This window comes from Myotis myotis, unplaced genomic scaffold, assembly GCF_014108235.1.
Source record: "Myotis myotis isolate mMyoMyo1 unplaced genomic scaffold, mMyoMyo1.p scaffold_m19_p_3, whole genome shotgun sequence".
Lineage (NCBI taxonomy): Eukaryota > Metazoa > Chordata > Mammalia > Chiroptera > Vespertilionidae > Myotis > Myotis myotis.
This window is the reverse complement of record NW_023416335.1, coordinates 123,309,477-123,453,655: the sequence shown is the minus strand read 5'-3', so window position 1 is coordinate 123,453,655 and position 144,179 is coordinate 123,309,477. Positions and strand designations below refer to the sequence as shown.

Sequence of the window (144,179 nt, the reverse complement as noted above, 5' to 3'; positions counted from 1 at the left end):
CAGTGTGACAGGGGGCAGCGCCCAAACCCCCTGATCGCCCTGTGGCTCTGTGTGTGACAGGGGGCGGGGCCACAACCTCCCTATCAGCCCTGCTCTGTTCATGACAGGGGAAGGTGCCCCAAACCCCTGATCAGCCCTGCTCTGTGCCTGATAGGGGGGAGCTCCTCAACCCCCTGATCGCCCTGCGGCTCTGTGTGTGACAGGGTGCGGTGCCCCAACCCCCCCGCCCCCCACGGGCCCTGCTCTGTGTGTGACGGGGTAGAGCCATAACCTCCCCATAGGCCCTGCCCTGAGTGTGAGAGTGGTGGTGCCCCAACCCCCTGATCAGCCCTGCTCTGTGGGTGATAGAGGGCGGTGCCCCAACCCCCTGATGGGCCCTGCTCTGTGCATGACAGGGGGAAGTGCCCCAACCCCCTGATCGGCCCTGCTCTGTGCATGACAGAGGGTGGCGCTGCAACCTCCCCATCGACCCTGCCTTGAGTGTGACAGGGGACGGTGCCCCAACCCCCCAATCGGCCCTACCCTGAGCGTGACTGAGGGTGGCATCACAACTTCCCGATCGCCCTGCTCTGTGCATGACAGGGGGCGGCGCCCCAACTCCCCAATTGGCCCTGCTCTGAGCCCGACCAGGGCCTGCACCTAGGGATTGGGCCTGCCCTCTGCCACCCGGGAGCAGGCCTAAGCCAGCAGGTCGTTATCTCCCGAGGGGTCCCAGACTGCGAGAGGGCACAGGCCGGGCTGAGGGACCCCCTCCCCCCCAAGTGCACAAATTTTTGTGCACCGGGTCTCTAATATATATATATATAGCAAAATTCTAAATGGTTCCTTGTAGTGCAAGGCGGGTGGGGCAGACTAATAACAGCAGGGAGCACCCTGCGAGCCTGGAGCAGAGAGAATTGGACTTGAGGAAAGGCTGTCAGGGGACCTGGACTCAGAGCCTCAGAGCATGGAGACCACACTGTGCAGGTCAAAGGAAGAGAGGGAGACCCCTGCACTCACAGCAGGCTCAGGTTGCTAAGATTCTCCATTACCCAGGCCCACATTCAAATGTTGGGACCTCCCCTCCCCTCCTCTCCCCCGCTCTCCAGCTGTGCTAGTCATGGCAGGTTGACAGATCCAGAGGGCTTGTGCCAGGCACCAACTGCACCAGGGGAGCTGATCAGGGGCTTCAAGCCTCATATCCTGATCCTGGGCCCCTCCTCCACCTCTCTTGTGCCTCGGTCCTCTGAGCTGTAAGCTGTTGGGTTCTAACACTTCTTTCGTTTTCTCAAGAAAAAAAACAACAAACAAACAAAAAAACAAAGACAAATTCCATCTCACTCCCTTGCAAAAGCCAGCTCACCTTTCTCAAATAGAAGCTGAGTTCAGCTTAAAAGCTGATCCAGAGAAAGGTGAGAAAGCTGAAACCCAGCTACTCCACCACCACCATCCCCCAAACCCCCTTACATCCCCTATTCATGCAAAATAGCTGCAAAGTTGCCAAACTATTCCAGTTACTGGTTCCTGTGACTCAAGGATTCTTTTAGAACAGCTCCTTCCTGTCTCCCCAGCTGGGAGATGCATGGAATCACAGAGTGGGGATGGACCCCGGAGACACATCATTCTTACCACATTTACTGAGCACATCTATGCGCCAGGCAGTGTGCTAAGCACAATCACATGGTCCAGGGGTATTCAAATTTGTCTGAAGAGAGTTTGTAATACAAAATCTCCCTTGTGGTAAAGCCCAGAAACCTTTAATCTTTAAAAAACTCCCCAAGTGAGTTCTGGCAGCCAAATTTGGAACCCCCACTTTTGGAACTAATCTCTCCTACCTCTGAACTTGGTTTTTCTTTATGTCATTAATGTTGATGTACCCATCGTAATTTTTTATCTCCTCACAACAAGCTCTTATGATGGCAAACATTAGCCCATCCACCACATGCCAGCCCTCCAGAGCAGTCCCTCTTGCTGGTTCATCTAGGGGTCTGACACCCGCCCCAAACCCACCCCCCCACCCCCGGGCCTAGCCTGTGTGTTGATGTCCATGCCTTTATCAGAAGACTGAGCTGGGTCACCTCTAGAGCCAATCTTGGATGTGCTGAGTGTCTCTGGATGGGGATGGGGTCTTCATTAAGTATCATCTTTTTTTGCTGGGGTAGCAGGATAAGCTGCAGGTTGCTTCTAATGAAGGCTGCCTCTTTATACGACACCATGAGGAAGTGTCTTTATTGCAAATCTAGATTAATCAACACATACTGACTGCAGTGAATAGGATCCTTTCACCTGCAGTAGTGAGAGTGAGAATATTTTTACAAACTTGCAAATTGTCACTTACCATTTCTTACCATGAGGAGCATAATTGTGTGAGAAAGAAGCTATTCCTTCAAGACACTTTGCCCGCAGTATCCCTAGTTCAGGTATCTATTATAATGGTCTCCTCAGCAGTTTCCCTGCCCCTCTTGAAGTCCATCCCCCAGTGCCCAAGTGACCTTAGAAATTAACACGAGCATCTGATCTTGTTGCTTAAATCCCTAGGCATTGAAGTCCTGGCCTACAAAACCCTCCCAGCCTCATCCCTTGCCATGGCGATGGCCTTGGCCTTTTAGCTCCAGCCGTTATGAATGACTTGCAGTTTTCAAATGCCCATGCTATTTCACATCTCAACACTTTTAATCCTGCTCTATTTCTTGGAATGTTTTCCCAACATCCACCCCATCACCACTTCCTCTACTCCAAGCTCCTGTCATTCACCTGGTGAATCCGCCCCCATTTGAGTACCACTTTCTCTGTGAAGCCTCTGTCACCATCCCTCTTGCATCTGTAACCCTCTGCTACCTCATGCTCTGTACTTGCTCCATTCACAGGACCTGCAAAGGTTGGTTGCACGAGGTTGTTTTATATCTGTCCTCCTCTGCTGGACTATAAGACTCTTTAATAAAAGATCTGAGTCTCACCTCAGAATCCCAAAACCTAACATGGTATCTCACACATAGTAGGCATTATATATTTGCCAACGAAAGACAGGAGAGAAGGGGGAGAGACTGAGAGAGCAGGAAGCACTAGTACCTCAAAGATTTGAGATGAGCATTGACCCCAGTATCCCCTTGGTTGGTAGTCCATGCATTTCCCAGTGTGGCCACTCCACATGGCTTCCACTCCCACTAGGGACCAGTGCTCTCCTGCTCCCTGGACTTCCTTTTGGAAGAAAATCCTTCTAATCAGCTAATTCACACAAGCGAATCCCCTTCCATATGCTGATCTCAAAGGCAATTGCATTTTCAAAGAGAATTCTCAGAAATTTATTTGTTCCAAATAAATAAACCTCTACTCAAAGAAGACTCCCCAGCACTGGGAGCTGGATGAAAGGGATGGCTCATTTTAGCAAAGAAAGGTTCTACAAACCCTCTCAGGCAGAAGCCCATTCCTATGAGTCACTGACTTGTCACTTCTACATCAGAATGGAGGAAGGAGGTGCACAAAAATGTGAAATCTCCAGTCCTATGTCTGGCATCAGTGTCCTCTCCCCAGTACCACTCCACTTCCGCTTCTCTGTTTTGCCTTTTCATCATGCCAAGCCCCCACCCTCAACATGCAGAGTTTACCCACTGGTCACAGGGGAGTACATTTCCTGCTGAGAGCTAAAGGATAATATGGCTGGTCCCTATGTAGGGCTACTTAAAGCAGAACCCAGAGACACATGACCTCATCTTATTACCTTGGATGGGACCCTGGATGCCCTCATCTGTAAAGTTCAGGAGAGAAAGCAATTGGCTCTCAGCAGGCATTAGAACCACTTGATCCCCTGCCCAGAAGTCACCCAGCCTTCTCAGAAAGGCACACCACCATCAAACTACACGTCCTCGATCACACAATTTTTTAAATTTTTCTCAGCTGGATCCTTCTTGTCTCTGCCTCCTCCCCATTAAAAAAAAAAAAAAATCCCCACGTGCCTTGTCAATGTTGGATGGGCAGAAAAATGTCAAGTTATCTGATTTCAAATCATAACTTCCTCCTTGCAGGCTCCACAATTCCTTCTCAGAAGCCATAACAACCAAAAGATCAAAACAAATGCATTAATGCAGGGAGAGGGTATGATGAGGAGAGAGAAGAGAAACTAATTGGTCTCTAATTGGGGATTCTCTAAAAAACACCAGTTCATGATTTGCACAGCAGAGCACCACAGAGAGCTGGGAGAAAGAGGGAGGTGCCGGGCTCCTCACATTTTTAAGCTACTATCACTGGCAGACTTTAGGCAAACCACAGCTTCTCTCCCACTGCCTCTTCTAGCAGATTCTGGTCTTAAAGCCCCTTTACTGTATATGAGAAAGCTCAGGATGCCTAGCCAGAGGGAAGTGGCCTTCCAATACACCCACAGTCCAGGCTGACCCCTGGAGACCCATTAGTAAAGTGAATGTGACCAGCCTCTAGAGAGAATCAAGCCTTCATCCGGCTGATGCATGTCCTTCCTGGGGCCTTCCCACCAGGCTATGCCCTGGTAATGGTAGAAGAAGACCTTGGCCACCCTTAGGGCTCAAGGGAAGGGCAAGAGCATAAGCCTGTAAGCCCAGAAGCTTGGAGCTGTTTTTTAATGCATTCACTGGAAAGCCTTGGGGGAGCTTCTCGTTCAGGGCCTCTGGACACGGAGCTTAGAAAATCATGGTCTGGCCGAAACCGGTTTGGCTCAGTGGATAGAGCGTCGGCCTGCGGACTGAAAGGTCCCAGGTTTGATTCCGGTCAAGGGCATGTACCTGGGTTGCGGGCATATCCCCAGTAGGAGATGTGCAGGAGGCAGCTGAATCGATGTTTCTCTCTCATCGATGTTTCTAACTCTCTATCTCTCTCCCTTCCTCTCTGTAAAAAATCAATAAAATATATTTTTTAAAATAAATAAATAAAAGAAAATCATGGTCTTAGAAGTCACCTTAGAGAACCTGTAGTTAAATGCCCTCATTTTACAGATGAGAAAAATAAACTAAGAAAGTATCCAAATGACTTGTCCAAGATAACAAAACAGTCAGGAACCTGAGTCTAGAATCTATGCCCCCTAGTGCCCTTCTATGGCATCATGCTGCCATCAGATGACTTCCTCTGAAATATTTTATGTCCTGCCATGAACCTGGATGTGAAGGGATTATAAAGTACATTCTCTGTAAAGGTCTCTAATTAATAATAAGATCATGCTATATTGTGATGTAGACAACAGATACTCAGAAAGCAAGTGTTAAACAGGTCAGAGAAAATGGCAACTGAATAGGCAGCAGTGTTGTGCACCTCCTCCTAGAGCAGGGGTGGGCAAACTTTTTGACTCGAGGCCACAGTGGGTTCTTAAACTGGACTGGAGGGCTGGAACAAAAGCATGGATGGAGTGTTTGTGTGAACTAATATAAATTCAAAGTAAACATCATTACATAAAAGGGTATGGTCTTTTTTTATTTAGTTTTATTCATTTGAAACGGGCCGGATCCGGCCCGCGGGCTGTAGTTTGCCCACGGCTGTCCTAGAGCCAGGCCAGAAAAGCAACTAAATCGGAGACCATCCACCCTGAATTAACAAATTAGATACAGCTGAGGAGACAATTTTTCATAAGGAAGAGCAGAGAACGCCTACAGAATGCTGCTTGCCAGCCATTACTTATGTGGAACCACCACCATGCTCAGCAGTGAGTGGCACAGTACCTCCCAGGAGGCTCCCAGATGTCTGCAGGGAGCGTATGCCACCAGAGTGAGTTCCCTCACCAGGCCTCTCACCAGCCCACTGGGACCCAGCATCCTAGTATCCGGCTTCAAAACCCTGCAGTGAGTGCAAGCCAGGAGGAACCCTATGCCTCACCCCCACCAAAGACCCCAGAACCATGCTGCTAGCCTAACCCAGAGCCACCTGGAGCCTGCTCCACCCTGAGCCCCAGGACCTGCTGTCAGAGCGACACAGAGCAGCCCAGAGCACACTCCTGTCTGGACCACAGAGGAGCTCTGATTATGCAACCCAGATGCCGGAAGCCGGTCCATCCTTGCTGTTTCAAGGGACCTGGCATATATGGCATACTGTTCTTAATATGTTTGCTCACCTTCTTGGCACTATGTGTTTTAACCAAGGTCACCTCTCTGAGAAAGGTTGTTTCCCAGGTAGGGATTTTCCCCTGAAGTTAGGGAGGTAATAAAACCCCTTAACTAAGTGCCAGGCGGGTAATTAATCACTTTAACTATGAACAATCATGCTTAAGCTACATAATCTTTACTCCCTGGAATGGAGATAAGAAACGCCCTAACCTTTGGAATAGAGATTGATAGGATTGAATCAACTGGTATAAATACAGATGTAACAAGACAACAGGACACAGAACCTAGACACAGAACCTAGACACAGAACCTAGAGACAGAACCTAGGGAGAGAACATAGCAAAAGATCCTGGACAGAAACTGGACACAGAACCTAGACACAGAACCTAGCGAGAGAACCTGGCTGAAGAACCTAGAGACAGAACCTGGCTACAGAACCTGGATAGAACATGGCAAGAGAACCTGACTAGAACCTGGTGACTGAACCTGGCTGGAGAACCTGGACAGAACCTGGCTGGAGAACCTAGCAAGGGAACATGGCTACAGAACCTGGCTGGAGAACCTGGAGAACCTGGCTGGAGAACCTAGCAAGAGAATATGGACACAGAACCTGACTGGAGATCCTAACCAGAACTTCACTGGAGATCCTGACCAGAACTTGGCTAGAGATCCTGGCTAGGCTGCTGATCAACTGAACGCTGTCTCCGTGTCATTCCTGCTTCGCCGACTCCGTCCACACCTTTGGGAACCCCTGGACCTGCTGGGGTTGGACCCCAGCACCCAGAGCAACCTGTGCCCACTCCATCCTGGCCCCCGGTAGAGTTCTGCCCGTGCCATCCAGAGCAACCCAGTGCAAACCTCACCCCAGGTGACAAGGAAGGGAAGACTGAGTGATCCAGGGAAACACACCCCACTCCACAATGAGGAGGGGAAAACTGGAGCAACCCCACATGTGCCTCACTCTGGGCTACAAGAAAGCAGGGACTGTCACCCAGAGAAACCCGCACCCACTCCATCCCGAGCCCAGGGTCTTGCTTCCGGGCAACCTGGAGCAACCCAGCACATGTCCCACTCAGGCCACAGAGGACCTCTGATAGTGCGAGCCAGAGCAACCAGCACCCGCTTCTCCCCAGCCCCTGAAACAGTCCTGCAGGGGCTACCTGGAGCAACCAAGCACATGCCTCACTCAGGCTATAAGAAAGTGCTGCCCAGGTGAACTGGAGCAAGCCAGTGTGCCAAGCCAGGAGCCACAGGATCATGCTGCAAGTGTGCTACCAGAGGGACCTAGGGTGTCACCCTGCCACAGGTGCTGGGGCCGCACAGTGAATTGCATGCCAGTGGGCTCTGGGTCCTCACAGGGACGCACACATCAGAGGAATTGTGCACATGCTCCCACCACCCCAAGCATCTGAAGCAGACGACTGAGGGACCAGTTCTGTGGGAGAAGGGGATACAACTAAGAGCAGAGACAATAAAGGCATGAGACTCAAGGCAGACCCAGCCTCTGGGCTAAAGATTTCCAGACCATTGCCCTGATAAGATCTTCAACCTCTCAAACCCCAAGCAGAGTGCCCAGGGACAGAAAGAGACAGCAAAAATGGGGAGACAAAGAAACAACACCCCAAGGAAAGAAAAAGATTGCCAGAAAAGGCACTAAATGAAACAGAGGCATGCAACATGTCAGGAAAATAATTCAGATGAAGGGTCATGCAGTTTATAAATCAGATGGATGAAAAAATCAACAACTTATGTAAGAATCAAGACAAAATCAAGAATGAGATAGCTGTGATTAAAAAAAACATGATGGAAGTAGACTAGAAGAAGTGGAGGATCAAATTAGCAATTTAGAATATAGGGCAGAAAACACACCCAATCTGAACAGCAACTTGAGAAAAAAATTAGAAAGCAGGAGGTGAGCCTAAGGGAGCTTTGGGACATGAAACAAAGTAACATATGTATACCAGGGGTGCCAGAAGGACAATAAAGGAGCAAGGATTAGAAAACCTATTTGAAGAAATAATGACAGAAAATTTCCCTGATTTGGGGAAGAAAAATGTCACACAAGCACAGAATCCCAAACAAGATGAACCCAAAAAGACCCACACCAAGACACATCATAATTACAATGGCAAATGTTAATGACAAAGAGAGAATCTTAAAGGCTACAAGAGAGAGACAGAGAGTTACCTACATACAGTGTGATTGAAACTTCGTGGCCCATGTGCAGAAGTCGGTATTTTGTTAAAGAGCCACACTCAAGGGGCCAAAGAGCCGCAAGTGGCTCATGAGCCGCAGTTTGCCGACCATAGCACTAGGAGAACCGCACAACAACGTTCACAGCAACACCACTTTAAATAGCCAACAGCTATAGTTGTAAGCTTGAACCTATGGTCCGAGCATGTGGCCGCACGTGCCTGAGTAATGTGGGCTTGATAGAGTTCAGGTGCATGTAGTTGAGTAGGATTGAAACCCATTCTCTTGTCTGTCTTTTCTAAGCCTTTCAGCCGCCCCACTCAGGTTCACCCCATGCTGGCGCGGCACACTTTAAAAAGATCTGCCTCCAAGGGCGGGTTCCTGCCTCAAACTCCGCCTTTACAGGAAATAGTTCTGGGAAACAGCTTGGGGGAGGGCACAGCCGTTGCCAAGACAATCCCTGTAGGACTGACTTCCTTCTGCTCCATTGCGGCTGTTCATCTGTATGTAATGAACACCACCCATGGTTTTTATATAAGTAGATACCTTACACATATACTTACTATTCTTTAATATATACTCAATATTTAATAATAAAAATCAATCTTTAAAAAGCATGAATGACTCCCTTCGCTGGTTTTGCTCAGTGGATAGAGCAACGGCCTGTGGACTGAAGGGTCCTGGGTTTGATTCTGGTCAAGGGCACATGCCCGGGTTGTGGGCTTGATCCCCAGTAGGGAGCATGCAAGAGGCAACCAATCAATGATTCTCTCTCATCATTGATGTTTCTGTCTCTTTCTCCCTTCTTCCTTCCTCTCTGAAATCGATAAAAACATATTTTAAAAAAGAATATTAAAAATCATTTTTTAAAAGGCATGAATGACTTACAAAATAAAATCAGAATCCTCATTTTCGCTTTTATTAGTAGAATTAGATAACTTGCTTAATCTCTTGGGGCAGTGGTTCTCAACCTGTGGGTCGCGACCCCTTTGGGGGTCAAACGACCCTTTCACAGGGGTCGCCTAAGACCATCAGAAAACACATATATAATTACATATTGTTTTTGTGATTAATCACTATGTTTTAATTATGTTCAATTTGTAACAATGAAATTGGGGGTCACCACAACATGAGGAACTGTATTAAAGGGTCGCAGCACTAGGAAGGTTGAGAACCACTGTCTTAGGGTCTCAGTTTCCTCCTCTGTAAAATGGGGGTGACGAAAGGAGCAAATGTAAAAAGCTGAACACATATATTGGTGGGTATTGTCTTTCTAACATATCCTCATCCTCACTTCCAATGTCAAACAGATAGACTATTTGTCATGGTCTGAGGAAGTTTTGGAGAGAAGTTCTCTATTCTCTCTTATTAATGCTGGGATTCAGAGGTGGTCCCCATGCCAGCTTGCTTTGCATCCTAGTCATAGCGATTGAAGGTAAACTCAAGTTTTTCTTCTCTCTCCCCTGAGAGCTCCAATGGGAATGCGGAACAAAGGAACCAGTACTTACTCTGTAGATACCAGAAGGAAGAGTGGGGCCCTAGGAGAGAATGGGAAAAAGTAGGTAAGTGGTCTCTCTCAGAACTCCAAGTGCACCCCAAACATAGATGTTACATTGTATCATATAGGGTGGGACAAAAGTAGGTTTACAGTTGTGAATACATGAAACAGAAAATTTATTCTTGTACAATTATTAATTATTGTCTTACTTTCCATATGAATAGCTGTAAATCTACTTTTGCTCCACCTTGTATGACCATTTTTTATTGAGTCACCAATTGTAGATTGGCTGCTTGTGATTATAGTTTAAATGTTTTAATTCTTAGTTCTGTGACCATTAAAAGGTAATGGTCCACTTGCATTTAAAAGGTAAATTCTTTACCATAATTCATAGTGTAGCACACTGAAAACCTAGACAAAACTGGGAACTGGATGGAATCCTTGCTTTTTGCTCTCTCTTCAGTTATAATTGACTGTGAATTCAGTTCCTGTGCAACACCAAATGGCCAGACTGTTTATTTATTTGTTTTTCCTATCTATACTAATAAAAGGCTAATATGCTAATTAGACCAGGAGACCTTCCGGACATCCTTCCGGACAAAGCCATTGTGGTGGGGCTGAGGCAGAGGCAGTTAGGGACAATCAGGCCAGGAGGAGAGGGCAGTTGGGGGTGAGCAGGCCGGCAGTGGGGGGCAGTTAGGGATGATCAGGCTGGCAGGGAGGCAGTTGGGGGCTAGCAGGCTAGTAGGGGGGGCAGTTGAGGGCAGACAGGCCAGCGGGAGGGGAGAGTTGGGGGTGAGCAGGCCAGCAGACAGAGTGGTTAGGGTTGATCAGGCAGGAAGGTAGTTGAGCAGTTAGGAGCCAGCAGTACCGGATTGCGAGAGGGATGTCCGACTGCCAGTTTAGGCCCAATCCTTGTGGGACTGGCAGTCGAACATCCCCTGAGGGGTCCGAAATTTGAGAGGGTGCAGGCCAGGCTGAAGGACACCCCCCCCTCACTGTGCACGAATTTCATGCACCGGGCCACTAGTGGAGTAGTAATGAGATACACAAAGGAGCCTGAATGAATTGCCCTCAGATACCTTCTTCTAGTGTGGGAGACTCACTAATAAGTAGGTCACCTACAGGAAACTACTTTCTGTTAAAGGGAGAGAAGTGGGGAAGGTAGACGCAGTCAATATTTATTGGACTTTCAGTATCTGCCAGGTAGCAATCCCAGGTTCTCTTATTTCATTCAATCCCACTGCAATCAGGAGAAGTAGGAAAAACTATTCCAGTTTCACAGCCAGCAAACAGAGACTTAATAACCTAACCAGGGTCTCATAGCTGGTGTTTACGTAGACATCTGTCCCCATGTGGTAGAAAAATAATGGTATTCAGCAATGGAATGATTTAAAGGATAGGATAGAAGAGAAATAACACAAGTACCTAATCTTCCAGTGCTGAAAATGTGTCTTAAGCATGCCTTCAGATATACTGTGTATCACTTACTCAGCAATTGTCAGGGGAATTGTAAAGTAACATCCTACCTTAACAGAGCTTCCTCCCCCAGGCCTCTCCCAGGTTCTTCTCCTGGGATGGCTGAACCTGAGACCCTGCAGTTCTGCTTGATCCTCCAGTCCCAGAAGCTGACTGCAAGGCAACACTGTGCTCTTTGAATAGAGGTACAGAAGAGTAAAAACTCCTCCAACTGACCAGCTAAGACAACTGAGCTCTGGAAGAGGGTGTGTTCCCTACACTCTAGCATGAAAGCATTTTCCTGAAGGGCAGAGAGAGCCTGTGTAACCAAGAGCCACTATGAGAGTTCTATTACCCTTGACAGCTAAGCAAGGATGGAAACTCTCCATAGACATCAAACACAAAGGACTCTCTATGGTAGAGGATCTTTAATATTTTACCATGTTTTAGATAAGTGGAAGGGCTCATTTTTTTAAAAAATTGTATACTACTATTTACTGTATATTATCCTATCTAATAAAAGAGTAATATGCAAATTAACTGTCACACCCTCACTCCCTCACTCTGTCATTCCGTCACAAAGATGGTGGTGGCCACGGAGCTGGAGTGAGCAGGAAGCTTGGTTGCCCCCGGCGATGGAGGAAGCCAAGCTTCCCGCCTGCCCTGCCCGGTCCTGAGCTCTGCTCAAGGCTACAAATTTTCAATTATAGAAGATAAATAAATACCAGATACCTGCTTCCAGCCTGCGTGGCCTCTCCTCAAGGAGGGGCTGGGAGCCTCCATTGCCAGGGGCAACCCAGGCTTCAAGCGGGACCAAGGCTACAAAGTTTCAATTACAGAAAAATAAATCCCAGATACCTGCTTCCAGCCCATGGCTGTGGCCAGCCTGAAAATGGCCATCAGCCCCTCACCCAGGCTGGCCAGGCACCCCAGTGGGGCCCCCACCCTGAAGGGGCTGTGGTCAGCCTGAAAACAGCCCTCAGCCCCTCACCCAGGCTGGCCACAAACCCATGGGGTGAGGGTTCCCACTGCGGGACTTGACTAGCCTGCAAACAGCCATCAGCCACTTACCCAGGCTGGCCAGGCACCCCAGTGGGGACCCCCACCCTGATCCGGGCCGGGACACCCTTCAGCCGGCCCCCACCCATGCACCAGGCCTCTATCCTATGTAATAAAAGAGTAATATACAAATTGACCCTAACAGCAGAATGACTGGTCACTATGACACACACTGACCACAAGGGGGCAGACGCTCAATGCAGGAGATTCCCCCTGGTGGTCAGTGCGCTCCCACAGGGGGAGCTCTGCTCAGCCACAAGCCAGGCTGATGGCTGCCAGTACAGCAGTGGTGGCGGGAGCCTCTCCCGCCTCCTCAGCAGCACTAAGGATGTCCGACTGCAGCTTAGGCCTGTTCCCCGCTGGCAAGTGGACATCCCCCCGAGGGCTCCTGGGCTGCCAGAGGGCTGTCTGATGCCAGCTTAGGCCCAATACCCTGGGGAGCAGGCCTAAGCCAGCAGGTGGACATCCCCTGAGGGGTCCCAGACTGCGAGAGGGAACAGACTGGGCTAAGGGACCCCCCGAGTGCACAAATTTTTGTGCACCGGGCCTCTAGTCTAATCTAATAAAAGAGAAACATGCAAATTGACCACATCTCTGCTATGCCCCAAGCCATGCTCACCAGCCAATCAGAGCGACTATATGCAAATTAACCCAACCAAGATGGCGGCCAGCAGCCATGGAGCTGGAGCAAGCAGGAGGCTTGGTTGCCCTGGAGATGGAGGAAACCAAGCTTCCCGCCTGCCCTGGCCGGCAGTGGCCTCCACTCAAGGCAACAAAGTTTCAATTATAGAAGATAAATAAATCCCAGTTACCTGCTTCCAGCCAGCCTCCACTGGGAGCTTGGGTGGCTGGGGGTCGTGGCCAGCCTGCAAATAGCCATCAGCCCCTCACCGAGGCTGGCCAGGCACCCCAGTGGGGACCCCCACCCTGATCTGGGACACCCTTCAGGGCAAACCAGCTGGCCCCCACCTATGCACCAGGCCTCTATCCTATATAATAAAAGGGTAATATGCAAACTGACCCTAACAGCAGAAGGACTGGGAATGGCTGGTCACTATGACACACACTGACCACCCAGGGGTAGACACTCAATGCAGGAGCTGCCCCCTGGTGGTTAGTGCGCTCCCACAAGGGGAGCTCTGCTCAGCCACAAGCCAGGCTGATGGCTGCCAGTACAGCAGTGGTGGTGGGAGCCTCTCCCGCCTCCTCAGCAGCACTAAGAATGTCCGACTGCAGCTTAGGTCTGCTCCCCGCTGGCAAGTGGACATCCCCTGAGGGCTCCCAGGCTGCCAGAGGGATGTATAACTGCCAGCTTAAGCCCAATCCCCCGGGGAGCGGGCCTAAGCCAGCAGGTGGTCATCCCCCGAGGGGTCTCAGACTGCGAGAGGGCATAGGCTGGGCTGAGGGACCCCCCCCCGCCCGAGTGCACAAATTTTTGTGTACCGGGCCTCTAGTTATATTAATATAATCATATGTTACTATTACAAATATTAGTAATCGTTTATTATTGAATACTATATTAAGACTTGTTGTCTTAAAGCCAGGTGAAATCAATTATTAAACATCACATTTAATAAATTCCCTTAGCTGAAATACTACCAAGACTCATATAGAACTACTTAATTATTATAAACATATTTATAACATATTAAATATCATGAAATAAATATAAATTATCAATTTATTTAAATATCAAAAAATTTTCAACACCTGCTTGGGGCAGTTGATATGTTGAGATCCATAGCTCATTCATCTTCACTATTGTTTTAGGTGAAGGGGTTGTAATTCATTCTTTTAATTCTCGTTAATATAACTGTCCACTGAAACTCTAGCTTTTATGTTCTGAGGAAAGTAATTGACTTGTTTGCATTTCCTTACTTAGCCTATTCAATTCATTGGATGATAAGTCCATTGGGAGAAAATAAACAGATGGTGGAAAGACATTTGTTTAGGGCCCATCAGAATAATTACCAATGTAAAGATAATAATTGTAAGTTGAAATGGTATCTTAAGTGATATTATCAATTTGCCAGTAGCTATCATAAAATACAACATAAATGAATTTATCTTCAGTGTGATTTTTAATTTCAATTTTACAATTTCTGTCACTGTAACTGCAACAGAATTTACTTTCCTTAAGATTAATATAAGTATATTATGGAATTGTATACAACAACATTTACCAGAGTTGACATTACTCAGCAAAAAGGCATGGAATAGAGTGGTTAAGAATATGGGTTCTGGGCCCCCAAGTCTTCGTGATGATACCATTCTCTTCCCCAAATGAAATTCCAGGATCCTTACCTTTATAAAGGTGACATTTGGTTTCTTTTTTGTTTTCAATATTGGGAAGGATTTCAAACTGCCTTTGCTTGGCTTTTTTGCATCCATTTTAGTCCTATAGAGGGAGAGTAAAAAAATCAATTGGCAGTAGGAGCAAAATGTAAGTAATGGCCCCCAAATGCACAGATGCAAAGAATTAGTGGAAATGTAAATTAGTGCAGTTACTATAGAAAACAGTATGTAGTCTCCTCAAAAAATTAGGAGTAGAGTTACCATATGATCTAGCAATGCCACCTTGAATATTTACCTGAAAAGTAAACATTTATTCATTAAAATATGTACACCACTATGTTCATTGCAGCATTATTTACAATTGCCAATACAAGGGAAACAACCTAAGTGTCCATGGACTAATGATTGAATAGAGAAGATGTGGTACATTTCTACAATGGAATCTTACACAGCCATACAATATGAGATATTGCCATTTACAATAACGTGGATAAATCTTGAAATTATTGTGCTAAGTAAAATAAGTTAGACAGTGAAGGACATGAACCCTACAACTTCACTCATATGTGCAATATAAAGCAAACTAGCAAAACAAACAAAATCAAACTCATTGATACAGACAACAGAATGGTGGTTACCAGAGGGGAAGTGGAGTAGAGGGAGGGCAAAGTGGGTAAAGGGGGTCAAACATATAGTAATGGAAGAAAAAGGCTTTGAGTAGTGAGCATGCATTAGGGTACACAGATAGCAAATTATAATCTTGTACACCTGAAAATTATAGAATGTTATTAACCAGTGTCACTCCAATACATAAAAAAGATACTAATTAAAGAAAAAAAAGCAGATGAGTGGATTAAAAACTTTGGCACATCTACACAATGGAATACTATGCCGCAGTAAAAAGGAAGAAACTCCTACCATTTGCAACAGCATGGATGGAACTGGAGAGCATTATGCTTAGTGAAATAAGTCAGTCAGAGAAAGATAAATATCACATGATCTCACTCATTTGTGAATTATAATGAACAACATAAACCGATGAACAAAAACAGATCTAGAGACAGAGAAGCATCGAATCAGATGCTCAAACCTCAGAGGGAAAGTAGGGGAGGGTGGGTATAAGGGGGAGAGATCAACCAAAGGACTTGTATGCATGCATGTAAGCATAAGTGATGGACACAGACAACAGGGGGTGAGGGTGAGGGCAGGACTGGGGGGATGAGGGGACAATGGGGAAGATAAAGACACAATTGTAATACCTTAATCAATAAAAATTTTTTTAAAAAAAAAGTAAAAGAAAAAAAAGACTATATGTGTTTAAATTTTGCCCGCCATTCACTGGTTTATGGTCATGACTAGTTAACTTCACTTGAATCTCAGTTTCCCATCTTTGCAAAATGCTTGGGGCACAACAATCACCACTGGGTTCTGGGCCCCCAAGTCTTCATGATGGTACCTTTCTCTTCCCCAAATGAAATTCCAGGATCCTTACTTACCTTTACAAAGGTGACATTTGGCTTCTTTTTTGTTTTCAATATTGGGAAGGATTTCAAACTGCCTTTGCTTGGCTTTTTTGCATCCATTTTAATCCCGTGGAGGGAGAGTAAAAAAAATCAATTGGCAGTAGGAGCAAAATGTAAGTAATGGCCCCACATGCAGAGATGCAAAGAACATGGGGCAGGCTTGGAGGAAAAGGGTGGCAGGCCTAAAAGCAGTGGCTGAGTCTCTGCTGCTCCTTTTGTTTCCCTTCTGGCGACTGCGGAGCGGGGACATCCTGTGCTCAGGGAGAGGGTGATAGGAGCCAGGGGAGGAAGATGACCTACTGAGGTGTGAGCAGTTAGGACACCAAGAGAAAAGACCCATTTCCCCTAGTTAACTGCAAAGTAAGCCATTCTTTTGCCACAAATACCTCTTGTTCTAAAATATAGATATATTAATGGTTACTTGGTAGTTTAATGCCTATAGAAAAAGAAAATAATTGGTAGAAATGCTGTTCCTGGATCTCTTTTGGCCACTTTTGTACCTTCTTCATTCAGAGCACAGTTCTACAAATAAAGACCTCACTGCAAGATGAAAAAATAACTCACATAAGCATATGGAATCTAGTGGTGATATATGTAAAAGGAAGATAGCATCTTAAAGGGCTCTCATGCCACTGACATACTCCTGCTCCATTAGCGGGCCACTGTGAAACTCCGGTCTCCTGGAAGTCCCTTTTCAGCCCCTAACACTAGAAAGAATCAAGGGAATTAGGGATACATAAAATAGGGACAGAACAGGAATCAATGCAAATGCTATCACAGCTTCTGCAGATACTATAATACATAGTGACAGAATCACAATTTTGAAGTTACTCAAAGAATTGAAGATGTCAGAGCAACATTGAGCATAATGTTGAAAAATCAAAAATTACTTGTCTATATATGAGAAGTTTAAAAATATGGCACATATGTATTATGGTATATGATATAGTCATTCTAAAAATGAGGTAAATCTTTATGTATGTCCATAATATATTGAGTAAAGACAGAAAAATATGGATAATATGATTCCATATTTACTTAAGAAAAAAACAAGATATTTGCATGTCTTTATCAGGTATATTGAAGGATCTAAAAAAATAAACTGTAAAACATTTAGTGAGGAGTGGGGTTGGGGGAGGTGAGTGGGAACATTAATTTTAACACACACACACACACACACACACACACACACACACTAACATGAAAAAATCCTATGCAGAGGCAAGCAAAAGTAATAGTTGATTCTCTGCCAATGACCATGGTTTTACCTCTCCCTCCCCTTCGTTCCTTTCTACAAACATTTGCTGAAACAATTCTCCTGGTACACCTGACATGGCCTCTGCCCTTAAGGAGAGCTCATTCTCCAGGAGGGAGACCCCTGGAGACAGGCTGTTAGGGTGTTGGAGACCAACACACTAACAGAGGTCTGGGCAGAGTTAACAGCGCACTTCAGGGTGACTAACTCTGTTGGGAAGGCTGAGGAAGTCTTCACACCTGACTGCATAGAATAGAACTGTCCTTGAAGAATAAACAGGACAGGCACAAAGTCAAGGGCAGATGGATGAAACTGTGCAAAGCACAAAAGTATAAAAGAACATTGCCTTTTCCAGAAACTTTGAGTCGCTGGACATTGCTGGTGGAGGGCCAGAGAAGGAGTTAGATTGTAAAATGTCGTATAGTCCATGTAGGGCATTGGGGCCTGTGTGGCTATTCTAGGGGTGACAATACCAGCTTTGTATTTTAGGACCATCTCCCTGACAATCCCATGGAGCATGGTTGGGAGAGCTCAGGTAGAAAGCCACCCTGAGCATCTAGGCAAGAGATGATGAGGGCCTCCACGGGGCAGTGGCAGTGAGGACAGAGTGGAGGAATGAACCTGGGAATAATTTTGGAGACAGAACTGGTAGAAGTTTGGCTATCAATTCAGGGTGGCATTTGTAAAATCCCAACACTGGGAAAGAATGAATATAATTTCTCCTGCCAAGGCTCTGTATCAGATGCTCCCTCCATCTACTTCCCAGGGAAGTAGTAGAAAATAAATCCCGATGTGTCTCTTTCCAAGCAAGTGGAGCTCTTTCTTCTGTTCAGTTTTGGGAGCTCTGAAGGTGAAGAGAACCTGAAACCCAAAGAAAATGCAAGGAATTGGAGTCTAGTCTCAGTGCTGTCCCAGATAGATTTTGAGCAAGTCACTTGTCTTCTCTATATTCAGTGTCCTCATCTATAAAATGACGAAGCTAGACTAGATGACCTCTAATTTCCCTTCCAGTTCTAAGCTTCTTTGATTCTAACTCTATTAAATACTGCCAGATTGGGGGTGGGGCCTGAGGGGTGAGTTCTGTTGTGATTTATTCCATGACTTCCCTCCTTTGGATTATTCTTTGGTTATCAAAGAACTCTGTGCCTTTCTTAATACATTCAATCTAGCTTCCACTTAACCCATTACACTTAAGCCACACTCAAAGCTTCACAAATGTCACTTTTATCCTCAAAATACATGCTGAGTTATGCAGGAAAGGAATTAAAATACGTTTTATAACTTATGTGTTATGTGAAGGATTAAAGATAACAAATAAATTCAGCTCAGAGCTAGAGTGAATATGACTTTGGGAATGGAAACTAAAATTTAAGAAGTCCTCCTATTGTTTTACACAAAGATCAGAGTTTCCCTACCAATCTGTACAGCCTATACCAATCTCCTCTCTAGATTTCAACACTTTCGTCTGTGGGGACCATTTTTGTCACTTGGTCAGCAGCTTTAGTGTTAATTATTTCAAGTGTATATATTTTCATCATGAGTTTCTTGGGAATACGAATGGTGACCTTGTATTTTATTTTTATATTTTTCATAGAGTTGAGGACAATGGCTAATTTATTGAAAGCTCTTGGTACATATTTGCTGAAGAGAGAGACATCTAAAATAGTTTACATCAATTCATCAAAAAAATTTCAGGCCATCAAATACATACCAGATACTGTGCTAAGCATGGGGGATTCAATGATAAATAAAACAGAATTATTGCTTTCAGTTCAAAGTCTGGTGGGAAAAACAGACCCATAAACAGTGGTGCCAGTGTTACTATGTGCACAGTATTTTATATGTAATGAATTATCTTTGTATACCAAGTGCCAATGCCCCTGAAGGAAATATCTTTTTTGAGATATACCTGCTATGATTTCAGTATTTCTAGTGCAGTTGTCAGTAGCTTGATCTTTATGCTGGGGGTGGAGGAAGGGCTACCTTTGGGGCAGAAATTGTGGCCACTTAGGACATGCAGGGATTCCCTTTGCATTTTTATGAACAGGAGATAATGTACTGAATGTATTTATGTTACTCTCATTTGTGCCTAAGAGAACTCCTTGGCCCCTCTGCATTTCTCCTGGAAACTCTTCATGGTCCACGGACTTACAGACTTTAAAAGTTGGAAGAGGTTTTAGAGGCCATCTCGCCCATTTTCCCACCCTGGGCAGGAATCCTCTTTAGATTAGAGTATCCATGGCAATCAATGGGTCTCCACTTAAATATTACTGTGACAGATCTCACTGTTTTTCAGGCACCCCATTTGCACCCAGCTGTTAACTGACATATGGCTGGTGCTCAGTAAATGTTGGTCAGAAGAAATGATATTGAACAACATACCTCCACTGACACTTGTTATCCTCTGCAAAGCAACAAAGAAAACACTACCCACTCTTCTACTCAAGGGAAATTGAATATTCAAAACTGGCTTTTAGTCTCCCTTTGCTCCTACTCATCTCCAGGCATTCTGTGGTTTCATTTCAAACCCCTCCTTATATGATTGAATATTCAAACATAATAGAGGAAACCTGTATTGTGACTGTCCCTCTCTGTTTTCTAATTTTTTATGACCTCTCTTAATGTGGCTAAAGTTTTCTAGTCTAGATTATGCTCTAATCACTGCTAAGTCAGGCAGTGAGACTTTTACATCTCTCATTTGGTCACTGTGTTTCTATTAATGCACCTAGACCAGTATTTGCTCTTTTGAGCTGTCACAGCTCATTCATGTGGGTTGGTGCTCAGCCAATACCACTGATTCCCAACAGTGGGCCCCCCAGTTTGAGAAGCAAGCATTCTAGCCAAGTTGTTGACAATATGGAGATGAGAAGGGAATGTTAAGGAAGAGTGGCTGACACATTGCTAGAGACTCCCTTCAGGTTGTCATTACCCTTTTGAAAAGGACTAAAACAAGGAAGAGAAATTACAGACTCAAGTCATTGTGAAGAATTCCTTAGAATTTCTAGATTTTATGTATCTACCACGTATAGGTGATTAAATCCCACAAGCAAGACTGACTAGTCAAGAGTAAGAATGGCAACAAATAAATAAATATCAATAATAACCTTAATTGTAAATGGCTTAAATGCTCCAATCAAAATGCATAGTGTAGCTGAATGGATAAGAAAATATGACCCCTATATATGCTGTCTATAAGAAACTCACTTCAGAATAAAAGACTCACACAGAATGAAAGTGAATGGATGAAAAAATTTTTCCAGGCAAATGGAAAAAAAAAAAAAAGCTAAGATAGCAATACTCATATCTGACAAAATAGACTTCAAAGTGGAGACCATAACAAGAAACAATGAAGACCACTTCATAATACTAAAGGGATCAATACAACAAGAGAATATAACTCTGGTTAACATATATGCACCCAATACAGGAGCATCCAAATATATAAAAATAACTTCTGGAGGACTTTAAGGGAGAGATGGACAGGAATATAACCATAGTGGGGAACTTTAACACCCCACTGAAATCACTGGAAGCAGTGATCCTAAACAACACACTAGATCAAATGGAATTAATTGACATTTACAGAACATTTCACCCCAAAGCTACATAATATACATTCTTCTCAAGTGCACATGGGACATTTTTAAAGACTGATCACATGTTAGGACACAAAACAAGTCTCTACAAGTTCAAGAAGATTGAAATCATATCAAGCATCTTCTAGGATCACAATGGCATGAAATTAGAAATCGACTACAATTAAAACATTCAAACACATGGAGGCTAAATAGTATGTTATTAAACAATGAATGGGTTACCAAAGAGATCAAGAAAGAAATAAAAAAACTTCCTGGAAACAAATGAAAATGAACATAAAACAACCCAAAATCTCTGGGACACAGTGAAAGCAGTCTTGAGAGGGAAGTTCATAGCACTACAGGCCTATCTCAAAAAAAAGAAAGAAAGAAAGGAAGGAAGGAAGGAAGGAAGGAAGGAAGGAAGGAAGGAAGGAAGGAAGGAAGGAAGGAAGAAAGAAAGAAAGAAAGAAAGAAAGAAAGAAAGAAAGAAAGAAAGAAAGAAAGAGAGAGAGAAAGAGAGAGAGAGAGAAAGAAAGGAAGAAAGAAAGAAAGAAAAACTTCTAATAAACTATCTAACCCTACAACTTAAATAATTAAAAAAAAAAAAAAAAAAACAGTAAGAAAAGCCCAGAGTAAGTAGAAGGAAGGAAATAATAAAGATCAGAGCAGAAATAAATTAAATAGAGACTAAAAAAAAAAAAATACAAAAAGATCAATAAAACCAAGAGCTGGTTCTTTGAAAAGATAAAAAAGATCGATGAACGTCTAGCCAGACTCATCAAGAAACAAAGAGAGAGGACCCAGATAAACAAAATCAGAAACAAAAGGTGAAGTAATACTGACTCCACAGAAATGCAAAGGATCATAAAAAAAATACTATGAACAACTATATTCCAACAAGCTGGGCAACCTGGATGAAATGGACATATGCCTAGAAAAATACAATCTTTCAAAACTCAATCAGGAAGATTCAGAAAACCTGAATAGGCCTATACCAACTGATGAAATTGAAACAGTAATCAAAAAACTCCCAGCAAACAAAAGCCCTGGCCTGGAAGGCTTCACAGGGGCGGTATACCAAACATTCAAAGAAGAACTAACACCTATACTCCTCAAACTATTCCAAAATATCCAAGAGGAAGTAGCACTTCCAAGCTCTTTTTACAAGGCTAGCATTAGCCTAATTCCAAAATCAGATAAAGACCCTACAAAGAAAGATAATTACAGGCCAATATCCCTAATGAACATAGATGCTAAAATCTTCAACAAAATATTAGCAAATCCAATCCAGCAGTACATTAAAAAGATCATAGCCCTGGCTAGTTCGGCTCAGTGGAAAGAGCATCGGCCTACAGACTCAAGGGTCCCAGGTTTGATTCCAGTCAAGGGCATATGCCCAGGTTGTGGGCTTGATCCCTAATGGGGAGAATTCAGGAGGCAGCCAATCAATGATTCTCTCTCATCATTGATGTTTCTATCGCCCTCACCCTTCCTCTCTGAAATAAAAAAATATATATTTTAAAAATATCATACACCATAACCAAGTGGAATTTATTCTGGGAATGCAAGGCTGGCACAGTATTCACAAATCAATAAATGTGATAGATCACATAAACAAATTGGAAGACAAAAATCATAAGATCATATCAATTGATGCAGAACAAGCATTCTGCATCATTTTTTTATAAAAATTCTCAGCAAAGTGGGAATAGAGGGTTCATACCTCAACATAATAAAGGCCATATATGACAAACCTAGAGCCAATATCATACTCAATGGGCAAAAACTAAAACCATTTCCTCTAAGATCCAGAACAAGACAGGAATGTCTGCTTTCACCACTCTTATTCAACATAGTGCTGGAAGTCCTGGCCACAGTGATCAGACAAGAAGAAAAAATAAAAAGGCATCCAAAATGGAAAGGAGGAAGTAAAACTGTCATTATTTGCATATGATATAATATTGTACATAGAAAACCCTAAAGACTCTACCAAAAAACTACTAGATTTAATAAGTGAATTGGGCAATGTAGCAGGATACAAAATCAACACCCCATAAATCTATGGCATTTTTATACACCAATCATGAACTCTCAGAAAGAGAAACTATAAAAAGCAATTCCATAATATTGCAACAAAAAAATTAAGATGCTTAGGAAAAAACTTAACCAAGGAGGTAAAAAAGAGATAGAGGAAGATATAAACAAGTGGAAGAACATATGGTATTCATGGATAGGTAGAATCAACATCATTAAAATGTCCATACTACCCAAAACAATCTATGGATTCAATGCAATCCATATTAAAAAACCAATGGTATACTTCACAGATCTAGAACAAACACTCAGAAATTTATATAGCCACAGCAATCTTGAGAAAGAAGAACAAATTTGGAGGAATCACAATACCAGATATCAAATTATACTACAAAGCCATTGTACTCAGAACAGCCTGCCACTGGCACAAGAACAAGGATATAGATCAATGGAACAGAACAGAGAACACAGAAATTGACCCAAGCCATTATGCTCAATTAATATTTGACAAAGGAGGCAAAAGCATACAATGGAGTCAAGACAGTCTCTTCAATAAATGGTGTTGGATAAATTGGTCAGATACATGCAAAAAAACGAAAGAAAGAAAGAAAGAAAGAAAGAAAGAAAGAAAGAAAGAAAGAAAAGAAAGAAACTAGACCACCAACTTACACCATATACAAGAATAAACTCAAAATGGATAAAAGACCTAAATGTAAGTCATGAAACCATAAAAATCTTAGAAGAATCCATAGGCAGCAAAATCTCAGACATCTCTCGTAGCAATATGGATACGTCTCCTAAGGAAAAGGAAACTAAGAAGAAAATAAAGGGGACTACATAAAAACAAAAAGCTTCTGCACAGCAAAAGAAATCATCAACAAAGTGAAAAGAGCCCACTGCATGGGAGAACATATTTCCCAATGATATAACTGATAAGGGATCAATTTCCAAAATATATAAGGAACTCATACAACTTAACAAAAAGAAGATAAACGATCCAATTTAAAAATGGGCAAAGGACCTAAATAGACACTTCTCCAAAGTGGACATACGGAAGGGCAAGAAACAGGAAAAAATGTTCAAAGTCATTAATTGTCTGAGAGATGCAAGTTAAAATGACAATGAGGTATCACCTCACACCTGTCAGAATGGCTATCATCAACAAATCAACAAATGACAAGTACTGGTGAAGATGTGGAGAAAAGGGAACCCTCTTACACTGCTGGTTGGAATGCAGGCTGGTGCAGCCACTGTTGAAAACAATATGGAGTTTCATCAAAAAATTAAAATGGAACTCCCATTTGTTCCAGTGATCCCACTTCTAGGAATATATCCTAAGAAATCAGAAACACCAATCAGAAAGAATATGTGCACTCCTATGGTCATACTAGTGCAATTTAAAATAGCTAGAGTTGGAAACAGTCTAAGGGCCCATCAGAAGATGAGTGGATAAAAAAGCTATGGTCCATTTACACAATGGAAATTATTTGGCAGTAAAAAAGAAGGAACTCTTACTATTTGCAACAATATGGATGGACCTGGAGAGTATTATGCTAAGCGAAATAAGCCAGTCAGAGAAAGACTGCATGTGGAATATGATGAACAAAATAGATCCAGAGACATAAAACCTGGAACAGACTAACAAATTTCAGAGGGAAGGCAGGGGTCGGTGAGTGGGGGGGGGGGGGGGGAGAATTAACCGGGAACTTATATGCATATATGCATAGCCCATGGACACAGACAATAATGTGGTGAAGGCTTGGGAGGAGTGGGTTGCGGGTGGAGGTATTAATGGGGGGGGGGGGGGGAGGGAAGGAACACCAAAGGGGACATCTGTAATACTTTCAACCATAAAGATAATTTAAAAAAAGACTGACTAGTCACAAGGGACACTTATATTTGTTGTTTCTCAGTTTGAACTTTTCATTTAAATGGCCTCACACTTTTGCTAAGTTTCCCTTTAAACCTGAACAGTGAAGCATGAACTAAGATTGTGGACTGTCAGTCATTTAAAAATTGTCCAAAGGGTCACAAGTTACTTAAGCCCTGAATTGGCTGATGGACATTTCAAACGTAGCAAATACCACACATTAACTACACTTAAAAAAGAAAAATCCCAAATTTTGCATCCCCTTTTTAAGGAAAACAAACACACAAACAAAAAAAACGCCACTACTGGGAATTACCCCAGAGGAGCGGCAAGTAGCACCTGAAGTGTTGCTCTGAAGGAATAAACTTTAAAGTGCTCTTGTGTCGAGGATTCTGCTCTGGTTGACCTGGGAGGTGCGGGACTATGAGCTGGGTAGGAATAGGCTAGTAGCAGCCAGACCTCATCCACGAATGGTCAGGGACTCACTTTGGACGTACAGTGAACATAAAGAAAGGGGGTAGGAAATTTGTGTCCGGGGTTGTTGGGGTCAGGGTTGGAAGCAGTTTTAGGGTAGGTCTTGAGTTCCCTAAAATCCATCTCTCCCCACCAGCAGTCAGCTGAAGTCAGCGATGCAACATTCCATTAGCAGAAACTTTGTCAATGTTGGGTTGTGAGGCTGCAGCTGCTCAGAGCAAGATCTAAGATTCTATTTGCCTTCCCTCTGCACTCATAGCCGCCCCTCTCTCCTCTGACCCACATGTCCCCTTCTACTTTGCATTCTGTAGACCTTTCATTCTCCCGCTTACCCAACCTCCTTCCCCCATTGCCTTGGGTGTTTCTTACCCTGGAAGGGCCACTGGGACCTAGGGGATTGGGATTGCGGATTGCGAGCCCCTGTGGCCTCTCTTGCCTTTTGTTCAGGTGTGGGTAGGAGGTGGGAGGAGCGGCACCTTGCTGGCGCCTAGGAGTGCAGCTGGAGGACCACACCCTCCTCATGTCGCTATAGAAACTGTGTCCGCCCTTTTTGTGACTCCAGAGCTGAAAGGACTTAAGGCTCTGGTCTAGTCCTGAACCACCTTTTACATCAACCTCAAAAACACATCTCTTTTCATCCTGCTCCGATTCTCTTGCCCCAGTCCTTTAAAGTTTGGGACAAGAATTGGAGGACTTCCCAAGGACAGATTATAGTTGACCAAAACAGAGTAGATTCGTAAAATTATCCCTACCCTCTTCCTTTTTCAAAGTTTGTGGTTACCAGAATTCATAGAACAAGTTTTGAATACATGTGTTTATCAGATGAACGCTTAGAGCACTTGCTTCTGCACCAGGTTTTAAAAACAGGAAAACTAAGGAAAGTTATAGTTAAACTAGAGGCCCAGTGCACAAAATTTGTACACGGGTAGGGTCCCTAGGCCTGGCCAGCAATCAGGGCCAATCTGTGGGGTGGCCAGCAGGGTGATAGGGGGGCCCCCACTGGCACCCGCCTTGGCTGGCCTGAAGCCTGCAGGGGACAGCTCCTGCTTTGAATGTCTGCCCCTGGTGGTCAGCACACATCATAGCAACCCTGTTCTGCTGTCCAGTCGATTTGCATATTAGGCTTTTATTATATACGACGATGGCAAGGTGGCCTCAGGGAATACACAGTATGGTCTACAGAGGCAACAGACATCCAAATAAAGCTTTCTGAAAAGCTGAGTTGAATTTGAGTTTTCAAGACAAGTAAGAACTCACAATGTAAAGAAGGCAAATAAGAGCCAACCTGAAGGCCCAGGGTTCCAAGGGCATAATATCATGGGGGTCAGGCAGGGGCCAGACTAATTCAAAATAGCTTGTGAGCTAAACAGGCTAAGGTGTATGTGCATGGATTTTAAGCAGGGGAGTGTTCATGCTCAAACTTTATTTTAGAAACCTCCCTCTGGCAATAATGGTATGGAGGGTAAGCCAGTGTAGGTTAAGAATCAAGGTAAAAGTAGTTAAGTGATGATGTTTTAGAGTAAGGGACCAGTGGAAGGAGAGAACAGTTTTGAGCAATTGAGGAAAATAAAGCCTGATAATAGGATGTGAAGGGTGACAATGCCTTAGGCACCTGAGTTTGTGATGATGCCATTTACTAATAGAATATAGGAGGGAAGACTTTGGGGGCAAGGGGAGATGTTATTGATGATTTAATACATCAAATTATCAATGGACAAGGCAACAAGTCTTGTGCAGAGTGAGCTCTGGACTAAAGTTCCTGACATGGCAGTCACTGTCACATAGGTGACCACTGGAGCTTGAAATCACCAAAGCTTTTGGATTTTCTTTTTAAAGGACAGAAAATAATACAATCACAGAATATGATACCATGAAGGGAGAAATGGGTGTGACAGAATATTAGAAAGCTGCAAAATAATGAAGAGTAGGCAGGGAGATGGGGTGAAATTATGAAAGAATAGTGTTACCCATACCCAGAGTATGATGAATAGGGTTCTACAAGATTAGTTGAGAAAAATGTATACTAGATTTGGCAACATTAATGGGCTCATTAATGCTTTCTGCAAGGCCAGTTTAAGAAATTTTAGGGTTTCCACAGAAACTATGAATTACACAGAGAAAACAGGTTCATTGAACTTGTGCCAGGTGATTAAACAATGACATCAGTATCTAATATAGGGTGGGCTCTTAATAAATGTTTTCTGTTGAACTGCAACATATAGGGTATCTCAATACTGTATAACTGGAAAATATAGTTTAAAAATGGGGTAGGGTAGGTAAAGTGGTATAGGACAGTGTAAAAATATCTACTGGATAATAAAAATGGACAATAGCAAAATGCAAATGCTTACTTAAATCGTAATTCTAAATTACATATTTTCACATGATTTCATAAATCAAAAAGAACTGAGCTACATATTACACATTTTTATTTACTTATTTTTTTAAATATATTTTTTATTGATTAAGATATTACATATGTGTCCTTGTCCCCACGTTACCCTCTACCCCCCCCCCCCCGCTCATGCCCTCACCCCCCCCCCCCCGTTGTCCGTGTCCATTGGTTAGGCCTATATGCTTGCATATAAGTCCTTTGGTTGATCTTTCCCCCTTACCCCTACCCTCCCCTACCTTCCCTCCAAGGCCCGACAGTCCAATCAATGCCTCTCCGTCTCTGGATCAGTCCTTGTTCATCAGTTTATGTTGTTCATTATATTCCACAAATGAGTGAGATCCTGTGGTATTTATCTGCTCTCCAGTTCCATCCATGCTGTGGCAAATGGTAAGAGTTCCTTTTTCTTCTTCCTCTTCTTAAAGAATACCTTTCAGCATTTCATATAATGCTGGTTTGGTGGTGATGAGCTCCTTTAGCCTTTTCTTATCCGTGAAGCTCTTTATCTGACCTTCTATTCTGAATGATAGCTTTGCTGGATAAAGTAATCTTGGTTGCAGGTTCTTGCTATTCATCACTTTGAATATTTCTTGCCACTCTCTTCTGGCCTGCATGGTTTCTGTTGAGAAATCAGCTGACAGTCGTATGGGTACTCCCTTGTAGGTAACTGACTTTCTTTCTCTTGCTGCTTTTAAGATTCTCTCTTTATCTTTTGCTCTTGGCATTTTAATTATGATGTGTCTTGGTGTGGTCCTTTTTGGATTCCTTTTGTTTGGGGTTCTCTGCGCTTCCTGGACTTGTAAGTCCATTTCTTTCACCAGGTAGGGGAAGTTTTCTGTCATTATTTCTTCAAAAAGGTTTTCAATATCTTGCCCTCTCTCTCCTTCTGGTACCCCTATAATTCTGATGTTGGTATGCTTGAAGTTGTCCCAGAGATTCCTTACACTATCTTCATATTTTTGGAATCTCTTTTTTTTCTTTTTCGGTTGGGTATTTTTTGTTTCTTTGTATTTCAAATCTTTGACTTGATTCTTGGGATCCTCTTGTCTGCTGTTGGATCTCTGTAAATTATTCTTTATTTCAGTCAGTGTATGCTTAATTTCTAGTAGGTCCTTTTTCATGTCCTCCATGGTCTCACTATACTTATTGAGGGATTCATTAAATTTATCGGCGGTTTCCATAAAATTCTTGAAAAACCTTATAAACGTGGCCTTGAACTCTATATCCAGTCGTTTGTTTTCCTCCATTTCTGCCATTTGTGACCTGTTTCTTTGTCTCCGCATTTTGGCTGCTTCCCTGTGTTGATAGAGTGGCCATGCGCTCCAGGTGTCCTGTAGGGCCTAGTGGCTCAGCCTCCCCAGTTACCTGAGGTGGACACTCTTGGTGCACCCTTGGTGCCTTGGTTGTTGTAGGATCACTGGGAGGAATTGACCTCCAGGCCAATTGGCTGTGAGAATCAGCTGTGTCTGAAGTGGGAGAACTTCTGTGCTGAAGACACCCTTCTGGGGCAAGACTTGCTTCAGTGGGGCTTTGGTGCTCACTGAGTCTGCTCCCTGAGTGTGTCCCTTATGGATCTGAGGAGTTGCAATCTGGATGGTCCCCCTCTGACCACTGGGTACAGTGGCTCCTGGATCTAAGGAGGTGCTAATTCAGCCTCTGCCTGAGGCCACACAGCAGGAGCCACGAAGAGGCTCAGCTGTGAAGCAATGCAAGCCACTGCGGGGCCTTGGGCCTTCTCTTGGAAGTTCCGGGTCTGCCTGGCTCGGCTGCAGTTAGGTACATTCACATGCAAAAGCCTCTGCCGCAGCCTGGGTGGGGCGGGGTCTCAGGGAGTCAAAGGGCGGAGAAAGCAGCTACGGCTGATTCTCCTAAGGAGTCGCGCGTCTCAGTGACCCGACAATTGCTGCAAGCACCTCTGAGGGAAAGCCGCACTCAAGCTCGCCCGCTGCCCGACAATCCAGCCTCTCCCCGCATGAGTCCTGGGTCCCCAGAGACTTCCTGGAACCGGAGTTCAGAGCAGTCGGGAGCTTGTGATTCAAAAAAAACAGCTGCGTCCTCAGGTGCCACCCCCTTTCCGCACGCGCACGAGCCACCGTACCTCTGCACTTCACCTCCTTAGCTCCTCTGGCTCTCAGTGTGCTTTTCTTTCCTTCTAGTTGTAGAATTTACACTCAGCCAGGCTTCCTGTTGTTCTGGATGATGTCTACTCTGTCCTTTGCGGTATTTTTGAATTGTTGTGGGAGGCAGCAATTTCTCGGTGTTTATCTATGCCGCCATCTTAGTTTCTCCACTTATTCTTTTAATTTACTTTTTAATCCTCACCCGAGGATATTTTTTAATTTATTTTAGAGGGTGGGAGGGAAAGACAGAGATGTTAGGGTCACAAAAGGAGAAATGCACAAGTCCAAAGTGGTGCAGGATTATGAATTTACTAGAGGCCCAGTGCACGAAATTTGTGCACTGGTAGGGTCTCAAAGTGGCTGCTGGCTGGGTGCTCCCTTCCTTCCCCTGGCCAGCCCCGCCCTCTGGTTGAAAGTCCCTGTCGACTTCCCATTAAGGGGACAATTTACATACTATGCTTTTATTATATAGGATTAGGTCATATGGATACCAGATAGGCTGAGCCCCTAAATGGCACTAGACCCCAAGAACAGGGAGTCAGACATTTTAAAGGACTCTAGGCGGGCTTTTTCTGGGGGGAGAATTCTCTGGGTGGGTCCAGATCCTAGGAAGGTCTGTAGGGGAGAGATAATGATCTTAGCAAGTGGAATGTGGTCTAAGCAAGAGGGAATGTTCTTTGTGAAGTGGCCTAAAGGTCAGTCCCCAGGGGAGGAGGTATCAATTCAATTATTTGATCAGACCTAACAAGAGAGAAACATTGATCTGAAAGAAACACATTGATTGGTTGCCTCCTGCACACACTCTGACCAGGGCCTGGGCCAGGGAGAAGCCTGCAGCCAAGGTATGTGCCCTTGACAGGAATAAAACCTGGAACCCTTGGGTCAGCAGGCTGACAATCTATCCACTGAGCCAAATTGGCTAGGGCCATATTACACATTTTTAAAATGGTTATTGTAATTTGAAGAATTTTTATTAAAAGTGATCAGGAGTTGGTTGGAATTTTCACAATATAAAATATTTACCACTATTTTATTCACAAATTCAGATCTAAGTTTCCTGAAAAGCTAAATGAACTAATAGGAATAATTAGGTATGTAACAGCAACCCTCAAAAGTACTGACTTAATATAAAGTGGTTACTTTAACAGCCCCCTTTTATATTTACAACAAAAGCCTAATGTTTTTGGCTAAGCACTCATTTTATCATGAAATGCAGACAGTCAGAGAAGAGACAGATGGATGCAATGGAATCAAGAAAAAGATCATATCAAAACTTTTTCATATTTATTAAAGGGTTTGACAATGAGGACTTCACAAAATGTCATGAAATTCTCTCTGCTATATAATAACCATCCATTCCTAAGTAGAAAACAGGTCATATTATAGCAACTGTTTTAATGTGGAAATTCATTCTGAATTCTTCCTATAAAAATATTTGACTAAAATAATAAGCATCTTGGCAATAAAACTGACAATGTAGCTTAAGTAACATATTCCAGAAATATCTCCTGGGAAAAATTGGAATGTTTTATTTTGCCAGATAAACTCTGAACAAAAGTGCCATAAACTAGTCAAAGCTAGAAAGAACCCTCATGTTACTAGAAAAAAAAATAGCATATAATGTGGACTTCCTCCATGTCAAATAGACAAACACTAATGACAGTGACTTATTTTATATATAAGGATGTAGAATATTCTCTTCAGAAGAAAATGATATTAAGTCTTATAAACAAATCTTATTGAAGTCTTGAGTAGCTTTTCAGAGAACATAATCACAAAATGGGTAGAGATAATTTATATGACGTTAAAGGATTCCTTTATATTACAATATAAACACACTTGTCAAACTGTGATTCTCTTAAACATTTCTTTACTACCACACTCAGCTACTAGCAGTGTTTGGATGCAAAGGTTTAACACGTGCTAATCTAGACAAGCCAAGGCGGAGACTCTGATTTGGAGACTTAACAAACTCCCCTGCCAGTGGGCTGCTGCTGGTGCTGCTCCTTCCGGATACCGCTGAAAGAAAACACATCACCTGATGCTGATGATGTTAGAAATCTCTTAACAAAAATTAACTTACAAAACAAAAGCAAAAAATATAGTTAAGCATTATTCTGCGACACAGGTTCTATCAAGTTATAAACAAGATCAAAATAATAGAAAGTACTAAAGAGCAGAAAAAAAATATACTATTGTCCATTTTCAAACATCCCCAGAAGGCAAGGTCGTGATTCCAAAACTTTAAGGGTAAAAGCTGAAATAGATAAGTTAAAAGCAAATAACATTGGTTGTTGATGCATAAGAAGATGAAGGTAATCATTTCTAAAGTAGAAGAAAAATTTAATGCATTTTTTAAAATCCTGCAATTTTTACAAATACTCTTTTGAAAGAATCTATTTTTTTCAATTACTAAATCACTTTAAACATGACAAATGCTATTTTAATTTATTTATATGGGCTTCATTTATGCTACCATTCTAATGTAGCAATTATTGCCAGCAAGTATTAAATTTCAAATTTTAACCACTTAAATGTTCATAATTGATCATGATTGTAGTCATAAGAAGTACAAATGTGTGTACTCTTCTTCAAGTAAAGATTTATAAATATTTCCATGTTTCTAACCATCTGATTTATCATTCTTAATTGCATTTATGTGTCATACATCAAATTCTTTTAACAAACTTTTGAAGTGTTTATCATTTTCATATAAAGTTATAAAAATCTGACCACTTATTACTTTTTCTACTTTTGAATTCTTTTTAAGAAATTAATTCCGCTGTAACTGGTTTGGCTCAGTGGATAGAGCGTCGGCCTGTGGACTGAAAGGTCCCAGGTTCGATTCCGGTCAAGGGGGCATGTACCTTGGTTGCGGACACATCCCCAGTAGGGGGTGTGCAGGAGGCAACTGATCGATGTTTCTCTCTCATCGATGTTTCTAACTCTCTGTCCCTCTCCCTTCCTCTCTGTAAAAAATAAAATATATTAAAAAAAAAAAGAAATTAATTCCTAAGACTAGTTCCTAGGCCAAAGGACAGGTTTATTTTTATGGGTTCTGTGAAGCTGTTCTACCTATAAAGGATTTATAGTAAACTAGAGGCCCAGTGCACGACATTCGTACACTGGGGTAGGGAAGGCCCTTAGCAGTGCAGTCTGGGACACCTTGGGGGATGTATGCATGCCGGTTAACGCTGCCTCGGAGGCGGGAGAGGATCCCACCACCGTTGCAGCACTTGCTACCCGTGAACCTGCTTCTGGCTGAGTGGCGCTCCCCTTGTGGGAGTGCACTGACCACCATGGGGCAGCTCCTACGTTGAGCCTCTGCCCTTGGTGGTCAATGTGTGTCATAGTGACGAGTCATTGTGCCATTCGGTCTATTTGCATGTTAGGGTTTTATTAGCCTATATAATAATAGACAAACATGGTAATTGACCATACCTTCGCTATACCTCCCATTGGCTAATCAGCATGACATGCAAATTAACTGCCAACAAAGATGGCGGCTAATTTGCATACTGCAGGCAGGGTGGGACAGCATGAGCTGGCGCGAGCTGCCATCCAGGCCCCCGTGTGCGACCCCAGAAGCCGCCTGCCTGCCGTCCGGGACCCGGATCCAGGTCCCGGGCCGCAGGCCGGCGCCCATGTGTAGCCGCAGAATCTGCCTGCCTGCTGCATCCCACTATGATCCACTGAGTTATGAGGCCAGAGAGCAAGGAGAACTTCCGCCCCTGAGTCAAAGTGGGGAGCAGAGGACACGGACTCCCCTCCTAAAGTTGCCAAAGGACAGGACCTAACCTAAGCCACATCCTCTGAGACAGCCTGGCAGGCACCACTGACCCTCCCTGCAGTCCGGGCCCCCCTTTCCCTTCCCCTGTCCCTGCACAGCTCCCATAGCCCCCGCTGGCTGAGTCAGGCACAACAGGTTTGCAGCCACAGGGGCGAGTTAGCAGCTAATAAAAAATGAAAAATGCGAGAACGAACAAATGAAGCAGCTACTGCAGTGGGGAAAAGATGTTCATCAAATTCTTTGTCTCTGAGAAACTGAGGTAGCCAGCACAGGCCCCTGCACGGGACAAGGATTCTGCTTCTAAAGAAACATCCTGGGGTTAGAGGTGAGGGGGTGCTGCCTTTCCCATCTCGGAGCTCTAGGAGGAGTCTGTGCTCCCCCTCCTGGTATTCTTAACACCCAGAGACCCCTCCCCAATCCAGGCAGGAATGTTCCACGCCTCCAGAAAGCGGAGAAGAGGCACTTCTTGACTTCAAGCCTCTAAACCAGTGGTTCTCAACCTTGGCTGCACATTAGAATCACCTGGGAATCTTTTGAAAATCCTGATTTCTGGGCCTCATCTGGAAATTCTGTTCCTTTGTTATGGGGTGAAGCCACAACATTAGTAACAAAGAAACAGAATTTCCGGAGGATGAGGCCCAGAAATCAGGACTTTAAAAAGATTTCCAGGTGATTCTAATGTGCAGCCAAGGTTGAGAACCACTGCTCTAAACAGACTTGACCACTGCAGGCAAAGACCTGCAGCTGAGAGGGGACAGGTTCTGGGTGTCAAGATCCAGAGCATGGAAGACTTCCTGGGGGAGCAGTGGATCTGGAAGCCTGTGTGCTGGGTCAGAGACACCCCTGACTCCCAACCTCCCCTGCCCTGCACATAGACGTGCCTGGACTGGGGTGAGGAGGAGAACTAGAGGGAAGGAATACTGAGTGTTTGTTGGCAGCCATGTAAAAAGGACTGTGACCCTCCCCTCCCGTTGAGTCAGTCCCTAAGGCAGCAGGAAGACGGAGGGTCTGACAGCAGCCACACAGCCTGATGGCGGTGACCCAGGCACCAAGATTGTGTCTGTGCAATGGGGCTGAGGAGGTGTCAGAGGACCTCACCCCAGAAAGCCCAATAGCTCTTTGTGTGAGAGAGAGAAGGTGGCAGGGAGGGAGGGAGAGAGCGAATTGGACTCAAGAGGCTCAAGGCCCAGATGAGGAGAATATACCAGGGATCAGCATGGACTTGAGCTCTGTGACGGTCAAGGGCAGCTGGGTGGGGGCCAGCCCAGACAGAAGACTGAGGTCCAGATGTCCTTGACCCTCGGTCCTTGTGCTCGGTTCTTTGGCACCTCTGCCTGAGATATAAACTGTCTGACATGGAAGTACAACTCCAGAGAAGGGAGTGGGGAACCTAAGTTAAATAATATTTTGTTTTTGTTTTTTCACTTGGCAGAATGGGGGCTGAAGCTGAAGTTAGGTTTGGTTACTAAACAATAAAGAAAGCAACATTTCTTGCATATTCAGACTATGTGGTCTGAGTTTGCTGCTGCCTATAAACCGAGAAAAAGTTGTAAAATGAAGTACTAATCTCTAGGGTTTAGGTCAGACCGAGTAGTGCCACTCAGCCAGAAGCTGGCTCATGGCTGGCCAGTGCAGGAGCCTCTCCCACCTCTGTGGCAGCACTAAGAATGTCCAACTAACAGTTTAGGCCTGATCCCTTCGGGGCCTAAGCCTTTAGTTGGACATCCCCCGAGGGCTCCCTGGCTGCCAGAAGGATGTCTGGCTGCAAGCTTTGGCCCGATCCCCTGGGGAGTGGGCCTAAGTCAACAGGTGGACATCCCCCAAGGGGTCCTGGACTGCAAATGGGCGCAGGCCGGGCTGAGGGACCCCCCCGCCCCCCCGAGTGCACAAATTTTTGTGCACCAGGCCTCGAGTATAGGATAATTATTCCTGCTACCCCATAACCCAGAGTACCCTAGATTATACTGCTTTATTACTTTCTAGTTTGAGGTATAAAATAGTATTTTATTATTTTAACTTATATTTCCTTAATTACCAGTGAGACTGAAATTCTTTTCATATGTATTTCTAGTTGTATTTCTTGAAACTATTAATATGTTCATGTCTTTGGTTCATTTTCCCATTGGGACCTTGGTGATCTTCTCATATTTGAATAAAACAGTAACTAACTGGCAATTTGAGGTCAAATCTAGCTCTCAGATATATTGTTTAGTCCACATGGTGTAAAAAAAAAAAAAAAAAATTCATTTTTAAAACAAGAGATTTCACTTTAAAATCTACATCTTTGGTTTCTCTTGTAAAAAATCAGACCTGGAAATAATCCTGCGTATAAACAATTAGATGGAGTTGAGCAACAGATGCTTCCTATCAAAGGGGTGTGAGCTCTTAAGTCCAACAATCCTTTCTCATCCAAGTTTATGACTCAGGCCCAATTCTCTCACATTACTTGCCTTACCCTTTCACACAATGAATCTATGAGCACTTTGTGCTTTATGATATTAACTTTTACTGGGGAATACATTGAATCTGTAGATTGCTTTGGGTAGTATGGACATTTTAATGATGTTGATTATACCAATCCATGAACACGGTATGTTCTTCCATCTGTTTATGTCTTCCTCTCTTTTTTCGACATCGTGTAGTTTTCTGAGTACAGGTCTTTTACTTCCTTAGTTAAGTTTATTCCCAGGTATCTTAATTTTTTTGTTGCAATGGTAAATGGGATTGTTTTTTTAGTCTCTCTTTCTGTAAGTTCACTATTGGTGTATAGAAATGCCATAGGTTTCTTGGTGTTAATTTTGTATCCTGCTACATTACCGAATTCATTTAATAAGTCTAATAATTTTTGATGGAGTCTTTAGGGTTTTCTATGTACAGTATCATGTCATCTTGAGTAAGGACAGTTTTACTTCTACTTTTCCAATTTGGATGCCTTTTATTTCTTCTTGTCTGATCGCAATGGCTAGCACTTCCAGTACTGTTGAGCAGGAGTGGTGAGAGTGGGCATCCCTGTCTTGTTCCTTTTCTTAGGAAAATGGCTTTAGTTTTTGCCCATTGAGTATGATGTTGGTTGTGGGTTTGTCATATATGGCTTTTATGATGTTGAGGTATGAACTTTCTATTCCTACTGATATTAACTCTTTATCCATCCATGCCATATCATTCCATTATTTTTTTCTATCTTTTTCTATTATGCTACCTTTAAATTTCTTGTCATTATATCATTCTTTTAAAAATTCCTTTTGTTGGGGAATCACTAATTATTCTCAGGAGAAATACACTGAGGATTATCCTTCTAATGACACTGCATTATTAATTCAGTAACTAATGTTCCTCCTTTCCTTCTCCAAAAAATTTTTAAGTCCTCATTAAAATCTTAGTTGTTTAAACTGGAAAAAAACATTAAAGATTATATAGTGCCTAATATTTTAGATGATGGAATGAAGACTCATAAATTAAATAATCATGTCTCAGGCCAAAATCTGTCTATTAATTCCTAGTTATGACTAGAGGAATGAACACTGTGGGCCAACCAAGAATGTCACTGAAAAGAAGTAAAATAAACCTGAGTAGACTTGGAATGACTCAGAGGACAGGGGACAAATGAAGAAAGAGTTACTAGAAAGAGAAAACTGCATAAAGAGAGGCTGTGACAGAATAATACAAACACTGTGTTTAAGGGGCAAAAAATGTATCCATTTCACTGGAATAGAGGACTGAACTGATTGGACAAAAGCAAGTGGAGAAAGAATTATTAGGAAGGCACTAATAGTTTGGATATAAAATGAACAGGACTGTGTTAGGGTTTTAGTAATGTCAAGAAGGGTGAAGGTCAAAGAAATCTTGAAGCATCAGTAAGACTTGGCTGTGGAACAAAGAAAACAAAATAAAAAGGTCAAGTTTGTGCGAGACGGAGGTTGAGTTTGCTAGGGCATTTGCTAAATGTTGGAATTCCCACATATGAGCCTGATGCTTCTTCAGTTGGACTGTGGAGGTCAGCAAGTCTTGAGCAAACTGATTTATTGCCAAAACATGTATAAGAGTCTTAACTGTTAATACTCTTTGACACTGTATTTTTTTTACTAGGAATTTATCCTAAGAAAATAATTAGGATGTGCCCACAGACTTCTAAAATAAGGATGTTTGTGCTTATTGCAACCTTATTTATAACATTAAAAACTAATAAATAATCTCAATGCTCAATATAAGGGAATGATAAAATGATGAATAAATGCAAAACCTTGGTTTTGAAGAAAATGTAACAATATGTATACCATTTACAATGAGAAAAACAATCTACCAGTGGTAACTTTCCAAGCCCCTGCTCTTGATTGATAAATATACCATACCTGGTGGGACCCACTTAGGTCTCTTGCTTTCACTTGAAGGGCTGCGTATTTGTAATGGTTTCCTAGTTGCCTCTGAAGAAAGAGAAACCTTTTTTGATGAGGGCTGAGATTCTGATTTGACAGCAGCTGGAGCAGAGTCTACTGAAGTCGTTTATTAGAAAAACACACATAAAATAGAGTTTAAATCCAGCATGTATGTGTAAAAATTATAGTTATATAATCTTATAAAAATTTAAAAGGCAGTATCATTTTGAAAAACTTATTAATCAATAAATATTTACTGAAAGTCTAAGAATAACCATCTTTTATGAGCATTTATATGATAGGCAGTGTAGTAAGCATATCATAAACATTATATTTAACCCTTAAAGAAACTCTGATTCAGATATTACTATCCCCAATGTCAGCAGTTAGGGGAACAGAGGTTGAGCAAACTGTCTGTGGCTTGATCACTATTAAACAATATAATAGGATTAGGAACCAGGTCTGACTCCAAAGTTCATACTTCTAAACATTGCATAAAGTGTCTTATTAGTATGTGTCAGTGAATCAATATATTAGCATCTAGGGCAGCAGTTCTCAATCTGTGGGTCGCGCACCTTTAGCGGTCGAACGACCCTTTCACAGGGGTCGCCTAAGACCATCCTGCATATCAGATATTTATATTACGATTCATAACAGTAGCAACATTACAGTTATGAAGTAGCAACGAAAATAATTTTATGATTGGGTCAAAATATGAGGAACTGTATTTAAAGGGCCAGAAGGTTGAGAACCACTGTATTAGCAAGTACTCAACACCATGCTATTTAAGGCAAGAGCAATTCCTACCATTAATAAATGGAGCCTGAATAATGAAAATTTTAGTTTCAAAAAAGCATTTCTATTAAGTAAATAACACATAAAAATATATATCAACAAGTGAAACATATCAGTTTAATGAAAGTTATAATAGTCTACCATAGATCATGAATTAAAAATATCCTAACTTTTTAAAAAAATATATTTTATTGATTTTTTTACAGAGAGGAAGGGAGAGGGAAAGAGAGTTAGAAACATCAATGAAAGAGAAACATCGACCAGCCGCCTCCTGCACACCCTCTACTGGGGATGTGCCCGTAACCAAGGTACATGCCCTTGATCAGAATCGAACCCGGGACCCTTGAGTCCGCAGGCCGACGTTCTATCCACTGAGCCAAACCGGTTAGGGCTATCCTAACTTCTTTTACAAAAGAAACAAGTATTCCATGTTGAAATTATCACAAATTGCAAAAGTTTCATTGTAGAAATGATTTCTAATGGAATTAGTTTTGAAAAAAACAAAAAGGCCCTAAACATGTGGCAAAAGGGTTCTCAAATAAAAAATTAAACAAGCATGAAATCAAGAAGTTAGAATCATGCAAAGTTGCCTGGAGAAAACGTGGTCCAGTGGATAGAGTTTACACCAGGAATGGGCAAATCTGGGTGCAAATCCCAGCCCCTCACTTATTAGTTTTAAGAATTTCAACAAATTATTTAAACTCTTTGAGCCTCTGTTTTCTCACTGCAAAATGCAGGTGATAACTGCTATATCAGAGGGTGGCTGTCAGTGCTAAAGGAAGGTAATACACAGGAAGTGCCAGATAGGTAGTGGAGCTCATTACTCTTGTCTGCTGTTCTCCCTTCCCCACCCCATCCTACTTTCCTCTATGTATTTTAACCAGAAATGAACACTGGCAAACCTTAAGGAGACCAAAGGCAAAGATAAAAGAAACTCATTAAATAAATTAAATATATTTTCTTTATAAATGTGTTTTAAACTAAGCTTACCTAATGAATTACATTTGGATTTAGCTTTCTTCTCTTTCTTTACAACTGGAGATTTAACCTTCACTTCTTTCTTTTTAATTTCTTTACTTTTTCTCATAGTGAAGTCTTTATCATTATCTTCACTCTCACTAAAATCAGAATCATCTTCAGAATCTTCACCTAAAACAAAAGATTACATGCTTCAGTTTTGTTATTAAAAAGTAAGGCTTCTATGGCCTTGACTTTACAGCTTTTGCACCAGATTCTTGTGTAAATTTGTGCTAAGTCATTTCCTATGTGAAACACTGCAATTATGGAGAGCATGGTTCTCTGGGTTTGAATCCTGGCCCCTCCACCTACATGTTGTGTGACCTCAGACAGGTTGCTTGCTAACCGCACTGTGCCCCAGTTTCCCATGTATAGGGTGGGGATAATCACAAAACCTACGTCACAGGGTTGTTGTGTGGACTAAATGAGTTAATATAGGTAAAGCATGTGCAATAACATCTGGCTTACAGCAAGCAAAGTAGAATTGTTTGCTATTACTATTATCATTATAATTTCCCATTAGTAATCTTTACTTCCGATTTTACCAGTTTAGCTCAGTAACTTTTTAAAACAATGGTAGGATATTACATTGGCTACTCTTTCAAAATGATAACCTTGGTGGTATTAATAACAGCACACCTTCCCTTAATCACATAAACTTAGCATTCTAGAACAGAAACACATTGGGAATTGAGGAGACTAACCATACCACAACAAGCTTAATAGATCCTATATAATAAAAGCCTAATATGCAAATCGACCGAACAGCGGAACGACCGGTCACTATGGTGCACAATGACTACCAGGGGGCAGATGCTCAACGCAGGAGCTGCCCCCAGCCCACAGGCCCAGGCCAGCTAAGGAAGGTGCCAGCGGGGGTCCCCTGACACCCCACCAGTCGCTTCTCAGAGAGAGGCAACCAGTGGCTGCGGTGGGGGGTGGGGCCAGCAAGTGGGTGTTGCCAGGCTCACTAAGGCAGGTGCCAGTGGGGGCCCCCCCAATCACCCCACAGATTGGCCCTGATGGCTGGTCAGGCCTAGGGACCCTACCCATGCATGAATTTCATGTGCTGGGCCTCTAGTAATGCTATATGATTTCATTTGGGACATACCTGTAATTTCCCGCAAAGTCTTATCTTACATTAATGGTCTCTAGAGCATTTTACCTAATTGCCATGGAATTTGGAGGTAGGATGTAACTTACCAGTTGCAAAGTCTGGTTCGGAGTCATTTGCACTGTCGCCATCACTGCCTTCCAAAAGGATCTTCCTCTGCTGAACCACAGCTTTAGATGCTGCTTTTCTTCTCCCTTGAGGGCCATGAACATCATCTTCCTCAGTAATCTTATCCAAATCTTCAGGCAGGCATAAAAATCAATGGAAAACTTTTTGTGACAGGCAATATTTACAGAAGTGAGAATAGACTCCAATTACATCTGTTGTTCTAATTTGCCCAGCTTCATCCTTTCCCTGTTTCTAGTAATACACCACAGAGCCCAATCTGGGCCAATCATAACACATCTGTCTCCTGACAACAGAGTCTGGTTTAAGAATAAGTCAAGAACCCAAAATGAGAGTCTCTCCCCAAGAATTTTCAAACTGAAGCTGGGAAGATACAGCCTCTTTCTTCAGTGGCCAACTGCTGTTGATTAGAAGCCATGAGTAGGTACTCCTGACCCTTCACCAGGGAAGAAATTGGATCTACCGTAAGCGAGAAGAAAACCAAAACAGAAAGAAACCAAGAGAGATGAAGGAACCTTGACAAAATTAAAGACCTTGGATCTAGCTACAGTTTCAGGAATTAAAACACAAGGTAGAAAAATAGCATTGTTGTAATAAACAAATATTATTACTATAAAAAAACTTACCTAAATAATCACTGGCTACGCTGCAATTGGAGATATGGGGAGACTTATCCATTGTTTCTCTTTCACTATTGTCATGTTTTTCACTGCCTAAATATAAGGAACAGGTAAGAAAAAAACAGATGTACTTTAATCAACCAATGTCTACTCTAGAAGTAGGAAGATTAGTGCTAAACGTAATAGCATCCAGATACATATAAGTGATCCAAACTCAGACTAGCACTTTACTTGGAGAGGCAGGAATAGTGTTAGGAGTTTGGGGCTCTGAAATCAGAGTTAATCAGACTTAAGTTCAAAGTTAGGCTCTACTAATTAAACTGGCTATATGACCAGGGGAAAGTTGCTTATCCTCTCTAAGTCTAAGACTTAATTTCCTCATCTATAATATGGAGATAAAAATACTGTGGCAATTGCCCTGGCCGGTTTGGCTCAGTAGATAGAGCATCAGCCTCTGGACCAAAGCGTCCCAGGTTCGTTTCCGGTCAAGGGCATGTACCTGGTTGCAGGGTCCTCCCCGGCTTAGGCCCTAATCGGGGCCCATGCAGGAGGCAACCAGTCGATGTGTTTCTCTCATATAGATGTTTTTCTCTGTCTTTCCTTCTCTCTTCCACTCTCTCTAAAAATCAATGGAGAGTGTCTTCAGGTGAGGATTAAAAAATTTTTTTTTAAATAGTGTGGGAATTAAATGAGGTTATTGTGTGGGATTAAATGTCAATCACATATGAAAATTGCTTGTTGTAATGCCCAGTACATAGGAAACAGTCAATAAATATTAACTATATTAACTATTATTTCTGTGTAGGCATATCCATATTTTCACTAGCATTAAGACTCTTCAATCATTATGATAACCTTAAAACGATCTCAAGTATTTTAAGAGAACTTTAAGTCGTGATAATTGGTGCTGTTAAACTGCAGTGCTATAAAGTATGTTATTCTATGAGAAGTGGTACTTCCAAGGAATACCTGCTATACAGAGATGAATTTCACTTTCTCAATCTTAGATATATGACAATTAATGTTTTAAGTTTCTTTGATTCCTGATTACTAAAAGGTCCTCTAATCAACACTGTCTCATTTATTTTCAAATAGAAAACAATAGTGATTAAAAACCTATACCCCTACATAAGCTAATAGGCTAAAAATATCCTCCAACATAAAGGAAGGTAAGCCAAAAATACTTAATCCAAAATCATTTTTTAAAATATATTTTTATTGATTTCAGAGAGGAAGGGAGAGAGAGAAATATCAATGATGAGAGAGAATCACTGATTGGCTGCCTCCTGCACGCTCCCTACTGGGAATCCAGCCTGCAACCGGGGCATGTGCCCTTGACTGGATCGAACCCGGGACCCCTTGGTCTGCAGGCTGATGCTCTATCCACTGAGCCAAACCAAGTAGGGCAATCCAAAATTATTTTAAAAGTTTGAATGTCTCATCCAGCAATAATGACTTCTGCCTCTCCAGAATATCAATATTGCCACCTGCTGCAGTTGCCAGAAAAATCAAAGAAAACTCCAGAGAAATCCAGAAATCATAGATCCTTTAAGTCTACTGAGCTTTCTAAACTAATAATAAATAATGAAAATTAGCATAATTAGGTCATGTTTAACTAATTTGCATTTTGAGAGAAAGGTAGATTGTTAGGATTGTATAGATCAATTCATTTGATCAAAAAAAGAAATTTTCACTGTATACAAAGATGTAATTTGAACATCTGGTGCATAGTCCATGTCGTCGAGTTTACTCTGAGTGTTAAGCAGAGAGGTATGTACTAGTATGATGAGATTTATGCAACAGAATAAACAATTGAACCCAATTATACCCTCTGCAAATTGCACTATTTATAGTCCAAAGTATTGAAATTTATTCTTTTCTCTCTGAAGGCTCATTCAAAGAAATGATTACAAAGCAATAAGAACCTTATAAAAGTAAATATATAGAAAATAAAGTTACTTTCACCTTGAGACCCCTCCACATCAATGGTGACGATTGGAAGTTCCTTTGCTGATAATGCCAGTGCGACTTGTAAGTCTCTCTGGTAGAGTTTGTCATCTAAAGCCATCCTAGAGTAGACACACAAATAATAATGAGTTTTTAAAATTATTGATCTCAAACAGAAAAATTTGATTTTCCTGAATTACTATATAAGAGTGGCTAACCTTACAAAAATGTTTTTAAACAATAATCACGACCATAATCGACCTCTAAGGATGACTTCTAAAATGTCGCAATGTCATTTTATAACTATCAGAAGAGATTTGAAATAGGAGCAGCATGTGCTGTTACACTTACTGTTTCCTTTTACTGTCTGTCCTTTCTACTAGTTCCACACAGGTGGGAAGCACCTGCTCAATACAAAATAAAGACTTGGCTCAAACATAATTTCCACTTAAAAATCTTCCGTGACCTCACCCACACCTCCTTAGACAGCTCTTTTAGGTCTTATATTTAATGTAAACATATTTAATTTGTTCCTCCCAATCTAGATTTTAACAAATATTTCACCAAGTACTTACTGTGTATGAGGTACTACACTAGATAGGATACAAAAATACACTAACACCTTGATATAACGGACTAATTTGGGTGAGGGGGTGTCCATTAAAGCTGAAAGTCCGTTATACAATAAAGTAGGTTTTCTGCATGAGTATGTTAAAAATTGACAAATTAGTTTACCTGTTTTTACGTAGGTAGACATGTTTGTGTAATTAAAATTAAGAGTGTATGAAAAGTTTAATTTCACAGAAAAGTATTTTGTACATTTACTGTTAAGTTTGTACTGGATAGGTCTAGTAAATGTGTGCACTCACCAGTCATGCGAGTAAACAAATGTACATGGCTGGGGTGCGGCTTAGCACATATGGGAACGTCAGCCTACACACATTAAAACTGCTGCAGCAAGTCACACCCTGCGACAATAGAACCAATTACCTCGAGAAATACCATGTGATCATGTGCTAATCATTCCCCAAACACTGTTTACAAGTGGTGACTCTTAGATTTAAATATGTAGACTATAGTTGTAAATATGTAGTATTTATTTATGTCGGTGAAATTACTACAGTTTTGTCCAACATATGGCCTATTCACTAAAATTTATTAAAAATAACAGTGAATTAATAACAAAAATTAACCTGTTATTTTCATTATGAGCAAATCTTGGTTAAAAGCATTTTAAAACTAACAGTGTTCATTTGCACATATGACATATACAGATCAGAAATTTTGTTGTTAAATTGAGGCCTGAAAAATCAAGGGTTTGCTGTACCATCAAGGAGTCTGCAATTAATGAGGGTGGGGAAATAAGACATACTTATAAATTATCCCACATAAGCAGATTATTATGTCTTCTATTCAAGATGGTGAAAAGTGCTATGGGGTGTAAAAGGAAGAGAAATCAAAAACAGGTAAGGAAAACTGCATGAAGGAGGAAAATCTGGAGTGTATCTTGAAGGATTTATTATTTTTTTAAATAGCAACTTTATTGAGATGTAAATCACATAGCATACAATTCATCCTTTTAAAGTGTACAATTCAGCAGTTTTTAGAGTATTTACAGTTGTGAAACCATCACAACTTTTTTATCACCCCAAAAAGAAAACCCTGTATACATTAGCATTTATTCCCCATTTACCTCTGCCCAGCATCTGGCAACCACTAATCTACTTTCTGTTCTTCTGGACTAGTCTATTCTGCACACTTTGTATTAACGGAATCATAAAATATGTGGCCTTTTGTACCTGGTTTCTTTTCATTACCATAATGTTTTCAAGGTTCATCCATGCTACAATATACTATATATATATCAGTACTTCATTTTTGTTGTTGTTGCTAAATATAGTATCCCACTGTATGAATATACCACATTATCTTTTCATCAGTTAATAAACATTTGGATTGCTTCTATTTTTTTGGCTATTCTGAATAATGCTTCTACATTCAGGTATAGGTTTTTGTATAGTCATAGATTTTCATTTCTCTTGTGTATATGCCTAGGCTGGGTCATGTAATAACTCTGTGTTTAACATTTTGGGAAACTGTTACTCTGTCTTCCAATGTAGGTGTACCATTTTATATTCCCAGCAGCAATGTATGAGCGTTCTAATTTTTCTGCATCCTCCTTAACATTCGTTATTGTCTGTCTTTTATTATGGCCATTCTAGTGGGTGTGAAGTATTATCTCACTGTCGTTTTGATTTGCATTTCCCTGATGACTAAGGATGTTGAGCGAGCATCTTTTCATGTGCTTATTGGTCATTTCTGTATCTTTTTTGGAAAAATGTCTACTCAAATCTTTTGCCCACTTTTTAAACTGTATTATTAGTCTTTTTATTGTTGAGTTGTAAGAGTTCTTTAAATATTCTGGATACAAGTCCCTCATCAATTATATGATCGTGTCTCCCATTTGTGGGTTGCTTTTTTCACTATATTTAACATGTAGTCCAAGAAGCTCAAAAAATAGAAACAAAACAAAATTAAGAGAGAGAAAAAGATAAAGAGAATGACATGGGCTATATTTCTCTTTGATAATTAACTTTTCTCATACTTGCAGCAATAAACGATCACATGCCCCATTTTTCAAGTGTTAATATTCCTCTTCTGGCCTTCTACTCTCCATACAACATGTTTTGAGCCCCTCAAGACTTCCCTTACTCTCTCGGTATTAACTAATGCAGTGGTTCTCAACCTTCTGGCCCTTTAAATACAGTTCCTCATGTTGTGACCCAACCATAAAATTATTTTCGTTGCTACTTCATAACTGTAATGTTGCTACTGTTATGAATCGTAATGTAAATATCTGATATGCAGGGTGGTCTTAGGCAACCCCTGTGAAAGGGTCGTTTGACTGCCAAAGGGGTCGAGACCCATAGGCTGAGAACCGCTGAACTAATGGAATTCCAGAAATACTACAGAAACTGTAGGATTTTCTCACTGCTGAACAAGTCTTAACAATATAAAGAGAAAATATCTTTTATCTGGTGAAAACTGTTTTTACATTTTATAAAACTGTCCTTACAAATATAATTTTTAACAAAGTAGTCTTGTAAGACTTGAAGGCTTCAGAGACAGGTACAAGGTCCTATAAAAGTAAGCTATAACCACCATACTTTGTAAGTATGATTACCTTAATAATTAAATGGATATTTGCTTACATACTTGTGAATTCTTTTTTAAAAAGTTTTTTTAAAATCCTCACCTGAGGATATGCTTTATTGATTTTGAGAGAGAGAGAAACATTGATGTGAATGGGAAACATCAATTGGTTGCCTCCCTTATGTGCCCTGACCCGGGATCAAACCCACAAACTAGGTATGTGCCCTGATGGGGAACTGGGACTTGAACCTGCAACCTTTTGGGGTATGGGATGACATTTCAACCAAATAAGTCACTGAGCCAAGGCTGTGAATTTCTTTTTTAAGTCAGAAAGCCAGAAGGGGATTAATAGTACAACCCTGTTCTCCTACAGGCACTAAATAAAATCATACCTAAGACTCTGCTCAAGCTCTCGTTTAAACCAAGAGTTTGAATCTGTTTCTCTCTCTTTTTCTTAACTTAAATTCTTTATTGTTTAAAGTATTACATGAGTCTTCTTTTCCCCCATTGATCTCTTCCTGGCTGCTCCCACCCCCCAGCACATGCCCTCACCCTCCTACTGTCTGTGTCCATTGGTTATGCTCATGTGCACGCATACAAGTCCTTTGGTTGATCTCTTATCCCCTCACCCCGCCTCCCCTCATAGGTTGGACAGTCTGTTTGATGCTTCTATGTCTGTGATTCTATGTTTGTTCATCAGTTTATGTTGTTCATTATATTCCACAAATGAGTGAGATCATGTGATATTTATCTTTCTCTGACTGGCTTATTTCATCTGTTTCTCTTTTAAATTAAAGTTGTACATTTACTGCATGTCTTACCTCTCACCTTTTTTTAGGAGTTTTCTCTTGTAATGGGATGTCTTCTTTCTGGAGATTCTTCAATTTGGGTTTTGGTTTTTCTAGTTTTAACTCGTCTGGTGTTCTGGATTTCTTATTTAAAGGTCCAGTTGCAGAAACAAAATCATCATCATCTACTATGTGTGAATTAAAAATAAAAGAATATATAAAATTACTTTTTCTAAGAAAGAAAGAAATAAAATTATTTTCTTAGCAGTTTAAATTCATTATAGTGTGTGTTCAAATTATAAGGTTAAGCAAATTATTTAATTTCTACAATTTAAAAAATATTGTTGGCATATTATTTGTCTTTATTCTCACTGATGTTTAATTTTGTTTTAGTGAACTTTATCAATTTATCAAAAATGTCAATCTATCAAAAACCAATTCACTAAAAAGCTTGTATATCTCTGTTGCACTCAACATAAAACTGCTGCTGTAGCTTTTAAACTTACACATGACACATGCATGCATACTTTCAGGGTACATGTAGTCTTAATAATATGCCTTAGTATTTATTAATATATGCTATATATATTATGCTTCCTCATGCAGGAATATAATAACTTGTGACTTGCCCCCACACCTATCCCATAATGTCTGGAACACAACCAGCAATTTATAAATATTTGGTGTGAGATAGACGAGAGTGATAAAAAGCTACAAATTATCTATATACTAGAGGCCTGGTGCATGAATTCCTGCACGGGTGAGGTCCAGCTGACCGGCTCGACGGGGGCTGAATCCGGGCAGGGCTGGCTGAGGGGAGGGGCCGTGGAAGGTTGCAGGGGGACTGATCAGGACCCCCATCAGGCCAGTTGGCTGCCACAGTGTGCATCATAGTGACTAGTTGTTCCACCATTCTGGTCACTTGGCTTTTATATTATAGATATAAAAGGCTAATATGCAAAGTATCCCCTTGGGAGTTCAACTGGGAGACTGATCGCTCGCTATGACCACCAGAGGGCAGTGCGGAATGAAGGAAGGCCTTGGCCAGCAGCCAGCAGCTGGGGAAGGGAGGCCCCAGCCAGCAGCTGAAAGGCCTCAATCAGCCCTGATCGCCGGCCAGGCCCAGGGGCCCTACCCATGCACGAATTTCATGCACTGGCCTCTAGTATTATTCTGTATTATTTTCTCCTAAGTCTTAGACCTATTTAAGGCTATGCCCAAGACAAAAAAACAAACCCCAAAACACAGATTCCTTCAAACCTCAGAGTTACTAAGTATTTGATTCACAAAAATCTCTTATGGTCTGAGAAATACAAAACCTGCTTCAAAGTATAATGTAGTCTAACCCCATATTTATCAAACACTTTTTATTAATTAAATTTATTGGGATGACACTGGTTCACAAAATTGTACAGGTTTTAAATGGATAGCTCAATAAAACATCACCTGCACACTGCATCGTGTGCCCCATCGCCCCAAGCAGTTTCTTCATGCCCCCATTTCCCCCAACTTTACCCACTTCCACCTAGCCCCCACCTCTCTTCCCCTCTGGCTATCACCACACTGTTCACTGTTGTCTGTATCTGTGTTTTGACTAAAATTCCCGTAATAGGAGAGATAAATAAATAGGGTATAGCTTAAGCCTAACCTTTCTTCAAGGTCTTGTTTTATTGTACAATTAGTGGGAATTTCCCATCACATTCTGTAACACATTTGTGTCAAAAAAAAAAAAAAAAAAATGCAGTGTCTCAAAAAAAAAAAAAAAAAAAAAGAAGCAGTATCTCCTCCAAAGTGAAGAGTCAAACCTCACTTTGAGAAACAGGCACTTGCAGCAGTTTTGACCTAAAGAACTACTTTACCTGGCCCTCTCATTTAGAAAATTATGCTTAGAAAATTACTTTTCCAGACCTACCTCATATGCAATTGGGTTATATATATATATATATATACACACACACACACATTTATACATTTATGAGGAAATAAATTTCCAGAACTTTAAACAAAATAAGAATCTCTACGTACCATCGCTTTCGGAGTTCTCAAACTGTGAGTAATTGACTGGCTTCTTATTCCTATAACCAACACAGAAATTTTTCATTTACACAAATGTGAAAAAAATAATTTCCTTTCTCTAGGCACTAAATGAAATGGTCCTCTGCCAAAACCCCAAGTGTGAATGACCTAGTATGTCAGTTGCTCTTTTAAGTAAAAATAGTTTTCTATGAAAAAGAGACTAGTTCAGCTCACAACTCAATCTTACAAGTGGTTTTCCTTAAGACAATTGTAGAAGTATTCTGTGCGTACTTCTAATTTCCTCATACAGAATATTAAAATGAAGAGTATTCTTGTTAATCTCCTACTCTTTAGAATTGAAGAATTTGAGAGCTGAATACAGAAATTCTGAGATTGAATAATCCTGTATTATAATAATAGAGGAATATGCAAATTATCTGAGACGCCCTCACGGATAATGACCTGCAGGAACGGGTGGATGTGGCTTGCATGCCACTCAAGGCAGGGGGACAGGAGGCTGCATCACATAAAATAAAATGTGTTCACATGCCCTAAAGCACAAACATCCCAGCAGATAACTCAATGAAGGTTACTGTGTAATCACAATGATTACACAATAAATCACAATGATTACACAATATTGATTACACAATAAGCTTATTTTCACTGAAAAAAAAATAACATCTTAATTGAAAGATGCCCCAGCACAACTGCTGAGGCTTTCATTTGTCCCCTTTCTACACTGAAGACAACAGGGTTCAAGGATGAAGGGCTCCAGTTTCGTTTTCTTAGCACCCAGCTAGGAGGCCTCCCTGGGGCGGCTCTCCCCTCCGAGCCCTGCACAGGATGGGTGCTCCAGCCTGGGAGCCTCAAGGGGAGGCGGAGCGAAGTGCTTTCCCTCCGCGACCCTGCTCTACCTGGGAGTCCGGCACAGAGGGCGTTCTCCCTGGGAACATGGAAACCCGCTTCCTGGGGTGACTGCGCAGCAGCCAGGCCTGGTGAGTCACGGAGAAAGTGACCTACCCATGCGGATGTGTACACTGGCGGTGGCCACGCAGCTGCCATAGTTGAAGTCATCCTCGATGGAGGACGGGGGGTAGTGGGGATCGGAGTTGGCCATGTCAGCAATGGAACCCCAGCTCCCTGCTGAATGACTAGAACACACAGACCTCAACAATCCTTGGTCACTTCCTGAGCAGCAGTTAGCCCAGACTGGGGATAAAACCTGAAACCTAAATAGATGCCTTGACAGAATGCAACCCAAACGTTTGCTGTAGCAGAGGAGCTCCAGCCCACAGCAGGGGCCAGGGCAGCCAGAGGGGTTTTGTTGAGGGGCCCTGACAGGCAGCCCGCAGCACAGTGGGTTAGAACCTCCTCCCAATACAGCAAGGTTGTGGTTGGATCCCTGGTCAGGGCACAGACAAGAAGCAACCAAAGAGGGCATAATAAGTGGAATAACACACTGGTGTTTCTCTCACCCCCTTCCTCTCTCTAAAATAATCAATAAAAATTAAAAAAATAAACCCTCTGGCTTGCAGAGTTGCTAAAACAGTTAGAAAGTGAAGTCCCATCCCTTCCTATTCTTTCAACAAAAACTTCATATGCTCCTTCAATAATCACACTGGAGATGGGTGTTTGTTTGTTTGTTTAGGTTAATCCTCACCTAAGGACATTTTTGCATTGACTTTTTTTTTTTTTTACAGAGTGGAAGGGAGGGAGAAAGACAGAAACTAATGTGAGAAACATCAATTGGTTGCCTCTTGCTGAATCCCCCACCAGGGCCCCAGATTGAGCCTGTAACCCAGGTATGTGCCCTTGATCAGAATCCAACCTGGTACCTTTCAGTTCACCTCCAGAAGCACTATCCACTGAACCAAACCAGCATTTTTTTTCCTTTTAAGTCCTCCTCTAAGGATATGTTTTTTTCATTGATTCGAGAAAGAAAGGAAGGGAAAGAGAAACATCAATCAGTTGCCCAAGCAATCCAATAGGGATGGAACCCACAACCTGTTTATGTGCCCTCACCTGGAATCGAACCCATGACCCTTTGGTGCATGGAAGGACACTCTAACTACTGATCCACACAGACCAGGGACAGGAGGCACATTAAAAAAATTTTTTTTCAGATCTGCCCTGGCCAGGTGGCTCAATTGATTGGAGTCTCAACCTGTACACCAAAGGATTTCCTGTTGGATTCTAGGTTAGGGCACATACTTAGGTTTAGGTTAGATCCCGGTGGGTCAGCAGGTGCAGAGGCAGCCTACTGGTATTTCTCTGTCACATGGATGTATCCCAAAAAATCAATTTTAAAAACATCCTCAGGTGAGAATTAAAAAAATATATATATATATTAAAAATTTTCAGATCTAAAATTTTATTTGGTTCTTTTTAAAATTTTATTTTTCATTTACAGTTCACATTCAATATCCTATCCTATCTAATAAAAGAGAAACATGGTAATTGGCGTACAACCGCTACCCTTCCCATTGGATAATCAGGGCAATATGCAAATTAACTGCCAGCCAAGATGGCAGCCAGCAGCCAGGCAGCTTGAAACTAACATGAGGCTTGCTTGCTTCAGTGACGGAGGAAACCAACGTTCCCCGCCTGCCTTGCCAGCCTCTGAGCCTGCAGTTTCAAACATTATAACAAATATAGAAGCTAAACAAAACCCCAGAAACCTGCTTTCAGCGAGCCGGGATCTCAGAGCTGGAGTTATACATTGTTTCGATTATAGAACCAAAACAAACCAGATACCTGTTTTCAGCAGCGGAGGCCTAAGAGCTGGAGCCTCAGGGCTAAAGCTGGCCCAGAATAAAAAAAGAAAAAGAAAAAAAGGAGCAGTTGGAAGCTTCAGCCCTCAGCCCCTCACCCAGACTGGCCAGGCACCCCAGTGGGAACCCCCACCCTGAAGGGTGTGTGACCAGCTGCAAACAGCCATCATCCCCTCACCCAGGCTGGCCAGGCACCCCAGTGGGGACCCCAACCCTGATCCAGGACACCCTTCAGGGCAAACCAGCCAGCCCCCACACATGCACCAAGCCTCTATCCTATATAGTAAAAGGGTAATATGCCTCCCAGCACCGGGATCAGCGGAGCCGCGAGGCCTCCCGGCACTGGGATCAGCGTGACAGGGGGCAGTGCCCAAACCCCCTGATCGCCCTGCGGCTCTGTGTGTGACAGGCTGCGGTGCCCCAACCCCCTGATCGGCCCTGCTCTGTGTGTGACAGGGTGCAGCGCCCCAACCCCTGCCCCACGGGCCCTGCTCTGTGTGTGACAGGGTAGAGCCATAACCTCCCCATCAGCCCTGCCCTGAGTGTGAGCGTGGCGGCACCCCAACCCCCTGATCGGCCCTGCTCTGTGTGTGACAGCGGGCGGTGCCCCAACTCCCCTATCGGCCCTACTCTGTGAGTGACAGGGGGGAGCTCCTCAACCCCCTGATCGGCCCTGCTCTGTGCGTGACAGGGGGGAGCTCCCCAACCCCCTGATGGGCCCTGCTCTGTGTGTGACAGGGGGCAGCGCCCCAACCCCCTGATCAGCCCTGCTCTGTGCGTGACAGGGGGTGGCGCCACAACCTCCCCATCGACCCTGCCTTGAGTGTGACAGGGGGCGGTGCCCCAACCCCCCAATTGGCCCTACCCTGAGCGTGACTGGGGGTGGCATTGCAACCTACTGATCCGCCCTGCTCTGTGCATGACAGGGGACGGCACCCCAACACCCCAATCGGCCCTGCTCTGAGCCCGACCAGGGGCTGCACCTAGGGATTGGGCCTGCCCTCTGCCACCTGGGAGCAGGCCTAGGCCAGCAGGGCGTTATCTCCCAAGGGGTCCCAGACTGTGAAAGAGCACAGGCCGGGATGAGGGACCCCTCCCTTCCCCCCCGAGTGCACAAATTTTTGTGCACCGGGCCTCTAGTCCTATATAATAAAATCCTAATATGCAAATCGACCATATGGTGGAATGACTGGTCGCTATGAACTGACCACCAGGGGGCAGATGCTCAAAGTAGGAGCTGCGCCCTGGTGGTCAGTGTGCTCCAACAGGGGGAGTGCTGCTCAGCCAGAAGCCAGGCTCACAGCTGGCGAGTGCAGTGGTGGTGGCAGGAGCCTCCGTGGCAGCACTAAGGAGCAGCGAGCCGAGCGGTAGGGAGCAGCAAGCAGGCGGGCAGTAAGGAATAAGAGATCCCAGACTGTGAGAGAGCACAGGTCGGGCTGAGGGAGCCTCCTGACCCCCAGTGCACAAATTTTGTGCACCAGGCATCTAGTAGTAAAATAAAATCAACACTTTAAAAAAAGTATGCTCAGCCTGACTGGCGTGGCTCAGTGGTTGGGCTTAGACCTATGAACCAGGAGGTTGCAGTTAGATTCCCAGTCAGGGCATATGCCCAGGTTGTGGGCTCGATCCCCAGTGTGGGGTGTGTAGGAGACAGCCAATCAATGATTCTTTTTCATCATTGACATTTCTATCTTTCTCCCTCTCCCTTCCCCTCTGAGATCAATAAAAAAATATTTTTAAAAAGTATGCTCAACGGTTTATATATAAAAGCCTAAGCAACTGGTTGACGGTTCAACCATTTACCCGGTTGCTATGATGCGCACTGACCACTAGGGGACAGACATTCAACACAGGAGCTGCCCCCTGGTGGTCAGTGCCCTCCCACAGTGGGAGCGCCACTACACTGGCGAGCACCACTGCGGTGGTGTGAGCCTCTCTGGATCAGGACTGACTGGGCGTGAGCCCGCGGCAGATGCAGCTGGGCTGGGATGAGGGGAGTGGTGCAGCACCAGGTTCGGGCTCCTCCCCGGCCACCTGCCATGGCCCGATCCCCGCAGGCCATGCCGAGGTCCCCCCACCGGTGCACAAATCTGTGCACCGGGCCTCTAGTAATGATATAATTCTTATTGTGTCATCAAACACACTCTTCATTGAAACTGGCATTTTCTATTTTTTTATTTATTTTTTACTCTGAATGTGTAACAGTAAGGAATACAATGACTACTCCCACAGTTTGGTGCCATTGCCTTGATTTGTGTGTGCTAAGGCATCAGCGCTTTGACCACTATTGCAGTGCAAATGACAGAGCAATTAAAAACAGCAAGTAATGGCTTAGTGTTATAATGAAAATAGTTTTAACCTCATGGAGCTCCTGGGAACATCCCAGGGACCTGAAGGAGTCGCAAATCTTTGTTACTTGGATGTTAAACTTAACATGTTGAAAACAGTACTCTTTCTAAAAAATATATATTTCTATTGATATCAGAGAGGAAGGGGAAGAGATAGAAACATCAATGAGAGAGAATCATCAATCAGATGCCTCCTGCATGCCCCACACTGGGGATCCAGCTCACAATCCGGGCATAAACGCCAACTGGGAATCGAACCGTGACCTCCTGGTTCATAGGTCAATGCTCACCCACCGAGCCACAGTGGCCGGGCCAAAATAGAACCCCTGAGCCCCACACTTCCTGACCCTGTTCCTTTTCTTTGTCTTCCCCACCTCAGTAGCACAAAGATTTTCAGTAGTTCAGACCAAAAATATTGTAAAGTCACCCATGATTGTTTTTCCCTTACCTCCCTAATCAACTTCCTCAGCAAGTTTTGGCAACAGTACCTCCAGAATACATCCCAAATGCATCTGTCCCAGTCCCTGTCCACGGATAATAACACCCTATGGTCGGCGAACTCATCAGTCAACAGAGCCAAATGTCAACAGTACAACGATTGAAATTTCTTTTGAGAGCCAAATTTTTTAAACTTAATCTATATAGGTAGGTACATTGTTATTAACCTAATTAGGGTACTCCCAAGGCTTAGGAAGAGCCACACTCAAGGGGCCAAAGAGCCGCATGTGGCTCGCGAGCCGCAGTTTGCCGACCACAGGAAACCAGTATTCAATGCTATGCTAGCCTCCTAACTGGTTCTCCCGCTCCCCTCCCGGTTGCCCGGTCTCCCATTCATTCTCCACCAGCCACCTACGGACAGCCAACATTAGACTTCTCTCCTCTCCTTAAAACTGTTGGCTTCCCACTGCACGGAAAATACAGCCCACACTCCTTTCGAAAGCCTACGGGGCCTGCCTGCTCTGGTCCCTGCCTCGTTCTCGGACCGAACCCCGACTATTCTCCCCACTGCTGGGGATGCTGGCGCTTTCGGGCCTTCCTTCCTTCTGTCCCTCACACGGGCCAAGCTCAGGGCCTGGCGCTGCTCCCGGGCTTGCCCCGGATTTTCACCGGCTACATTCTTCTTGCATCCGGGCCTCAGCTCTTGTAACATCTCTTCCGGGAGGCACAGCCTAGTTACCCTATTGCAATTAAGGCTTTCCTCCTCGCTCTTTCTCACCTGTCCCTGTTGATTTCTGGCCCCCTCACCTCGCCCCTTGAATGTCACCTCCTGCACCTAGTACAGTAACGCAGAGAAGTAAATATATTCCGTAGCTTTTCTTAATGAATGGCTGGCCCTAGCCCTCACCTGGTAAGGAGAGGAATCGTTTCAAATACTATACAAGGGAAAGCACAGAGGATCTGGAGCCCGGTGTGTGGGGCGTGAGGATTATCCTGCCGCTCTCTAGCTTTGTGACTTGGGTTCACTGGCTTTTGCGCCTAGTTTAAACCGATGAAACAGGGATACCAAACAACGACAGTGAAGAACAAATAAAATAAGCAGGAGCTCGGTGAGATGCAAGGCGCTGATCCGATGCTACCACAACAAGGTCTTACTTGAATGGGGTGGGTAAAAGAAAGGGCAGCAGCTAGGCGGGGACGCAAGGAGACGGAAACAGAGGGTACTTCTGAGGAATGGGGGGCGGGGGGACAGAAGGGGGACCCTCAGGGAGGCTGGGGAGTTTTCCAGTAACTGTCAATCCCACCCACCGTCGCTACCTCCGTTCTACTGGGCCCTCGGGTCTACAGCGTCTTCCTGCTCTTTCTCCCCATCCCCGCCGGACGTCCCGAACCCTCACCTCACAGGCCGCACCATGGCTCCCTTCCAGGCTGGATACTTGCAGCTATCAAGCGCTTGCGGGCAGCAGAGGCGGTTTCAATTCCCGCCCAAATCCGGACCCGAGCTCCCCGCCCCCCGCCACCAGTCCTCCAATGATCGCCGGCCATCCTTGCGCAAGCGCAGGCGTCCTGAACGGAGTGCTCACCCCCTTCTCTATCCGGGGCCCTTCCGCTTCCGGTCCGCCGGAGCCGAGTTGGTGTTTGGCCGCTACGCTTTCGCCACAACGGTGGCTTTTGCGCGGACTCTGACATACACAATAGCGGTAGAAATACACCTTCTCACAGTTTTTGAATGACTACACTGGTGCATGGTGGAACACGGGGGCACTTAGATCGGGGACTTTTCTACGGGGTGCCAGGTAAGGGGAAGGTGCGCGCGAATCGGCTGAAGCGGATTGGCTGGCTGTAAGTACCAATCAGTGGGTCCGCTGACGTTCCCCGTGCCGCGGCTTCTTGACAGGCCCCGGAGTGCGGACCCTTCGGACTTAGGAACGTGGGGAGCTGAGTCCAGAGGTGAGAGCAGGGATCCCCCTTCAGAATAAAACTCCCTAATAGAGCGGCTGTGCCCCCTCGGTCGGCCGGAGCTGCGCGGCCCCGCAGTCTGCCCTCAGAATCTCCGCTGTGGACGGCGTGAGTTCGGTCCTGCCCTCCCACTCCCATCCCATGTTTGCACGGGAATCCTTTTCTTATTTCACCCCTGCGTTATTTTTTTTCTTTAAAAAAAAGTGGGGGGAGGGAACTAAATAATAATTTGTCGAAACAAGTCTACATGTTGAACCGATTGAAACTAAAGCTAATGGTTATTATTTACTAAAAATATTTAGCCAAGGAAAGAAGAGCAGTACGAGTGTTCTAGGTAAAGGAAAAGCATTCAGAAAGGTTGGGAAGAGCATTCAGCAAATTTGTGTCTTTGGGAAGCAGGTGCTGGGGAGGAAGAAGCCTGGAGAGATAAGCAGAGGCACTGTAAACTGGGTTAAGGAGTTTGAGCTTTATCCCAAGGCCAATGGAATGTTATAAAAGTGTCCTAAGCAGGTGACAACACGGTATCTACTTGTTGGAAAGGTTACTGTGGTTTGTGCCGTATTCTGTTTTGTCCCAGAATAGTGTCAACTGATGTGATGAGGAAAAGCTTAGAGCAGCGGTTCTCAACCTGTGGGTCGGGACTCCTTTGGGGGTCGAACGACCCTTTCACAGGGGTCGCCTTAGACCATCGGAAAACACATATATAATTACATATTGTTTTTGTGATTAGTCACTATGCTTTAATTATGTTCAATTTGTAACAATGAAAATACATCCTGCATATCAGATATTTACATTACGATTCATAACAGTAGCAAAATTACAGTTATGAAGTAGCAACGAAAATAATTTTATGGTTGGGGGTCACCACAACATGAGGAACTGTATTAAAGGGTCGCGGCATTAGGAAGGTTGAGAACCACTGGTATAGACTGTAAGTCTAGGAAGGAGGCTGACAAACCTTTACAGGATGTTGATTCTTACTCTGTTTTACTAGATTTTCTTCTTTTTGAACAGCATCCAGTTTGCCTTGTGGGATATTTTTTATTTTCTATTTTCTGTGTATCTTCTTCCCACATGAAAATCTTTCCAACACCCATCTCCCTTCCCTCTACCCCCAATCTGATCTCATACAACATCTAAGATCTCCAAGATCACTTCTTGGTTCCTGATCTCTTTGATTTTTTAAAATATATTTTTATTGATTTCAGAGAGGAAGGGAGAGGGAGATATAGAAACATCAGTGATGAGAAAGAATCATTGGTTGGTTGCCTCCTGCAAGCCCCACACGTAGGATGGGGCCGGCAACCAGGGCATGTGCCTTGACCGGGAGTCTAACTGTGACCTCCTGGTTCAGAGGTCGACGCTCCACCACTGAACCAAGCCGGGGCGGTGCTGTTTCTTTGATTTTGTATTCACCAACTGTTCCATCAATTCTATTATCCCAGCCATGCATCCCTTCCTCAGACTCCTCTCTGCTCTTTTCTCCCTGTTCTTTTTGTTGTTGTTGTTCTTGAGAATCCTGCCTAGGAATGCAAAGTTCTCTATGGGCATATTTTTCCTTAAATAAAGCTTAAAAGAAACTGTCCTCCTTTTTTAAAAGGTGCACTATATTTTCACCACAAAGATGAAAACACAAGGATAAAAGGAGGAAAAACTAGAATAATTGGCTTCGAGTCACACAAATAAAATCTCTGAGTAGTGGAACATTTTCTTAATAGCATGTTTTTATGAACTTATAACGTGCTGCTTTTTTGTTAGTTCTGCAGATATCCTGCCAAAGAAGATGAAGAAAAACAGAGAAAGATCCTGCAGCAGAGAGAGGGAATTTGTGTATAAATTCAAAATAGGAAGTCAGTGCTTAGAACTGAGGGTGCCCCTCAAATTTCCTGTTCAGGAGAATGTCAGCTACTTACATGGGCGCCTGATGCTGCTGCACAGCTTGCCATGCTTTATAGAAAAAGGTGAGGACTGATTTTTTTAATACTATTTTATTGTTTAGCTAGAGTTTCTGACATTAAAAGTTTCATATTAGAAAGCATACAAATAAGAAGCATTGGAAAGAACCATAAAATATAAAGTGGTTAACTGCTTTTAAGAATAAAAAGATTCCCCAGACCTTTGTTCTATTTAGTGCTTTTTCCTATAACTTGTAGTTGTTGATAAGGCAGGTTAATATAAAAATTAAATTATATAATGAAAAATTAGTTACAAAGTCTGGAATAGAACTTTTAACCTCTTAGTTGGATGAATTCATAAGGCACTTCAGCTGTCAGTTATTATAGAATTATATTGCTAAATGCATTGCCCCTTTAATGATCTGGTTCTCAGTTCCTGAGATGTCATGGAAGAGAAGGAATATAAATCGTTGAATAATTTTTGCTTACCTAAATTAATTCCATGAAGTCATCTGTATTAAACCATTTTAAAAGCCTGTGTTCTACCTCACAGATGAAGAAAAAAATTTAATTGAGAATGTGTTGGATCATAGAAAGTTAGAGTTAGGGAACCTGAAAACTTTCTAGCACTATTTCATTGTACAGGTAAGGAAATCTGCAAATAAAAAGGTTAAAATATTTGCCTACGGCAGTGGTTCTCAAAAGTTGTTCCCTGATCAGGAGCAGTAGCATCACCTGGAAACTTGTTAGAATTGCATATTCTTGAGCCCCACCCCATTCTTGCTGAATCAGAAACTCTGGGGGTAGCATGCAGCAAGCTACTTCAGTAAGCCCTCTCGGGCATTCTAATAATGCATGCCACTGGTCTAATGTAACGTGGTGGACAGAACACAGGCATACTAACTTCTATCCCAGTGCTCTTTCCATTATATCTGTTTTTTAAGTATTGTCTCTAAAATTGGATTTATACAGCATCTGAACTACATCAGTTTTAATACACTAATTATTTAATTTCTTCAAATTCAAAGTATGTAACAGTGTATATATAGGAAACTTTTTCATTTAAGTACAGTAACCTTCAAACCCTTGAAATCTGTAGAAGTTTTTCTGTATGTGATTTTACCAACTCAGTTTCAAACTGAAACATCAGGCTTAAGAAATTAACATTTCAAATTAGTATCAAGGTTATACATGAGTCAAGAATTTTGACCATTGTCCATGCAGTAACCTGTAATAGTAAAGAAAAATGGTTGTGCAAAGACCTTGTATGTATATATGCATCACCCAGGGACTCAGACAGTGGGGTGGTGAGGGCCTGAGTGGGGGGGTTGGCAGGGATCGATGGGGGAAAAAAGGGGACATATGTAATCTATATTATAAAAGGCCCATGGCAGTAATGCGGTAACGCCATAACAACCACCAGGAGGTGCATTGAGCACCTCTCGGTCCCTCCCCCCTCCCCTTGCCCATGAGCAGCGGTTCTCTTGGCAGATGGGGTGGGTTGGGGCAGGGCACGGTGGCGTGAGCTACTAGCAGGGTGCACCCTGGGCCTCTAGTACTTCCGATAATAAAGATATTTTTAAAAAAGAAAAATGGTTGTGAAGTAGATAAATGATCCCCTAAGTTTATTTTATTTTATTTAGACATTGTACTTGATAAAATAAAATTTGACATTGGATTGCTTAGGTAAAATGTTTCCTGTTTTTGTCTGGATTTTGATGATGATAGCATTTCTTGACCCTGATATAGACTTAAAAGAAGCTCTGAGCCAGTTTATAGAAGGAGAATCCCTCAGAGATTATGATAGAGAGGCTGAAGCATCGCTGGAAGCTGTGAAATCAGGTGAAGTAGATTTACATCATCTGGCAAGTACATGGGCCAAAGCTTACGCTGAGGTAAGAAAATAGATCAGATTGTAAATTTTAAGGATATTCTGGACTTTGATGAGGATTTTTAAATTGCTAAGATAATACTGAAACAGGTGTAGATTCCTTTTTTCTCTAATTACAAAAATTTCTTCCATAACATATAATATCTATATATTTAAAAGGCTAATATGCTAAGTGTCCCACCGTTTGACCGGTCACTATAACGCGCACTGACCTCCAGGGGGAAGAAGCTCAACGCAGGAGCTGCCATGATGCGCACTAGCCAGTTACAGAGAAACAGCTCTGCGGGCCTGGCACCTGCAAAGCAGCACTCGGCTTCCCCCCAGCGGGACAAGGGCCCTGCCCCCACCCCAGAGCGACAGCTCACCAAATCGCAGCCAGTGCTGCCGAGACCCCGTGGCGGTACATGCGGCCCACAGCCCAGCCCAGTCCGGAAACGGCCACTGTGGGCGCCTGGTTTCCTCTCCCTCGTGAGAACTAGCCTCCTTGCAGTTTCTTCAGCCCAGGAACACCACTTGCTTTATAGTTAGGTGCAAACATTTCACACTTTCACCAAATGTCTGTGAAGCATTTTCCCATGCCTCATCTCATTTGATCCTTGCAGAAGTCCTGGGGTAGGTAAATAGTAGACTCAGTGGGACCCCCATTTTCTTTTCATTAGCCAGAAAATGGAGATTTAGAAAGTTTAGGAACTTGACCTGACTGAAAATAAGTAAGAAATGGTGGACCTTGAAAATGACTTCAGGTTTTCTCACTGCGCATAATATAGTCAAGTACTGCTGCAGTTAAATATTTTACCCTTTGTTCTCGCTGCGTAATCTATATATGTAAAAGGCTAAATGTCCATTTGTCCAACCAGTCACTATGATGTGCACTGATCACTGACCACCAGGGGGCAGACACTCAATGCAGGAGCTGCCCCCTGGTGGCCAGTGCGCTCCCACAGAGGGAGCGCTGTTCAGCCAGAAGCGAGGCTCACAGCTGGCGGGTGCAGCAGCAGTGGCGGGAGCCTCTCCCGCCTCCACAGCAGTGCTAAAGAGCAGCGAGGAGGCAGGTGGTAAGGAGTGAGGGTCTCCTGAACTGCAAGATGATGTCCACTGAGGGGTCCTGGACAGCAAGAGGGCACAAGCCAGGCTGCGGGACCCTCTCCCCCCACCCAGTGCACAAATTTTGTACACCAGGCCTCTAGTCTACAATAATAATCTGCTTCATGTTGATATTTACTGCTGTGTTGTTGACAATTACCTGAAAGAGAAGTTGGGGTACTTCACTGGGTTGGAAAAAGTTTAGCTAAATCAGAAAGTAGATCTAATTAAGCAAGTTTATATATATAAAAGGCTAAGTTGACTCGCGCACGCACGATACTTATAAAGCTCTCGCTGGCACTAGTCGCACACGTGTGTTTCAGTCTGTCATTGTCGATCGTGAATTTGGTTGACACTTCTATTATAGAGAAAGGGCGAATAGCTATATTAAAATATTTCTTCTAATTAATTTCCTTTCAATGTGCACAAATCCGTGCCCCAGGCCACTAGCATATTAATACTTGACTGTTTCCTTTCTATATGAAGGTAAGTATCCAAGACTCAATACTTTATGTAATGCGTTTATAAAATGAAAAACTACTTTGTCTCTCTAACCAACGTAGTGTTGCCAGAATTAGTAATTAATAATACAGGACACTAGTTAAATTAGAATTTCAGATGAACAGTTAATAATTTTAGTATTAGTATATTCCACATATTCTGTGGAACATATTTATAGTAAAAAATTATTTGATGTTTATCTGAAATTCTAATTTAACTGGATGACCTGTATTTTATCTGGCAACCTTAAACTAGCAGTAGTAGCTTATTTTCATCTGGTTTACTTTTGTCCTCTTACTTACCTTCTAACTGTTTTTAGATAGTTATATAACGTCATCATTTTTCCATTTAAATATATCTTATTTCATAAAGTCTAACATGCCATTGATCATAATACATACCATTATTTTACTTACTACTAAGAACACTTCTATTTTTAAACTATGATAGAATGCCAAAAAATATAAAATATATACTGATTTTTGAGAGTTGTATAATAAAAAAATATGTATCTTAGAATTGATGGAATACAGTATATTCAGAATCTCTTATATGCAAGGTACTCTACTAGGTGTTGGGTGTAAAATAGTGAGTGAGACAGACACAAGTGAAATTTACATTTTAATTAGAGAGCCAGATACAGGAATATGTAAACAAACAAATTTAATAATTGCAAGCTATAATGAATGAATTGCAAGCTATAATAACACTTTATACTTATTAACTTACATTCCACTTTAAGTAGCTCAGTCTATGAGACTTTGAAAGAGATCAATTTTATGGGGTCATATTTGTTATTCTAAGCAGATTGCTCTGTGCCCAGTAAGGTTTCCTAAAAAAGATGACACTATGCTCATATATTATTTTAAATACTAAAAACATAATTATTTTATTAAAAAAATCTGTGACAATTACAATTTAAAGAATCATAATCTTTCTGCTGATAAAAAGAAATAAAGCTGTAAGATGTATTAAAAGAGTAATTTCACTTAATTTATTCAACCAATATTTTTATACCCATTCTAAAATGGGTTGGGTGTAGAGCTGAGGCTAAGTCTTTGCCCTCAGGAAGCATACAATCTAGTAGGAAGATACAAAGAAATCCACAGACTGTTGTAACACTGTGCAGTCAGTGGGATCAGTGTGGGAACATGTAGAGAAGTTGGGGGAAGAAGGAGTGTTCAAGAAAGAATGACTGAAGAAAGCAGTTTCTCCTCTAGGGGTGTTCTTATTTTGATATAAAATCTGGAAGCAAAACCTCCCCTCTCCCTGATTTTATGTAACCAAAGAGAGAACTTCCTGAATACTAGGTCAATAAATGCTTATTTGCTTATCTTTTTTTTTTTTAATATATACTTTTTATTGATTCAGAGAGGAAGGGAGAGGGAGAGAGAGAGAGATAGAAACATCAGTGACGAGAAAGAATCACTGACCAGCTGCCTCCTGAGCCCGCTGCCCGGGCATGTGCCCTTGACTGAAACTGAACCTGGGACCCTTCAGTCAGCAAGAAGTTAGAACTGAATTTGATATACCATGCTTAAGAAAGCAGGGAAATGTGTACTACATTTAAAAAAGATTATCATCAAAAGGTGGTTAAGGTAAGTTTCATGAAATATCTAGGAAATCCGTTTACAGAAAACGGATCTCATACCCTCATAACTCTAGATGACTGGTATTCTTATAAACATTCTGTTAACTTCTTTTTTAACGCTCCTATTATTTGTCTCAGTGTTAGTGAAAGTTTGTTTACTCATATGTTGCAGAGATGCTTCAGCACTCCTCTGTCTCTTCAGTGCAGGCTGACACTTCATCCACTGAGCCACACCAGCTTGGGCTTTTATCTTATTATAAAAAATAATTACCATATTTATAAAATTTATGGTTTTACTTATTTTTTGTGTGCTTTAGCCATTCTAAAAATAGGAATTTGACCATCTTTCATATTAATGATCCTAATAATAGTAACAATAATAGTAACACCAATGTACAAAATAATAACACTTTATACTGATTAACTTATTTAATCACAAGAGTACAGATTAACAGTGAATTAAAATCATCAGTATCAATTGAAGCAAGTACTCTGTTCTACCCTATGTAAAATTAGTAGGTACATAGCACTTTTTGTTTTTTTTTGGAGTTCAGAGTTCTAGCAATGCCAGGATTTTAGAACTATAGTAGCTTGATCATCTTTAAAGAAGTAAGGAAAGAAAAAGCAAAGAAGCTATTTCTAACAGTAAAAAAGGAAATATTGACAATCGGGAAAATAAATGAGAAAACCCAATATGTCTATATTGCTATAGACATACCCACTGGATATATCTGGACTCTCACTGTCAATGATAATTATAAAAGCCAAGCAGCTCAATACAAGCTCAAGAAAGACGGGAATCAGTGACCAAAAGGAAGGAATTAAAAATGAAAAGGAAACTCTGTAATAGATTGCAAAAGGGCTGGCAGAGATTAGAAGATGCAGCACTGTGGAGATTAGAAGAATCAAATTATGATTAACAGCAGACTCTGATGGTGCAGGCAGGACAGAGTAGTAGAAGAGACAGAGGAGTGCTAAAGCATCTTTGCAACATATGAGTAAACAGTCTTTCAGTAACACTGAGACAAATAATAGGAGCATTAATAAAGAAGTAAGTTAACAGAATGTTTATAGGAATACCAGTCACCTAGGGTTATGAGGGAATGAGCTCCATTTTAGATTATTTCAGATGTGGTGTACTTAAATCATGAAACTTACCTTAACCACCTTTTGATGAAAATCTTTTTTAAATGTAGTACACATTTCCCTGCTTTCTTAAGCATGGTATATCAAATTCAGTTCTAACTTCTTGTTGACCCCAGGGCATCCTTATAAATGTACTAGAGGCCCCGTGCATGAAATTCATGCGGGGGTGGGGGAGAGTTCCCTCAGCCCAGCCTGCACCCTCTCCAATTGGGGACCCCTTGGGGGATGTCAGACTGCCGGTTTAGGCTTGGTCCCACACTGGCAGTCAGACATCCCTCTCGCAATTCGGGACCACTGGCTCCTAACTGCTCACTTGCCTGCCTGATCGCCCCTAACCACTCTGCCTACCAGCCTGATTGCCCCCAACTGCTGGCCTGATCGCTCCCAAAATGCACCTCCTGCTGGCCTGATTGGGGCCAGGGTCGGCCATGGGGAGGGGCTATGGTCGGTGGGCTGGCCAGCCACGCCCCCGAATAGGGTGGGGGGGTGCCAATCAGGGGCCAGCGGCTTGGGGGAGGAGCCATGGGTGGTTGGCTGGCCAGCCCTGCCCCTGATCAGGGTGAGGGGGCTGATCTGGGGTGGGGCCCAGCAGGGGGAGGGGCTACAGGAGATTGGCTGGCCGGCTCTGCCCCCTATTGGGGTGGGGGGGGGTGCAATCAGGGCAGGCAGTTTCAGGGAAGGGCTGCGGGCCTATTATGGTGGGGCTTGGCCAGCCAGCCCACTTTTTTTTTTTTTTTTTTGGCAACTTCACTACTTTTATTTGTGGTGCCTGTGCTATGTCTCAAAAATACCTTCTCCCCCTGCCTGGGACAGCACTGGGGACGGGGCAGCAAAAAATAGAAGACGTCCCTCCCTATTGCACACGGACCCTATATACAGGCCCACCTGGCCCAGGCCAGTGGGATGCTTGGCACATTCTCAGACCCCCGCTCAGGGGCTAGAGGGGTGACTGGTGGCAGCACATGTGAAAGGGGACCTCTGGGTGGCCACTCTGGTCCTGCCTGCAGCCCTGGTCCCCCTACCTGGCTCAGCCTCCCGTCTCCATCCTGGCCTCAGATGGCCCCCTTGGCTTCTGGGAGCTCTGTCCTCCCCTCCCCTGGAGGTCCCAAGGGGAGGTTATGGCTTCTCAGAGACTCCCCAGCAGCCCTGTCACTCGTGTTTACATAGGGGGAGGGGTGCATGTGGCAGAAACAGCTGTATAAATGCGGATGCAGGGGCAAGTCCTCTGGGGTAACTTGGACAGTTTGCTAATGACGCGGATCAGCACCACGTTCTCCTCCTTGAGGCACTGGTTGTCAGCCCAGAAGTTGGACAGGACCTTCAGCTCCTCTTCCAGCTCAGCAGCCTTGTGCTCCAGAGCCCTGGGTTCAAATCTCTCCAGCTCCAGGAGGGTCGGCCTCTCTGCAAAGCGCTCCTGCCTCTGCGTGGTGTGCTCCAGCTCCACCTTGAGCTGCACCAGCCCCAGTGTGGTCTGGGTCAGGGCCTCACAAAGTCTCTAGTTCTCAACACGCAGCTTTGCATAGAGCTTCCTGAAGCCTCCCTAGGGCTCTTCTGATTCGGGCTGGTGTTCTGGGTTTAGGTCTTGCTGCCTCTGGAGGGGAAGGGCTGGATTTGGGCTAATGTCGGCTGGCTTCACCTCCTCCCCCTTCACAGGCCCTCTCCTCTCCTTGCGAACTCTGCAGTGCTCCCTGGAGGCCTGTGGTCCCTGTCCCTGCCCGTCAGGCACCTCTACTCTCTGGGCCGGGCCATCAGAATTCTCAACCCCACAGACTCAGGGCTGCCAGGAAGGGTCCAGGCTCTGTGCGCCTTGCTCTTGATCAGGATGGGAGAGTAATATAAGGGGCAGGCTGGCAGGGTGGAGGGGCTGCAAGGCTGGCTGAAGGCCCCAACCCCTGATCGGCTGGTTTGCTGGCTACAGTGGATGTCATAGTGACCGGCCCAATCAGAGCCATCAGAATTCTCAACCCCATGGACTCGGGGCTGCCAGGAAGGGTCCAGGTTCTGTACGCCCTGCTCTTGATCAGGATGGGAGAGTCCTATCAGGGGCAGGCCAGCAGCGGGGAGGGGCTGCAAGGCTGGCTGAAGGCTCCAACCCCTGATCGGCTGGTTTGCTGGCTACACTGGGCGTCATAGGGACCGGCTCAATCAGGGCCATCTCTGCTGGTTTGTGTCTCCGCTGGCTCCGGCCCCAGCAGCCCAGTGCCGCGGCCGTGGGGGCTGGAGCTGGGCCAGGACCCACTGGGGCTTGTGTCTCCTCTGGCTCTGGTCCCAGCAGCCCAGCGCCACTGTCGCAAGGACTGGGGCTGAGGTCCAGACCCCCTGAGGGCTTGTCTCCCCACTGGCTCTGGCCCCAGCAGCCCAGCGCTGGCCGGGGGAAGGGGATGCAGAAGGTTGGCAGGCTGGCCCCACCCCCAGGTCGAACTCCATCAAACTCCCAGTCGAGGGGACAATTTGCATATTACCCTTTTATTATCCTATAGTAGGGGCCCGGTGCACCAAATTCATGCACGGGGGGTGGGGGCCCTCAGCCTGACCTGCACCCTCTCGCAATCCAGGACCGCTGGCTCCTAACCACTCTGCCTGCCTGCCTCATCGCTCCTAACCTCTCACCTGCCTGCCTCGTCGCCCCTAACCCCCTCTGCCTCGGCCCCTGCTGCCACAGGTTGGTCTGGAAGGATGTCCAGAAAGTCGTTCGGCTGTCCAGTCTAATAAGCATATTATGCTTTTATTATTATATATAATAAAAGGGTAATATGCAAATTGACCCTAATGGCGGAACAACCAGTCACTATGATGCATAGTGACCACCAGGGGGCAGACGCTCAATGTAGGAGCTGCCTCCTGGTGGTTAGTATGCTTCCATAGGGGGAGCACCGTTGAGCCCGAAGCCGGCTCATGGCTGGCCAGCGCAGTGGTGGTGGCAGGAGCCTCTCCCACCTCTGTGGCAGCACTAATGGCTTAGGCGCACTCCCTTAGACATCCCCTGAGAGCTCCCAGGCTGCAGAGGGATGTCTGACTGCCAGCTTAGGCCTGCTCCCCAGGGGATCAGACCTAAGCCATCGGTTGGACATTCCCCGAGGGCTCCCAGATTGCGAAAGGGTGCAGGCCGGGCTGAGGGATCCCCTCTACCCGTCCCCCCCTGAGTGCACGAATGTTGTGCACCAGGCCTCTAGTACATCTATACTAATAATAGCCTAGGTCAGTGGTCGGCAAACTCATTAGTCAACAGAGCCAAATATCGACAGTACAACGATTGAAATTTCTTTTGAGAGGCAAATTTTTTAAACTTAAACTATATAGGTAGGTACATTGTTATTAACTTAATTAGGGTACTCCTAAGGCTTAGGAAGAGCCACACTCAAGGGGCCAAAGAGCCTCATGTGGCTCGCGAGCCGCAGTTTGCCAACCATGGGCCTAGGTGGTCATCACGCCCTCACACATCACGCCCTAACGTCGTCACAAGATGGCCATCACAAGATGGCCATGTGCACAGCGGAGGCAGGGCCCGGCTGAGGAGGCAGTTTGCGGCAGGGGAGGGCAGTTGTGGGTGATCAGGCTGGCAGGGGAGGGCAGTTGTGGGTGATCAGGCAGGCAAGGGAGGGCAGTTGGGGGCGATCAGGCCAGCAGGGGAGCAGTTAGGCGTCAATCAGGCCTTCAGGGGAGCAGTTAGGTTGCGATCAGGCTGGCAGGCAGAAGTGGTTAGGAACAATCAGGCAGGCAGGCAGGTGAGCGGTTAGGAGCCAGCAGTCCTGGATTGTGAGAGGGATGTCCCAGATTGAAGAGGGTGTAGGCCAGGCTGAGGGACACCCCTCCCTCCCCCATTCACGATTTTTGTGCACCGGGCCTCTAGTTATATAAAAGCAAAGGTCATCACCAATCCCACTGTCCTAAAATAGCCATCACTAGCATTTTGTTGATCACATCCTTGCTATTTTACAGAAATTGGGTTATAGCATAGTGTTTTGTTTTTATTGTGGACACTTCTCATCTCTTCCTCCACATTAGCCCCTCCCCATCCCTGCCTCCAGGTAACTCATGTTAACAACTTAGTTGACATCTTTTAATTTTTGCATGTGTACTAAGATAATCCTAGATAGCCAATATATACACATATATAAGAAGACAAAGTCTTTCTGTCCTTGATTGATGTACAAAAATAGAATCATTATATACATGCTTTTCTGTAGTGTGTTAAATAAAAACCCTACATCGTGATTTAAGAATGTCTGTGTATCATTTGTAGACCACATTAGAGCATGCAAGGCCTGAAGAGCCCAGCTGGGATGAAGATTTTGCAGATGTGTACCATGACCTAATTCATTCTCCTGCCTCTGAAACGCTCCTAAATTTGGAACATAATTACTTTGTTAGTATCTCAGAACTGATTGGTGAAAGAGATGTGGAGCTGAAAAAATTACGAGAGAGGTATTTAAAATTTCTTGCACTATCATAATTAAATGTTACATCGTCAAATGTGTCCTGCAGAACTTGTTTTTATTTTGTTATAAAATTGAAGAATAAATAGAAAAAATTCTTTAATATTAGAAATTAATTTTCTTGTGTGTTTAAATGTGTAATTTCAACTGGGAAATCCTCATAAGTTTATAAAACTTCTCAAGTTATTTATTGAAATAAATAATGGTGACTTTATATATTCTATTTCTCATAAGAAGAGCAGCTTATTTCTGTACAAAATGCTTTGGATGCTGTCTTAGTCAGTTCAGGCTGCTATAGCAAAATACCATACATTGGGTAGTGTAAACAACAGAAATTTGTTTCTTACTCCTGGCTTATAGATAGTACCTTATTGATGTGTGCTCACATGGCCTTTCCTTACTGTGTGCTCTTACTGTGTCTTTTCTAGAGTGAGAGCTCTAGAGTGAGAGCTCTAGCATCTCTTCCTTTAATTCCATTATGTGGACTTCAACTTCGTGGCCTTTTTTAAGCCTAATTACCTCCCCAAAAGCCCTACCTTCAATACCATCATATTGGGGAGGTGGTGTGGGATTAGGGTTTCAACATATGAACTTGGAGGGGACACAGACATTCAGTTCATAACAGGTGCCCTATCTCATCCTTACCACAACCCTACTGTTATACCCATTATGCAGATGAGGAAACTGAGGCTTCAGTAACTTGTCTAAGGAAAAGCTAGAATTTGAAACCAGGAAGTCTGACTCTAAAGCTATTAAGCACTCTGATGGCGAACCTATGACACGCGTGTCAGAGGTGACATGCGAACTCATTTTCTTGGTTGATTTTTCTTTGTTAAATGGCATTTAAATATATAAAATAAATATCAAAAATATAAATCTTTGTTTTACTATGGTTGCAAATATCAAAAAATTTCTATATGTGACACGGCACCAGAGTTAAGTTAGGGTTTTTCAAAATGCTGACACGCCGAGCTCAAAAGGTTCGCCATCACTGCACTATACCATACTGCCTCCCTATTCAGGACCCATTTAAAACCTTGCTGTGACGCCGAAACCGGTTTGGCTCAGTAGATAGAGCGTCAGCCTGCGGACTGAAAAGTCCCAGGTTCGATTCCAGTCAAGGGCATGTACCTTGGTTGCGGGCATATCCCCAGTAGGAGATGTGCAGGAGGCGGCTGATCGATGTTTCTCTCTCATCGATGTTTCTAACTCTCTATCTCTCTCCCTTCCTCTCTGTAAAAAATCAATAACATATATTAAAAAAAAAAAAAAATAAATAAAACCTTGCTGTGACTAAGTCCATAGTCTCAGTTCATTTTGTAAGCTTATTTACATTCGGGGGGGAAAAAGCAAAAACACTAATAATATTCCAAGAAGTGTTGATTAGATTTGAATTCATTTTGTATGAATTACTTAATAGAGTATGCAGTGTTTTTATGATCCACTTTTTTCTTCAGAGTAAGTAAAAAATTGCTACCATTATTTTAAAGCATAACTTTCTAGACTGCTTCCTAGTAATTCTATAATTAGTAATTCAGGACACGTTTCTTCCAAATAACCCATTTTGATCTAGCTGACTCTAATTACATTAAGTTAAAAACATTTATTTATAAGACTTTAGGTATATGTGGCATTAAGATAAGTTTTAGTGTTGCTGATGTAAAATTTCTTTAATTGTGAAAGTTTATTAGGAAAAATTGCATATTATGAAATCAGTCCCAAAGCAATAAATTTAAAATGATGTACTGGTTTGCTTCTGGCCTTCATTAGCTTCTTATTAGAAACTTTGGGACTAGCAAGATGAGAATAATGTGTTACTTTGAGGGTTGTCATAGTTTAAAAAAAAACTTAAAACACAGAAATCATAGCAAATAGATTTAATCATTTTTCCTGTGGCTACTGTCTTTTGTGTACCAGATCAGTATTCCTATTTTGCATAGATTTGTAACTTTTCATAATAATTCAACTCCTTTGGACTTTTTATTCTTATATCCAATAAGATATTAGAACTGTTTCTGGTTCAAAAAGAATATGATGTTTTGAGACATTTGTCACTCTTTATGTGTTTGGGTTTGCTGATTAGCTGTTTTGAAGCAGTTTATTTTTTCTAGATGGGATACCTGTAGTATGGGTAGTTGCCACTGGGTAAAGAGTTGAAGCTGTGTCCCTAAGGGAGAGAAACATTTTTTCTAGTTCTTTATTATGTAGCCAATAAAATTGTGAATATATTTTCAAGATAAGAACAAAATAAAATTAGAGTTTTAAATATACTTGTAATAAAAGGCTAATATGCAAATTGTCCCCGTGGGAGTTCAACCGCTCACTATGATGTGTGCTGACCACCAGGGGGCGGTGCAGAACAAAGGAAGGCCCTAGCTGGCAGCTGGGGGAAGGAAGGCCCCAATCAGCCCTGATTGCCTGCCAGGCCTAGGGACCCTACCCGTGTACGAATTTTATGCACCTACCCATGTACGAATTTTCCTACCAGGGCTTCAACTAATATAACTCACTCTAAATTTGTTCTTGGATCTCAGTTTTTCTGGGACTATAGTCATTCTGCCTATTAAGGTATATGAAAAAATTCCCAACTTGGCCATCTATAGTTTATATCAATAGCTTTTACTGTCCTTTTATTCATCTGGGGAGCTACTCTAAACTGTGGCCCATTTTGCTGCCTAGTCACTACATCTCCCAGAAAACTTCAGTAGTGGCCATCAGTATTTTGAGACTTTTACCTTTTGGGAAGCTCAATTAACTTACTAATTTTCTGCATTTATTGGAACTTTAGACTTTTTTCCCCTCTATCCTGGAATAGTTTTTAGTAAAGTTTTATTATGCTATTATTTTTAAAAATATTTTTATTGATTTTATAGAGAGGAAAAGAGGGATAGAGAGATAGAAGCATTGATGAGAGAGAAACACTGATCGGCCACCTCCTGCATGCCCCCTACTGGGGATTCAGCCCACAACCGGGGCATGTGACCTCCTGCTCCATAGGTTGGTGCTAACCACCAGACACACTGGCCAGGCTGTTACGTTATATTTTTGAAATGTCCTTTGGCCAAAATTCTTGATAGGACTTTGCTTTTTTTCTTTCTAAAATATAATCAATATTTGAATACATTTCTTTTTTTAATATATTTTTATTGATTTCAGAGAGGAAGGGAGAAGGGAGAAAGATATAGAAACATCAGTGATGAGAAGAATCATTGATTAGCTGCATCCTGCACATCTCCCACTAGGGATCAAGCTCGCAACCCGGGCATGTGCCTTGATAGGGAATCGAACCATGACCTCCTGGTTCATAGGTCAACGCTCAACCATGGAGCCATGTCAGCTGGGCAATACATTTCTTTTTAAAACAGTTTTATAGTTTATCTTTCACATATTCAAACTGTTAGCTTAAAAAGGAAATATGAGCTATGTTGCTCTTAAAGTCCATAATATTTATCGCAAAGGTGAACAGTATACTTAAGGTAAGTTGGAATTCACTAGTATTTGTGGAATTTCACCCAAAATTTTGCTTAATTCATTTATCCAATGTGTGAGCAGAAGTGACACATTTTCCTATATCTCCTTTTATTTTAATTCTATTTTACATCTTTGAAAGTTTCTGCCCTAATCGTTTTAGCTCAGTGGATAGAACGTCAGCCTGCGGACTGAAGGGTCCCAGGTTCGATTCCGGTCAAGGGCATGTACCTTGGTTGTGGGCACCTCCCCAGTGGGGAGTGTGCAGGAGGCAGCTGACCGATGTTTCTCTCTCATCGATGTTTCTAACTCTCTATCCCTCGCCTTTCCTCTCTGTAAAAAATCAATAAAATATATGTATTTAAAAAGACAGTTTCTCAGCACAGCATCAGTGCAGTTATTATGATCTTTTTTTCCAGAGTGTGTTCACGATTATATACAGTTGTCAGAATTGTCATGCCTTACATACATATGTCTAAAATATAATATTCCCTTTGATCTTAATCATAAAAAATATATACTGTGTTATTAATACAGGGTGGGGCAAAAGTAGGTTTATAGTTGTAAGTACATGAAACAGAGTTTATTGTATTATTTGTTAATTATGGTATTTTTTATAGAAACAACTGTAAATCTACTTTTGCCGCATCTTATATATCATTAGCTACTTGTGTTTCTGATACATTTAAGGTAAAAAAATATTCGTGACATTTTATTTGTTGAGTTCTTATTTATTAGTCTTTCTTTTTCCTCACTGGAAATTTGCTTCTTTTGGCATACCAGATTCAAGATATTTTTTTAAATGTAAAAATGGCAGTGATATATTTTATCCACTAGAGGGAACATGTGTAATGTAAAATATTAATACATTCATATGGAAGTTTGTCTTTATAAATATTTAGCAGTTATTTCTGTTTTAAATAAAAATCTTACTTGCTAGCATAATCTTCCCCTGACCTCTATTAGTTATTAAAAAGTTAAGGGGGTCACCTACATTAGAATTAAGTGGGGACTAAGTGGTGTTGAATATTTAATATTAGAAGATATGTATAGAAATATGTAAGTGTCTGATGTATGGATAAATTTCATTTATCATATACATAAGTATCTTAATCAGTTGTTATAAAGAAGTATAAACTTGCTTCTAAGAGCATTTATTTAAATTAACTAGAATGATGTAAAATTCTTTTAGTTGATGTCTGTTTTATTCTTTCTAAGTTTGTTTAAAATATGTTTTAGAACAAACTTTTTAACACATTTGCATTAAAAGATAATTTTTAATTTGAAAATTTGAATGAACTTATTAAAATATAACATTACAGAAAGGCAACAAACTGTAGGTGTAAACTCACTAAACTTTTACAAAGTAAGTACACCCTGTAATCATCACCCAGCTCAAGAAATAGAGTATTTCCAGCACTGCCAAAGGCTTCCTGGTGTCCATCTAGTCACTACCAATATCCCCCATAAATAACCATTATATGAACTTGCCGGGGTCCAACCCCAGCAGGTCCAGGGGTCCCCAAAGGTGTGGATGGAGTCGGTGAAGAAGGAATGACACAGAGACAGCGTTCAGTTGATCAGCAGCCTAGCCAGGATCTCCAGCCAAGTTCTGGTCTGGATCTCCAGCGAAGTTCTGCTGTTTATTGTCTTGTTACATCCGTATTTATACCAGTTGATTTTAATCCTGTCAATTTCTATTACAAAGGTTAGGGCGTTTCTTATCTCCATTCCAGGGAGTAAAGATTATGTAGCTTAAGCATGATTGTTTGTAGTGATTAACTACCCGCCTGGCACTTAGTTAAGGAGTTTCATCCCCTCCCTGACTTCAGGGAAAAATTCCTACCTGGGGAAACAACCTTTCTCGGAGAGGTGACCTAGGTTAAAACACACAGCGCTAAGGGGAGCAAACATATTAAGAACAGTATGCTATATACGCCAGGTCCCTTGAAACATATGCTGTGCAGATGTTTCTTTCCTGCAGCGACTGTGTCAAGCAGCAAGTATGGACCGGCTTCCGGAAAATTCCCCCTTTTTTATTTTTTAAATGATCACGCATGCAAATCAGTGGCCACCTCTCAGATTGGGCCATTTAAGTCTCGGAAGAAGAGTGGCAAGCAATGATAGTGAGCATAGCTATAAACATAGTGGATGGAGCGCAGAAGCAGCCCCATTCCTGTAGAAGGTTGCCAGCCTCTTCAGTCAAGGGATTTCAGCTGTCCTCAAGTTGTTGGTTTGATTGTCTTTGTTGGTCTGGCTAGCGGGCGGCGTCACTGGCAACAGGCTTCCCAAAGCGTCAGCAAGTTGAAGGGCTGCATCAAAGGGTCCATCAGGGCCGTGGTTGATGGTGGTGTCGATGTCCGAGGAGGAGTAAGCTGCGCCCTCTGGATCCAGCTGATATGGAAAATGGAGGGTAGTAGAAAAAGAAGAGAAAGCAAAAGAACTACAAGGCATGGAAGTGTTTAGAAAAAAGAGGGAGAAGAAAGGGAAGAAGGCAGCATCCTGACACAGCCCTTTCCTTCAGCTTCCCCTTTCCCTGTGGTCCCAGGTAGAAATGGGAAACAAGTCCTGTTGCAGTGAGAGGGCAGCTGCTGTCAGCCAGTCTCTGTCTTTACCTGGGTCCCGATCTGAGCTGGGCATGGGAAGCAGGAAGCAGCCATGGGGACAGGAGACCTTCCTCAGAAGGGGCGAGTGTTCAAGCCCCTGCACCATTGGGGAGGGGGGTCTGTGCCCCACCTTTGTTGCACCCCAAGTTTTCTCCTACTGGCCCCCAACTGTGCCTGTCTTAGGTTGCCCCACCCTGTGGAGTCTTACCCGTCGTTGACTACCAGCCATCTCTGGGCCAAGTAGGGTGATGTGAGGTTCAGTTTTGTCTCCTTGATAGCCTATGTCCCTCTGGCCTCCATGCCCAGCAACTGCCTTTGGATTCCCTCGCCTGCTGGCGGGGCTCTGGCATTGATCATAGGGAACTCAGGTTTCTTCTCTAGAGAGGGCCCAGCTTACGCCATTGGGCCAGAGACAGATCCATGGTACCAGCCACCATGAGGCTTCAACCTCAGCATGAACAGAGAGCTCAGGCAACAGCTATGGGCAATTGGATTGTAAGAAGAGGGTCCCTCTTGGCACAAGGGTAAGAGGCGCCAATACAGGACAAAGGAGAGTCCTGGAACAGGGCTTTCTCAGCCCAGGATGTCAGGCTCTTGGCACAAGACAACTCCATGTATGGGGCATATACCAAACACCCCTAGTCACGGCAGAAAAGGGAGGTGCCCTTCCTGGAACAGTAGGGTAGGGAGATTCTAGAAAACGCTGTGTTCAGGAAAGAAGGAGAAAGGTCAAAGAACCAGCAAACAAGTAGTTAGATTTTAAAAAAAGGAAAAAGGAAAGGAGATGTGGGGCAAAGCTGGGACATGTGGAAAGACAAAACGGAGGCACATGTGATTCTCCCAATGGACAGATTGTTCCAGCTCAGGGCTGCACATCTGCTGCAGACGGGCACTGGTCAGGTGTGCTATGATGAGGCAGAAATGGCGGGCGGTGAGACATAAGGTCGGACTAGACGGTCTGGAATCCACACAGGTGAGTCTGCGTCCTGTGGAAATATACAAGCATATCCTCTCCCCTGGGTTAAAAGTACATCAGGTCCCTTCCAGGCTCCTGTAAGCAAGTCTCTCCATTTGATGAGGGCTTTAGGTTTAGTTAGATCAGGGTTCCAATGCCTGTACATCGGGGAATTTCCCTCAGAATCTACATTTAGTATATTAATTACAAATTGAGCACGTTGTAGAACATGATGAGGAGAGGAATATTTAAACTCATTTTCTTGTAATTTTTTAATTTGCGTTTTTAAAGTTTGGTGAGCCCTTTCTACTATTGCTTGGCCTTGAGGATTGTAGGGTATTCCTGTAGTATGTGCGATGCCGAATGTAGAGCATAAGTTTTTAAAAGCTCTAGAGGTATAGGGAGGCCCATTGTCAGTTTTAAGTGCCCTTGGTATTCCTAGGTAGGAAAAGCATTGGAATAGATGTTGACTTACATCTTTAAAGGCTTCTCCTGTACGTGCAGAAGCAAGGATAACATGAGAAAAGGTATCAATACAAACATGCACCTAGCAAAGTTTGCCAAAAGATGGGACATGAGTAATATCCATCTGCCATAAGTCACAGGGTCTAAGTCCTCTTGGATTAACTCCAGTAGCAGGGCTAAGAAAATGAGTAGGACAATGGCCGCAGTCACGCACAATACTTCGAGCAGCTTCTCTAGATATGCGATAATATAGACGGAGAGCAGAAGCATTTTGATGGTGAATGGCATGAGACTGCCGGGCTTCTTCTAGAGCTGTACAAACTACTGGGCGAGTTAGTAAATCCGCCTGATAATTTCCTTTGCTTAAGGGTCCTGGTAGGCAGGAATGAGCTCTAATATGTCCAATATAGAAAGCCTTTTCTCGTTTGCGAATGCAAGTTTGTAGCTGAGTTAACAAAGAGAAAATGGCTGTTCTTCCTTGTGGGAGAGAGGCGGTCTCAATATGAGGAAATAATTTAACTATATATTGAGAGTCAGTGTACAAGTTAAAGGGAACCTGTTGCAATTGTTCAAAAGCATAAATGACTGCCAAAAGCTCTGTTCTCTGAGCTGACGTCTCTAGAGTTTGTTGAACATGGGTTATTGAGTCAATGATTGTTACTGCCCTACCATTAGAGGAACCATCTGTGAATACTAAGGAGGCAGGAGGTGATAATGGTTCTTTTGAACATTTAATAGGAAATATAAACGGATGTAGGGAGAGAAATTGCAATATAGGTGATCTTGGCAAATGATGTAAAATTTGTCCTGGGAAGTTACCTATAGCTATTTGCCACTCTTCTTCAAATTGTAATAGTGTGTCTAATTGTTCTCTTTTATAAGGTATTATTATCTCAGTAACTTCTCTTCCAAAGAGTTCGATACTGCGTCGTCTACCTTTGATAATGAGAGTGGCCACTAGGGAGGGATAGGGTGGTACAATCTTCCTAGGAGTGACAGGTAAATGTATCCATTCTAATGGTCCTTCCTGCCACAAGCATCCTGTAGGAGTATATTTAGTGGCTAGAATAATTAAGGCCCAAGATTTGGAATAATCTAGATACTGTAGTTACTGTTTATTGATGGCCTGTTCTATTTTTGCTATAGCCTTTTCTCCTACAGTTAATTGTCGGGGAGACTTTAAAATGTCAAATAGAGGTTTTAAGTCAAGAGTGGTTATTTTTAGATGTGGCCTGACCCAGTTGATATCACCTAATAGTTTCTGATAATCATTCAATGTGTTTAAATGATCTTTTCTTAATTGTAGAGGCTGATGGGTGATAGTAGAGGTATGTAATATTCTGCCTAAGTATGAAAAAGAAGGTTCAGTCTGAATCTTTTCTGGGGCTATTTTTAGACCATGTTCTTCTAAAGCAAGGATGGTCTGAGTAAGAATTTCCTGTAAAGTAGCCCGATCTTTATGAGCTAGTAAAATATCATCCATATAATGAATAAGATATAGATCTGAAAATTTCTTTCTAATAACTTGCAATGCCTGATCTACAAACTTTTGACATAATGTAGGACTATTTTTCATCCCTTGTGGGAGAACCTTCCATTGGTATCTCTGATAAGGCTGTTTAAAGTTTTCTGATGGTATGCTGAATGCGAATCTTTGACAATCAGCTGGGTGAAGAGGTATAGTGAAAAAACAATCCTGTAAGTCAATAACAACAACACAATACTCCTGTGGAATTGCCACAGGGGAGGGCAATCCAGGTTGTAAGGAGCCCATATCTTCCATGGTGGCATTTATGGCTCTTAGATCTTGCAAAAGTCTCCACTTGCCTGATTTCTTTCTTATTACAAATATGGGTGTGTTCCAGGGACTATTTGATGGCTCTATATGTCCCTCTGCTAATTGCTGATCAATTAATTGTCGGGCTGCTGATATTTTCTCAGATGTTAAGGGCCATTGCTCAACCCATACTGGTTGTGACGATTTCCAGACTATGGGATCAGCAGTCCTAAGGGCAGTGGCCCCAATTACAGATCCTGTCGAGGAGTGTGAGGTATTACTTTCCTTTCCTAATCCCTTTCCTGGATTAAATCTCGTGTCTAGCATCTGTGATGTTACTCTATCCCTGGGGCTATATAATACAACTCCCATTTGAGACAAGATATCTCTTCCCCATAATGTAAAGGGGATAGTCGTAATTACATAGGGACAGAATGTTCCTGAATGTTGATCTTCATCAGCCCAAGTTAGAATCTGAGAACTCTTTTTTACATTAGATGCCTTGCCTAGTCCTACTAGGGAAGTGGAGGTGGTGTGCGTGGGCCATGAAGAGGGCCAATCCTTCCCTGCTATGCAGGAAACATCTGCTCCTGTATCCAATAGACCTTCAATTGGTTTTCCCTGAATTTGTAAAATTTTTGTAGGTCTAGTAGCATGGATTTCTTGTATCCAAAATGCTGCATCACTAGATCCAAAGCCTCCGGCCCCTCTAGCTTCCTGGGTAACAGCTGTCCCTATTTTATGTATTGGTAACAGGATTAATTGGGCAATTCTCTGGTTGGGCTGAATCTGTATAGTTGTGGTGGGTGGGGAAAGTAAAATCTGTATTTCTCCTGTGTAGTCTGCATCAACAACTCCTGGGATGACTAAGATCCCCTGTAACGAGGTGGAGCTCCGTCCTAATATTAAACCTACGGTTCCCTCAGGCAGCGGCCCAGACACTCCTGTAGGAATGGCTGCTACTGGCGAGTCTGGGGTTAGTACTGCATGGGTGGTTGAGTGGAGGTCCAATCCTGCACTGCCTGGGGTTGCCCTGAAGAGGTCACTGACTGATCGAAATTTGCAGAGGGGTTGAAGGTTGATGCCCCTATTATTGCAGGGGCCTGGGGCTGGCCCCTTCTCAAGTTTCCCAATTGAGGTGATGGGATATAACCTCCTTGGGAGCTATTTGTAGAGTTTAAAGGCCGACCATTTTTATGGTATTTTGATCTACATTCCTTTGCCCAATGGAATCCTTTCTGACATCGGGGACAAACGGTTTTTGGAGGATTAATATTATTCCCTAATGTATTTCCAGGCTGTCGAGGAGCTTGCCATCTGGCCTGAGTATTATTATTATTTTTATTTGGGCATTCTCTGCTAAAGTGCCCAGATAAGCCACAAGAGTAGCAGTTCATATTTCTTTTATTACCTGTATTATTGCTGGCTTGTCCTATAGCCTGTACATATTGAGGGTATGTCTCCCCTTTGAGAGCTGCAGCTATAGCTACACCCTGTATAAATGCTGGTCTTACATCAGCACACTGTTTTATAAAATCATTTATAGTTCCTGTTCTGAGACTCGGCCTTAATAAAGCCTGACAGGTATTATTAGCATTTTCAAAAGCCAGTTGTTTGATTAGGATATCGGCTGCCTCTTTGTTATTGATTACTCTCTTGACTGCCTGCATGAGGCGAGAAAGGAAATCCTGATATGGTTCCTCGACCTTCTGTTTAACCTCTGTAAGGGTGGTTGTTTTTCCTGCTGTATAAGGTAGGGATTTCCAGGCACTTACTGCACAACTGGTTACTTTGGTAAGTGCCTCTGTGGGCATAATCATTTGCTCCTCAGCCGTGTTAAAATCACCTTCTCCTAATATCATGTCTAGGGTTATTCTTTTTCTGGTTTTTTCGCTAGTGGCTACAGCTTTCTTAGCAAGATCTTCATATTCAGTTTTCCATAATAAGTAATCGCCTCCTGAGAGACAGGATTTACAAACCTGTGACCGATCATAAGGAGTCATCCATTTACTGGCTAGGGTTTCTACCAAGGTTTGTGTGTAAGGAGCTAGAGGTCCATATTCAGAGCAGGCCAATTTTAATTCTTTAAGTACTTTGTAAGGTATAGGCTCCAAGGTGGGGTTTCTATTCCCACCAGACTCATTCTCATATGTAACTGGGAAGCAGAGTGAGAATTCAAGATCTCCATTAGCTTCAGCTTCTCTTATCGCCCTTTGAAATTTAGACATGGAGCTCATAGGAGCCACAGGACCTGGTTTAGGCTTCCTTTCTACTTTGGGGAGCCTGTTTTGAATGGGAGGGCCATTCTCCTCTCTACTGACTGGAAAGGACCAATGGTCATGTTTATGATATTTATTCTCCTCCCAATCAGTAGGCATAGCTAAATTGCTTTTAGATTGAGCTGAAGACAATGATGATGTAGCCTCTCTGGGTGGAGCCGAGGGACTATTTAAATTTTGAGAAAGTTCAACCGTTTTTGCCTCTGGTGCCAAGGTGTCACAGATTGAATCCCAGAGGGAAAAGAAACATGGCAGGACCTTCTCAGATCCATGGTGTTTCTTTAATTGCTTTCCTACTTCAACCCAAGTTTTTAAATTAACTGTTCCATCCTCTGGAAGCCATTGACATACTTCTTCTATAAAACTTTCTGTCTGACTGGGAGTAACCTTAACTCCAATTCTGCTAGTAAGCATATGCGTTAAAAGATTAATACAGAGTCTTTTTTCTTTAGACTCAGTATGACCCATCTTGTCAATCTAAGTTCTGTACTAACTACCCGCTTACCCTACTTATCCTCTATAGAGGGGGGTCTGAAGCACCCTACGGTGCAGTCCTATCCATCCCAAGTACGGGGGGACTTACCTAAGGGAACCCTGTTCGGGCGCCAGATGCCGGGGTCCAACCCCAGCAGGTCCAGGGGTCCCCAAAGGTGTGGATGGAGTCGGTGAAGAAGGAATGACACAGAGACAGCGTTCAGTTGATCAGCAGCCTAGCCAGGATCTCTAGCCAGGATCTCCAGCCAAGTTCTGGTCTGGATCTCCAGCGAAGTTCTGCTGTTTATTGTCTTGTTACATCCGTATTTATACCAGTTGATTTTAATCCTGTCAATTTCTATTACAAAGGTTAGGGCGTTTCTTATCTCCATTCCAGGGAGTAAAGATTATGTAGCTTAAGCATGATTGTTTGTAGTGATTAACTACCCGCCTGGCACTTAGTTAAGGAGTTTCATCCCCTCCCTGACTTCAGGGAAAAATTCCTACCTGGGGAAACAACCTTTCTAGGAGAGGCATCCCCTCCCTGACTTCAGGGAAAAATTCCTACCTGGGGAAACAACTTTTCTCGGAGAGGTGACCTTGGTTAAAACACACAGCGCTAAGGGGAGCAAACATATTAAGAACAGTATGCTATATACGCCAGGTCCCTTGAAACCTATGCTGTGCAGATGTTTCTTTCCTGCAGCGACTGTGTCAAGCAGCAAGGATGGACCGGCTTCCGGCATGAACTTATAATACCATTGATTAGTTTTTCCTATAGGGAAAACCATTTTTAGTGTCTGCACATTATTTATTTGGATAGGTGAATAAGGTAAGACTAAAGCATATTTTTAGTAGTGTTTTATATTTCTCTGTAAAGGCAACTTGTAACTTAATAGCAGTTTGATTTTTAGATTCTAATTGGCAGGTTCTATTTATAAACTAACTTTCAAAGATTGGAATTACTTTAACTCATGTACAAATAAATAGAAAATGTGTTTAAGTTGGAATTACAAAATATCTTTGAGGAAATCTTCAGATGAAATGGGGTTTGGACTTTTAAACAGTAGCCATGGAAATTGAAAGATGACCTAGATTTTGACGGCTTTCATTTTGCATTAAATTTAGATTAAAATTTAGCTTCACAGGGCTGTTGTTGGGTAGCTCAGTTGGGTATAGCATCATCCCAATACACAAAAGTTGTGGGTTCAATCTCTGGTCAGGGCACATACAAGAAGCAACTAATAAATGCATAAATAAGTGGAACAACAAATCTATATTTTTCTCTTTCTCTCCCTCCCTCCCTCTTTCTAAAATCAATCAATAAATAAAAATTTAGCTGTACAAATGATGTTGTTAATATTATATGAAATTATCATTATTATTTCCACATCTCCACTTAAAAGGCTTTATAATGTTTTCCAGGTATTATAGTTGCCATTCTTGGACATATTCCTATAAAATAAAAATTTTATTTTTACTTTCTAGAGATTGTTCAATGAATCTGGAGTGGTCATATTACCTTAAAATTCTAATGATATATGTGATCTTCTTATTTATGTTTTAGACAAGGTATTGAAATGGAAAAAGTGATGCAGGAGTTGGGAAAATCACTGACAGATCAAGATGTAAATTCACTGGCTGCTCAGCATTTTGAATCCCAACAAGTAAGTAAAGTACAATGGATTTTAGATATGCAGTTATTTTTTTTTCTTACTTATTTTGGTAAAAAAATTAACTAGTTGGTATATTGTCTGTGTTTAGGACTTAGAAAATAAATGGTCAAATGAATTAAAACAATCGACTGCCATCCAAAAACAAGAGTATCAGGAATGGGTGATAAAACTTCATCAGGACCTAAAAAACCCCAACAACAGTTCCCTCAGGTATTAATCATGTATTATTCTTATTAGATGAAAGTTCACTGTTATTAATAATTTGTGTTTATTGTAAAATTGAACCTTTTTAGTTGTAGATATTTTTAAGTTACCAAAGAAAATTCAAGGTAATTTTATGCTTTTTTAAAAAAATCTTTATTGTTGAGAGTATTACAGATGTCCCCCTTTTCTTCCCCCATTGCCCTCCTCCACCAGGTTCCTACTCCACTCCAGGCCTTCACCACCCTATTATCTGTGTTCATAAGTAATATGTATCTATAATAATAAAAGCATAATATGCTAATTAGACTGACATCCTTCTGGACGTCCTTCCATCCTTCTGGACGAAGCTGGGGCTGCAAGGGAAGCCCGGGTCCCAGGTGCCTGCCGGCAGCCACAGGGAAACCCAGGTCCCAGGTGCCTGCCAGTGGCCAGAGAGAGGGAAGCCCGGGTCCCAGGTCCCAGAGGGAAGCTGATGCCGGCAGCTGGGGGAAGGAAGGCCTACTCTTGCACAAATTTCGTTTACTGGGCCTCTAGCATTCATATAAGATCTTTGGTTAATTTCTTCTCATCCCCCCCCCTTCCCTTCCCTGTGAGATTCATCAGTCTGTTCCATATTTCCATGCCTCTGGTTCTATTTTATTCATCAGTTTGTTTTGTTCATTAGATTCCTTGTTCATCTATTTTGATTTTTAGATTCAATTGTTGATAGATAAGTATTTATTGCCATTTTATTGTTCATATTTTTTATCTTTTTTTTTCCTTCTTCTTCCTCTTCTTAAAGAATACCACATTTCATATAATATTGGTTTGGTGGTGATGAACTCCGTTAGCTTTGTCTTGTCTGTGAACTCTTTATCTGACCTTCAATTCTAAATGAGAGCTTTGCTGGGTAGAGCAATCTTGATTATATGTACTTGCTCTTCATCACTTTGAATATTTCTTGCCACTCCCTACTGGCCTGAAAAGTTTCTGTTGAGAAATCAGCTGATAGTCATGTGGGTGTTCCCTTGTAGGTAACTAACTGCTTTTGTCTTTATGCTTTTAAGATTCTCTCTTTGTCTTTAACCCTTGGCATTTTATTTATGACTAGATGCCTGATGCACAAAATTTGTGCAAGAGTAGGCCTTTCTTCCCCTGGCTGCCGGCACTGGATTCCCTCTGGCACCCAGGAGCTGGGCTTCCCTCCAGCTGCTGGCAGGCACCCGGGGCCCGGGCTTCCCTCATAGCCCAGGCTTCATCCAGAAGATCGTCTGGAAAAACATCTGGCCTAATTAGCATATTATGCTTTTATTATTGTAGATGTGTCTTGGTGTGGGCCTCTTTGGGTTCCTCTTGTTTGGGATTCTCTGCGCTTCCTGAACTTGTAAGTCTATTTTTTTCACCAGATAGGGGAAGGTTTCTGTCATTATTTCTTCAAATAGGTTTTCAATATCTTTTTCTCTCTCTTCTCCTTCTGGTACCCCCATGATGCTAATGTTGGTATGCTTGAAGTTGTCCCAGAGGCTTCTTACACTATCTTCATATTTTGGGGTTCTTTTTTCTTATTGCTCTTATGATTGGGTGTTTGTTTGTTTTTTGCTTCCTCATATTCCAAATCATTAATTTGATTCTTGGAATCCTCTACTGTACTGTTGAATCCCAGTAAATTATTCATTTCAGTTAGTGTGTGCTTAATTTCTGACTGGTCCTTTTTCATGTCTGTGAAATTCTCACTAAGGTCCTTGAAAGTCTCACTAAGTCCCTTGAAGCTTTCATTAAGATCCTTGAGCAACCTTATAACCATTGTGTTGAACTCTATATGTAGTTGTTTGCTTGCTTTCATTTTACTTAGTTCTTTTTCTAAGGATTTGTTCTGTTCTTTCATTTGTTACGTTACTTTGTGTCCACATTTTGGCTGCTTCCCTGAGTTTATTTCTGTGTATTAGGCAGAGCTGCTATGTCTCCTGGAATTGGTAGAGTGGCCTTGTATAGGAGATGTCCTGTAGGGTCCAGTAGTTCAGCCTCCGCAGTCACCTGAACTGGGTAGGGTACTCTAGCAGTGCCCCTGAGTGAGCTATGTGCACACTCTTGTTGTAGTTGAGCCTTGAATGCCATTGGTATCACTGGGAGGAATTGACCTCCAGACCAGTTGGCTGTGAGGACCAGCTGTGACTATAATGGAAGAGCTGCTGTGCAGGAGAAACCCCTGTGGAGCAGGACTTGCTTCAGTGGGGCTTTGGTGCTCACTGAGTCTGCCACTTAAGTGTGTCACTTGTGGATGTGTAGAGTTGTACTCTAGTATGGTCTGAAGCTGTCCACCAGGTGCACTGGTTCTGGGGCCTCCTGGGAGGTGCAAAGTCAGGCATTGCCTGGGGCCACCTGGCAGGAGCTGCATGCCTGGGGCCACCTGGCAGGAGCTACAGAGCAATCTTCAGATGGCTGCTACTTATATTGGGCTTAGAAGTGTTCAGGCGAGGCCAAGCTGTGAATCAACATAGGTTGGTGCTAGTGCTGAGTCTTGGGCACCTATTGATAGGTATGGGGCATACTGATGCCAGCTGCTGCTTGTTTGAAAGATTTTAGGAAAGTCCGAAGCCTGAGCCACGACAAGACATTCATATGGAAAAGCTGCTGCAAACAGCTTCGGTGGGTTTCCAAATTGGATGGGTTTTTTAAAAAGCCTTTTGTTTTATAAATTTTATGTGGATTATTTTGGAAGAGGATTAATTGGTTGGTTTAAAATAGTGGTTTCTCCCCTAGAACTTAGCCTTGTAAATTTCTTAGGTGTATATAACTAAATACCCCAAGTACTATCTCTTGTTTCTTCAAAGTGGTTTCCTTCAGTGCAATAAACATTAGTTGAATGCATCTTAAATGCTAAGTATTATCAAAGCAAAAAAAGAACCAAGGGGAGGAGAAAAATGGCGGAGGTATAAACGGACATGTCCGGTGCCTTGTCCTGGAGCAGATAAGGGTGAGCAGCTGAAACGGGTAACATGCAGCCCGAATAGGCAGAGGATTTTCAGCTGAGAGACTGTCTGCAGCTAGGAAAGACCGAGAACCCCCAGGAAAAAAAGGACGGTTGGAGACTGCGGCTGAAGCCTCTCGTGGTGCGCCCGCTAAGCAGCGGAGACTGTGCCATCTTGGGTGGTTGTTGCCGGCATCCAGAGACCAGCTACTAACCCGGAGACAAGGGATCGCAAGCAGCGTGACTGCGTGAACTCAGACGAGCACTGCTTCTTCTCACAGAAAGGTTGGACATCCCCTAAAGGTGCAGTTTGCAGTTCGGGTTGGAGGGAGGACTGAGCTCGTGCGTGCGTGGGGCGTAATCTGCGCCCCACAGAGTCCGCAGCCGTTGGGACCAGCATGACCTGCGAGTGGGGAAGGGGCCCCACAGGGCTGCTGGCAGGGGGGAGCACGAAGAGTGAGCCCATAGCTGAACTGGATGTAAAGGAGCAGCCTTGGACTTTGCCAATCTGCTGGCTGCTTGGTGCCAGGGGCGAGTGGGCGCGCGGAGACTGCGTGCGGAGACTGTGCGCAGACCTGGAAGGTGGAGGCTTGCGAATTCGCACAACTATCAGGCTCTTGTTACAGTTCCCCTTAGATCCGTGCATTTGATTATTAAACCCAGTGCATGGGATTCCCCAGTTGGGGTCATTCGCAGAGCCTGTAGGGGAAAGTTCTTTTTGGGGAGCCTGGGAAACAGCGGGCAGTGGCAAGGAACCAGCTCTGGGCAGTGGTCTTTCCCAACTCAGTTCCAAATACCATAGAGGAAAAAAAACCCTACTGATAGAAAGGACTTATAGCCTCGGAGGTCAATCCAGACACACTGCCACCCAGAGGCAGAGCCACGAACTGTCTCTTCTGTGATCACAAATAAAGGCAGTCTGGTAAACAAATACAACCTGCCTTAAAATCAGGTCTGTGGTTTACTGCACGAGGGACAGTGTATCACAGGGAAGTTCAACACTCACCTGAATGCCTGGCAGGACTAAGGCATGCCAAAAAGAAGAGTGGAAGATCTGAAGCACCTTCACTTCCGAATATTTTTATATATATATATTTTTTAATTCTTTTTTCACCATTTCATTAAGAACCTATTTTATTATTTTTTATTTTTTTCATCACTTGATTTTACCTTTTTAATTACTACATTTTTTTAAACCAGTATTATTGCTATCCTTTTACCAGTTTTTCAAGTGTCATTTTATTTTATTTTATTTTTCTTTATTTTATTTTGGGATTAGTGTTCTACACTCTATTTTCATCGTTCCTTTAGCATCATTTCTATCTCACATTTACCCTTAAGCCAAAACTCTCTTCCTCACTTTTCCCCTTTGTTGTCCTGTTTCTCTTACCCTATTCCTGCTTTGGATTTTCCCTATTCCGTCTTTCTACCCACTGTCTAAATTTCACCCTACTTATATATCTAATTTCCAATCCCTCACTCTAAATCCATATACACCTCTCTCTTATCTTTCTTCACTATCTAATTTTTTTTTCCTCTCTCTCTCTGTTGTTTTGCTAGTGTTTGCTTGATTTTGAGTATATTGGGGTTTTTTATGCTTGTGTGGGAAATTGTTTTGTTTTACATTTTCATTTTTCTGTTTTGCTTACTTTTTCTTTATCTGGTTATTTTTGTGCTTCTGTTTTCCCTTGCCTCGCTTGATATTGGTGGTTGTTTGTAGTTAGCATTAGTCTCCAGGATCTGCTGCTGGAGTTCATTGAGAGTGGTTGCGGTTCTCTTGGAGTTTTCTCCCCATACAAATAGCCTCTTCCCCACCTCTATTTCATTCTCTTACTTTTTTTTTTTTTTGTCTTTTTGTTTTTTTCTTCTCTCCCTTTTCCCAATCTCATTTCGGCACTCCTTTTTGTTTTTTATTTTTCTCTTTAATCTTTTTCTCTTTTTTCTTCTTTATCCCCTAATTCTCTTCGCTCAGGGGGTCACCTTTATTTGGGGTTATTAATATCGTGAATGCATTTAGTTCGGTGCCTTGTACGTTGTGCCTTGTTGTGTTGTATTTTGTGCCTTTGAATCAGCGCAGCAGAGAGAGAACTACATAACCAAACACCTTGAGAAGAGAAATCATGGTGAAACAAAGAACCAACCCAAATATGAAAGAAAAACAGGCATCATCAGAAAAGGAAGTAAACGAAATGGAGGCAATGGAGGCAAGCAACCTGTCAGAGAAAGAATTCAGAGTAATGGCCATAAGGTGGATGAAAAGAATGGAAGACCAATTCAACAATATGTGTAGGAACCAAGAGGAAATGAAGAAGAACCAAGAGGAAATGAAGAGAAACCAAGAAGAAATGAAAAATGACATCACTGCCATAAAGAACTCAATAGAAAGCATCAACAGTAGACTAGAAGAAGCAGAGGACCGCATCAGCGAGCTAGAAGACAAGGTAGAAAAAAATACCCAAACAGAACAGCTTCTAGAAAAAAAAATTAAAAAGCAGGAGGAGAGCCTAAGAGAACTCTGGGACAACGCTAAACGAAACAACATCCGAATAATAGGGGTGCCAGAAGGAGAGGAAACTGAGCAAGGAATAGAAAACCTGTTTGAAAAAACAGTAACAGAAAATTTCCCTGATATAGGGAGAAAAAAAACTCACACAAATCCAAGAAGCTCACAGAGTCCCAAACAAAATGAACCCGAAAAGACCGACACCAAGGCACATAATAATTAAATTGGCAAACACCAACGACAAAGCAAGACTCTTAAAAGCAGCCAGAGAGAGACAGAAAGTTACCTACAAAGGATCCCCCATCAGACTAGCGACCGATTTCTCAACAGAAACACATCAGGCAAGAAGGGAATGGAATGAAATATACAAAGTCATGCAAAGGAAGGGTCTGAATCCAAGAATACTATACCCAGCGAGGCTATCAATCAAAATTGAGGGTCAAATCAGGAGCTTCACAGATAAAAACGGTCTACGGGAGTTTATTACAACCAAACCAGCAATGCAAGAAATGCTAAAGGGTCTGCTGTAAATAGAAAAAACAGGAAACAAAGAAGGAATGCAGCAGTAAAGAACAAAAATGGCAACTAACAAGTTTCTATCAATAATAACTTTAAATGTAAATGGATTAAATTCCCCAGTCAAAAGGCATAGGGGAAATGAGTGGATAAGAAAACATGACCCATATATCTGCTGTCTACAGGAAACCCACCTCAGAAAAATGATGCACACAGACTGATGGTGAAGGGATGGAAAAAGGTTTTTCAGGCCAATGGAAGTGAAAAAAAAGCCGGGGTAGCAATACTTATATCTGACAAATTAGATCTCAAAGTGAAGGACATAAAAAGAGATCAAGAAGGCCACTTCATAATACTAAAGGGAGCAGTCCAACAAGAAGAAATAACTCTGGTAAATATATATGCACCCAATATAGGAGCACCCAAATACGTAAGAAATCTTCTGGAGGAGATCAAGGGAGAGATTGACAGCAATACAATCATAGTAGGGGACCTTAACACCCCATTATCTCCACTGGACAAATCCTCTAAACAGAAACTCAGCAAAGAAACATCAATCCTAAAAGACTCACTAGATCAGATGGAATTAATTGACATCTTCAGAACATTTCACCCCAAAGCCACAGAATATACATTCTCCTCAGGTGCACATTTGTCATCTTCAAAGATAGACCATATATTGGGTCACAGACAAAGTCTCTTCAAATTCAAGAAAATTGAAATCATATCAAGCATCTTCTCAGACCACAAAGGCATAAAACTGGAAATCAACTACAACAAAAACAATCCAAAAAAATCAAACACATGGAGACTAAATAGCATGCTATTAAACAACGACTGGGTTACCAGTGAGATCAAAGAAGAAATAAAAAACATCATGGCAACAAATGACAATGAAAACACGACAATCCAAAACCTATGGGACACAGCAAAAGCAGTCTTGAGAGGGAAGTTCATAGCTCTTCAAGCCTACTGCAAGAAACAAGAAACAATGAGAATAAATGACCTAACTCTACAACTCGAAGAGTTAGAAAGAGAGCAACAAAAAAGGCCCACTGTAAGCAGAAGGAAGGAAATAACAAAGATCAGAGCGGAGATAAATGACATAGAGACCAAAAAAACAATACAAAAGATCAACAAAACCAAGAGCTGGTTCTTTGAAAGGATAAACAAGATTGATACACCTCTAGCCAGGCTCACCAAGAAACAAAGAGAGAGGACCCAAATAAACAAAATCAGAAATGAAAGAGGAGAAATAACAACAGACCCCATAGAAATACAAAGGATTGTTAGAAAATACTATGAACAACTCTACTCCAACACACTAGACAACCTGGAGGAAATGGACATATTCCTAGATAAATACAACCTTCCAAAACTTAACCAGGAAGAATCTAAAAATCTCAATAGGCCAATAACTATGGAGGAAATCGAAGCAGTAATCAAAAAGCTTCCAGCAAACAAAAGCCCGGGGCCAGATGGCTTCACAGGGGAGTTTTACCAAACATTCAAGGAAGACCTAAAACCTATCCTCCTCAGACTATGTCAAAAGATCCAAGAGGAAGGAACACTTCCCAGCTCATTCTATGAAGCCAACATCACCCTAATCCCAAAACCAGATAAAGACAATACAATGAAAGAGAATTATAGGCCAATATCCCTCATGAACATAGATGCCAAAATCCTCAACAAAATCCTAGCAAATCGGATCCAACAGTACATCAAAAAGATCATATACCATGACCAAGTAGGATTTATCCCAGGGATGCAAGGATGGTACAATATCCGCAAATCAATAAACGTGATACATCACATACACAAATTGAGAGAAAAAAACCACATAGTCATATCAATTGATGCGGGAAAAGCATTTGACAAAATCCAACACCCTTTCTTGATAAAAACTCTCAGCAAGATAGGAATTGAGGGATCATACCTCAACATAATAAAAGCCATATATGACAAACCCACAGCCACCATCATAATCAATGGGCAAAAAGTAAAACCATTCCCCCTAAAAACAGGAACAAGACAGGGATGCCCCCTCTCACCACTCCTGTTCAACATAGTACTGGAAGTACTAGCCGTTGCGATCAGACACGAAGAAGAAATAAAAGGCATCCAGATTGGAAAAGAAGAAGTAAAACTGTCCTTATTTGCAGATGACATGATACTGTACATACAGAACCCTAAAGACTCCATCAAAAAATTATTAGACTTAATAAATGAATTCGGCAATGTAGCAGGATACAAAATTAATGCTAAGAAATCCATGGCATTTCTTTACACCAATAGTGAACTCACAGAAAGTGAAACTACAGAAGCAATCCCATTTACCATTGCACCAAAAAAATTAAAATACCTAGGAATAAACTTAACTAAGGAGCTAAAAGACTTATATGCTGAAAACTACAGGACACTGAAAAAAGAGATAGAGGAAGACATAAACAGATGGAAGAATATACTGTGTTCATGGATTGGTAGAATCAACATCATCAAAATGTCCATACTACCCAAAGCAATTTATAGATTCAATGCAATCCCCATTAAATTACCAACGGCATATTTCACAAATCTAGAACGAACGTTCCAAAAATTCATCTGGAATAAAAAAAGACCCCGAATACCTGCAGCAATCCTGAGAAAGAACAAAGTAGGTGGGATCTCAATACCAGATATCAAACTGTATTACAAAGCCACTGTTCTTAAAACAGCTTGGTACTGGCACAAGAACAGACATATAGATCAATGGAATAGAATAGAGACCCCAGAAATCGACCCAAACCACTATGCCCAAATAATATTCGACAAAGGAGGCAAGAGCATACAATGGAGTCAAGATAGTCTTTTCAATAAATGGTGTTGGGAAAATTGGACAGATACATGCAAAAGGATGAAACTAGATCACGAACTCACACCATACACAGAAATAAACTCAAAATGGATAAAAGACTTAAACGTAAGCTGGGAAACCATAAAAATACTAGAGGAATCCACAGGCAGCGAAATCGCAAACATATGCCGAAGAAATTTCTTCTCTGATAATGCTCCTAGGGCAATGGAAACTAAAGAGAAAATAAACAAATTGGACTACATCAAAATAAATAGCTTTTGCACAGCAAAGGAAACCATCAACAAAACAACAAGAAGACCCACTACATGGGAGAACATATTTGCCAATGATACCACCGATAAAGGTTTAATTTCCAACATTTACAGGGATCTCATGAAACTTAACAAAAGGAAGATAAACAATCCAATAAAAAAATGGGCAACGTACCTAGATAGACACTTTTCGAAAGAGGACATACAGAAGGCCAAAAGGCATATGAAAACCTGCTCAAAGTCACTAATTATACGAGAGATGCAAATCAAAACGACAATGCATTATCATCTCACACCTGCCAGAATGGCTATCATCAACAAATCAACAAACAACAAGTGTTGGAGAGGATGTGGAGAAAAAGGAACCCTTCTGCACTGCTGGTGGGAATGCAGACTGGTGCAGCCACTGTGGAGAACAGTATGGAGCTACCTCAGAAGACTAAAAATGGAACTCCCATTTGATCCAGTGATCCCACTACTAGGAATATATCCCAAGAAACCAGAAACGCCAATCAGAAAGGATATATGCACCCCTATGTTCATAGCAGCACAATTCACCATAGCTAAGATTTGGAAACAGCCCAAGTGCCCATCAGCAGATGAGTGGATTAGAAAACCGTGGTACATATACACAATGGAATACTATGCTGCGGTAAAAAAAAAAAGGAACTCTTGCCTTTTGCAACAGCATGGATGGAACTGGAGAGCATTATGCTAAGTGAAATAAGCCAGTCAGAGAAAGATAAATACCACATGATCTCACTCATTTGTGGATTATAGAGAACAACATAGACTGATGAAAAGGGACAGACCCAAAGACTGAGAAACAGCGATCAGGCTATCAATCCCCAGAAGGAAAGTAGACGAGGGCGGGGGTAAGGGGAAGAGATCAACCGAAGGACTTGTATACATGTATATAAGCCAAACCAATGGACATGGACAACAGGGGGATGGGAGCATGAGTTTGTGTGTGTGGGGGGGGAGGTTGGGGGTTAATGGGGGGGATGAGGACACATTTGTAATACCTTAACTAATAATAAAAAAAATAAAAAATAAAAAAAAATAAAATCAAAAAATAAAAACGTTACCTGCCCATGTGGAGCTTATATTCTAGAGAGATTGGAGACCTGTAAATAAAATAAAACTACATAGAGCAATAGGTACAGTAATAGCATGTACAAAGTACAAAAGTAGTATAGAGGACTTTTCGTGATTTATAACTTGCATGGTTCCTTATGGCCTAATTACATTATATTTTATAGATAACCCAAGAGCTTGACAGTGCTTTGTTATTTCCCGGCTACCCTATCTAATAAAAGAGTAGTATGGAAATTAACCATCACTTTGTCACTCCGTCACAAAGATGGTGGCTCCCAGTCCCCTCAGCCCCACTGCTGAAGTGTCAAGGCCTGTTACTACTCCAGCGTGCTGATCGCGGCAGTGTCCAGGCCTGTGGACCCGGCCCGGGCCGCAGGGGCGAGTAGGAAGGAAGGCATGACCTGCCCACTCAGGCGGGCCTATGCAGCCTCACCGCTCTGCCGCTGCTGCTGCAGTATGTGGGCCTGTGGACCGGGAGCCGAGCAGTGAGGCACAACCCGCCCACTCCGGCGGGCCAATGTAGCCTCTCCGCTCTGCTGCCACCGCCTCCGCCGCTGCACTGACCGGACCCAGGCCCCCAGCCTGCCCTGGGCTCTGCTCAAGGAGGAGCTGGGGCCCTGGGGTTTACTAAACTTTACTGGAGCTGCTCCCCATACCCCAGCCCCTGCTCCAGAACCACGCTCCCCGCAGCAAGGTGCCCCCGCAGCTTCCTGACTGGGAGAGCTGAGTTGAGCGGGGGCTGCAGGGAGCCATGGAAGGGCAGGGCCGTCAGGGCCAAGCTCCTGGGGGTCTGAGGAGAGCACGTGAAGGAAGAGGAAGCTTCGGCAAAGCGGCCAGCCAGGAGCCGCGGCCATGGCGTCTGCAGGCATGCGGACAGGTCTCCACCTGAGGGGCAAGCACTATGGCTTCAGCAAAGCGGTTGGCCAGGAGCCGGGCAGCCCAAGGGGCGCAGAGCGGTGCCAAGGCGGGGTGTACTGGAGGGGTCTTAGGCCTGGTAGGGTGCTGGCGGGCGGGGATCTGCCTCGCCTGCAGAGAGCGAAGTTCTGCAGTGGCCCCAAGACGTGGGAAACAAGAGGCAATGACTGCCGGCATGGAAGGACGCCTGGGCAGAGGGGCACAAACTCGCAGCCCTGAGGCGGGGGTTGAGGGGCGGCACCACCTCAGTGGAGGAGCGCCGCACTGTTGGTTACCCCACTGCAGTGGTTTGGTGAAGCTCCCGGCGCTAACCGGGGCCTTGCTGTGGCCTGCACACTTGAGAGGCTGGGGCTCCTGCTCCCGCCTTGGCCCAAAAGCAAGCCTGCGCCCACCCTGCGCCCAGTTCCCGCCCCACCCCACCCCCAGTTCCCGCCCCTCCCCATGGGGGCGCTTGCCTGCACAGTGAATGCCAAGCCTACCACCTGCTCCCCAGAAGGGGAGGTAGTAAAGAATGGGGGTGGGAGTGGGGAGAGGAAAGAATGTGGAGCATCCATGATGAAGAGGTGCTTGAGAACAAGGCTCGGAAGCCTCACGGGGAGGTTTGTTCTGTTTGCCCTGTGGCTGTCCCTTAGGAAATGTGGAGAGCATGGCTGTGAGGGCTTCCTGCACGCTGAATCCAGTTCCATAGCCAACTGGAATTGGCCTCAGTTTCCTGGTCTGTAAAATGGATTAAGCGTGTCCCAGTACCTTCACTGAGCTTTGAGGGCCAATTGAGATACTATATAAAGAAAATGAGTGAAGACGTGAGAAAGAACAGGAAGGGCGAGCAACACAAAAGAAAGGTTGGAAGGAACCTGTAAACCTTTGTCACTTAAATAGGGAATATAGTCAATAGTGTTGTAATGACGGTATGAAGCCAGGTGGGTACTGGAAATATCGGGGAACACTTTATAAAGTATATGATTGTCTAACCACTATTCTGTAACTAATATAAAACCTGAAACTAATACAAAATAATATTGAATGTAAAGAAATGAAAATAGTGAAATTTTTCTAAATTTCAAAGTTTAAATAAAGGCTGTAAAGGAAGGAAGGGGGAGAATAAAAATAGTGTTTTTCATTTTACCACTTTATTGTCTTTTCAGTACTTGAAAAAGACAGTTGTCTTTATATGGTGCTTTTATACTTTTCTAAGCCATTATCTTATTTGATGTTTAGGGCAACTTAAAGACAAGATAATTATTCCCTCCACTATTCAAAGAAAGGAAATCTTGGTGTCTGGCCCCAATGATTCAATCATCAAGCCCTTATTGTAAAGCAGGGTTAGTGAAATTTTCTGTGAAAATTTCATACTATACTATACTAATAAAAGCCTTGGGGGTGATCTGGCCAGCAGGGGAGCAGTTAGGCATCAATCAGGCCAGCAGGGGAGCAGTTAGGCACCAATCAGGCCAGCAGGGGAGCAGTTAGGCATCAATCAGGCCAGCAGGGGAACAGTTAGGTTGCAATCAGGTTGGCAGGCAGAAGCGGTTAGGGGAAATCAGGCAGGCACGCAGGTGAGCAGTTAGGAGCCAGCGGCCCAGGATTGTGAGAGGGATATCCAACTGCAGGTTTAGGCCCGATCCTGGCAGTCGGACATCCTGGGATCAGGCCTAAACCGGCAGTCGACATCCCCCAAAGGGTCCAAGATTGGAGAGGGTGCAGGCTGGGCTGAGGGACACCCCTCCTCCCATGCACAAATTTTGTGCACCGGGCCACTAGTCTATATATATATAAAGAGCCAGGGGCCGTCACATTGAAACAACTGAGTGGACGACCAAACAGGCTGAGTGGGGTGACAAGGCCAGCAGGGGGGTTAGTGAGGGACAACCAAATGACTGAGCAGCAGTCTGTGTGGAGCAACCAGGCTGGCAGGGGGGTTAGTGAGGGATGACCAAACGACTGAGCAGCATGATGCATGGGGCGACCAGGCTGGCAGCAGGGACAGTGAAGGTTTACCAAATGACCGAACAGCAGGCTGCGTTGGGTGACCAGGCTGGCACGGGGGGGCAGTGAGGGGTGACCAGACCGGCAGAGGGGGGCAGTGAGGGGTGACCAGGCCAGCAGGGGGGACAGTTGGGGGCAACCAGGCCAGCAGGGGGGGCAGTGAGGGGCAACCAGGCTGGTGGGGGGACAGTTGGGAGTGACCAGTTCGGCGGAGGGGGCAGTTAGGGGTGAGCAGGCCAGCAGAAGGGGGCAGTGAGGGGCGACCAGGCTGGCTGGGGGGCAGTGAGGGTCAACCAGGCTGGCAGGAGGGGCAGTTGGGGGCGACCAGGCCAGCAGGGGGGCAATTGGGGGTGACTAGGCCAGCAGGGGGTCCAGTGAGAGGCGACAAGGCCAACAGGGGGGGCAGTTGGAGGCAACCAGATTGGAAGGGCGAGGCAGTTGGGGCGACCAGGTTTGCAGGGGGCCAGTTAGGGGCAATCAGGTTGGCAGGCAGAGGCGGTTAGGGGTGATCAGGTTGGCAGGCAGGTGAGTAGTTAGGAGCCAGTGGTCCTAGATTGTGAGAGGGATGTTCAACTGCCGGTTTAGGCCCGATCCTAAACCAGCAGTTGGACATCCCCCCAAGGGTCCCGGATTGGAGAGGGTGCAGGCTGGGCTAAGCCCCCCCACCCCCCGCCCGCCGCTGTGCATGAATTTCGTGCACTGGACCTCTAGTATATTATTATTTGAGAATATCTTTCTTCTTTTAAATCCTAAAGTATATTCAACTGGAAATATACTTAGCATAGTATAATGATCCTATTTCTAGCATCAACTGGTATATACTATAAACATTTAGAAGTAGCATTTTATTTGTGTAATGTCAGTCTTCCCCATTAGTCTTGCCTTGAAGACAAAAAAAATACATCTCTTTTCTACTGTATACCCAAATCCTTGTCAAGTGTCTGGCTCTTGATACTGGCACATAAGACATACTCAATAAATATTTATGGATTGGGAACAAACAGGCAGATGGATGCTTTATTATTAAACTGTTTGCAAATAGGCAGATGGATGCATTATTATTAAACTACTAGAGACCTCAGCCCGGGGGTCTCTCAGCCCGACCTGTGCCCTCTCGCAGTCTGGGATCCCTCAGGGGATGTCCACCTGCTGGATTAGGCCCATTCCCCAAGGAATCAGGCCTAAACTGGCAGTCAGACATCCCTCTGGCAGCCCAGGAGCCCTCGGGGGATGTCCACTTGCCAGCAAGGACCAGGCCTAAGTTGCAGTCAGACATCCTTAGCGGTGCTGAGGAGGTGGGAGGCTCCCGCCATCACTGCTGTGCTGGCAGCCGTCAGCCTGGCTTGTGGCTGAACAGAGCTCACCCTGTGGGAGTGCACTGACCACCATGGGGCAGCTCCTGCATTGAGCATCTGCCCTATGGTGGTCAGTGTGTGTCATAGTGACCCGTAATTCCCAGTCGTTCTGCTGTTAGGGTCAATTTGCATATTACCCTTTTATCATATAGGATAGAGGCCTGGTGCATGGGTGGGGGCAGGCAGGTTTGCCCTGAAGGGTGTCCCAGATCAGGGTGAGGGTCCCTGCTGGAGTGCCTGGCCAGCCTGGGTGAGTGGCTGATGGCTTTTTGCAGGCTGGCCACAGCACCTTCAGGGTGCCTGGCCAGCCTGGGTTAGGGACTGAGGGCTGTTTGCAGGCTGGTCAAGCCCCTCAGCAGGGACCCTCTCCCCTTGAGGGTGTGGCCAGCCTGAGTGAGGGGCTGATGGCTGTTTGCAGGCTGGCCACAGCCCCTTCAGGGTTAGGGAGTCCCGCTGGAGTGCCTGGCCAGCCTGGGTGAGGGGTTGAGGGCCCTTTTCAGGCTGGCCACACACCCCAGCAACCCAAGCTACCAGCCTCTCCTTTTTTTCTTTTTTCTTTTTTTTCTGGGATTTATTTATCTTCTATAATTGAAACTTTGTAGCCTTGAGCCGAGCCAGGGGCCAGCCAGTGCAGGAGGGAAGCTTGACTTCCTCTATCGCCAGGGGCAACCCAAGCCTCCTGCTCGCTCCAGCTCCGTGGCCACCGCCATCTTAGTTGGGTTAATTTGAATGCTCACTCCTGATTGGCTGGTTGGCATGGCTTGAGGGCATGGCTTGAGCATGGTGGAGTGACAGTTAATTTACATGTTTCTCTTTTATTATATAGGACTAGTCCTCACTATTCTATTTCTGTCCCTAACAACACAATGAAATTTGAATTGAACAACTGTACAGTTAAAGTGCCTCCCTGGAAACCTTTTCAGGAAATACAAGAGCAAAGTAGGGCAAATAGAGAAGTCCTTTAATGGGAGGGGAATGTTGATGGGAAAAAATACATCAAAATTAACTTTATTTTTTTTCTATTATTATGTGATGTTTTATTTTTTTATTTATTTTTTTCTTCATAAAATATATATTTTATTTTCTTTTTTCTTTTTTTTATTGTTTTATTGCTTAAAGTATTACAAAGAGTATTACATATGTCTCCTTTTTTCCCCGCCCTTGACAATCCCCGGGCCTCCCCTCCCCCCCAGTGTCTTATGTCCATTGGTTATGCTTATATGCATGCATACAAGTCCTTTGGTTGATCTCTTACCTCGCCCTCCTGCCCCCCAACCCTCCCCGGCCTTCCTGCTGTAGTTTGACAGTTTGTTCGAGGTAGCTCTGCCTCTGTATCTATTTTTGTTCATAAGTTTATAATGGTCTTTATTATCCAGAAATGAGTGAGATCATGTGGTATTTTTCCTTCATTGACTGGCTTATTTCACTTAGCATAATGCTCTCCAGTTCCATCCATGCCATTGCAAATGGTAAGAGTTTCTTCCTTTTTAGAGCAGCATAGTATTCCATTATGTAGATGTACCACGGTTTTCTAATCCATTCATCTGCTGATGGGCACTTAGGCTGTTTCCAGATCTTAGCTATGGTGAATTGTGCTGCTATGAACATAGGGGTGCATATATCCTTTCTGATTGGTGTTTCTGGTGTCTTGGGATATATTCCTAGAAGTGGGATCACAGGGTCAAATGGGAGTTCCATTTTTAGTTTTTTGAGGAAACTCCATACTGTCTTCCATAGTGGCTGCACCAGTCTGCATTCCCACCAGCAGTGCACGAGTGTTCCTTTTTCTCCACATCCTCTCCAGCACCTGTCGTTTGTTGATTTGTTGATGATAGCCATTCTGACAGGTGTTAGATGGTACCTCATTGTTGTTTTGATTTGCATCTCTCAGATGATTAGTGACTTTGAACATGTTTTCATATGTCTCTTGGCTTTCTGAATGTCCTCTTTTGAAAGGTGTCTATTTAGGTCCTTTGCCCGTTTTTTGATTGGATTGTTTATCTTCCTTTTGTTAAGTTATATGAGTTCCCTATAAATGTTGGAGATTAAACCCTTATCAGTGATAACATTGTTAAATATGTTCTCCCAAGCAGTGGGATTTCTTGTTGTTTTGTTGATGGTTTCTTTTGCTGTGCAGAAGCTTTTTATTTTGATGTAGTCCCATTTGTTTATTTTCTCTTTATTTTCCAATGCCCTAGGAGCTGTACCAGTGAAGAAATTGCTTCAGCATATGTCTGAGATTTTGTTGCCTTTGGATTCTTCTAGTATTTTTATGGTTTCCCGTCGTATATTTAAGTCCTTTATCCATGTGATGTTTTATTTTTAATTTTCATTTCTTTCACTTTGCCTATTTTCTAATTTTGTCTACCGCAATACATACAATCAGTAGTATGTATTTTTTAAATGTTATTTTTAAAGTGATAAGTTGGTCACTTCTTTTAATCATTCTCGTAGGCCACAAAGAAATATAAAATGATAATATATGAATTGATATGATAGTGACTGAAAATGAATTATGTGCATTATTTACTGTGAGGAAATGAAAGAACAAGTGGGAACTTTAGAACCTCTTGGTACTTATGATCTTATTTGTCATCATGGATTAAGGATAAGTTTAGGAATAAATTAACAGTTACTCTCATATGTTAGTTTGTCATTTTGTTAGGAACCTTTCTTTTCTTTAAAAGAAAAGTTTACAAGTTCTTAATAAACATCCCCCCCAAATCAATAATTTTATTAATTTCAGTGAAGAAATTAAAGTTCAACCAAGTCAGTTCAGAGAATCAGTAGAACCAAATGGAAGGATTTATGAGGAACAGAGAAAGTTAGAAGAAAGTTTTACCATTCACTTAGGTAAGTATATTAATTTTTTACAGTCATAATGTATTGTAAGTTGTGAAGCTTTTTGTATGCTATAAGAAAAATTCCTAGCATGTGAGTAAAACATACCTATGTTAGTTTTAATTACAAAGTATATTCTGCTCCAAAAAAACCTACAGATTTTTGGCTATAAGTTTTAGCTTATATATTACTTTTTGCAAATAGAAAGATTCAATATTACTAGTTATTAAAATGGGAAAATGCAAGGCCTAGTTTCAGTAATTTGTAGCACAGATTTATCGGGATGCTTGTCATAGAAATTTGCATCCTGTTGTACTAGATTTTTCAGCTAAGTATCTTTTTGGGGTTGTTGCCTATATCCCCTAGGAGCTCAGTTGAAGACCATGCATAATTTGAGATTGCTGAGAGCAGACATGCTGGATTTCTGTAAGCACAAAAGAAATCATCGAAGTGGTGTGAAACTCCATCGACTCCAGACAGCTCTGTCACTTTATTCCACATCTCTCTGTGGCCTGGTTTTACTAGTAGATAATAGAATTAATTCATATAGTGGTATTAAAAGAGGTAAGTTACCATTATACATATTTATTTCATTAAATTTCTTTTTAAAATACTATTCTTACAAAGAAAGTAATTAAATTATGGAAAAGTTGAAAAAAATTTGTAGTCATCCCAGTGTTCAAGTAGACCAAATAACCTATTCAGTCACAGCTATTTTAGATTTGTTTCATGCTTTAACATGGGCATGGTGCTTTGGAATATTTAATTTTTCTTAAAATTGTATTATATTATAAACAATGCTCTTACATGTTCCTTGTTTCAAGGTACAACAAACAGAATAATCAAGATATAAATGTAGCCCTAGCTGGTTTGGCTCAGTGGCTAGAGCGTCCCAGGTTCAATTCTGGTCAAGGGCACATGCCCTGGTTGCAAACTCGATCCCCAGTGGAGGGGTGTGCAGGAGGCAGCCAATCAGTGATTCTCTCTCATTATTGATGTTTCTATCTCTCCCCTCCCTTCCTCTCTGGAATCAATAAAAAAATATTTTTTTAAGAAAAGAATAGCAATAGCTTAAAAAAGAAAGATAAATGTAGTTTCAATTTAGAAACAGATCCTGGCTTAGTGAATTTTAATTTATCCATTTGTACCTTTTTGTTTTTTAAATGTGCTAGGTAAAATGTATACCTTCCCTCAAAATACAACTCATTTTTTATGATTATTTAAAAGATTTCAATATATAAACTGTTTTAAAATATATTAACTTTTTAAAGGAAGCTTGAAGAAAGTCTATTTGTGACTGGATTATGACCAAACTATCTATTGTTTAAAGAAGACTTGGAATTACCTTAAAATTTCCTTGTCTATTGTTTACTCTTTTGAGTGATGGAGAGATTGTTTCTGATAAAAACAAAATTGCTGTACCTTAACTTCATAAGACATAATTGTTGAAAGGACAAGTATAAGAAATCATACTTGTGAATTTTATGTTCTGTTTCACCGGATCTCCTTGTCTGTAAGTAAATACTAAATATTTGATAGTTCACTTTTAAAGTTTGTACATGTTTTGGGTTCCTTAGATTTTGCCACAGTTTGCCAAGAGTGCACTGACTTTCATTTTCCCCGAATTGAAGAGCAACTGGAAGTTGTCCAGCAGGTGGTACTTTATGCTAGAACCCAGCGCAGGAGTAAGTTGAAAGAACCACATGGTCAGTGAAACTCAAATTTTTAAAAATTTCACTCTCATTATGTTCTGTCCCTACACACTCTAATAGCATATGGGCCATCATTGAAATACAGAAAATTGCATTGGTGGAGAGGTGGAAGAAAGAAATTAAGAATAAAATTCACTATCTTTAGGAACTTAGATTCTGTTCTTAATTCCCTTTTTTGCATGATTTTGTACAAAATCCTTAGCAAAAACTTTATGAATTTCACTTCTGTAATTATATTTGAAATAGGCACTCAGAGTGGAAAGTTGCTGATCTTTCAACCAAGTTCTGTATCTAAAATGGATATGATTATTACTGCAGATGGCATTGGAGTCACAGAATAAACACAAAACACAGTAGCACAAAATATACACTTTTTATATCTTTCATCCACTTAGATAACATAAAGTCAATTATAAGAATTGTTTTTGGTTGTTCTTTTAAAATATTACGATGTCCAGAACCATGTCCTGCTTTTTCTATATCTATCCACAATGTGAACATCTTTTCTAACTAGGAAATTTACTGGGAAATATTTTAAAGGCTATGGAAAAAGTTCATGGCATCTTTCTTCAGAAGATTTCTATATATGCACTAGAGGCCCGGTGCATGAAATTTGTGAAGTGGGGGGAATCCCCTCAGCCCAGCCTGCACCCTCTCCAATCTGGGACCCCTTGGGGGATGTCTGACTGCTGGTTTAGGCCCGATCCCGGGGATCGGGCCTAAACCGGCAGTCAGACATCCCCCTCACAATCCTGGACCGCTGGCTCCTAATCGCTCACCTGCCTGCCTGCCTGGTCACCCTAACTACCTCACCCCCTGCCAGCCTGGTCGCCCCTCACGGCCTCCCCGCTGGCCTGGTCACCCCACACAGCCTTCTGTTCAGTCATTTGCTCACTAATCCCCCCTGCCGGCCTGGTCGCCCCTCACGGCCTCCCCGCTGGCCTGGTCACCCCACACAGCCTTCTGTTCAGTCATTTGCTCACTAATCCCCCATGCCAGCCTGGTCGCCCCACACAGCCTGCTTGTTTAGTTGTTTAGTCCCTCACTAACCCCCCCCCCCCCCCCCGACTCAAATTATAGAGTAATTCTGCCTTTTTCACTGAGTAATTTATCTTGGACAATATTTCATATCAATACATAAAGAGCATTCTCATACCTTTTACTAGCACAGTCTATTGCAGGATGTGCCATTATTAATCATTTCCACATTGATAAACATTTAATCTGTTACAAAGTTTTTGCTATTATCTTCTTCTATAATAATAAAAGCATAATATGCTAATTAGACCGGACGACCTTCCGGACGAATCTGGGGCTGCGGAGGAAGCCCAGGTCCCAGGTGCCTGCCGGCGGCCAGAAGGAAGCCCAGGTCCTGGGTGCCTGCTGGCGGCCAGAGGGAAGCCCGGGTCCCCGGTGCTGGAGCTAAGCTGGTGCCAGCAGCCAGGGGAAGGAAGGCCTACTCTTGCACGAATTTCGTGGATAGGGCCTCTAGTAAGTAATAATGTATAAATAACCTTGCACATACATCATTGTGTGTGTATGACCATATCTATAGAATAGATTCCTAAGGAGAAATTCCTGGATTAAAGGACACTTACATTAATTACAAATGTAAGTTCTACCAGTTTCTATTCTCACTATAGGTAACTGTGGCTGTGCTATGGCAGTATGTGTATGACAGAGCCAGGCTGAGTACTAGAAAATTGGTATGGAAGCATATCCTAACCGGGACCATTCGGAAAATTTCAGTGTGCCCTCTTATTCATCTACCATCTTCCTCCATCTCTTTCAAAACTAGCAATGATGTGATCACTAACATTTTAATAGTATTCTTAGTAGTGACTAAAACATGAAGATTGAGATCATGACAGGTGTGGGAGAAGGAGGATTCTAAGTATATTTGGGAGAGATAGCAAGTGTGCAGTAAATGACAGGAAGTTTTTAAACCACATACTCTTAAGGCAATGTGTGTACATCATGGTACTATTTTGTTTTTGTTCAAGCAACTATTTTGTGGTTTAAGTGAGTCAGTGAAACAAGTAGGTTTGTAAAAGACAACCTTCTTAAAGGGACTAGCATGTTGTTACAGAAGAGCTTTTTAAAAATACTTTCTCTGTCTTTTCCTTTTCTGTGCTACACATTTATATCCTGATACACAAGTACCTTTTAATCTAAGACATTCCATTGTTTACTATGTTTATTATATTATCATCTTTATATTCCTTCAAAAACAGTGTTTTTCTTTACATATTTTATATACATTTTTAAAAGATAAAAAATAGTCATTTTCTTAGTAAACATGTAAAGGGAGCCATGGGCGGTGTGGCTTAGTTGGTTGGAGCATTTACCTATATACCAAAAGGTCATGGCTCCAATTCCTGGTCAGGGCACATACCTAGGTTGCAAGTTCAGTCCCGATTGAGGCATGTACGAGAGGCAACCAATGAATGTTTCTCACATCATACCTCTCTCTCTCTCTCTCTCTCTCTCTCTCTCTCTCTCTCTCTCTCTCTCTCTCTCTCTCCTTCTCTTAAAAAACAAATAAGCATGGAAAGGAAAATGGACTATGAACTGTTCTCTCTTGTTTACTGAATAGGAATTCTGTTTGTTCATACCTTACGTGAACAAAGTTAGAGTCCTTATTGTTTTTTTGTTTTCTGTGCTATAATCAGATATGTATTAAGAGTCTATCAATTACATGGCTCTGTATGAGAAACTGACTATTACATTAAATATGGATTCTGGCAATACAGAGCCTTCTCTTTGTGCCGCTCTCTCCCTCTGTCCATTCATAAAATATATGTATTTACAAGGTATGATGTTATAAATCAATTCATCAAAGTAGTCCCTAGGTAAAAAATATTCAGTTATTTTTATTCAGAACTTTCTTGAAACCATGATATTCCCTTGGTATTTGCAGTTTACTCATTTGAAGTTCTGACTCTTTTCAAGTGATTTTCTGATGCCAAAGGCCATTCCAAATAGCTTCGTATTTAATTGGAATCAACATACAACTTTTTTTTTTTTAATATACAGCTTCTTAAAAAGAGCTACTTTGAATGCTAATATTTGTTCTGCATTTTTTTGATTTCTGATAAAGTTCTTATGCAATTCATATGTATCTTCTGTTAAAAGTATGTGTATATGTAAAATAATTCGTAATAATGTGTGTTCAATTGTGATGTATCTCATTTCACTAACATGTATCCTAAGTAATATCATGCCTTCTACAAAGAATAGCTATTGACTACCTGAAAAAAATGCTTCATTTGAAACAGGATCTTACATATCTGTTTGAAATAAATTATATATAATGTCAAATTATAAGTAACAAAGTGATTCCTGGTGCTAATAATTATTTGTTTATAATTCTGAACAAGTTATATAAAAAAAGTGACTCAGATTCTAAAAATAAAGATAGCCACATGACAACTATCTAATGAAGTTATTTTATGTGTTGTTAACCTAGTACCTTGAACCTCTCAGGTGAAAAATAGAGTATTGGCAAATATAATGTGGTTAAGATCAGAGGATTTGGAATCTGTATATGTAGGTTCAATACCTGGTTCCATCACTTACCCACGAATTCTTGGTTAAGTTAATTAACCTATGAAGCCTCTGTTTCCTCATATATAAATGAAGTACTAAAAGTACCTAACTCATAATGTTGTGGTTATAGGCATTTTATAAGAATTAAATGAGACCATCCATGTAAAGCAGGGGTGGGGAACCTTCTTTCTGCCAAGGGCCATGTAGATATTTATAACATCATTCACAGACCATACAAAATTATCAACTTAAAAATTAGCCTGCTAGCTTTGGTTAAACATTTAATTAACTCGCCCCTAATGCCTTGGCAGGGCCAGACCAAATGATTTTGTGGGCCTTATGCGGCCTTTGGGCTGGACGTTCCCCACTCCTGATGTAAAGCATGCTTCAGAATGCCAGGCACCTAGAGATGCCTAATAAATGTTTGCTGTCATGATTGCTTGAGGAATAGTAGTAGTAATGTGTTTTCATATGTTGTGATATTCTTTAATGGTCCATTATCTTGTTAATAGATTCTGGAAACCGAAATGGAGGAAGTGAAGATAAGTCTAAAAATGCTGATAGAAACTATTTAAATATTTTACCTGGTAAGTATTATTTCAAATTGCAATTTTCTTATAATCATATACATTGAAATCAGATTTGAAACATTAGTTCTTATGGCATACTTCATAAAAAGTTTGTCAGTGTATCACTTTAAAACAGCATCGTATCTATATAGTATACTGTACTGTCACAGATGTTCTACAATTTAAATCTTATACTAGTACTGAGTTTTCTAGATCCATATAAGAAAACTTGCTCAAGCAGTTGCATAAGCCTTATTGTTATTTGCTATTTTAGATTTCTTCGTTCATACATTGGTTTCTTAGTTTCTTTATTTTTTTTTTTTTTTTTTTTTTAATTTTTTTTTTTTTTTTACAGAGAGGAAGGGAGAGAGATAGAGAGTTAGAAACATTGATGAGAGAGAAACATCGATCAGCTGCCTCCTGCACATCTCCCACTGGGGATGTGCCTGCAACCCAGGTACATGCCCTTGACCGGAATCGAACCTGGGACCTTTCAGTCCGCAGGCCGACGCTCTATCCACTGAGCCAAACCGGTTTCGGCTCTTAGTTTCTTTAATGAACCAAGAAATAATTTTACTCTGAAACATAAACAATGGTACATAGAAATGTAAACAGTTGAACTTGCAGAGAGAACATGGGTCATCTAATTTAGAATCTTTCTATTTTCCCATCAACTTTCTTACTTTCCATTTCTTTAATTTCCTTATTATTCTTGAGTATATAGTATATAAACTGGAAATTCAGTCTCTAGGTTCTATCCCAGGTTGAATTCACTCTGATGATCCTTAATAGTGTTTGTATGACAGGTCATAACAAGGAAGGCCTATCTGTTTACTTTATAAGTGTAAAGCCTTTTAAACTAAATGGTATATTTTGCAGTTTCATAAATAACCAAGGTTATTTCTTCACATTTCCTTCCCAGATTTTCTACATGTAGGTCACATTCCATTTAATCTAGGAAAATAGCATGACCATTTCTGGTATTACCTTGTCAGTCCCAGTCAGTTAACTTGTGGTCATCAGCTTCTGAATTTCCTTCCACCTTCAGATATCCTACCTTAGTGGATAATGTTAGAGGCCGGATTGCATCACCACTTTGTGGAACAGGAAACTGTCCTCCTCTCTATCTAAAAATACCTCCATTGAGACAGGAATCATTATATTTCTCTTCATAGATCCATAATTTAAATTATCCATGTTTTGTGGTTTTCTTAAAATGTACCAATCTTAATATCTCCGGAAGTAACATTGTCTGTTTTTTGTTTTAACTTAACTTTTTTTTTTCTTTTTGTTAATCCTCACCCGAGGATATTTTTTCCATTGATTTTTAGAGAAAGTTGGAGGGAAGAGGGAGAGAGAAAGGGAAAGAGACAGAGAGAGAGAGAAAAACATCAGTGTGAGTGAGACACACCGATTGGCTGCCTCCTGCACATGCCCCATCCGGAGCTGGGGATGAAACTCACAACTGAAGTATGTGCCCTTGACTGGGAATCAAATCTGCAACCCTTCTGTCTGTGTGCCAGTGCTCTAACCACTGAGAAAAACCAGCCAAGGCAAAACTTAACTCTTCATTGCTGTATTTATTTCCTTCCTTGTTCCTTTTTGGAAAAAGCCTATAGGTTAGTATCTCGTTATCACCACCAAATCAGGAAACTATGCCATTAAGTCTGTATTAAAAAAGGAGTATTAAGCTCTTCAACTTGATATACAGGTAGCATCTGAATTTCCATTTAGTTAAAGGATGCCTACACAGCTAGGAAGTAAACAGGAGTGAAAAAAGATCCAAATCACAAAAGCTTTAAATTTTTTAAGTTGCAAAGAAAAACAATTTTATTCATATAATTTTTAACTAGTAGTTTTGTTTTGTCATTATCTAAGTATTTACAGTCAAATCATCTAATTCTCACAAATACTTTGCAAGAAAAGCCATTCGGCATTATTTTTTCCATTTTATACACGAAGTATGATGGATCTATAAGTTGAATTGCTTTACCCAAGATCACTCAGCCAATAAGTGCTAGAGGCAGATCTTCTTTTAATGCCCAATCTAGTCCTTTTTCTACAATATTATTTTGCTGTGATTACTGCTGCCAGCTCCACAGCCCCCATTTTATTAATGGGTAAAATGAGACCCAGTGACAGGTCTTCTAAAGTCACCCAAAGCGATGTAGGGGTTAGGAGCGACTGCTCACTAAGTCATCTGCCTCACTGCTGGACCATGGCCATATTTCCTGCTACAACCTCCATCACCTAATGATCAGAGGAGTTTAGGAGGCAGTGCATTTCATTGGACCCACAAGGATATTGTCTCCAGGTTTCTGATAATCTACCCGTGCCTTTTATTGCCTTCCAGGAAATTGTAACAAAACTATTTTTCATCAGATAATTTTTTTAACTTTTTATTTGACTAGTTTATTTTCATGTTTATATCTCTGTTTTTTTTCTTTAATTCCTTTTCCTGCTTATCTAATTCATTTATCTTAAGTTAAAAAGAAAAACACCGCCTGGGGCCTGTCAGTGGCGTTCATGGGTATAATTCGTGTACACTGGTAACTAGAAATGGTTAAACATTGTGCTAAAGTATATTAAGTACCTTTAACTATACTATTTGTTTATAAGTACGTATAAGTAAAATCCTGAGATAATGACTTTGAAGCCAAGGTGAGAAGAATGTGTGGGGGGAGGGGTTAGTGATACAAGAATACTTCTTAGAAGAGCACAGCTTTCCTAGAAGGACATATCAGAATTTCCAGGCAACAATGTGTATTATTTAAAACATATTCTTTATGTTGTATATTTTATTTCTTTATATGACAGAAACTGCAGAATACAAAGGCTGATGAGATTTTATATTCTGTAATTAATGTGGCTACATAGAAAATGGAATGATTGTAGGAAGCATGGATTTTAAGTTTCCATAGGTACTGCTCTAAAATTCAGCCTAAAACATTTGTTCATCCATTCATTCAACAAATATTTATTAACTACCTTCTATGTACCAGGTACTCTTCTCTGTGCTAGAGATAGAACATTAAACAAGGTAGACAAAATTCCTAGTTATGGAGTGTAAACAAATGGTCTCTTTAAAATACTCTCATGAACAATGAAAACTTTCACTGCCAGGAATAGAATAAAACATAACAACCTGAAAGAGAAGTGAGGGGTGAGGAAGTCCTCCAGCCCCTGAAACAGTCAAGGAAGGCCTCTCCAAGGAGGTGGCCTTTGATATGAGACATGATTAATGAAAAGTCAGCCGTACAAAAACCTTGGGGACACCTTTCACAAAGCAGCCTGAATTGGGAACAAGCTATGCATGTTTGCAGAGCTGAACAAAAGCCAGTGTGGCTGGGCTGGAAGAGTGAGGTTGAGACAAGAGGATGTCAGACAGATAGGCAGTGTCCAAATCATATAGGCCTTGCAGATCACAGTAAAGCATTTGGACTTTTTTTTTAATGTGGTGTGAGCCTGTTGGGTGATTTTACATAGGGGGGTTGATATAATATGATTTACATATAAATCATTTGCCAGCACTGTGGGCAACAATGGAAACAGAGAGATTCATTAAGAGGCTATTACAAAAACCTAGGTGAGAGGTGATGGTAGCATGACCTAGGGTGATAGCAGTAAAAATGGAGTGTTCATATTTGAGATGTTTTTTGGAGATGTTACTGAAAATAGTTGGTGGTGAATTGGATTGGGGATTGGGCAGACACACTGAGAGAAAAAAAGTAATGAAAGGCAACTTCTGTGTTTCTGTCCTGAGCAAATAACTGGATAGAATTTAGAGCCATAAATTGAGATGGAAAAGAGCAGGTTTAGGTTGTGGGGATGACAGGTAAGCAAGTAACCTGTTTTCACATGTTAAGTTTGAGTTAAGTGGGACACTTTGAGCATTGATATCAACATAGAGATGATGAATACTCATTTGATTTACTTCTTGGTGGTGACTTCATACCAATTTATGAACCTAATGCAAAAGTGGCTATTGCTTCTTTTTTCGTCACTTTCTTTCCAAGAATTTAGAAGTGGTAATCATAATTGCTTCCTGAATCCAAAATAGGTTCCTGATTCACCTCTACTAGTTTGATACATTGTTTGCCCATTCCAGCTCTTTATGCACTCCACTGATGGCGGTGATTTAGCCATTTGAAAATCATGATTGCATTTGTTGTTCACAGGAGAATTTTACATTACACGGCATTCTAATCTCTCAGAAATCCATGTTGCTTTTCATCTTTGTGTGGATGACAATGTGAAATCTGGAAACATCACTGCTCGCGATCCTGCCATTATGGGACTCCGAAACATCCTCAAGGTTTGCTGCACCCACGACATCACAACAATAAGTATTCCTCTCTTGCTCGTGCATGATATGTCAGAGGTGAGCATATAGGAAAATGCTGTAATTGTATGAATATATAACCTTCCATATAATAATCACTTTACATTTTAAAAGCGCTTTTTTTTTTTTTTTTTTTTTTTTTTTTTACTAATAGACATTTTTATCTCCTATCTGGTTAATAGAATTGAGTAGCATAAAATACAAAATAGTGAATAATTCTTAACCATTTATGTTCAGAGAATTATAGCATTATTCTATAGAAGGTAAACTAGAAAATCAAAATTATCTTTAGCTTTGGATAAAGCATATGATCCTACTCCTCTTTTCTCCATCCTCCTCCTTTTTCTCCTCCATTTTTGTCTTAAATTATTTAGCATTAGATTTGCCTCCACATTTATATTTGGCTTAGGCTAACATTAAACTTAGTTTGCAATCTCTGAGTCTGCACTAATAGGCAAGGGACAGAGATGCTAGATGACAGGAAGAAGCCAGCCTCATTTTAACATTTTGTCAAGGATGATCTTTGGATAATACAAGTATTGACTTCTATAAATAAACATGGTATAATCATGCACTTATTTTATTAAATACTGTACTTTATATTTTACATTTTAAAAAATCTCTTTCCATGACTGTTTGTTTTCTCTCCTGCTTTCTTCCCTCACCCACATAAAAATTGGCTAGAGGGGCTAAGTTGTGGAAATAATACCAGGACTGAAAATTAAATTTCAAATAGTCTGGAGGAACAAAGCAGCCTCAAAAGAAATGGATGCAGGCACGTCTTTCTGGGAGAGCCAGGGGTCAGCCTGGTGATAAAGGGCCCATGTCAGCAACTTGCTGCTGCCTATCTTGAGGTGGCATTTTTTTTTTTTTTTTTTTAAGTAAAATGGCTGATTGGTAAGTGCAGATTGTGAATGTCAGGAAGGAAGTTTGATCATTGATTATTAAAAGTTATTTACCAAAATAAAAGATGTGTGGTAATGCTATATGGTAAAGTGTGTAAAAGGTTTTATGTTTTGCTTTTTAGAGTGGCTGAGCCTCCACTTAGACTGATTATAAGAGGCCTCATTTTTAAATGCAATACCCTATGTAAACACACACACAAATCATTGCCATATAGGGCAAGATGATTTTCAGTGCTTTTCCACTTATAGTTCATTTGTATTTTCACCAGACACATTATTATTTTGATTAAGAGAATTCTAGTTCCATCCTGAAAGTTGCCTCATATTTCCTAACCTCTCATTCCATTCACTTCTGTAGCCTGTCATACCTAATATGGTATCAGGGGAGATTGACATCAACATGTTTTTCCCCCACTGTAGCTTTATAAAGTCTCAGTTCCATCAGGAATTTTTAGCCATTGTTAGGATATCATCACTAATTAGTCCATATATAAAAGAGCTTTTGGGGAATAACAAAGAAAGTTCGTAATGAATTCCAGCCACAAGAAAACATTCAAACATTCCTGCAGCTGCGCTCCTGGTTAACCAGTTTATAAAAATGGTCACATGTAGGTGGGAAATAACCTCAAAGCAGTGTTTCCAAAAGTCACTAAGTTCGGATTTACTTCAGACATCGGATACTACCAGCATTCCCTCTCCCACAAAGTTACAAAAGTTACATGTTTTAAATCGGGACAGCCAGCTGCAGAACATTAAGTTTGTTTCCAAAGTGTCCATTTTAATTCACAAAAGTATATTGGGCCATGATCTTACCATTTGTTGCATTTAAACATTCATTCAGGTCAAGAAGTTTATTCTATAAATTCAGACCACACTACACAGGATATAGCGGTGATATTTGTCTTAGGTTTCCTGCATTTTTAGGCGTTGTTTTCTTCCTCTAACAGAATTTGCTAGACACTCAGTTACCACATTTTAGTGTGTGCGGGATGATACTGTCTAGAACAGACTATAGACTACGGTAAATAAAAAGAGCTGTAGAAATTAATTGTAGTTTGTTGTTTTTAACAAAGGAAACAATAGTCTGTCAGTAAGAAGAAAAATATACTGATATTACTAATTTATCTGTGTAGGTCTTTGTGATCTGAAGATACTCTCTTACTGGAGTTAGTCTAACCTGATACATGTGTTATGAACCTGCAAGTCAAGAATCCTATATTTGTGACTTTCTTTTTTTCTTTTTTTCTAAATTGATTTCAGAAGGGACAGATAGAAACATCAATGATGAGAGAAAATCAATTATCAACCACCTCCTGCACTCCCCCTACTGGAGATTGAGCCCACAACCTGGGCATGTACCCTTGACCAGAATCAAACCTGGGACCCTTCAGTCCGCAGGGCGATGCTCTATCCACTGAGCAAACAGGCTAGGGCCCTGCCTTTCTTTTATTTTTACTATTAATTTGTTGAATAATCTGGGACTTAGGGATTTTAGTTGTAATTATTGTGGTTGGTGAAGAGGTTGTTTTTAACTTTTTGTTACAGTATAATGCACATATAGAAAATACATATATCATAAATACATAGCTCAAATTTTCACAAACTGAACAGCAATGTAAAAAATACCCAGATCATTGAACAGAACATTACCAGCACCCAGAAGCACCTCATGCTCTCTTCCAATCACGTAAACCACAATCCCCCCCAAAGGGTAACCACAATTTTCACTTTGAAAAGCAGAAATTAGTTAGGTGTGTTTTTATAGTTCATATAAGCAGAATGAATCATATAGTACATACTCCTGTATCTGGCTTCTTTCTTTCACCCAATCTTATGTTCATGAAATTTATTTATATTATCGCTTGTGGTTATGGACTTCATTCTCATTGTTATATGTCATTCCATTCTGTGAATTGTAAGCACAGAGCTTACAATTTTACTATTACTGTTTTACTATTTTGGGACATTGGGTAGTTTCCAGGTTTTGATTATTGTGAGAAATGTTTCTATGAACATTCTATACATACATGTTGGCATTTCTGTTGGGCATATACTTAGGGATGGAATTGTTAGGTTTCAGGGTGTGCATATGTTCCACTTTGGCAGAAACAGTCAAATACACCCTCAGAGTGGTTGTAACCCACCATTGCTTTTGAATATGAAAAATGAGAAAGCCAGAGTATTTCTCACCTTCTGATAATGACTGTGAAACAGATTAATACAAGTATTTTAGGTACTTCAGTGGCACATACTTGGGAGTAAAGAATAATTTTGCAATTTCCTTCCTATTCAAAAACTCATAAAATAATTCTGATATCTAACTTCCAAGACCTACAGTGAAGACCTGTATACCATCTAAATCATAGTCACCTCTACAGTTAGCCTTACCCTAATCAGAAGATTCAAGTTGAGTTGTCAAGGTATGGCCATTAACTTTAGACAGTACTGTCTGCAGTTAAATCAGAATTGACATTTTAATTTCACAAGTTTAGGATTTATTCTGGGTGTTCAGTGCCCACTTATCATCTAAAGCAGGAGTCCTCAAACTTTTTAAACAGGGGGCCAGTTCACTGTCCCTCAGACCATTGGAGGGCCGGACTATAGTTTAAAAGAAAACTATGAACAAATTCCTATGCACACTGCACATATCTTAGTTTGAAATAAAAAAACAAAATGGGAACAAATACAATATTTATATTTGCATGTGGCCCGCGGGCCGTAGTTTGAGGACCCCTGATCTAAAGCATAGCCATAGATAGCCATAGGGCCCAATTTTCTGCCTCAGTTCCAAAGTCTGAAGTATTTCACATGATCCATTCAGCTTTTTCAATGACTTTCTTTCTTTCTCCTTTCTTTCTTTCTTCTTTCTTTCTTCTTTCTTTCTTCTTTCTTTCTTTCTTTCTTTCTTTCTTTCTTTCTTTCTTTCTTTCTTTCTTTCTTTCATTTCAGAGAGGAAGGGAGAGGGAGAGAGAGAGAAACATCAATGATGAGAGAGAATCATTGATCAGCTGCCTCCTGCACACTCCCTACTGGGGATCGAGCCCACAACCTGAGCATGTGCCCTTGACTGGAATCGAACCTGGGACCCTTCAGTCCGCAGGCCGATGCTCTATCCACTGAGCCAAACCGGCTGCAGTGGTCGGCAAACTGCAGCTCACGAGCCACATGTGGCTCTTTGGCCACTTGAGTGTGGCTCTTCCACAAAATACCGACTTCTGCCCATGAGCCACGAAGTTTCAATCACACTGTACGCGCACACATGGTATTTTGTGGAAGAGCCACACTCAAGGGGCCAAAGAGCCTCATGTGGCTCGCAAGCCGCAGTTTGCTGACCACTGGGCTAGGGCATCACTGTATTTCTTTCATAGTGCGTTCTCACGGGTGTGACAGTAAGGTTGTCACTTTTGCCATTATTTAGAGCTCATGATAAAAAAATTTCTATACTCTTACTAGCCCACTACGTTGTATATCCCATCTACTATATAATATACGTATACTAAGATTAGTTTCCAGAAGAAAGCTCCTTATGTAACTGTGTTCATTGGTTGGAAGGCCACATCCCATGAGGATATCCAATAAGTCACGTTTTTCATGACCTTAACAACTTCTAAAGCCTATGGTTTACCTTTTTCAAGTATAAAAAGCCATACTTTTTAGGTGCTGGTTTTAAACAGAGAAAAAAATGACAAACATGTCTGGGATGGAGTCTCTGGGTAGACAAACGGGAGATTTAAAAGCAACTAGGATTATATATGTGTGGATGCATACTGTCTAGCATTTCCTTTCTGATTCATATGCTGCTAAGCAGAATTAAGTTAAAGTAAATGGAATATGAGACTGGATCAAAGACCTAAATTATAAGACCCAAGACAATAAGTTACATAGAAGAAAACATAGGAACCAAACTTATGGACTTTGGTCTTAGAGAACATTTTATGAACTTGACCCCAAAGATAGGGAAGTAATGGCAAAAATAAATGAATGGGACTATATCAAACTCAAAAGCTTCTGCACAGCAAAAGAAACTGACAACAAAACAAAGGCAGTCAACCAAAGGGGCGATGATATTTGCAAACAGTAGCTCTGAAGCTCTGTGCTTACAATTCACATTAGTTATACTCATGTGAGAGTGATGGTTAGTCTTAACCTGGGCCTGAAATAATTCAGAGGCTAATCATAAGTATCAGTATATTATTTATAATAATAAAAGCATAATATGCTAATTAGACCAGATGTCCTTCCGGACATCCTTCCTTCCAGACAAAGCCATGGCAGGCAGGGGCCGAGGCAGAGGTGGCAGAGGCCCCCCGGCTGCTGCAGTGGCGGGCGGGGGTCGGGGCCAAGGCCCTTGCATGAATTTCATGCATCGGGCCTCTAGTAGATTATAAGACAACTGTCAGATAATGCTTTGGTATATATAAAAACGAGTACATCTATACCAGTGGTCGGCAAACCACGGCTCGGCAAACCGCGGCTTGTGAGCCACATGTGGCTCTTTGGCCCCTTGACTGTGGCTCTTCCACAAAATACCGGCTCTTCCACAAAATACCGACTTCTGCACATGGGCCACGAAGTTTCAGTCGCACTGTACGTGCACACCCGCACGTGGCATTTTGTGGAAGAGCCACACTCAAGGGGCCAAAGAGCCACATGTGGCTCAAGAGCTGTGGTTTGCCAACCACAGATCTATACTAATAAAAGAGTAATATGCTAATTAGACTGGACGTCTTCCAGACATCCTTCCGGACAAAACCACAGTGGCGGGGGCTGAGGCAGAGGAGGTTAGGGGCGATCGGGCCGGCAGCGGGGAGCAATTAGGGAGTGATCAGGCTGGCAGGGGAGCAGTTAGGAGCAATCAGGTCAGCAGGGGTAGCAGTTCGGGGACAATCAGGCCAGCAGGAGGAGCAGTTAGGGGCAATCAGGCCAGCAGGGGGGAGCAGTTAGGGGCAATCAGACCAGCAAGGGGAGCAGTTAGGGGGCGATCAGGCCGGCAGGGAAGCAATTAGGGATGATCAGGCCAGCAGGCAGAGGCAGTTAGGGGAGTTCAGGCCGGCAGGCAGAGGCAGTTAGGGACAATCAGGCAGGCAGGCGAGTGGTTAGGAGCCAGCAGTCCCATATTGCGAGAGGGATGTCTAGCAGTCGAGCATCCCCCGAGGGGTCCCAGATTGGAGAGGGTGCAGGCCAGGCTGAGGGACCCCACCCCCACCTCGTGCACGAATTTCATGCACCAGGCCTCTAGTTACTTATAATAGTATAAATAGTAATAATTCCATGATTCTGGTTACTTTCATGGTATTTTAAAAAGTGGTGTATATTAGAGTAACATTTTAAGGTGATGCAAATACATATTTGTTCCTATATATGATCCTTCAATAAAATGTTTGACATAAATGAAAGATAAGTAGGCCCTTAAGGAATAAAACATCATGATTAATTGAAAACCAGCAGAAACAACCAAACATAGAAACAGATATACAAAGATTTGAAACACCAGAATGGACACAAACCATAAAATAGTTGATAACTGTCTTTAAAAAATTTTTAAAAAGCTTAAAATGTCTTCAGGTAAAAAGATGCTATGAAAAATGACCTAGCAACTACAGAATTGAGCTTTTATTTACCTAAAGAAATTTTTCAAAGATCGAAATAAATGGAGAGGTAGTCTGTGTTCATGGTTTGGAAGGCTCAATACTTTTATCAGTTCTCCTTAAAGTGATCTATATAGACTTAAATGTTAATCAAAGTTCATATAAGTACTTTTAACAATAAAGAATTTTAAAACAAAAAACAAAACAATTAAAAATTAAAGATCCCTGAATGAGAAACTTAAGCTTTTGGGTTTTTTGTTTTTTTTTTTAATTTATTGCTTAAAGTATTACAAAGGGTATTACATATGTGTCCATTTTATCCCCCCGCCCTAGACAGTCCCCTAGCCTCCCCTATCCCCCAGTGTCTTATGTCCATTGGTTATGCTTATATGCATGCATACAAGTCCTTTAGTTGATCTCTTACCCCCCTACCTCCTGCCCCCCAACCCTCCCCAGCCTTCCCGCTGCAGTTTGACAATCTGTTTGAGGCAGCTCTGCCTCTGTATCTATTATTGTTTAAAAGTTTATAATGGTCTCTATTATCCATGAATGAGTGAGATCATGTGGTATTTTTCCTTCATTGACTGGCTTATTTCACTTAGCATAATGCTCTCCAGTTCCATCCATGACGTTGCAAATGGTAAGAGTTCCTTCCTTTTTAGAGCAGCATAGTATTCCATCATGTAGATGTACCACAGTTTTCTAATCCATTCATCTACTGATGGGCACTTAGGCTGGAGAAACTTAAGCTTTTGAATCCTATTTCACCTTATAGATGATATTAATAGGATCCAAGATTATATTTGTCAATTTGAAAAAATATCTCCCCAAAACTACTAAAGCTTTTTTTTTTTTTCAATAGATGGAGAACCGTTAGCTTGCTTGAGTCAATAACCTTCCAACTATTTTATCTAGTAGCCTACCAGTAAACTATTTTTGACAATGTGTAAACTCAATAATATTTATATGTTGGTGCCATTAGTGTTGGTCTTTGCAACTGAGATTTGATATTACAAATACATCTTGTTGTAATTCTTCTAGAGTCTAGCATCAGGAATTTTTTTTAATTTTAAATAAAATATTTAATATCATGACAAAAATTCATATAAGGCAATTTGGAAGATATTAACAAAAATTCTAAAATTTAGATGAATGCATAGAACCTAAATTTTGAAAAAGAAAAAAGTTGGGGATCTTACACTAATTGATTTCAAAACTTAACTATAAATGTATAGTAACCAATACAGTGTTACATTGGCAGAAGAATAGACTATGGATCAAAGGAATAGAATGGAGAATCCAGAAATAAATCCATGCATATATGATCATTTGATTTCCAGCAAGGTTGCCAAGGCAGTTCAATGGGAGAAAGGCTAGTGTTTTCTCTCTCTCTTTTTTTTAAATTATATTTTTATTGATTTCAGAGAGGAAGGGATAAGGAGAGAGAGAGAGAAACATCAATGATGAGAGAGAGTTATTGATCTGCTGCCTCCTGCACACCCCCTACTGAGGACTGAGCCTGCAACCTGACATGTGCCCAACTGGGAATTGAACTGTGACCTCCTGATTCATAGGTACTCAACCGCTGAGCAACAGCAGCAGGGCAAGGGTAGTGTTTTCAACCACCAGTGTTGGAAGAATTGGATATTCATATAGAAAAGATAAGCTTGAATTTTACCTCACATCATTCATACAAATTAACTTCAAATGAATCATAGACCTAAACCAAAAAAGCTAATACTATAAAACTTCTAGAGGAAAACATAAAAGAAAACCTTGATGACATCAGGTTAAGCAAAGATGTGTTAGGACACACACACACACAAAAGCCATAAAAGAAAAACTTAATAAATCATACTTAATTAAAATATAAAACCTTTTTTATCAGAAGATACTGTTAAGAAAATGAAAATGCACATTTCAGACTGTCCCATGGCCTTGGATGATTCGCTGTACCTTTCTTGGTGTCTTTTTTTAAAAAAATTAAGGTTTCTTATGAAATATAAATTATATACATTGTAAAATTCCATGAAAACATAAGACATTATTATTGTAGTTTTAAGAACTTTCAGTATTTCCTCTTAGCTGTAGGTAGATATTTCTTAGTCATCTTGCTCTCTCTGTAGATTATTTTTTTAAACTAGGGAGGAACAAGTCAAAATACAAAAAATCGCCATTGTGCATGTGTATACTCCCATACAGCACTGTTCCCCTTTGTGAATTTTGAAGCGGAGAAGTATTGTAAATATAATGTAAACATCAGAAAATTTCACTAGTCATTTTCATAAGCTTCCAGAACTTTGGAAAAGAGGATTCTGGACATTTTAGTCCTCTCAGTAACTAGACTCCTTTTACTTACCAATTTTAAAGTATTTTGGACACAAAAAGTAGTTTCCTATCAAAGTCTTTCTGTAAAGAAAGTCACTTTCTTTTTAGATTTCCATAAATAATGATTCACTCAACCTAAGTTTCTGAGCATCTATATGCTCAGTATTATAGAAATATCATAAAGGTACTAAAGGTAACTAAAAAATGGTTCACACAACTTAAGTAAAGAAAACAGAAATCCCATCTCCCTACCTATTTCTCCACACACACACCCTCCAAAAAAGACAGAGTGAAATGTGATTGTTGAAATGAAAGAAAGAAACGACATCATTCATAGCTGGGGAAGTACTTTATGAAGGCGAAGGAAGTTAAGCTGGACATTGGAGAATGAAGATCAGATGTCAACAGATGGAAATAACAGGAAGGGCATTCTAGGTGGAAGAAATGGCTTGCGGCAGAGTGCGAGGAGGTGGGCGACAGCATTACAGATCATATTCAGGCAAAGGTGGGCAGATGTGTATGAGTGAAACCGTTTTTAAATTTAAAAGTCTAGAAGCTGCTGTTGTTTTGGTCCTAATGTAAATAGCCTTGAGTACTAAATAAAGTCTTAGATATTATTTATGAGACAATAGGAGGCAATTATAAGTTATTAAACAGGAATATAATATGATCACAAATGTACTTAAATTAGCCAAATCAGTGTTTTGGAGGGGGGTTGGAGTCCAGGAAACCAAGTAGGGAGTCATAGCAGTAAGTAGGCATGAGGTCCAAAGACCTTGAGAGTTTGGTCAAGAACTAGGATAATTGAGTGACACATCAGCCCCCAAGAAGGGTTGGCAAATTTCATGAAAAAAGGGAAGTGGTCATTAATGGGAATTATGCCAGAAAGGTCAATCAGAATAAGATTGAGAAAGGTTTTGGTAATAATCATTGAATTACAACTCAGCATCTAAAGTAAAGATTCATGAGTCCCTACTGATTAAACATAATTGGTTAAAAAAAAGGAGGGTGGGGAGGGAAAAGGGAAAGGGGAGGGAAGGAGAAGGGAAGGGAGGGGAAGAGAGAGGAAGGGAAGGGAGGGGAGAAGAGTAAATAAATCTCCCATGCAGAAGTCCAAATAATTTATGTACGTACTCCATCCTTAAGGAGGGGCACAAAAACACCTTCACCTTTTAAGTGTGTGCTGCACACAGTGGATGACTTCTTTCCAAAGAGTCCAGTGTGGAAAGTTTGGGGGAAGGGATAAATTTACAATGGAGAAACATAAAAAACACTACCAGTACTTGTACCAGGTGATCCAGGTCAATAGCAACAGTCATAAATGTTGTTGACAGTATGTACGCTTGGTATGATGCCATGAATATGACACTTAAGCACTGTAGACTTCCTACCAAAATCCATAGCGCAAGTCTAATAATCACAAAACCCTCAGGTAAATTCCAAGATAAGGCATCCTACAAAATCTGACCAGTTTTCCTCAAAGCTCATCAAAAACAAGGAAAGTGAGAGACTCACAGGCAGGGGAACCTAAGGTGACATAATGACCCAATATGCTTTCCTGGATGTGATCCTGGAACAGAAAAAGTCATTAGGTAAAAACGAAGGAAATCTGCATAAACTGTGGATTTTAGTTAATAGTATTGTAGCAATAGTATGTTTTTTTTTTGGGGGGGGGGGGGGGGGGGGTGTTATAGGATGATTTTTTTATTCTACTGCATTTACAAAGAAAACAGACAATGCACTCAGTACAAAGAATAAAAATGTATTTGGGGTTTTATTTTTATTGGCAGCGACTAGAAACCCTTTAGTGAGATCATGACAATATGACAATATTATGGCTATAATCAGTAAAGGTACATGGGGTAATTGCAAGATCAAATTCTACAGCTGCTTCTTTCTATGGCTTCCAATTCATCTGGCTCCTGAAATGATAGGGAGACAGCATTTATTTCTTGGAAAACATTTCCTAAATGAAGTTATAGGTTCTTAATTTTTTTCATGTCAGTTGTTAAAATGAGGTCTTCTATTTGTGTGTGTATATATGTTGATTATTTCATTTAAATATCATGACCAGAATTTCTGTAATTTCATAAGCTATTATTTCACAGTGTAGAAAAGAATTCAGTTGTAGTAACTCATATATATGTATTTATAGTGTCCCAAAAATGAATAAAGGCAGTGTTTATTAAAATACATTTCATTTTCAAAATTGAGCTATCAACTGTTAAAGTGTGTTTACATTTTTTGGGACATTCTGTCCCAAAAACCCAAAGTGAATTAGAATTGCTAAAGACTTTTTCCTGCTATTGTTTGCTGTAATCTGTTCTCTTTATTCTTGATAGGTGGCTAAACGGCCTCACTCTTAGTAATATATTAATATATTAGTTAATAGTAATGAGTGTGGGAGTTAATAGTAGGGGAAACTGGGTGTGAAACTATAGGGAAATTCTCTATCATTTTCATAATTTTTTTGTAAACCTAAAACTTTCAAAAAATAAAGTCTCTTTTTAAAAAACATTCAGGGTAATGCAATTTTGGATCTATTAAATTAGTAATAATGTCGAATAATATTTTAAGTAATATTTAAATGTCCAGATGCTAGTGAACATATGATGAAATTGGATGGTGCATACATTGCTAATGGCTAATGTAAATTGAAAAAACTTTTAGGGGAAGGACCTAAATTTTATAAGTATACCAAGAAATTACTCAAAAACAAGATATAAAGCCCTGGCCAGGCAGCTCAGTTGATTAGAACATAGTCCCAATACACCAAGGTTTTGGGTTTGATCCCTGGTCAGGGCACATACAAGAATCAACCAATATGCTAAGTGTCTAATCATCTGGTCGGCCATTCAACCAATCAAAGCATAATATGCTAATGATATGCTAAGGCCGCTCAACCGCTCGCTATGATGTGCACTGACCACCAGGGGGCAGACGCTCCAACCAGCAGGTTAGTTTGTTGCTAGGGTTGGGCCTATTGGGATTGAGTGAGACGGCCAGACATGTCATGGAGGCCTCTCATGGTCCCTCCCCGGCTGGCCAACCTCCTGCGTCCCTCCCCTGCCCCAATTGTGTACCGGTGGGGTCCCTCAGCCTGGCCTGCAACCTCTCGCAGTCCAGGACCCCTTAGGGCAGCGATTCTCAACCTGTGGGTCACGACCCCTTTGGGGGTCGAACAACCCTTTCACAGGATTCACCTAAGACCATTGGAAAACACATATATAATTACATACTGTTTTTGTGATTAATCACTATGTTTTCATTATGTTCAATTTGTAACAATGAAATTGGGGGTCACCACAACATGAGGAACTGTATTAAAGGGTCGCGGCATTAGGAAGGTTGAGAACCACTGCCTTAGGGGATGTCAGAGAGCCGGTTTCAGCCCTATCCTGCAGGCCAGGCCAAGGGACCCCACTAATGCACAGATTCGTGCACTGGGCCTCTAGTATATGAATAAGTGGAACAACAAGTCTCTCTGTCTCCCCCTTTCTCTCTCAAATCAATCAGTAAATAAAAAAATACAGATAGATATGTATACTCACACATATACATAAATATATTCACTGCAATGTTATTTAAAAATAGAAATCTAGCTATAAGGGGCTGTTTAAATAAATTATGATATACTAGTTCAATAAAACAACAGTTTTTAAATTATGTTCTGAAGATTCCCCCAGAATCCTAGCCCTTTCTGTGGGGAGTAGGAGGGAGCGGTCAGCAAGATTTTTATTAGTTTTAGTTCCTAATGCAATAAATATGTATAGTACATATAGTATGTATGTATAGTACAGCAAATGGAAGAAGTCATGTGCCTTAAAAAACACACACAGAGAAATCCAGCTAAAATTGACTAATAGTTACCTGACTTTGTTCACAAGCTGGATGATCAACATTATAGATATATTAAGATCTGAGTATGTATTTTTTAGAGTTCTTTAGAAACAAGATTTGTTTTGTTTCTGTTTCTAGGAAATGACTATACCATGGTGCTTAAAGAGAGCAGAACTTGTGTTTAAGTGTGTCAAAGGTGAGCATAACCTTATATTTAACAACGACCTATATATCTTCCTCCCAAATACTCAAAATAGAGCAACCGAGGAGGACAATTGTGAACGTTACTCATCGTCGGGTGCCTCAATTAAATGGTTTATTAAGCAAACATTTCATAGCAGACATTTTCTTACTTATCCTTTCCTAGACACAAATATTCAGCCCTCTTCAAATACAAGATATTTTGATATTATTTATATTTTGCTCTGATTATAGCTTGTTCTTTATTGTCTTTTATTCTTTAAAAAAAATAGAGCCATATGTTTAGCCTTCGATAACTTATTTTGCTTTTATTGTATGGAGACTGAAAAGGACTTGAGAAATCATAAGTAAGTGTGTTGACAAAGCGACGTTAAACATGTCTGGCATGGCGAATTCAGGGTGCAGATGTTTATCTGCCCTGTAGGCTGAGCCTCTCTTGCAGTAAATGACTACATAAAAAGTCAAGACATGAAGCCCCACAATGAAAATTTCGTATATTTCAATGAAGGGCTAGGTAGGCTTGAAGCAGAACGCATAATTCAGCAAAGTCTGTTGTTCTGTTTTAGGTTTCATGATGGAAATGGCTTCATGGGACGGCGGAATTTCTAGGACAGTGCAATTTCTGGTACCACAGGTGTGTTATCTTAATATATCTCACCCCAATTTAATCTCTTTTACAGTATTTTTCACAGGTATAGTGAGCACACTGCCCTAAACTCAATATAACACAACAAAATGCTAACAGCTTCCTCTTTTTTAAGTGTTTGGATGCCAAAAAGGCACTTAGTTTATTGTCAATGATGTTAGCATCTACCATTCCGGGGATCTTTTTATTTAACCCCAAAACCAAACTTGACTTATTTGCCCCTTTTCCCCACATATGTGTTATATAGATTTTGAAGAGCTCATAGATAAGGGCAACAGCAGAGAGTGGCTCTGTATTCTGTGTGGCCCTTAGCGAATCAGTGGCACTTTTAAAATTGATTATACTAGTGTTATCTAGGGTCTTTCTGGTAATCCGACCTTATTTGATAGGAACAACATATGTTCTCAGAGGAGGGAGCGAGGAAAACACTCCAGTCCTTAGCTGCGCAGTTAAATCAGTCGTGAAAGATAATTTTTACATATTGCACTCTATGTCTAGAACTAGTTCCATAATTTAAAATATTTTAAATGTTTAAAAAATCAGTTATGATTTAACAAATACAAACTTTTTTTTAACCTCCTACAGAGTATTTCTGAAGAAATGTTTTACCAACTTAGTAACATGCTTCCCCAGATCTTCCGAGTATCATCAACACTTACTCTGACATCCAAGCACTAAACCCTTACATATCACCATGCTGGCAGAAGAGGATTGTTAACCTCTCCAGGAACTTGAGCTCTGCTGGGATTCTGTCAAGCAAAGATGCCCAGAAAGAGAACTTGCGACCCAAGCCACCAATCAAATCATGATAGATGTCTGTTAAACATTCCAAAGACTCATCTACCGTGCAGGCTGATGATCAGCCCCTGATGTAAACATTTATTGTTAAAGTCTCTATGAAAAAAAAAAATGTCTTTTCCTATTGTTGTATCCTATCTGTGAATATTAGTAGGTTTAAACTTCCTATATCTCGTGCAAGGACACTTGATGTAGGAGAGTGTTCACTGCATTTTCATAAAGACATTTGTCTTTTCCCAAAGGTATGAATCATATCAGGTACAAGACTTAATTAAGCATACAAATAAAATCTTTCCTCTATCTTATTTGTCAAGTGAAAATTAAAAAGCACTGAAATACACATTACACATTTGGACGTCTTATGAAAATCTTTTTTGTCGAAACACAAATATATGAGACATATACTTTTTAAAATTCTTCTATTTCAAAAACTTGTTTTTAATGTACTCTTACTAAGGTTTTATAAGTTCAGAGTCAGAAAAAGATACTGGATTCTTTTCCTCTATCTCATCTTCCTTATGTGACTTGCCCTTGTCTGTTAGTAACATTTCGTGAGCTGGGAAAATAGTGTGCTTATTTGCAAGCCCAGTGGAAAGTTATTCTAATCCAGCACCTGGTAGTATTGTAGTGCCCATCAATATTGACAGTCAGACAATGAGGATCATTTTTATTTCTCCATCCTGTTGTCTGCATTCTCAGCGTCTTTAACCATTCTTCTACTTGCAGTTTTTTGCTGATATGATGTCCCCATTTCTGTCTCTGCTGTTTCCTCTCCTTCTCCATTGTTTTTCTTTGTAGAATAATTTTTCAAGTGCTGCATATCGCTTACGTATCCCACCTGTAACATTTGCAATGAGCGCTCACTACACTGACCAAAGGCATTTACAAAAGCAATCGTTTTGTCAAATTCACATTGTATGGATGTTGTAAATGGCCAATGGAATGATATGGAGGACCTTTGACATGATAAAATGTTATATTTTGTTTCCAAGAGACAAAAAGCACTCGATTAGTATGCCTACATATAATAACTTGGAGAAACTCTTGGCATACAAAATGCTTCCCCACACCATGGAATGTGTCTTGATTTTATACTCAAGGAAATGACTGTCCAAGTAACCACACTAAGGAGTTTATCCACTCCAGACTGTGTCCATTACAAACTAACACTTTCCAAATCAATCCTTTTTCAAGGAACCTGGTGATCCCACCAAGAAAAGGGTAGGTAGGTATTCTACCCTTAGAGCAAGAAACTGTCTTCCAGACACTACTGTTACCATTAAGACATATTCTAATGCAAAGCAAGGTAGAAGTAGAAATTAGGGGTGTGCTTTAGCAGTATCAGAGACTGTACGAGTTCATAATGTGACAGGTCAGGTTGGAGGCGGGTATAGGAGGGTCAGTCAATAAAAGGCATTCAAAAAGGCATTGAGACTGCACAGAATTTCTGTAAGTGTATAGCCAACATCTTAAAGGGTGCATCCAGGGTCAGGGTGTGGGAGTGAGGGTTCATTCGCAGAAACTTGGTGAGTGCAGCTGCCCAACCCTTTCTTTGTCTCATCAGGGCTGTTTTATTAAATTATAAAGTGGTAGCTTTCACTCCAGGGCAACTTGAAGTTTCTATTTGGCCTATGAATGAAGATGAATTTAAGTACTCATCATTCATATGGCAAGATTAGAATAGTACTTATGTTACATCACTGATATGAAGACACACCAAACGCTAAGTTAGCAACATTATATAATGTAAGTTTCTATGCACATTTAAATAGTGGGGGTTTTAGTGAAGCAGTAGATGAGGAAGTCTGGAGTTCTGTATTTGGACTGGGAAGGATGAGATTATGGCCTTCTGAGTGTTCTAGAGGGCTGCTTAGAAGAGAGTGGTTCAGGAACTTCATGAATGATGTGAAGAAGGAAATTTAGTAGACTGAGACTAGGCCATTCTAGGTATGAGGAGCAGACATAGAATGAAGGGAGGCAGTGATAAATGGTCGGATGTTGAGAGAAGCTGATCACAGGAGCCTTTTGGGCATGGGAATGGGGATGGGGTTAGAGGGCCTGGGCCTTAGCACAAATAATGGTGAAGTCTCTCAGCGAGCATGAATTTTTCTATTTGTGTAAACAATTAATATTCCGAAAACAATGACAATCTGGTCCTCAAGGCCTTCAAAATATGTTTGGGGAATCAAGCAGGAGCATTGAGCCTCAGGTCTCATTCTGCTGCTCTTTCCCCCTCCCCCCATTTCTGTTCTCAAAGCACAAAACCAAGCAAAGCTGTAACCTTGCCATTGATCAAGAAGTGCGGTGCCAGGTGTGCTCAGCATGGCACTGTGACTAGAATGGAAGAAATGCATGAAAAAGAATTTCAGCAGAAACAACTTGCCAGGGAATTGGCAGGTCTCAGCTATCTTTTGTGTCACTTCAGTTGGGTCCTGGCTAATTCTCAGAGGAAGAAAAAAATGTTCCACAAAGGAAAGATGAATTTACAGAAATATGCCTGTGCTAGAGGCCCTCTGAGAATCGGCAGAGCTGTGCTGGAAGAATGGACAAAGATAAAGAGTGAATCTCAGGGCAATTTTTAGTTTCTAGATGAAAACAATTGCTTTTCTCTTATTTAGTTTTCCCATTTAAATGAAATTGGACTGCTTTGCTCAAAAGAAATTGTGGCACTGTAAAAAATCATTATAATAAAAAAATACAACTATTTAAATGAAATACCATTATTTAGAGTCACTTAGATCAATGCTTTTCTATCCTTTACCCATCAAAGAACATTTCCATTATCTTCCTCATATTTTCCTGAAAATAGTTTGAAAAGTTAGTAAAGAACTGAAACAATTGAACAATCATTTGAGCAATGGTCTGTTTTTTGTGAAAGACATGTCGATGGAGCTGAGTGATCGATGGTATTAACAGCAGTACATAGTATCACATAGAATTATCACTGTAGGGTTCTGGGCAAATTTATACAAAGAAAACCTTGCCATTTTATTTAACCTGCGAGGTCTCATCCTAATGAAATGAAAAGTCTTTCTGGAAAGACTTTTAAAACAGCTCAATGACATACTTCAGACACCTTTAGGGACCATTAGGAACCCCAAGCTGGGGACCCCAACTTTAGAAATATTTATGTGAGAGTACGTTACAAAAGAAGGGCCAAGATAAGGACAACATAAGTAGCAGGTTGATCCTGAGGGATCCCATTCAATAAACAGCAAGTGTTTGCCAAGTGTCTTCCAAGATTCAGCCTCTGGAAACCTATGCAAAGGTGATGCTGCTTTAGGAACTATTGGATTAAAGAAAGAATACTTGGCAAGCTTCTCCATGGTCTGTGATGCTGTCCATCTCTAATGGCCAGGACACAATCTCAGCAAAAGCAGGGGAATGGATGAATAGCCTTCTGAGGTGCCCTGCAGGACTAAGAGGTACTTGTGATGTCCTATTCGATATACAAAATTAAAATTATTGCCCTGACCGGTTTGGCTCAGTGGATAGAGCGTCGGCCTGCGGACTGAAGGGTCCCAGGTTCAATTCCAGTCAAGGGCGTGTACCTTGGTTGCGGGCACATCCCCAGCAGGGGGTGTGCAGGAGGTAGCTGATCGATGTTTCTCTCTCATTGATGTTTCTAACTCTCTATCCCTCTCCCTTCCTCTCTGTAAAAAAAATCAATAAAATATATATTAAAAAATTAAAATTATTGTAATACACTCCACATCTCTCTTGCTGGTTTTCCCCCCTGTGGGAAAACAGGGTTCGTGATATGTTAAAATTCAAGATATATCAGGCTTTGTGATAGATCCATATCTAAGGCTTGCCAAACTTTATTCTCTGTATAGTCAATCCTCATTAATCATGGACTCTGTACATGCAAATTCCCCTCCTTGCTAAAATTTATTTGCAACTACAAAATTACTCAACTAAGTCATTTATAAAAGCACATAGTCATCTACAGAAGCAATAGTTTCATCAGATCCTAGTTGTGTGGATGTTGTAACTGGTCCACAGAATGAATTGGAAGACCTTTGACAGCACTTTGGCATCATCTGAGGACATGCGCAGAGCAGTGAAAAAACTGAGTCGCTCAACACATATTCCCGGCTGAGAGGAGCAAGGTGACCTTCTTCAGCTCTCCGAACATAAGTAGATGTCCTTCTCACAGTCTATTTACTGCCACATATTTCACATTTTTGTGCGTTTTGGTGATTTTGTTATTTTAAATGGCCCCCAAGCATAGTGCTGAAGTGCTGTCCAGTGCCCTAAGTGCAAGAAGGCTGTGAGGTGCCTCACTGCAAAGACACGTGTTAGTTCAGCTTTGTCCGGGCATGAGTTGTGGTGCTACTCAACAATCTGTTAAATAAGGTGTCTTTAAACAGAAACAACGCATAAAAAAGGTTCTACAGATTGGCTGGTGAGCTGTGATGAGAGGCTTGCAGGAACCTAGCCCTATATTTCTCCTGGGAGTAATGGTTCAGGATTTGCTAATTCAGTGTTCACAGCACAAGAATCAACTGTGTGTGTGTCTTCTCTCGCAGGTGAGAGTGCATAGATAGCTATCTGGACACATTTGGCACATGGAGAATGAAACCTGGAACACATGACCAGAGAAGCAAACAGGTCCTTCCTGGAGATGTTTGAGAATTAAGCAGAAACCGTGCTGACACAGGTTAGGTCTGACTTCTGCAGGGGGAGAATGTATTGGTGGGTCTCTCTCTCCCTCTTTTATTCTCCTACTTTCTATCCTTCCCTCCTTTTTCTTTATAATGAATTCTGGTTTCTTGTTATCAGCAAATCCAGGGGTCCTCAAACTTTTTAAACAGGGGGCCAGTTCACTGTCCCTCAGACCGTTGGAGGGCCGGACTATAGTTTAAAAAAAAAACTATGAACAAATTCCTATGCACACTGCACATATCTTATTTTGAAGTAAAAAAACAAAACGGGAACAAATACAATATTTGTATTTGCATGTGGCCCACGGGCCGTAGTTTGAGGACGCCTGAACAAATCTGTTCTCAAAACTCTACTCGGAGCAGCAGTATAGCATCAGAGGGGAGCACAGTCCCTAAAGTTAGACAAACCTGGTTCAAGTGTGGACAGCCTGCTTTACTCACTGTGGCCTGTCACATTGGGCGTATTACCTAACCCTCATAAGCATGTTTCCTCATCTGTAAGCTAGGAAAACTAGTAATAGTATCTACCTCACTGAGTAGTTGGAAGGATTAAATAAAGTGCACACCACCTGGCATATCGTCATTCTATAAATATTTGCCACTATCCATTCTCCTTCCTTTCCCTCATTGCTTCCTGTCTCCCCTTCCTTCTTCCTTCCTGTCTGACCTTTCTCTTTCTTTCCTTCCTTCCTTTCACTAGATAATAAGGACACTAGGTTGCTTAAAACACCATGTCCTCAAGGAGTTTACAGCCTGCTGGAGCTGGGAAAAGAACACATTGTATAACTCACAGTGCCAGCCAGTGTATATGGTAAAGGTGTACGTGGAGTGTGGCGGAAGTCAAAGTGGAAGCATGAGCAGGCAGTGGGCCAGAGGGATGTGAGCCCCTTGAGAGCAGCCTGCCTAGCCCTGCCTTTCTCTGGCATTGAGTGGGCACCCTCTGGGAGCCCTTGTCACTCTCAATAGGTCAGGCACAAATCCTCCTGGCAGACAGAGTGTCACCTGTGCCAGTGGCAGCAACAACTTCAGATATAAAGGACAGGTCAGGGTAGAATGTCAAGAGGAAGTCAGTCACAAGGTAGGTGAGTAAACCTGTATTTGAGTGAGGCAGGAATAACGATCACATTTTTATAGGTGAATCTAGGTTTTAGATGTAACAGTAGTATGAAGTAGTTACGAAATTTACAGTCTCCTACCCCACGTGGCAGCTATGTAGAACTTACCCTATAATGCTTCATGTCTTGTAACTATCTTGTCAGTGTTTGATCTGATCAGGTGTTTGCTGTATTACAAATGACATACTGAGGCCAGAAAATGAAATGCTGGCAAAAAGAATTAAATGCTAGGAAGGTACAGAGAAGATGTCTTGAGGATGCAAGAAGAGGATTAGAGCCCAAAAATCACTGGGTTCTAATTTGTGTACTTTGTGTGTGTGTGAGGGGGGAGAAGGCAATAGAAAAAGTACATCTTTTTTTTTATCATCATCTTGGCTATCTTGTGTAGTATATTGCATTGATGTATTTACTCTAAATTTTCTTTTATTGTGAAATACTTCAAACATATGCAAAAATTGGGAGGCTTATATAACAAATACTCATCTATCTACAACTACCTATATTTGTTAAATTTTAACATTTTGCTACATTTGCTTCAGGTCTCCTTTTTTAAGACATAAAACGTGGAAGGTACAGTTGAATCCTTTTCTCTTTTGCCCCTCCTAATTCTATTCTGTTCTTATATCAGCTATTTCTGAGTAACAAACTATTCTAACACAGTGGCCGAAAGAGTAAGAATTTATCTTTCTTCAGTGACTCTATGGGTCACCTCAGCAGTGCTTCTAGTCGTTCCTGGGCTCGTTCGTGAGTCTTCAGAACGACTTCAGTAGGTTAAGTAGGCAGCTCTGATAATCTTGGTTAGTCTCTCTCACGTGGTTGGAGGTTGGCTGGCTATAGTCTGGAATAGGATGACCTCAGCTGGAACACCTGGACTTTCCTTCAGTGGGTCTCGTCCTCCAGGAAGCTAGCCAGGACTTGTTCACATGGCAGCAGCAGAGCTGCAAAGATAGTGGAATCACGCAATGACTCTTGAAGCCTGGACTCAGAACTGACACTCTTATCAGTTCCACCACATTCTACTGGTTAAAGCAAGTCACAAAGCCATCCCAGAAGTACTACAAAAGTTACAATGCAAAAAGCATGGAAACAGCATAAGGGAAAAAATTGGGAATATTTTTGTGATCACTGTATCATACTCTATCCCCTCAGGAGTAACCACTACCTTAATTTTGTTGTTCATCATTCTCATGGATTTATTTATAGTTTCAATGCATATCTATATAGTATATGTCCATATCTATATAGTATAACCATAAAATATGTTATACTGAAATATGCCAAAAGTGTCATATTGAAAGCATTATTTTCTGCATGTCATTCAACAACTTGTTCTTTAAAAACTCCATATGCTTTTTAAGATTTAACCATGTTGATATACATAGAACTAGTTCAATAATTTTAACTTCTGTATATTATTTTTGGATACACTGAATTATATGCTTATATCCCACTTTATTTATTCTAATGAACAATGAAGTTACTTTCATTTTGTGCCATTTTATGCTGTGCTGCAACAATATCCTATGTATATGTGTTAGAGTTTCTCTAGGGTGTATACCTATGGATGGAATTTGACAATTCTAAACTTAACTGCAAAGTAGTTGTATCAAATTCCCCTTCTACTGGCAGCATGTGAAGAGCTTTTTCTCTATAACCTCATATAAACTAGGCAAGAACTTTCAGAAATTTTAATTGTTGCCATTCTGATAAGTATGAAATAGTATCTCACTGCTGTTTTGTTTTGCATTTCTGTTGTTGCTGCTGATGTTGAGAAGCACAGAATATGTTTGTTGGCCATTTTGATTGCCCTTTTCATGAATTGTCTAAATCCTTTGTCCATTTTTATGGTTGGGTCATTTGTCTTTTTATATCGATTTGTAGACATCCTTTATATAATCTGAACATTAGACCTTTATAAGTTCTTCTTGCACCTCTCTTTTCCAAATTTATTTATTTTTCACTTTTTAGTGTTTTGTTTTTCTCACAGAGGTATTAAAATTTAATACGCTGATATCTGAGAAGAAAAGCAAAAATAAATCTGCATTAAGACCCTTTATGGTAAAACTGCAGGACACCCCAAACAAAAATAAAAATCTTAAAAGTCTTTAAAAAGTTTTTAGTCTAGAAAAGAGATTTGAATGACAGTTTCAAAGACAGCAGAATTATCAACAGAAACAACATATGCCAAAAAATTATCAAAGTGCTAAGAGAAAATAACTGCCAACTTAAATTTATACCCAACTAAAATATCATTCATGTCATCCATACTTAAGTTAAAGGAGGAGCTTTCTTTTTCTTTTTTCTTTTTTTCTGTTTTATTCCTCATCTGAGGATATTTTTTCATTGATTCTTAGAAAGAATGGAAGGAAGAAGGAGAGACAGAGAAACACTGAGGTACATGCCTTTGAGTGGAGTCAAACCTGGGACCCTTCAGTCCACGGGCTGATGCTCTATCCATTGAACCAAACTGGCTAGAGCAAAGAAGGAGTTTTCAACTAAGGAGTTACTGAAAGATCTGCCCAAAGATTTACTTTACTTTACTTCAGGAAGAATAACACCTAACCTCAAAGGAAGAGAGAATCTCATGCAAGGGAATATGTGGTTTATTCATGTAAAACAGCAAAAGGCCAAAAGAAAGTTGATGAGGACATCAACAAAAATACTAGTTGTCTATGGATTTTCTGAATAACTGAAGAATTTAGCCATAGAGCACACATGGCAGGCTGTCTCCATATAATATCTTGCTAGTGTCCTTCTGTTGGCACATCCATGTTAGTTAAATCAAGATTGTATCGTTTCTCTCATCAGAATTCCTGTCTGTAAACCTTTATTTCATATTAGAGGCCCAGTGCATAAATTCGTGCACCAGTGGGGGGCGGGGGGGGGGGGGGTGGTCCCTTGGCCTGGTCTGCAGGATCATGCTGAAACCAGCTCTCAGACATTCCCCAAGGGGTCCCAGATTGTGAGAGGGTGCAAGCCAGCCCAAAGGACTCCACCAGTGTATCGATTGGGGACGGAGAGGGATGCAGGAGGTTAGCAAGCCAAAGAGGGACCACAGGAGGGCTCCAGGGCATGTCAAGCCCGTCTTGCTCAGTCCCGATTGGCCAGACCCTAGCAGCAAGCTAACCTACTGGTTAGAGCATCTGCCCCCTGGTGGTCAGTGCACATCATAGCAAGCAGTTGAGTAGCCTTAGCATATCATTAGCATATTACACTTTGATTGGTTGAACGGCCAACCAGACACTTAGCATATTAGGCTTTTATTAAATAGGATATTCCTCTGCTGCATTTTAAGTCAATGTCTTTTATCTATCTTCAGTTCACTGTTTCTCTTGACTTGTGTCTAATTTACTATTTAATTATGCCAATTCCATTTAACTTCAATGTCAAGGACTATAATATGTTTTCTCTAGAAATTTTGTTTCAGAAATTCTGTTATTTTCACTTTATCTTTTTTATTTTTTTATGATAACATTTAAGTTCTACTCTCTCAGCAAATTTCAATTACATAGTACAGTGTTATAAACTATAGTCACCATGTTTTACATTACACCTTCAGACCTTATTCATTTTATAGCTGAAAGTTTGTACCCTTTTACCAACATTTCCCTGTGTACCCTGACCCCCAACCCTTGGCAACCACTTTTCTACTTTCTTTTTCTATGAGTTTTACTTTTTTTAAGATTCCATATGTAAGTGATTATATGCAGTATTTGTGTTTCTCTCTCTGGTCTATTTTATTTAGCATCATACCTTCAAGATCGATCCATGTTGTCACAAATAGCAGGATTTCCTTCTTTCTCATAGCTGAAATATATGTCATTGTGTGTATGTATATTATATATGTGTACATATTATATATGTATATATTGTATATACATGCACCATACACACATATTAAGAGAGAGAGAGAGAGAGAGCGAGAGAGAGAGAGAGAGAGAGAGAGAGAGACCTCACATTTTATTTATTCACTTATCCATTGATGGACACTTAGTCTTCCATACCTTGGCTATTGTGAATAGTGGAGCAATTGGCATGGGAGTGCAGATATCTCTTCAATATTCTGTTTTCATTTCCTTTGGATATATACCCAAAAGTAGGATTTCTGAATTATATGGTAGTTCTATTTTTTATTTTTTGAGGAGCATCCATGCTGTTTCCTATAGTGGCTGCACTAATTTACATTCCCACTAACAGTGCACAGGCTTTCCTTTTTTCACATTCTCACCAACACTTAATATCTCTTGGTTGTTGTTTTTTATGACAGTCATTCTAAAGGTATAAGATGTATCTCTTTGTGGTTTTGATTTGCATTTTCCTAGTGATTAATGATGTTGAGAACCTTTTAATGTACCTGTTGGCCCCCTGTATGTCTTCTTTGGAAAAATGTCTGTTCAGGTCCTCTACTCATTTTTTAAATCAGATTGTTTTGTTGTTGTCATTGTTAATGAGTTGTATGAGTTCTTTAGGTATTTTGGATATTAACCCCTTATGAGATATATGATTTACAAATATTTTCTCCCACTTAGTAGGTAGCCTTTTCGCTTTGTTGATAGCTTTCTTTACTCTGAAGAAGCTTATTGTTTGATTTAGTCTCACATATTGATTTTTGTTTTTGTTAACTTTGCATCTGGTATCAAAACCAGAAACTCATTGCCAAGACCAATGTCAAGGAGCTTACCCCCTATATTTTCTTCTTGGAGAGTTACATTCAAGTCTTTAATTTATTTTGGGGTTTATTTTTCTGATTGTTGTAAGACAAGAGTTCAGTTTCATTCTTTTGCATGTGGCTGTTCAGTTTTCCCAACACTATTTATTGAAGAGACTATGTTTTCCTCATTCTATATTCTTGGTACCATGGTCATGAATTAACCATTTATGCATGGATCTATTCTGGGTTCTCTATTTTGTTCCATTGTTCTATGTGTCTGTTTTTATGCCAATGCCATAGTGTTCTGATTACTATTACTTTGTAATATACTAGTAGTTTGAAATTAGAACGTGTGATGCCCCAGCTTTGTTGTTCTTTCTCAAGATTACTTTTGCTATTTGGAGACATTTGTAGCTTCACACAATTTTTAGATTATTTTTTCTATTTCTGTGAAAAATGCTATTGGAATTTTTTTTATTGTGATGAAAAACATATAACATACAATTTTCCATCTTTTTTTCAGTTAGAGTTCACATTCAATATTATTCTGTATTAGTTTCAGGTGTACAACATAGTGGTTAGACAATCATATACTTTACAGAGTGGTACCCCTGGTATTTCAAGTACCCCCCTTCGGCCTGTACATAGCTATTACAATATTTTCCCCAGCACGTGCCCTCACCCCTCTAGTGTCTGTGTCCATTGGTAATGTTTATATGCATGCATACAACTCCTTTGGTTGATCTCTTACCCCTCCCCCCTCCCCTGCCTTCCCTCTGAGGTTTGACAGTCAGTTCGATGCTTCTCTGTCTCTGGATATATTTTTGTTCAGCAGTTTATGTTATTCATTATATTCCACAAATGGGTGAGATCATATGGTATGTATCTTTCTCCAACTGGCTTACTTCACTTAGCATAATGCTCTCCAGGTCCATCCATGTTGTTGCAAATGGCAAGAGCTCCTTTTTTTTTTTTTTTTTTAACAGCAGTGTAATAATACATTGTGTAGATATACCACCGTTTTTCTAATCCACTCATCTGCTGATGGGCACTTAGGCTGTTTCCAAATCTTAGCTATTGTAAATTGTGCTGCTATGAACATAAAGGTGCATATATCCTTTCTGATTGGTGTTTCTGATTTCTTGGGATATATTCCTAGAAGTGGGATCACAGGGTCAAATGGGAGTTCCATTTTTAATTTTTTGAGGAAACTCCATACTGTCTTCCATAGTGGCTGCACCAGTCTGCATTCCCACCAGCAGTGCACGAGTGTTCCTTTTTCTCCACATCCTCTCCAGCACTTGTCGTTTGTTGATTTGTTGATGATAGCCATTCTGACAGGTGTGAGATGGTACCTCATTGTCGTTTTGATTTGCATCTCTCAGATGACTAGTGACTTTGAGCATGTTTTCATATGGCTCTTGGTCTTCTGTATGTCCTCTTTCAAAAAGTGTCTATTTAGGTCCTTTGCCCATTTTTTATTGGATTGTTTATTTTTTTTGTTAAGTTATATGAGTTCCCTGTAAATTTTGGAAATTAAACCCTTATCGGAGATAACATTGGCATATATGTTCTCCCATGTAGTGGGTTTTCTTGTTGTTTTGTTGATGGTTTCTTTTGCTGAAGCTTTTTATTTTGAGATAGTCCCATTTGTTTATTTTTTCCGTTGCCCTAAGACAGTGATGGCGAACCTATGACACGCGTGTCAGAGGTGACACGCGAACTCATTTTTTTGGTTGATTTTTCTTTGTTAAATGGCATTTAAATATATAAAATAAATATCAAAAATATAAATCTTTGTTTTATTATGGTTTCAAATATCAAAAAATTTCTATATGTGACACGACACCAGAGTTAAGTTAGGGTTTTTCAAAATGCTGACACACCGAGCTCAAAAGGTTCGCCATCACTGCCCTAGGAGCTATATCAGTAAAGATATTGCTATGACATATATCTGATATTTTGCTGCCTGTGGTTTCCTCTAAAATTTTTATGATTTCCCATCTTACATTTAATTCCTTTATCCATTTTGAGTTTATTTTGTGTATGGTGTAAGTTGGTGGTCAAATTTCATAGCTTTGCATGTATCTGTCCAATTTTCCAAACACCATTTATTGAAGAGACTGTCTTGACTCCATTGTATGCTCTTGCTTCCTTTGTCAAATATTAATTGAGCATGATGGCTTGAGTCAATTTCTGGGTTCTCTGTTCTGTTCCATTGGTCTATATGTCTGTTCTTGTGCCAGTACCAGGCAGTTTTGAGGACAGTGGCTTTGTAAAACCCATGAACCAGGTGGTCATTGTTCGATTCCTGGCCAGGGCACATGCTTGGGTTGTGGGCTCAAACCCCAGTAATGAGCATGAAGGAGGCAGCCAATCAATGATTCTCTCTCATCACTGATGTTTCTCTCTCTCTCTCTCTCTCTCTCTCTCTCTCTCTCTCTCTCTCTCTCTCTCTCTCCCTCTTCTTTCCTCTCTCTGAAATCAGGAAAAAATATATTTTAAAAAATAGATTGCTTTCAGTAGTAAGGACATTTCAACAACAATTCTTCCAGTCCATGAGCATGGAATATATTCTCATTTACTTGTTTCTTCTTCAGCTTCTTTTATCTATGTCTTATTGTTTTCAGTGTATAAATCTTTCACCTCCTTAGGTTAAATTTATTCTTAGGTATTTTATTCTTTTTGATGGAATTGTAAATGGGTTGCTTTCTTAATTTCTCATTCTGATATTTTGTTGTATAGAGATGGAAATGATTTTTATATATTGATTTTGTATTCTGCAACTTTACGGAGGTAGTTATTCTAATAGTTTTTTTATGGAGTCTTCGTGGTTTTCTATGCATAATATCATGTCATTTGGAAATAAAGACAATTTTGATTCTTCCTTTCTGATTTATTTTTTTTTATTTTAATTAAATCTTTGTTGTTCAGATTATTACATTTGTTCCTCTTTTTTCCCCCCCATAACTCCCCCCCATAACTCCCCTCTTTTTTCCCCCCCATAACTCCCCAGTTCCCGCCCCACCCTCCGCCCTCACTCCCCACCCACTGTCCTCATCCATAGATGCACGATTTTTGTCCAGTCTCTTCCCCCATCTCCCACACCCCTTTCCCCTCCAAGAATAGTCAGTCCATTCCCTTTCTATGTCCCTGATTCTATTATAATCACCAGTTCATTCTGTTCATCAGATTATTTATTCACTTGATTCTTAGATTCACTTGTTGATAGATGCATATTTGTTGTTCATAATTTGTATCTTTACCTTTTTCTTCCTCTTCCTCTTCTTAAAGGATACCTTTCAGCATTTCATATAATCCTGGTTTGGTGGTGATGAACTCCTTTAGCTTTTCCTTATCTGTGAAGCTCTTTATCTGACCTTCAATTCTGAATGATAGCTTTGCTGGATAAAGTAATCTTGGTTGTAGGTTCTTGGTATTCATCACTTTGAATATTTCTTGCCACTCCCTTCTGGCCTGCAAAGTTTCTGTTGAGAAATCAGCTGACAGTCGTATGGGTACTCCCTTGTAGGTAACTGAGTTTCTTTCTCTTGCTGTTTTTAAGATTCTCTCTTTATCTTTTGCTCTTGGCATTTTAATAATGATGTGTCTTGGTGTGGTCCTCTTTGGATTCCTTTTGTTTGGGGTTCTCCGTGCTTCTTGGACCTGTAAGTCCATTTCTTTCACCAGGTGGGGGAAGTTTTCTGTCATTATTTCTTCAAATAGGTTTTCAATATCTTGCTCTCTCTCATCTTCTGGCACCCCTATAATTCTGATGTTGGTACGCTTGAAGCTGTCCCAGAGGCTCCTTACACTATCCTCGCATTTTTGGATTCTTTTTTCATTCCGCCCCTCCGGTTGGGTGTTTTTTGCTTCCTCGCATTTCAAATCATTGACTTGATTCTTGCGCTCCTCTGGTCTGCTGTCGGGAGTCTGTATAATATTCGTTATTTCAGTCCATGTATGCTTAATTTCTAGTTGGTTCCCCAATATAACATCGAGGGTCTCATTAGTTTTCTTGTAGATCTCATTAAGTTTATCGGCGGCTTCTAAACAGTTCTTGAGAGACCTTAAAAGTGTGGTTCTGAACTCTATATCTTCCATTGACAATTTTGTCCTGTTTCTTTGTCTCTGCATTTTGTTATGCTTCCTTGGTGCACCCCCTAGAGGTCTTTGTGCGCAGTCTTATAGTTAAACCTTGATTGTTGTAGCTAATACCAGGGAGGGTTTGACCTCCAGGCCAAGTGGCTATGAGAATCAGCTGTGTCTGCAGTGAGAGAACTTCTGTCCTCTAGGGTGGTGCTAATCTAGCCTTTGCCTGAGGCTATCTGGCAAATGCCTCTGTGCAGGGCTTGGGCGGGGGGGGGGAGGGTTCGCACGGGATCAACAGGGTGGGCCGAAGAGAGCAGTTATGGCGGCTCTCAGTCCTGTCCCCAGGGGCTCTGCCTCTCTGAGTCCCAGCAACCACTGCAAACCTCGGAGAGAAAGCTGCACTCGCTCTGACCGAAGCCAGACAGTCCCGCTTCTCCCGTTTGAGTCTGGGTCCCTAAAGACTCGCCTGTATCTGGAGCTCAGAGTCTGTGACTCCCTCCCGATTGAAAACGCCAACCGTGCCCTCCGCCGCCAGCCCGCTCCGCACACTCCGCACCTCAGAATTTGACTTCAGCACTGCGCCTCCTCTGAGTGTCCGTATGCGTTTCTCTTTCCTCCTAGTTGTAGGACTTCCACTCAGCCAGCGTTCCTGTGGTTCTGGGTGATGTCCGTTCCGTTTTTTAGTTTCACTTTTGAAGTAGTTGTTCAAGGCAGCAAACTCCGGAGTTAACCTATGCCGCCATCTTGGTTCTCCTTTCCTTTCTGATTTAGATACCTTTTATTTCTTTTCTTGCGTAATTGTTCTGATTAGGATTTCCAGAACTGTTTTAAATAAAAGTGGCAAGAGTGGACATCTCGGTCTTACTCTGATCTTAGAGGAAAACGTTCAGCTTTTCACCACTGAGTGTGATGTTAGTTGTGCACATCTCATGTATGGCCTTTATTATGTTGAGGGATGTTATTTCTCTACCCAAAAACACTCTGTTGTATTTTTAGTCTCTATTTCATTTATATTCACTCTGATATTCATTTCCTTCTTTCTACTAACTTTGGGCTCAGTTTGTTCTTCTTTTCCTTGTTTCTTAAGGAGTAAAGTTTGGTTATTTGAGATCTTTCCTTTTTCTTAATGTAGTCATTAAGACCAATCAATTACCTTAAGTTTCTGGGAATCTCTTCTGTTTCTGGAGTCTGCACATTCTCATACACAGTGTATTGTGTTCTTGTTTTCCTTGTAATTTTTTATTATGAGATTGCCTTCATTGAATATTTGCAGTAAGTTTATATAACCTGAGCTGAAGGTATATTCCTCTAGAAAGGTTTAACATGTTTCTTTTAGGCTACCCAAGGAATTCTTGGCTTAAACCCAATTTTTATGTTAATTTATTGAAATTATTCATTCCAAAAACACATTTATAGTATAAATTTGAACTCTAAATTTACTTACAGCATGGACTCCCTCCCCCTCTCCCACATACACCTACATTGAGCTCAAGCTACATATATATGTTAATAAATGAGGTTTTAACAGAAACATTCAGATGAATACTTACCAATATGTTACCAATTATTAAACACTTACTCTCTCCTAGTTCCTATGCTGCTTTATGTACTGCATAAATTTAGGAAGTAAGTTCAACTTCTGTGACCAAGTCTCAAACTTACATTGGTGAAGACAAGATAGAGTGCCGTCCCATGCACCAAGGGGTTGTGGGCTGGATCCCTGTCAGAACCTATGTGGGAGGCAACCGATCAATGTTCCTCACATTGATCTTTCTCTCTCCCTTCCTCTTTCTCTAGAATCAATAACAACATGTCCTCCAGTGAGGATTAAAGGAAAAGGGAGAAAATTTTTCTTTTAATTCAACTCCAAACTAAAATGTCAGCTCTGCTCTTGGATCAGTGATGATCCAAGATGTCCTGCCACTATGTCTACATTCCAGTCAACAAGAAGGAGTAAGTGAGAATAAGGCACAATCCAAAATTTGTACACATCAGTATCGCTCACACTCCATTGATTAGAACATAGTTGTATGCTCATACCTAGCTGCAAAAGAAGTTGAGAAATGGAGTCCCTTTTTGGGGGGCCTTGTCCCAGCTAAGAACTGCTGTTTCTATGTCTGTAGAATAAGACAGGAACAAATATTAAGGTTAACTATCAGGTTGCCTTGCCCACATTATATCATTTTAATCTTTACAGTAAACCTATGAAATATACATTGTATCCATTTTGTACCTAAAGGAAAGTAATTTGCCCAAGACAATATAGTTAGTAGAGAGGAGCTGTAACTCAAAGCCAGATATCTGTGACTCCAAAATGTATTCCAACACTGTTGAAGGTGAGATCTGAATGCACAGGTGGTCCATTTGTTTAGAGCTCTCTGTCAGAATATCAAAAGACTTTGGAGTCAGATCTTAATTGACTCACCAGCAGGGCCAAGCCTAAGATGAGGCAAATGAGATGCTGAGACTGTGACATTTAAAAATGCACCCGCTCTCAGGGTTGTGCAAACATTCACAACCCTGACAGTAAGTACCTCCTTAAATTTTTCTCCCTAGGACATTCACTTGCTTTACCCTACTACCAGCCCTACCCCTCACTTCCATTACTAACTAGCATTGACCTTGAACAAAATATTATATTTCTTTGACTCTCATTCTATATAGTATAACTAGTACCATTTTCCTCTTAACTTCATAGAATCAGGCAAGATAAAAATGAGATGTGAGAATGATTTACAAATTGTAAAGTTATAAAAAGATAAGATTTAATTTGATTCTTTTTTAAAAAATATATATTTTATTGATTTTTTACAGAGAGGAAGGGAGAAGGATAGAGAGTCGGAAACATCGATGAGAGAGAAACATTGATCAGCCGCCTCTCACACACCCCCCACTGGGGATGTGCCTGCAACCAAGGCACATGCCCTTGATCTGAATCGAACCTGGGACCCTTGAGTCCGCATGCCGATGCTCTATCCACTGAGCCAAACTGGTCAGGACATATTTGAGAGTCCGGCCATATTTGAATATAAGGATGTTCATATCTTTTGGGGAATGGAGCAGGACATGGATGGGTGGGTAGATAGATGGAAGGTAAAATTATTCATTAAATAAATATTATTGAGTATCTGTTGTACATCATACATAATTTTAGATACTAGAAATTTGCATAATGCTGAAGAAGATATATAATCCCATCTCCCACTTAGTAGAAGAGATATATTAAATTAATAAATAAATGCATATGTAATTATAAACTATGGTAGCTTTTATGGGGAAATACCAAGAGGAATATAATTGATATGAACATAAAGGAAGGCTTTTAGAAGTAAATGACATCCGAGGTAAGACATGAAAAATTAATTTTAATTAACTTGACAAAGAGTTGAGGAAGATGTTCTTTCAGGATGAGGAAATAAAACAAATCAAATAAACAAAATGTTTAAAAATCAGGAAGTACACAACCTAGTAGAAAAACTAAAGCCCTAGATTTCTGCCTAGACCAAACATTTATTAAAATGAATAAGAATAATTCTTTTTTTTATTTTATTGCTTAAAGTATTACAAAGGGTATTACATATGTGTCCATTTTTTCCCCCCGCCCTAGACAGTCCCCTAGCCTCCCCTATCCCCCAGTGTCTTATGTCCATTGGTTATGCTTATATGCATGCATACAAGTCCTTTGGTTGATCTCTTTCCCCCCTACCTCCTGCCCCCCAACCCTCCCCGGCCTTCCCGCTGCAGTTTGACAATCTGTTTGAGGCAGCTCTGCCTCTGTATCTATTATTGTTCAAAAGTTTATAATGGTCTCTATTATCCATGAATGAGTGAGATCATGTGGTATTTTTCCTTCATTGACTGGCTTATTTCACTTAGCATAATGCTCTCCAGTTCCATCCATGCCATTGCAAATGGTAAGAGTTCCTTCCTTTTTAGAGCAACATAGTATTCCATCGTGTAGATGTACCACAGTTTTCTAATCCATTCATCTACTGATGGGCACTTAGGCTGTTTCCAGATCTTAGCTATGGTGAATTGTGCTGCTATGAACATAGAGGTGCATATATCCTTTCTGATTAGTGTTTCTGGTTTCTTGGGTTATATTCCTAGAAGTGGGATCACAGGGTCAAATGGGAGTTCCATTTTCAGTTTTTTGAGGAAACTCCATACTCTCTTCCATAGTGGCTGCACCAGTCTGCATTCCCACCAGCAGTGCACGCGTGTTCCTTTTTCTCCACATCCTCTCCAGCACCTGTCGTTTGTTGATTTGTTGATGATAGCCATTCTGACAGGTGTGAGATGGTACCTCATTGTTGTTTTGATTTGCATCTCTCGGATGATTAGTGACTTTGAGCATGTTTTCATATGTCTCTTGGCTTTCTGAATGTCCTCTTTTGAAAGGTGTCTATTTAGGT

At 41.5% G+C, this 144,179-nt stretch overlaps 2 protein-coding genes across 12 annotated transcripts; one reads left to right on the top strand and one right to left on the bottom strand.

The window, feature by feature from the left end:
- Positions 1 to 31,049: 31,049 nt before the first annotated feature.
- On the bottom strand, positions 31,050 to 56,572 carry RAD51AP1 (RAD51 associated protein 1). Of its 7 annotated transcripts, none has more exons than XM_036301772.1 (9): positions 56,484 to 56,572; positions 49,536 to 49,585; positions 47,551 to 47,698; positions 43,588 to 43,691; positions 41,629 to 41,715; positions 40,966 to 41,115; positions 39,736 to 39,894; positions 37,927 to 38,067; positions 31,050 to 31,825 (listed from the first exon to the last, which is right to left on the bottom strand). In XM_036301772.1, exons 1-9 carry the CDS (start codon positions 56,498 to 56,500, stop codon positions 31,752 to 31,754), a joined length of 930 nt encoding a protein of 309 aa, XP_036157665.1. In that variant the 5' UTR covers positions 56,501 to 56,572; the 3' UTR covers positions 31,050 to 31,751. The 7 variants fall into 7 exon arrangements, with proteins under 7 accessions (XP_036157665.1, XP_036157663.1, XP_036157664.1 ...); XM_036301770.1 differs by having other exon boundaries at positions 31,050 to 31,806; positions 47,551 to 47,695; XM_036301771.1 differs by having other exon boundaries at positions 31,050 to 31,806; positions 40,966 to 41,070; positions 56,484 to 56,571.
- Positions 56,573 to 56,722: 150 nt separating this feature from the next.
- Positions 56,723 to 129,880, top strand: CUNH12orf4 (chromosome unknown C12orf4 homolog). Of its 5 annotated transcripts, none has more exons than XM_036300161.1 (14): positions 56,723 to 56,882; positions 58,807 to 59,009; positions 60,693 to 60,838; positions 69,399 to 69,580; positions 83,183 to 83,282; positions 83,380 to 83,501; positions 100,667 to 100,773; positions 101,128 to 101,325; positions 102,339 to 102,467; positions 106,535 to 106,609; positions 110,770 to 110,972; positions 123,733 to 123,790; positions 124,362 to 124,429; positions 125,027 to 125,601. In XM_036300161.1, the coding sequence occupies exons 2-14, from the start codon at positions 58,832 to 58,834 to the stop codon at positions 125,117 to 125,119; spliced, it is 1,659 nt and encodes a 552-aa protein (XP_036156054.1). In that variant the 5' UTR covers positions 56,723 to 56,882; positions 58,807 to 58,831; the 3' UTR covers positions 125,120 to 125,601. The 5 variants fall into 5 exon arrangements, with proteins under 5 accessions (XP_036156054.1, XP_036156055.1, XP_036156053.1 ...); XM_036300162.1 differs by lacking the exons at positions 56,723 to 56,882; positions 125,027 to 125,601 and adding exons at positions 56,901 to 57,036; positions 129,772 to 129,880; XM_036300160.1 differs by lacking the exon at positions 56,723 to 56,882 and adding an exon at positions 56,901 to 57,036.
- Positions 129,881 to 144,179: the final 14,299 nt, after the last annotated feature.

Bases quoted from the DNA above. Each gene is read 5' to 3' on its own strand.
- RAD51AP1 (XM_036301768.1), bottom strand. The intron at 39,895-40,965 runs GTAAGTTACATC...CTTTTGTTTTAG, and splicing joins CGAACCAGACTTTGCAACTG to GTGAAGATTCTGAAGATGAT. The intron at 38,068-39,735 runs GTAAGCTTAGTT...AAACGACTTCAG, and splicing joins ATCCAAATGTAATTCATTAG to TAGACTCTGCTCCAGCTGCT.
- CUNH12orf4 (XM_036300161.1), top strand. From the start codon at position 58,832: ATGAAGAAAAACAGAGAAAGATCCTGCAGCAGAGAGAGGGAATTTGTG. The intron at 60,839-69,398 runs GTAAGAAAATAG...TATCATTTGTAG, and splicing joins GGGCCAAAGCTTACGCTGAG to ACCACATTAGAGCATGCAAG. The intron at 69,581-83,182 runs GTATTTAAAATT...TTTATGTTTTAG, and splicing joins CTGAAAAAATTACGAGAGAG to ACAAGGTATTGAAATGGAAA.